At 46.6% G+C, this 119,555-nt stretch overlaps 3 protein-coding genes across 3 annotated transcripts in view; 1 reads left to right on the forward strand and 2 right to left on the reverse strand.

Moving 5' to 3' along the window:
• The window catches only part of LOC149329747 (15-hydroxyprostaglandin dehydrogenase [NAD(+)]-like), a 13,981-nt gene extending 13,134 nt beyond the window's left edge, over window positions 1–847 (reverse strand). Inside the window, exon 1 of the mRNA XM_089560460.1 lies at window positions 586–847. Coding sequence (XP_089416586.1) covers window positions 586–684 — 99 coding nt within the window. The 5' untranslated portion in view covers window positions 685–847. The remainder of the gene's footprint in view (window positions 1–585) is intronic.
• Window positions 848–9,214: 8,367 nt separating this feature from the next.
• LOC149329748 (uncharacterized) lies at window positions 9,215–62,636 on the forward strand. Its single transcript, XM_089559287.1, has 25 exons — window positions 9,215–9,380; window positions 13,234–13,304; window positions 15,766–15,971; window positions 17,192–17,312; window positions 28,021–28,092; window positions 31,002–31,068; window positions 32,231–32,310; window positions 34,305–34,387; window positions 37,427–37,568; window positions 38,460–38,557; window positions 39,383–39,464; window positions 42,251–42,397; window positions 45,911–45,946; window positions 47,235–47,321; window positions 47,476–47,544; window positions 48,618–48,707; window positions 49,403–49,536; window positions 50,373–50,426; window positions 53,362–53,397; window positions 54,791–54,808; window positions 56,201–56,215; window positions 56,360–56,389; window positions 57,126–57,146; window positions 60,058–60,138; window positions 62,561–62,636. Exons 1-25 carry the CDS (start codon window positions 9,215–9,217, stop codon window positions 62,634–62,636), a joined length of 2,082 nt encoding a protein of 693 aa, XP_089415413.1.
• Window positions 62,637–66,913: 4,277 nt separating this feature from the next.
• Window positions 66,914–94,132, reverse strand: LOC149329749 (cytochrome P450 3A4-like). The gene is made up of 7 exons (XM_089559606.1): window positions 94,084–94,132; window positions 80,174–80,366; window positions 78,231–78,420; window positions 75,720–75,928; window positions 70,571–70,863; window positions 69,431–69,731; window positions 66,914–67,574 (listed from the first exon to the last, which is right to left on the reverse strand). The coding sequence occupies exons 2-7, from the start codon at window positions 80,342–80,344 to the stop codon at window positions 67,161–67,163; spliced, it is 1,578 nt and encodes a 525-aa protein (XP_089415732.1). The 5' UTR covers window positions 80,345–80,366; window positions 94,084–94,132; the 3' UTR covers window positions 66,914–67,160.
• Between the last annotated feature and the right edge of the window lie 25,423 nt (window positions 94,133–119,555).

The raw sequence follows: 119,555 nt of genomic DNA on the forward strand, positions 1-119,555 counted from the left end.
TGAAGGCGAGCAGATACGCCTGCAACAACTCCTGGCGGACGTAGAACGCGTTATAGCATAAGAAGGTACTAAACAATGCAAAGTTTTTTATTTACGACATTTTTGAAATTATATGAAAAAATTGTTAATATGAATTTCATCGTTCACTTCTCTATCTCGTACATTATAAACATTGTCCGTAACGAATGATGTAAAGACTTCCCTCCAAAAAGGCACTCTCCATTGCTCGGCACACTATATATGAGGCTTCATACGAGATGCAAGTACTTTGTGGAGTCCAATGTTTAATATATTTGGTTTTCACAGGGGTAATGACTGAAAAGAATAAAAGGCTATATCTTTATTATTCTTTTCGCAATGTTTTCATTATGTCCCCTCGTACCACACTACAATAGACCTCGAAGCTGGATTCTGCTATTACGTGTTAAACGCAAAACCACTACCGACTTCTACTTGTTGAACCCTCCGTCTTACCGACACTACCCGTACGCAAACGATGTGCAATTAGTTGCGTTTTGCAAAGAACAATCTCAAGCTGAAGGAAGCGGAGTTAAATACCTGGAGCTGCCCGAGAGCCGAACTCACCTTGCTGCCTTGCTCGAGCAACTGCTCAGTGATGGCTTTCCCCAACCCCATGGCACCACCCGTAACCAGCGCAACTTTTCCATCGAGAAGGTCACTCATCGTGAAAGTCCCCCAATGGTGCGTTGATGCAAGGAGAAGCAACGTCGTCGGCAGCCGTGGTTTGGGAGCGTGTTCACGCAAGCCCCACTTTTAGCAACTCTACACGGACTATCTTCGAGCTGGTCGCAAGCAGGGAGTGGAGGCCCCGGTGAAGGAAAGCGCTATCCTTCGGGGCTGATAAGAAGCCGGCGTGGACCCTGATCTCCAAAGGCGGTCGCGTTTGCACCATGACCCTATGCGTCACTATCCACGGTTCTTATCGCTGTTGTTGGAATCGGCGGCTGCCTTCGGGAAACCCTCGAAGTGAGCCCCACTAAGAGAGGAAGTAGAGAAAGAGACAAGATAGACATTTATTCAAGCACAATGTGTTGCATTACAAAGACTTTCACAGATGCGAAGCATTGAAAGCTTACTGCAGCATCTCTCCACAGATGCTTCGATGAGATACTGGGTCATTGTCACCCTCTCCTTACACCATTTGCTACGTTATACTTTGCACGTAAGACTCGTCTTCTCAATTCACGGGCGCTTTTGAGGTCAGAAACCTTTTTATTAGATAAATCTTTGTTTCTGCTGTTCTATTCTTCAATCCCACACTTTTTATCATTATTACCTTGAAGGGTTCGTGTTGCACAGACATCTTCCAATCAATGCCTTACTCTGAGAGTACTTTGTAACATATGAATGCTTTCATGCTTTATAACAACGCCGAATTAGTTAGGCTTGCACACCACACTGCTTGTCTTTCTTTTGTTCTGCGCATTAAAATTTTAATGACAACGCTGTATCATCTTTCAGTCTTTTTATGCTTTCACAGTGCACTAGAAGGAAGGTGCTCTGAACTTTGGTACTCAAAACGGTAGAGCTTGCAATAAAAGCCAAAAATAGAGCGATTTGATATATTGCATCAGCAGTGAAGATAACACAAATAGAAAAAAGCAGCAGTAATATTAGAGTTTGATCAAGAAAAGACCATGCAACATGTCCTTAGAGTAGCAAATACGTGGATAAAATACCATACCTGTTCATAAAAAAAAACGAAAACTATTCAGCGTGGTTTGATTTGTTCAGACTATTAACCTATCGGGAGCATGCAGTGGGCCCTATGCTGTGTCGAGGGTGTCCTCAAGAGCCTGTACAGAGTCCAAAGTCTTTCTTTCTATAACACTTTTTTACACGGCAGGGACTTTTCCACTAGACGCACTCAATGCAATCGTAGCGTGCTCCCTTCTCCTCGACATTTTCCTTATCGTTATTTTTCGCTGCTTATTTATTTCTCTTGACTCTCAAGTCATTACTAATCTGCCACTCTCGCTACATTATCACCCTTTGCCTTCTCTAGTTTATCTCTACACTCGCCGCACACTTTCGTTCACTCTTTTCATGCCTGCACTCATGGCGCGATAGCAGTGCCCACTCAGGTTGAGGCAGATAGCACGTCTCTCTTCTTTCACTCGAACTATACTGTACATGTTATACAAAAGTGTTGTAACTGCACAAGCCTAAGCATGTACACACAGCCTAAGCATGTACGCGCAAACACACACACACACACACACACACACACACACACACACACACACACACACACACACACACACACACACACACACACACACACACACACACACACACACACACACACACGCACACACACACACACACACACACACAACACACACACACGCACGCACGCACGCACTGTCAGATGGTGGTAACGACGTCGTGGACGATGGACCAGGCCGGTGGGAAAATGCGGGGGAAGACGGGGAACGCCGCAGGCGCCGGCGCTGAGAGAAGGGCGAGGGAGACGCTCCAGCCTGGAAAGAAGGATCTCCCTAATGAACGGGAAAGAAAGAAAGAAATCTGGACAGTGGGGTGACGAGGAACGCCGGGGAAGACACCACTGGGAGTTGGTCCTCGGGCGCCCCGAGCGCCCAAGCCATCGGGGAGAGACTGAGCATCAGCGGACGAACAAGGCCAACTCTGTAGTCCATCCGTTCCTTTGAAAGAAGACTCCGGTGCCAACGCAGCAGCATGTAAGCTTGGACACCTCAGCCTCTGCATCATGTACTCGCTAATATGTAATCCTTGAATATATCTCTTTTGTTCCAACTGAGTCTAGCGGTGTCTCTTTGCCTTTCGTGCCGCGTGGGCCCGCGCAGTATGTGGGGTCACCACACGCAGTATGTGGGGTCGCCTTTGAGATCAGGAACTATAAGCGATTACCACAATAGCCGACAATGTGGAAGCACTTGCACATGGCTGCGACCATTATAGGTAAATATGATCGCATCTCGGGTCATGAACAAAATAGCAAAGCCGCATGCCGACGATTTTGAACGTAAGCAGACTGTACAAAACTTGGCGGCAATACACGGACACACGCACACAAAACACACGCACAGATGCACGCAGCGTGCCTCCGAAGACCCGATGTTGTGGCAATACTTGATGGCATACTAGAAGGAGGAGTAACGGTGAAGTCCTACGCGTCTTTGTGGTTCTGGACATGTACCTAATTGTCAAGTGGTAGGAAAGCGGTTGATTCGAATGGGAAATACACTTTAATGATGATGCGCTAGAAAAAAATACCAAAGGGGGCTATGATTGTAGGTTACCGCATAATTAATAATGGCGGAGGAAAAACGCAATCCCAGGTTGGGTGCTCTGGCGGATTGTGGTGCAGTGCGCATAATCATAAATAACACGAGTTAGGAGTATGCTGGCAGGGTGTCTAGCAGAGAGGGCCGAGAACGACCTGGGCTACGTGTGCCTTCTTACAGAGGGTCTTGATCACGTGGCTCTTTCTTCCCTAGCTCTGGCTCTTCCCCTACTAGAGCACATGAGCCCATCGTGGGAGGAACGCAAAAATCACCGTGAACAAGTTCTTCCTACGCGGACCCACCGCTTATCTTACAGGCCGGATCCTGTTGTCGCGTAGTGGTGATTGCAGTCCGGCGAGAAGGGAAACAGCGGGAATGGCTTCCAAACGAACTTCCTTGTTTGGGCTGTCTTTAGCCCGCTAAGAACTGACTGTCTCGGCGGCGGCGTAGCAACAGGCATGCTCGGCGGTCTTCGAACAGAACGCCCGCCGCTCTCGGCCGCGTTCAATTTAAAGCTGACAGCAAACTTTCGAGATAAAGTGTGCAGAGTTACCAAAACATTCTGGAACATCATAGAACCGGCTCCGCTGAGATGCGAACAATGGAAATAAATCTGGTCGCGTCTTCTATCACAAACAAAGCGATAAAGCGGCATGCCTGCAGCTCTGAAGAATGAACAAACAAACACTTCAAAGATTCGCGGCATTACTACCCTCTCAGAGAAGCATCGACCCTATGCTTTAAAACATAAGGCGACTACAAGCAAATAAAACGGATTGTGCAGAAACAAACACCGAGTGTGGAAACACAGCGTCGTTTAGACCGCATAATAGGAACTTAGACGAATGACATGGGCAACTTATGGTCGTACGCGGCGTCTCTGGGATGCAGTCATTTCGTCAGGGACGACTTCATAGTCCAGTTCACCTAGCCGACGAAGAACCTTGTATGGGCCGAGAAAGCGGCGCAAAAGTTTTTCATTCAATCCGCGGCTGCAAATGGGCGTCCAAACCCAGAAATGGCCTCCTTGCTTGTATTTCGCGCTGCGTCTTCGTAGGTAGTAGCGTAGTTGATCCGTAATCGGGCAAGTCTTCGAGCTTCTTATGCGCGTTGAAGGTAGGCGGCGACATCGACGTTATCTTAATCGGTAGCATTAGGGTAAAATGGCGTCTAGCGTGGTCGTGGCCTCCTTGCCATGGACGAGCCTAAAAGGCGCCATCTGGGTGGTCTCCTGCACTGCCTTGTTGTAGGCGAAGACGATGTAAGGCAGGATGACGTCCCAGGTCTTGCATTCGGCATCGACATATATGACTAGCATATCGGCGATGGTTTTGTTGAGGCGCTCGGTCAGTCCGTTGGTCTGCGGGTGGTCGTCAGTAGTTCTCCTGTGGCTGGTTTGCTGTAACGCAGGATGGCTTGCGTCAGTTCCGCCGTGAATGCTGTTCCTCTGTCAGTGATGAGCACATCGGAGGCGCCGTGTCGCAGACGAATGCACTCCATGAAAAATTTGGCGAGTTCTGCTACTGTTCCTTTCGAAGCGTAGCGGCTCAGGTAGTCGGTCGCTATGATGATCCACTTATTTCCACTCGTTGTTTTCGGGAAAGGGCCAAGCAAGTCAGATCTGCTGAAAGGCCTTGATAGGGCTTCAATCAGGTTCAGAAATCCTGCTGGTCGCGTGGGAGGGGTCTTTCGTCGCTGACAATCTCGGCAGGTTTTCAATAATGGGCGACATCGGCAGAAAGCCAGAGGAAGTAATGCGGCAGAGGGTGCGAGAAAACCCGAGAATCTCAGCTGTCGGCTCGTCGTGTGAAGCCTGAAGAACTTATTTGCGCAGATTTGCAGGTGCAACAAGGGGGTAGGATGTTTTGTTCGCTGCGAATCATTCTTCACGAGGACATCATTTTGTATACAGAAGGAACATAATCCTCCCTTGAACGAGGCGCAGGGTGGAGAAACCTTGCCTTGCAAGTACTCGGTTGAGTGTTTTAGGTCGGAGTCCGAACGTTGCTGCTGTGCAAGAGAGCTGGAGCTGTTGGGTCCCAGGAACGCGTCCTCATTGTCGTTCGGTGGCGGTGCATTTACAGGGGCTCGTGACAGGCAGTCGGCGTCAGAGTGCTTGCGTACGGACTTGTAAACGGCGGTGACGTCAAACTCCTGGAAGCGCAGGCTCCATCGAGCGAGGCGGCCGGAGGGTTGCTTCAAACTGGCAAGCCAGTACAGTTCGTGGGGATCACTGACGACCTTGAACGGTCGTCCGTACAGGTAGGGGCGGAATATCGACGTAGCCTAGATTATAGCAAGGCACTCCTTCTTACATGTCCAATAGTTAGGCTCGTCCTTTGACAGGGAACGGCTAGCATATGCGATTACCTCCTCCAGTCCGTCAGTTCTCTGAATGAGGACTGCCCCTAGGCCCAAGCTGTTGCGCGGGTATGCATTTCACTCTCTACGTTTTCATAAAAGTGCGCAAGGATCGGTGGGGACTGTAAACGACGCTGGAGTTCTTTGAAGGCTTCCACTTGCGACGCTTCCAATTTAAATGGCACGTCTGCCTTTGTCAGGTGGGTCAGAGGCTCGGCGATGCGCGAAAAGTTATTGACGAATCGTCGGTAATGCGCGCACAGTCCGAGGAATCTGCGCACAGCTTTCTTATCGGCCTGCGGTGGAAACAGTGCGATAACGCTGTTTTCTGCTGGTCTGGCCGTACAATGGCACTTCTCTGCTTCCAAGGTTAGGCCGGACGACTTTATTGCGTCTAGTACTGCCCAAAGCCTTTTTAGGTGGTGTTAAAAGTTCGAGGCGGAGACAATGAAGTCATCTAATTATACCAGACAAATTTTGCACTTCAGGTCTGCCAGCACTGTATCCTTTACTCGCTAAAACGTCGCTGGGGTGGAACAAAGACCAAAGGGCATCACCTTGAACTCGGACAGGCCATCCAGAGTGATGAAAGTGGTCGTCTCGCGATCTCTTTCATCGACCTCAATTTCCTAGTAGCCGCTCTTAAGGCCCATCGATGAGAAATACTTGGCAGGACCGGTCCAGTGTGTCGTCGATGCTGGGGAGAGGTAGACGTCAATCTTTGTTATGTTGTCACAGGTTGTCAGTGACAGCCTGCGAGCTTGATTACAGATGAATCCATAGCCTGGAGAGAGAGAGAGAGAGAAACTCTCTAATGAAATATAGAGAATTTAGCCGGCGTTTAAAAATCGCTGGCATGCTACTCTGCGTAGGGAGTGGAATTAGGAAGATATAGACAGACGGAGAGCAGTGTGCCTGGTCATTACTTCTGATACCCTGCCCACCCTGCGGCCACTCCAAATGCATGTGGAACGCAGGACGCTTAAGCGCATAGTTGCGATGGGAATATGCAGATGGGTGCCTGAGCGCGAGAATAATAGCTGGTGAACCTAAAAAAAAATCCAGGTTAGGCAGGTAGCTGGCGTTGTGAAAACCTGTAAAGATTTTTTGCCAAGGGCTATAGCTGCAGGCTAGAAGGAATGGACGATGAAGTGCACTTCAGACGGGATGCAAGGAATTGATAAGGACACATGCGGTATTATTCCTAGTTACTTCTGTTCCGTCGTGCCTGCGCTCTTTCGTTAATCTCTTCACCAGGTAGATAAAGCAAGAACTTTAACGCACACTTTCCCAGAACCGTGTTGTTATGACGCAGTTGGGTTAAAGTCAGTGTCCAGGGCGTTATAGTAGTTGCCAGCCACATAGCTCAAGTGGACCACCAACCGCGACCATAACATATAAAGCAGAGAGTAGCCCTATGTTATGGTCCAGGAACTATGGATCTCCCAGGAAGCAGGATCATAGTTGGGTAAAAGATTGTGGGAGAGGTAATACGCGGATTGGGTGGCCCGTGGGCATTGGCAGCCTGCATGTGTTCAGCCGGATCACCGCCAATAAATGAGAGCTTTTGTGGAGTGAGCTGGTAAAAATACTATGGTTGCAGGAATTACAGAGAAGAGGCTAGCTTCCGCTGATCAGGTGTTTATGAATTCAGGGCCAGTGAGGCGTCACTCCCGCTGTCTCGTCCCTTCCATCTCAATCTCTTCGAGTTACAGCTTAAAGCAGGCTACTATTCCACAGCGCCAGAGCATCGATGTTCGAAAATCTTTTACAGTAGATCGCTGCCTGGTATTGAATGGTGTGGATTGTTACCCCACTCTAAAATGAGCAGCACAGAAAACAGGGTAAAACACAAAAGCATATACACTGGCTCTGATCCGATGTAGGAGGAATTAAATCTCAGAGTGCAATTAGCCGGGCCAAAAAGTACATGACATAAATTTTATAGTGCACAAGACTAGACAGAGCGGTTGAAGAAGAGAAATTAGGCATATTTTCGTGTGGTTGTTCCTATTTTTTCTTCGTCGGGAAAGAGCTGGTGTGTGTGTCCTTCCCTTCTACTTTGTCCTACCTAGAGCGCTGTAAATTTTAACACATGATATGTGCCAAGTAGCCATGCCAATTTTTCTCTTAGTGCAACGAGCGGCGCTACTATCGCTTGCTCCACCGCTTTAGCACGCGAGCACCCTCCAGAGCACTTTCTGTGAAAGGCAGGAGCTCGATCATATGGCCACTGCAAGGGTGCATTTTCTACGCAATCAAGACTCAGCCATTACTTGCAGTCCTCGTGACTTTCATTGCATTTGAAGACTAAGAAGAATTTACTGATGAATGAGAGAGTGAAAGAAAATATTGGACAAAATTTCATGCTTTTATTATAGAAGCAGGCTCAGTAGTAATAGCTATAGAAAGAGCAACCCATGCTGACTGAATAAAACAGTGTGAACCAAAAGTAAACATGCAGCCGAAAGAAAATATCATAGCCAAACTTTTATACAATCGCAGAACACACAGTTGGCATAGAGGATCCTCCATATAAAGCATAAACGAACGATAGAGAGATATAAAAAGAAAATAAAGTTTCACTGCGACAGGTTATTTCGACAATGGTATCTTACAGCCAGAAATAAAGAACTGAGAAACCATGGTTTCAGGGCAGTTCAAATCTGAGTAGTGGCATCGGTTTTCTTTCTGGCCGGCTTTAGTTATTCCATGCTGTAATGGCTATGAAACAGTTTGTTGTCCGTTTTTCGTGAGGACTTTAACAAAAAATACCTGTGAGGGCAAAATAAGCATTAGTGTTCATGAGAAGTGTTTCATGGAAAGCATCTAGACAAAGTTCCTTGCAAATAGTACTAAATATAAAAAAAACAAAGAATAAACTGATTCACTCTAGTAATAGCCGACAATCTAATGCGAAAGTACAATACGAACGAGCATACATCGCTACTGAACATAGCAACTCTCTTGTATCGCCTGCTTACGAACTCCGCCTATACACCGGTATGGATGCCCAAGATTCAACGCACCACCTCACCTACATGCATGACCTATTCTGTTGTGAGTGATGTGAACCACTTCCTTTTAACGCAGCCGCGTTTTCGTGACGACTCTGAGACGCTCCTGGGCAACCTGAGGAGAATGGATGTTCCATTGAGCAACGTCTCTCGCATCTTGCACACTGAAGGTTCCCGAACCAAGCGGCCAGCGGCCACCAGTGTCCAAAACAGTCTTCAAGTTTTTAGAGGAGACTGTCCTTATGGAATAGTGGTAGAGACGCAACCATACAAATCAGTGACTCAGACTGAGAAATTTCCGACAGGCCGCTGTACGACTAATCCCGCGTGTGCATTAATACCACCACCACCATCTCTAGCGGAGTCCATCAATGGAGGATGGAGGTGACGAAGAAGAACATGAGCAGGGCGCGAGGGTGCCGCACGAGCAGCATAAGAAGAAGTGAAGAAGATCTTGGCGTTCAGCTGCATCGTCTACGCTGCTGCCTCCTGCGTTGTCTCATCGCCAGGCACAGTGCAGCTCTTCGTAGTGGGGAGCCCCGCGTCATGGCCCGCGAGTACGACGGACGGCTGCACCCGGTGGAGTGGGCCATCCTGGAGGCCAACCGGCAGCTGGCGGAGGAGGCCCAGAGACCGCCCCTCTACCTGCAGGCCTTCCTGGACATGGTGCAGCTCACCATCGCCTTCGTCACCTGCTGCGCCGAGGACGACCGTGAGAACAAAGGCCCGCTGCTTTCACCCTTCGCCGCTTACTGCTTTAGAGCCACCGCGTGCGCATCGAGTGCCCGCTGGCTCTTTCACGTAGTTTTTATCTTACACCGCTAGTAAGAGCGTAACAAGAAGCCAGGATACCAGGCAACAATTTCGACTGATTCGACGGAGCCTATGCAGCGTTTCCTTACGTGCTAGTGCATTTAGGCAAAATAAAAGCCTTGTGCTCTCGGGGAAGAGCTGCGATAGATTTCAAACAGGTGCTTTTCAGTGCCAGTAATGCGCAAGGTAGATGCGAATTAAAAGATTTCGGTTGACAGATTGAAGAAAAAAAGATTTTGGAAAAATATAAGGAAATGTTTTTGCCATTTCAGGTGTTTATAAAGAGAATGACCGTGGGAAAGGTATCCTTTAGTGAGAATACCTTGTTTTGAGCTGCTAGCCCTAGCGCCTACTCTGACACAACATGTAAATCAGGTGTAACTGAACTTTAGCTGCACCATTATTCAAGTGTTGGCACTATATTATTATAGACTTGGTTCTAAAATGCTTCTTTATGATAATGATGCTGGGGTTCTTCGTCTGCAGTTTCTTATTTATTGTGGCCACTTTAGCCTGTGACTTCTTGAATGAATCGACGTAAATATTTTCCACGAATGTTTTATCTGGCAGTGGAAAACAACCTGCTCAGGCAAAGTTTTCTATTGTCATGTTTTCTGGTCCTTACGGAAAGAGACTGATATAATTGTAATTTCTAAGAATTGGCCATCCCTGTAGCCTATACTGTGGCACTGAATAAGAAATATCGCGCTTGAAGTTGGAAACTGAACAGCAATGCCAAAAAGTGGATATTTCACTGGAGCCCTCTCTTTAAACATATTGAACCTGTTTTTCGGCAATGAATTTTAAAGCTCCCGTATTTCCTTCTCATTTTCTTATCATACTCTAGCCCTACAAACAAAGCTTGAAAAATTTTTGCAGCGACATCTCGCAGAATACGTAATGAGACAAATGGTGCTGTAAATTTACATGCACTTTTTCGATATAAAGGGTGGCTAAATGTTCTTTAAGCAATGCTTTAAACATAATTTTTTACCCGACACCCTAATTTAGTTCGTACTGAACGCTCAAACAAATCACTGTAAACAATTCGAGTAGGGTTTTTTTTTTACGGAGGAATAAAGCTGTAGCATTGAGGTAGTACGACATTCGGAATTTTACATATTAGAGGCGGTAATCAACATTGAAACTTCTAGATTCTACATTAGAACTCCTTCCTCTAATATCGAACTTTTTTGTCCGTGCGGCGGGACATGTGTTGGGTGAACGTAATTTGTAAGTGCTCACTAAATTTAAGTGCAGTATGAAATCAAGCAGTCAAGCTCACAGGGTTCCGTGTGTTTTAACCAAATGTTTACAGCTTGATTAAACTTGCAGACTAAACTTGACTGAACTGTTACTTGAGGAATCTGGTTTTTCTTCGCGAAATTAACACGCAGATGTCTGCGTGCAAGAAAAAGTATGTCTTGGACTCCACATTACGCTGCTCGTCGCGAGCTAGGCTGTACACAGAATTAGCGCCCATATTGGAATAGGATGCCAGATGTACATAACAGAGTAAAGCTCACTACGTGGCGATTTTTATATTTTCGATTACATGTATATATTTTTCATTGTTGTGTGCACTTTTACATAAATCATTATTCAATTTATTACATTTCATTCAACTAAATAAAGACAAATTTGAGGGACACTTATCAGCGACTCCAGTTGATCTTGTTGGCATGTAATCCTATATCATGCTCTACTAATGTTATCAGATCACATGACACTCCAATGTTACGTAACACAAGCATACAGTCGTTCGCGTACGCTCACCCCTCGTTGACATGCACTTCCCTGCACGCTCAATCACTACTTTTTTAATTAGTGCCTCTGTAATCACGTACATACTCAACAGCATACTGTCGTAAGCTGCCACATAACGTAAAAGGCCATATGAGGTAGAGGTGCCGTCAAAAGTAAATGGAAGGCAATATTCACGCAAAAATTTAATCATTGGCCCCCCTATTCATGCATCCTTGAATACATATGTGCAGCCTAATTGTGATTTTGCGAATTGCACTGTGCACCAACAAGCATGGACCATCATGCTTTAGATTTGAAGAGATTAAATTTTTTTTGACAAAGTCGCCTTCCATTTACATTTGACGGCGAGTTTACACAAAAAACCCTGGTTTAAGCAAGCCGAATAAAAGTGTTTGCGTAGCCTAGGAGTAGCGTGTCCAACTCGTAATCACTTGGAGAGGGTTTCGATTCGTCACTAATTACCGTAATATTTTTTTCTTCTGGGGAGTGGGGGGGGGGGGGGGGTGGAGGCGTGATTAATTTACTTGATATATACACTAACATGCGATAATGATGTCAGAATTATGTTGTGACATTGTAATCACAGTTTATGTAATGTTTTAAGCACTTATCAATTCCGCCGCTCCACGTGTGACGTCAATCCTTTTCGACCAATCCGGACTTCCACGGCACAACGCCATGTTTTTCGCTGAACGGTAGCCTTGAAGCTACGGCTTTGAAATGGTTGCTGTGGAGCGGGGGATAACACGAAGGCTCAAGAAAAAATTCGCTGTGGCTTAGCTTGGTTAAAGGGAAGCTGAAACAGTTTTTTGAGAATTCGAGGTTATTCAAGAATTCAAATCTATCAAGCTTCTAGATAAAGCATGCAAAGCATTTTTCTATTAGCATTTAAAATGCTGACATATCGTCGATTAAAACCCTGACGATGTTTAGGTTTCTCCTCACTACGATGGAGGAGTGCGAGGAAACACGGCAGTGACGTCATTATTGCCGAACTTTCAGATGTCCGCTGCTTACGCCTGCATGCAGCTGTGCGCCGTCAGATGGCGCCAAACAATGCACCGTGAGCTTCTCGTTCGATGGCGTCGGTTTTCTTCCATAGAATAACCGTTTCTTCGCTGGAAACATAGTGTCGTCATACGTGACGTCATTATCGGGGCCTCTGCCCGTCGCTGTGCACATCAGAGAAGCTGAACGCCGACGACGACTTCATTCGGCGATTACGGTATCATTTCAAATGCTAGAGCAAAACGATTTCGCAGGCTTTACCCGCACATTTTGCACATTCGGTCACACTAAACTCATCGGATGCTAAAACCGCTTCAGTTGCCCTTTAAGCCCGGTAATTGTGAAAGCAATATCCGTACGTACGCCATGGTACAGCTGGTAGTGTAGCTGGTGGTGGTGTTAGACTTGTGGTGCTGCAACGGTTATACAATCCAATCCAATCCAATCCCATCCAATTCAATTCAATTCAATCCACTCCAATCCAATCCAATCCAATCTAATCTAATCAATCCAATCAAATCCAATCCAATCCAGTCCAGCCCAATCCAGTCAAATACAATCTAATCTAATCCAATCTAATCTAATCTAATGCAATCAGGGTCAAATGAAGGTCAATGGTGGTCACCGCCGCGGCACGGCAAAGGCGTGAAAGTGCAAGTAGTATTGCTTTCGCAATAAAAAATTTGAAGTTGTGAGAAACATTCCATAACGCCTCTAAACTTCAATAGTCGCATACATTTGGGTGTGAAACTGCAGTTGGAAGTATGAAAGCTGTTGGCTTGCTTCCGCTTCACTGTTGTGAACTATGTTAACTACAGTGCCACCAGTATGTGGAGAGGGTACCAGTGCCACATGGAGAGTGTACCACTATTAAAAAATTATTTGAGTGTGGCAGTTGAGGAGCGTGTAACTGTTTTGAAAGCTTGCTCACAAGGGTACGAATTTTCATGAAACTGTTCGTCGGGTTTTCTCTGCAGGTTTTATTCAAGACATCGTCGCCAGCAAGGGAGAAGGCGAAGACGCGTACTATTATGCCTATTTATCAGCAGTGAGTATAAACGGAGTCTCTAAACATTGTTCCTGTATGTCTACAAGAGTAAACTACCATGGTCGCACTAAACCCTGGGCGATCTGTTTGGTCGTGTTCTAAAATCGGAAGGGAACAAAGCGGATGCACCCTCAGAGGCACAGAAGTGGAAACAATGGTCTTTGACACGAATACCGCTAAAGGCAAAGCTAATCACCCCTAGCAGTCTGACTACTGCACCCAACTGCTACGTATACGTTATTGATGGGAAATAACTCTACTCTGAAGAAGACGCTATAGAATTAGAATATCTTGAAAACTCCCTTATGGCAGGTTTGGCGCTAGGGAACGGGGGCGTATATTGCTTAGAGATTCAAGCTGGCGCTGTTTAGGCAGTAGATTTGCTTGGTATATTTTGTAGTAGCAGGAAGACAGGCCGGATAAATTTTGGAGCTAAGGCAGTGATCGAGAAGGAACTATACCATATCTCCGAGGTGGGCCGTAATTGCAAGTTGGAAAGGTAGCAGTGTGTGAAGTTAGGCGATCTTTTGAAGATATTTGATCACAGTCATTTTGGTTGAGAAGTGGTCACCCTGGGTAGTACTGCCTGAGGTCAAGGCTTGAACGCTGTTGGTCGTGTCCGTGCTCATGGAGACGGGAGATCTCTGTCGCTGTACCTTCCCCGCGCCCGGAGAGCGCGAAAGGTCTCATAGTTGTTTAAATGCATTGCATTAAAAACCTCTTAGTGCTCTTGTATAGGGCTGGCGGGATTTTAGGCACGTAGACTAAGCGATTTTGAGAAAATGGATATTGGGCAGAGGCTTTCCTTTCAACGCTCTATATTTTACTCATTTATCTCGTGTCTTTCTTGCGCCTCAAGCTGTGTAATGTATGCCCCTAAGTGCTCTTATGTAATGCTCCTGAAAGAGGGCTTTTAAGAAAATATAAATGCTTTGAAATGAAACAACTTATAGCAAAAAAGAAGGATAGTCTTGTAGTGCACTCGCGCACTTCGTGAAACCAACGTGGGCTGTATACTTCGCGCATTATTAGGTTGTTAATCTTGTCTTTAGGCAAGTCTAGATCAAGCGCAAATAAAATCTACAAATGATGGAAAATCACCAGAAAGCTGTTACTCAAATATTTTAAGGGAATCCCCCAAGGTGGAGTAGAACTACTCCACCTCCTCCACCAAGGTAGAGTAGTTCTACTCCACCTTGCGGGATTCCCCTAAAATATTTCACCAATGCGGTTTCCACTTGGAGTTATTGATCAATTCTCGCCCTGCCGTAAGCTTCCCGTCCTGGTTAGCTCATTTGGTAGAGCGACTGCTCCGGTGAAGCGGTGGTCCTGGTTTCGTACCCCGGACCAGGACGAATTTTTCTATAACTGCGAAGTTTCTGAGAAAGCTGCTAGCTTTACTTTGTAGCCGAATGGCTGGGCTCGGGTGGACATCAATGAGTAATTACTCCCTTATCACACGATGTTGGCTATGGGATATACATCACATTGGACTGCAAGCAAAAATTTTGAATAGGTTCACGCTTTTTCAGTAAAACAAAATATTAAGTCTTAACAATGACTTGACTAACGACTTCGCCATTCACTTTCATTCCCGCGCATTTTTCACAACGTATTGTTCAGGATTCCAACTCAATACCTTTTCCGCCCTTCGGTTGTAGTGCGGTGCACGGCTGAAAACGTCCTCTCCTTCGATGTCCAAGAGCATAGTAACGAAAACCTTAGGGCGTGCACTCTCCATATATAGCCAGCTGCCACCCGATGCCGCGACGCCAGCGCCCTCTATGCCGGCGGTGAAAGATTCGTGCACTCTTTATTACTTCGCGACAATAGCGTGCCCGTCGGGATAGTTGAGCAAAGCTGTGCACGCGTCGGTCGACGGTCCCTCGCCCGCGCTGAGCGCAGTTCGCCGCTCCAGCTTTGATGTCATAGTTTACGCCGTGTAAGTTTGAAGTTTCAAGGGTATTTTAAGGAGCTGTCTGTGTGATAAAATGCTTTAACACATATAAGCGCCCTACTCGGCGCCTCAGCACAATCCATTTACTCGACCATTTAGGTGTGTATTTTCTGATCGTTATGAGGTCGCTTCCGTGCTTCTTGCCGCACCCACCCTTTCATTCTTCTCTGGTAGAAACGGAAATTCTCGGGTTTGTCACCGTAACCTACGAGACCACAAATAAGCCAAGGGCGCCTACTTCCAGCCTAGCATGGCTGCACCTTGTCAACACTCTCAAAACCACTTCAACGCGGTTTTTTGCTTATGAGCGTGGCGTAACAGGATGACGGTGATTCCTTTTGCCACCGCAGAATGCCTTCCAAGCTTCCATAGCAGCAAATACTGCCATTTTCCTTAGTGGTCTCAAGAGCAACAGCGGCTAATTTCTGGCTCATAAATGAACGCAAGAGAATATAATGCTTCTAATATCAGGGTAACCGCTCCTCTCTTAACTTCATACCGCAGCTGTTCGAGTACGAGTTCCTCCTGGGCTTCGTGTTCGTCCTGTCGGGGTTCCTCTTCCTGGTCTCGGTCTTCTGCGGCTTCTTCTTCGTGCTCATGCGCATGGTGGGCGCCTTCGGTGGACGCAAGGTGCAGAACATCACGGCCTACTACATGATCGCCCTGCACCTGCACACGGCCTCCATGACACTCACCACGGGACTCAACGCGTGAGTGCCACGGTCACTACACGCTGTGGCCTCCTCCGATCTGAACTTCAGCTTTTAATGCTTTAGCTAAAGAGCACCATGTCCCCACACTCACTACCGGTGTCACAGTTAATCACCTTGGTAGGCAGGTGGCAGGAGCTACGTTCCAAGGTTTTTAGACGGAATACCCAGCTGCGACCTGCCACGTTTGGTAGGTGGCAAAATGGAGGGAGGGAAACCCTCTTCTCCACTTGTATGGTATGAGTGGTCGTACATGGCAGCTCACAACGAGGATCTTATGCTGTCCCATTGTCACAGCTAAGCTAACTGGATGTCCTCCAATTTTTTAATGTACAAGCTTTGCCAAGAGTATGCATGCCAAGGGGTGTGCTTCCGGGCCACACTCTGTGGATCGTTATTCACCCCCCCCCCCCCCCCCCCCCCGGCATTTATACGTCTTTTGGAGGAGAGTGAAACTCTTGTTCCCGCTCCTCAGAATGTTTGGACTTCTTAACCTTGAATTAATTACACATAAATTACAAGCAAATCTTTTGTGCTCTTTGCGTTTAACGAAAGCCCTACGATGCATTTTATAGCTCGTACTTCGCAAGCTCATGTTCTGGCCGTAAAATGCCGCGGCACAAACATGTCCAATTGCCGACTCGTCGAGAATTCCTTTCTATTACCAAGTGAGATATGCTGTAGTATCGGAAGAGAAAGTTTGGCTGTTCACCTTCTCGGCATCATTTAGTCGCCCCTAAGGCTTTGTCACTTATGAAGTGCCATCCTTAGCAACATCAACGTTGAACAACATCTGCTTACTGCAGTTCTTCGCTTGTAGCCATTTTAACGATAACAGCGACGTCTACCGCATTCACAGATATGTATTTAATGCCGTGTGTGACTTCAAGGAGAGAGGGCACCCCGAACAAAATAATCAAGCGTACCAGAGACCTCGGCCATACCCTAGCAATTTTTTCGTTCAATCCACTAAATCAATGCCATTGCAAAGTTGTCCACGAGATCTTTAGGATGTTATGCACAGATATGCGCCGAATTCTTACGACATGATGGGCGCGACAGTCAAAGTCATCCCATAGTGTTTGGATTGTGGCTGTACAGAGAATCATTGCACTCACGCCTCAACACCACTTGTCTCAAGGAGCGGCGAACAATGAGGCCCGTACACAATCTCCGATGGGATACCGTACATACGTGCATCCTCGGTTTACCCCTCGCAGGGTGTCCCTAGCCTGGCTGTACGGCAGCTCCAATCGGCTGCACACGGCACACGACTACAGCGTCAAGGTGATGCAAGAGGGACACGGCATCTTGAAGTCGCACATCACGGATGGCCTCAATGTGAGTTGACCCTGCAAAACTCCTCCATATGAGGTTAGTCAGAACAATGGCGATTGCCAGCGGATTTCGCCAGGACCAAAGTTCCCTCACCGCTTTTGGGCAGTGACTTAACTTGCCGTTTAGCCGATAGCGAGAAGGAAGTGGCTTTCCGCAACGGCTTCCACCCGCATTACTCTCTCCGCTTGCCTGTACACGGTTGGGCGAGAGGGTGGCGGCGGAGAGGGTAATAGTATGCAGAAGGGTTGAAATGCGGGCCAGTTGGTACATTGTAAACGGAGAAAAAACCAGTCACACAAGACGACGGACAAGAAGAGTGTACACACCACAACGACTGGACCAGTCGTTGTGGTGTGTACACCACAACGACTGGTCGACCAGTCGTTGTGGCTACCAGTACGAAGGATCGGACGAAGAACTGCTAGAAGCAGTCCGCATCAAATGCTACGGCAAGGACAACCCCCAGGGCTACAACGGGGAGTACCAAGGAGCAGACAATCCCGCAATGGACAGGCCGATCACAAGAAAGGAAGTCCAGGCGGCGATAAGCGCGACAACAAGAAATACAGCAGCCGGCGCACACAAGATCAAGAACGCCTTGATCCGCAACCTCAGCGACGAGGCGATCGACCAGCTCACGGCGTACCTCAACACGCTGTGGGCAGAGGGAGTGGTGCCGAAGGAGTGGAAGCACGCTGTCGTGGTTATGATACCCAAACCCGGCAAGAAGCTTCAGATTGAGAACCTGAGACCCATTTCCCTCACGTCGTGCCTTGGCAAATTGTACGAGAGAATCGTCACCAGGCGAATTCAACAATACCTGGAAGACGAAGAACAGTACCCGCACAGCATGTTCGGCTTCTGGGCGAACCTGTCGACGCAAGACGTCCTGCTGCAGATCAAGGAAGAGATCATAGACACGGCACCTAGAACTGGCGAAAACATTATCATGGCCCTGGAAATCAAAGGGGCCTTCGACAATTTTAGCCACGAGGCCATTATGGAAGGCCTAAACAACGCCAACTGCGGAAGAAGAACCCACGACTACGTAAGATCCTTCTGTCAGAACGCACAGCGACAGTGGGATTGGGAGACCTGCGAAGCGACACCTTTACCACCCCACGTAAGGGCACGCCACAAGGATCCGTAATCTCACCAGTGCTTTTCAACATTGCAATGATCGGACTGGCCAGAAGACTCAGCAAGATCGATGGCATCCAGCACGCGATGTACGCCGACGACATTACGGTCTGGGTGAATCGAGGCTCGCTAAGACAAAAGGAAGAGAGACTGCAAGAAGCAGCAACGTGTGTAGAAGAGTACATGAGGGAAAGGGGCCTAGCCTGCTCCACGGAAAAGTCGGAACTTCTTAGGGTAGGGTCGAACCCTACCAAGGAGGAACTGACAGTAAAGTTAGAAGGCCAAAATATACCAGAAAGGGATATGATACGCATCCTGGGCATGTGGATCCAAGGAAGCAGGAGATGTACCTACACAATTAGCCTACTCAAGAAGTCAACAGAACAAATAAGCCACATGATAAAGAGGGTATCACAGAACAGAAGCGGGATGAAAGAAAGCGACACGATCAAGCTCGTCAGAAGCCTGATAGTCAGCAGAGTCACGTACTCGTTGCCATACCACCGCATGACCAAGAAAGACAAAGAACAGACGGAGGCGCTGCTAAGAATGGCGTACAAGACGGCACTCCACCTGCCAAGAAACACATCAAATGAAAAGCTGCTACAAATGGGCCTAAACAACACATTCGAAGAACTAACGGAAGCCCAGCTAAGTGCGCAAATAGCCAGGCTCCAGCAGACAGCCACCGGCCGCAAGCTCCTAAAGAGATTAGGGCACAATGTAGAAGGGATCGTAGATAGAACAGCTAGCATTCCAGACGAGGTCCGCCAGACACTGGACATCAGCCCTCTGCCGAGAAACATGGATCCCAACCTCCATGCCGCTAGAAGGCAGGCCAGGGCAGACTATGTGAAGCGGAACCTAGCCACAATGGAAAACACAGTATACACAGACGCGGCCCTCTATCCATGGGACCACAGGACCAGAAAGTTCCGAGTCGCGGCAGCAGTGGTAGATTACATGGGGGAACCAATTAGCAGCGTGACATTAAGAAACTGTACGGTAACGGAGGGGGAGGAAGCTGCCGTAGCTCTAGCGGCGGCCGAAGGTTACCGTAGGAACAAGTCTTTGATAATCCTAACAGACTCCAAAGCAGCATGCAGGAACTACATACAGGGCAAAATAAGCAAGGAAGCGCTGAGCATCCTCCTTGAAGCAAAGCTTCCAAATAAGACCTTAAGACACAGGATTTTCTGGATACCGGCACACACCGGGATAGAGGGTAACTCGAGGGTAGACAGCCTAGTTCGCGAGATCACGAGCCGAGCAGGGCAGTCAGAAACCCTGGAGGACCCCATGACGGTGGAACCAACGTATGCAGAAATATTAAACTATCACAGAGGGCGGAGATTCAAATACCTACCACCCCACACATCATTAACACAGCACGAGGCGGTCTGCTGGCGGAGACTGCAAGCAGGGACTTTCCACAATTTATACATACTACATAAGATGTTCCCTACACAATACAGGGACACATGTCCGTGGTGCGAAGCAACCCCCATGCTATATCACATCGCATGGGAATGCGAACGTAACAGAGCATTTCACAAGCTAAATGACCCGAATGCGGAACAATGGGAGGGCCTGCTGACCAGCAGCGAGCTCAAGGCCCAAAGGGCACTGGTGCAGCACGCCTGCGAAGCAGCAAGACTCAGCGGTGCCCTGGAATAGGGGCGCCGACCTTGTGAAGAGGCCGAAGACATGAAGACATCGTTCCACCGCTAAAACCTGATTTTTGGAGCAATAAATGTTTTTCACTCACTCACTCTCTGTGGAACACTGTAAAAAGCCGTGGGCGTGTCTAATGGAATTTTCGCCTCCTGCTCCGGCCTGCCCTACTGAAGCTGCGCACTGGAAAACAAAACGGCTCCCGTGATGTCACGTGATTACAACCTATTAGAGGCACTGGAACCTTCATTTTCTAAGCTCGGCGTTTACGCACGGCGTTGCAATGCAGCTTCAGACGTAAACCGACTAGCTTTATAAATTTTACTCGACGACCTGGGCCCAAAGCCATTCTGAATGCAAAGCGAGAAACAGAATCGGTAAGAGGAAAGCAACGATATTGGCGATTTTCGCGACCTAGAAGGGTCGGCTCAATTCACCCAACATGGCGACTCCACAAACTGAATGGCGACTCAATGTTACCTGAAAGACTGCTTCTGAGGTCAGTCTTGGTAGAAGCGTTCTTCATTTAAAATTTCACGATAAATTCGCGTTTTTTTGTTAATAGTGACAGCTTCGTGTAAGCGAAATAGCCTCTTTCTCGAGTGTGTAAAGAAATAGACGAGAAATTAGGAATCAAGCGAAATCGGCGTCTGGTGATTGAAACCATCCGCTGTGAAAAGGGATCGCTAAAGAGACGACGCGCTTTGGAGAGGATCGCAAGACACTGACATCGGCATTGAACTTTTGTACAACAGGCGAATGAAAAAACTAGAAGGGGAATTTTTCTCATCAGACATTGCAGGTCTGGAACACCTGCAGCGGTTTCATGCTTTTGCAGCGAAAACGAGGTCCAAGTTTTTCAGTCACTTTTGTTCCTCAATTTCAAGTAATACATTTGCGTCCTTTCATCTTTTTTTGGCTCATACATTTTGTAAACCGCACGTTACATTAAATATAAATTTCTGGTTCTGCCTATAAAGTGTGGAAAGGGAGAGAAACGAGGTCGACTTTACCGCGCACTCTTTCAGCTCTTGCTTTGTTTGTTGGTGAGCAGTGCTTTGGAGTCACCTAACGAATGTGGTGCTCCTATAATACAGGTCCATTCGTCTGATTCTATTAAATTCTTACCATGCTACCACTAAGAGCTAGCGAAGGCATGGGGAAAGAAGGAAATGCAAAAAATTAAAGAAATCTGAATGAAATTGATGCGGAATGAAGTCACATCACCGCACACGCATACCTTAATAAGGTATGCTATACAAGCACAATCAGGCAGAAAGCCCTTTGCGCTTGAACTCTGCCCGTTAGTCATGTGTGCACAGCAGTGTTTGTTAATAGCACCCCGTATTTGCTGCAACCGTATGAACTTTACATTTATGTCCTTGGCCTAACGATGGCGGGTGTGTCAACCCGGTTGGTGCTCTCACCCCTTTTACTTTCTTCGCAATCAGAATCTGAAGAATGCCGTGGAAAGCGCTCGAGTGACCAGAAAGGAACTCGCCGATTCCGTTGACACTTACCATAAAGGTGGGTGGACTTTCCCGCTAAATGTATATCAAACGAGGGGCATAATCAGCATACTTGTTAGTCTAGATAAGTACACAGCCAGACAATACCTGTCTCATTTTCTGAATGCCGCCCTGTCCTCCGCCAAGCCGTACCATCGTATCCTAGTAAAGAGGACACTTAGGCTTATTGTTTAATTTTTCTTTCAAGCTCTGTCTTTGTTCTCGTGTTACGAATGAATTAATGGAGAAATACGTATTGTGCACTGGAATCCACTAAATGCCACCAATACACCGCGGGGCTTGTTAGGACTCTGAAGCATAGAAACGATGCCTGAAAGAGACGGCAGCATTCAATACCAAGGACCCTACTTCACCTGTAAGCTTTCGCTGACATGGTTTGGACTGCCGCTTATTGCGCCAAGAGGGAAGAATACATTAACGGCGCTGATATGGTTGCGCCAGCTAAAAAGCATAGAAGTGTAGGTATTTCTCGGCTGATAAGATTTGATGCCAGACAAACACGAGGATAAATAGACTTAATGTACAAGTTCTGCATACTAGTGCAGTGACAGTTGCAAAATTGTTGCGCATGAGCGGAAAGAAACTTGGCCGCTATGTAACCGAAATATTCAGAACCTTCCAGGTCGTGTTTCCAGGTTTTCTGTCAATGTTCGCCCGTCGTCCGTCCGAGGTCATGAACGAAAGCAACCGTTTGAGCGTTTCTGCAGTATCGAAGCTGCGACAATGAGCTTGACGGGAAGACAAAAAACTGTTGATGATTTCAAACACAATATGGACTACATAAGTTTGCAAATCAGTTCGGCAGTGGCGGGTGCAGCAAATACAGTTGCGGTTAGCTGCGTACGTAATTTCTGCTTTTGTGGGCGTGCATGCGTGCATGTGTGCTCGCGAAGTATCTCATCAGAAAATATGCAAATACAAGTTTCACACTCTGGTGCGGCTCATAGACTAAGAAGAGCGGTGGGTGCACTACTCTGAATTAATTTCAAAAATGAGGGATTCTTTACCATGCACCCCCTTCGCACAGTGCACCGATGTTTTGCTCATTGTCTTCATCGAAATTTGGCCACCGTTGGCGGGACTCGCCCTCTCGGTCCTGGGCTCGCGAATGAACGCAAAAGACACATAGCCACCGTTATTGGTCTCTCGAGAAATAACGAGCGTCAAATAAGCAGACAAACATGTACATTTCAGTTTCAAGTCTCAGAATGGCTTTTTCTTGGGCCCTATGGGATCAAACACTGAGGAAGAAGTCAACCATATGCACGCTTTTGATTTCAACGGTAATGGGCTACTGTTGTTGATGCGTCTCAGGTATGTCGTTTCGATGCGTTACAACTAGATTCGGCCCGCCAGCGCAGCTCTCTCTTTCCTGTGAGAAGTTATAAAGTCACTCAAGGAGATTGGTTCAGTGGCACGTGTCTGTCACCCAGTACGGAATTAAAGGCCGGAACGGTGTGCTTCACAGCACGTAAGCTTTTTGTGCGCATATGTATGCTTGCGCAGGCATGCGAAGATGTGTGGGAACGAAAACATATTGTCCGCTAAATGTATACCAAATCGTGAATTGCAGCAACGGAACGCTGCGCGATGAGTATCAAAAGGTCAGGCTTAAAAGTGGAAAAAATAACTGGTTCATAAATAGAACTGCGCAAGCAGTCTAAATCTTTCCAGAGTTACCGGGACAGTTATCTTATTTATTGCTATTTCCACTACCACGACGCACATTGGTGGAAGATTCGGAGCAAAGAATGCTTTCTTTTTCAACGGGGTGCACTGAGGAGTTATCTAAAGTGTGCAAACACGAATGGAGCAAATGAGGAACAAGTTTATGGCTTATGGTTTAGGGGGGTTCGACGTCCCAAAACTACTGAGGCTCATAGAGACGCCGTAGTGAAGGGCTCCGGAAAGACTCCGTAGGGAAGGGCTACGGAAATTTCGGCCACCTGGGGTTCGTTCACGTGCACTGACATCGCACAGCGCACGGGCCTCTAGAATTTCGCCTCCATCGAAATTCGACCTCCGTGGCAGGGATCGAACCCGCGCCTTTCGAGTCAGTACCTGAACGCCGTAACCACTGAGCCACCGCGGTGGCTAACCGAGAAAAAAGCTTGTATAGTGTGGAGATGTCTGCATTGATTTAGATCATTAAAAAAATAAGCTGGCTGTTGGATGGAGCGACGAAAAATCGGCGCTGGTACAGGCTTATCTGATGACTGAAAGTCAAGATGACTTCTGAACAGTTTGGATAAATACATGATAGCCCAAGAAAACATGATACTGTCCAGTCCGCTTAAAAAATAAACGATGCCTATGCTATGACTTTCCAGAATACCTGAACGACCTCCAAAAGCACACCGGGCAAGTTCTCGAGAAAGCTGGCATTCCATCCGAGAAGCAAGCCAATGATCTGAATGATTGTACGTAATAAAAGTTGCATTTTTCATCCTTTTGTCGCTTTGTAACGTTTAGTTGAATTATTGATGCCACTCGTGGATTTATTTTTTGTGCATTCTTGCTTATAACTGAAAGAAGATTTAGAACGCAGTTCTGCAATACGATTAGCTTATTTTGCGTGCTTGACGTAAGCGAAAAGTTCATTAAATTTTTGAAAAAATTCTATGCCTTACAGGCTTAGGAGTCAGATTTTGAGAACAGCGTCATTAGAAAGGCTAAGACGATCGCGAAACAAGTCATACATGGTAAGGATAAGAAATCTGGATGATATGATAAGGATGATAACAGATTGATAAGCATTAGCATTTTGTATATGCTTTTTTTCAACAATAAGGGGCAGTTCAGCGATTATTATTTTCTTCTGCAACGAGTACTAGCACAAATAAATGGAGTGAAATACGTGTTCGGAATCGAATCGATTTCTGTCATCTTTTTTTTTTCGAATTGTACTTTTATGTCGTGTATTTTAAATGACCACAATAGCATTTACCTCAGCATCAACTCGCATTCCATACGACCAACGATGCTGGCATGTGTCGACATAGTGCAAATATGTTTAACATTTTTCAACCTGCGCTTCGTACGAGACCAATTTCGACTTCCCTCTTTCCTTGCAGTCTGCGATAAAGTCAGCCAGGTAAGTTCTATTATTCTTTGCACGTCATCATCGCATTCACTTAATTGATACAACTGCTTCTTTTCTAAAACATTTCACACCCACCAGTGTGTTTGTCAGGCCCCGTGAACAATATATTCATGTCAGACACGGCACCTAATTTCTTAAACCACTCCAGCCTTCAGTAGAAGCTTAAGCGCTAACATGATACTTTTATTCGGTAGAAATGTAGTTTCGATCCAGTGTTTTGGTCAGGTTCTATATTTACAACCTTGATCCCATTAGAGTGCGATGTCAGTGCACGTTAAAGAACCCCTGGTGGTCTAAATTTCCGGAGCCCTTCACTACGGCGTCTCTCATAGCCTGAGTCGCTTTGAGACGTTAAACCCCATAAACCAAACCAAACCATTAGAGTTCGATTGGCTTATATAGTGCGAAGCTGCAATTTGTACGTAATAGTAATTATAAAGAAATTCATTAAACGAGGCAAGGACCCGGTAAAACAATCAGCGTGAGCTGGCAGCCGGTCGCTGCTTTGTCTTGGCCCTCCCAGCACGAACCTCGTCCACGACGGCAGTTCCGGAATTCCAATGTTCACTACGCGTTATCGCTAGCGCCGCTCTCTGCTGCTAAATCTTCGTCCCGGTAGTTCATCGCAGTCTGGCTGCGCCGCCCATAGGCTTCCCGCTAAGCGGCGAGGACAGCTGGGTATTGTCGATGGCGACGCTGAGCTGCATGAGAGTGGCGAGCGCTTTCCCCATCTTCCGTAGCACTGAGGCATGACAGCTGATCCGCCATCCTCGCGCGCTGGTTTTCCGGCATTTCATTTTGTTCCTCCGGCCCGCCCTCATAGGAAATCTTGGCTGAGCTCCCTCTGACCGAGCACTTCGGTTTCGAGCTAGAGCCGCTCGTGGGCAGAGATAACACAGAACCAAACAGACCGGACCACGTGGCCGATGGCTTTCTCGGCTCCGATACCGGGCGGCAGGGGGAATCCCTGCATACACGTGCAATTTTCCACAGATAGCCCAGCATCCTGAGAGCCAGATCTTTCTGGTTCTGTCTCCGCAACAGTGTGCCCACATTTTCTCCCTTGGCAATTCTTGTTTTCCTTGTTTACATCTTTTTTTCTTTCTCTTCTGGCCAGAGGTATTTTATCGGTTCATTAGTCCCCTCTGTCGGGTACAGAGTTCCTTCCCCTTTCTCCTTCCTTCTTTCCTTTTCTGACATCGCATCAGTACATTCGTTATTTAATCTTTTTTTGGTGGCCGCTTCAACTGGTGGCCTTGGACGGGCTTCATCCACGCGTAAAAAAAAATCTTTTTTTTTTTTTTACGAGCACGCTTCTATTTCAATTTAGGTTTTCGTTTTCTCCTGACTGTAAATGATATTCCTCTGTTACGGCTATTTCCAGTGCTCACTCCGCTCTTATTGCTGTAGTCGATTTTAATCATGAAATGCTTTTAGCTCCCGTTGTCTGCAGTGTGGTGACGTCACGCCGAGACCGAGAGGGCACTGAATTCCAGTCATCCGGGCTCTCAAACGAGAACATCCGGGCACCGTACGAGACTTAACGAGATTTAACGAGACTCTCTAAGCCCTCCTACGGGACCGGCATGCAAGCGCCGGTTGGTCTCCAAACGAGTCACAAAAAATAACTGCTGCCAGTGCCTTCTCAATGTTTATCAAGATATCAGTCGAGCTGTGCGTTTGATAATGCACGGAATTATAATTTCCGATTTCTAATAACTCGTGCAAAAAGCACATACATGCCACAATATTTAAGCATGAAATGCTTTACGGTGCGGTTCGGGCTTCCACCGCGATGGCAGAGAATTACTGCTCCATTTCCTGTCCTCAAAAAACGTTGCGTTCAAAGGGCAAGGCATTGTGCCGAACGGGTGGCGGCGTTCCTACCTTCCTGTAAGGTGCGGCTCGGGTGTCCATCGAGATGGCAGAGAATTACTGCGTAATTTCCTTTCCTCAAAAAGCGTCGCGTTCAAAGGACGAGGCATCACGCCGAACGGGTGGTGGCGTTCCGCGGACTGCCTGGCACCTCTACAACACGCTGTCGCGTTCCACTCCTAAAGGCGAAGCTTAAGCGTCATTAATTAGCAGTTTATTAGTATTTAGTCATTATTCAGTCATTACACACTAATCAGTAATTTGTCATTACTTCGTCATGAATTATGTGTGACGTAATCCAGTGGTAACATCACCAGTGTCACATACGCAAAGTGGTGCTGAAAACGCTTTCGCCTCTACGCACTTCGGACAGTTTCGAACGCGCTGCATATACATTCTTGTCAGGCCTGCGTCTCGTCGTGTCCGCGTGCGCTTCGCATTATGCCCGTAAACATTTCGTGCTTACTCTACTCTCGGTTACGGGAGAGGCAGAGTTTTTTTATGAATACGCTTTATCTGCAATGATAAACCTAAATACTGTGGCGTTAAATGCTGCATGTGATTCAACCAAATTTTTGATACGAGTGAACGAGCATGCTCTGTTTCCAGGAGAGAATTACATTTCTTAATGGAATTCCTAAATCCCCCCCAATCACATTGAGAACGCCCCACCGATACTCAATTTCTCTGCAGGTTTAACAAAACATGCGCTTTGTTACCTTTCCTATATTGCTTTTCCCTTAATTACCGCGACATTCATTGAATGCAGCCTCTCTGCCGCAAACCGAAAGCAAAATCTTGTGAACTTTGGACCATTAATGCAGTCTAGTTGTGCGTAACGCCAAAAAAAAATCGTTTTGCTCGCAGTTGTAGCCTTTTTAACTACCTGAACAAAAAAAAAAACACAAGCAGCAGTTTCTATACCTTTTTATAATTTTCACAATTATGCCACAATGTCGAATAGCAAATTTGACCCTTTAAGTTAAGTTCGTAGATTATTATTATTATTATTATTATTATTATTATTATTATTATTATTATTATTATTATTATTATTATTATTATTATTCATCATTATAAAATAACTGAAAGTTCTTATCAGTTTAACTGTGAGAGGCGGCGGTTTTGAAGTTAGTCTTTCTGTGCTACAAGAACATCACGAGGTTGTTAGTGTTATTCCCCAAATCGACTGTGGCCATGCGAATAGTTAATATGATGGTGGTTCCTTATTTTCTGCTTTTTTTATTTGGGGTTACATTTTTTTTCTGGTTGCCGAATTCTAGATACCCTAGGCCACGTCTGCGACCTAGTGTGTTGCTTCTCAGGAATGTAGCTAAGGTTACAGCGGGAACTCTGCATATAAAATTACCCGCTTTGGATTGTGTTGCAGGACCAGCAAGTGCCTCAGGAAGACCGCGCAAAGTACAGCCAATGCGCCACGACCAGCGCGGATCTTGTGTCGGTAGAGTGCACCACCTTTGTTCCCTCTTTACGGACACATGTGCCCGCCTTGCTTCCTTAAAACGTCTAATGATTGATGACAAAAAGGAATATGTAGATTTTTCTGTGCACATATATTGGCCTGCTAATTTAAAATCAATAGTTTCTCACTGAAATGTCCGTTGAGTTATGGAAACTATTCATGTAATTTTTCATCGCACACAACCCTGACTTGGTCCTGCAGTTGCATCAGCACGGTCTGACGGCATCAGCGTGATTGCTAACCCTGCTCTAATAATCGTCCTTTATTCGTTAGCCTATCCACCTTAAGCGGTGTACATCAGTATAGTTATTTTGATGTGTAAAGGAATTACACGTATATATTTTTCTTTTCTTTCTCTAAAACACCTTTCCGATTCATTGGAAAACAGCACCTCACCTAGATGAAAATGAAGCTAATATAGGTAAAAATGTAGATCCAAGCTCGTGGAGATGATAAAGACCACTGGTGTATTCTTATGTGCACGTGGTATACGTGGTCATGTGTAGCTTGCAAGGCACACGCCGCCGTTAGGCAGGATTGCAGGTTATGCAAGCTATATGAGTTAGGTTAGAAAGCGATGAAAATGAAGTAGCAGACAAGGAAAGTGAATACAGACACAATAAAAAAACATGATATCGATGGACAGGCGAGATAATGCTATAGTGTTCTAGAAATAATGCGTTGCTTTCCGTCCGCATACATTGGAACAAGAAGACGATAGGAGGATTTCATGTGAGTTATTCCTATGGCGCTAGTGGCTGGCGTGGCAACCGCCATATTCCGCAGCCGTAAATAGGTAAATTAAAATGTGAATTGGTTTTTGAGCAAAGGAAATGGCGCAGTTCGTGTCACATATTTCGGCGGACACCTGAACCGCGCCTATAGTAAACTAGAATAGTATTCTAGTTCACTATAACCGCGCCGTAAGGGAAGGGAGGAAGGTGGGAGTGAAAGAAGAAAGAGAGAAAGAGGTGCCGTAGTGGAGGTATCTGTAAACCGCTAGTGTCTTCAACGTCTCGTCGTAGAGAACTTCCGCCAGTCTAATAAAAGCTTGTTACTAAGTGTATACTCCCGTGCAGTGCACGAAACCGAAAAGAGCGGGCACGTTGAATAGGTTGGAGCTAGTGAAAACATCGACCCGTACAACATCCCAGGTGCCAGCGCGGTGTGCGACGTACGGGACAGCTGCCCCGCGTTGAATTCACCAGTATGAAGGTCTATGGTGTGTCTGGCTTAGGTTCTGTCTCAGGAGAAGAAATTAAAGCGTACAAATGAGAGTGCTCAATGCCCAAGAGCCGCGAGCGAACGTCGACGGCCGGCGTGCCGTTTCTGGGGAGGCAATTAATTTGCACTCGCGTTGGTTTAGTTCTGAAACTGTCGTCTCTGTCTACTTCTATCCGACGTGTTGCAACTAAACCTAGCAATATCACTACTCAGTATTGTTCCATCAAACCAAAATTTCAGGTCATGTGGATTCTAAGCAGTGTACATTGCGACAATCACAAAACTGCAGAACATTCTTGCTTGGTCTGCCGTCTGCCGTCTGGAACAGAGCCTATAAAGCTTGAGCAGTTCGCCGACTACAGAACCTGAAAATGTGCATTTTTGAGCGCGAGTTTTGCAATTTGAACTATAACTGATGTGCTGTCTTTCCGCGAGGGTGGTCGTATCATCAGCAGACAGTTCTACACTGGTTAGAAAAGCGGCAAGTTGTGTTGTTGCATGTGGTGTAGCAAGCCAGTTTTGGTGTCGAGCTAAGGCGCAAGGGTGACCGGCAAACCGCGGCGCTCAATAAACAGCGCAGTTACATGACGGCTCAGAATTGTACCGCCGCAAATTTCTTACTCGTAGAGAGTTAGAAAAATAAAATTGCACGTGGACGTATATCGCAACACGGTAAAGCCGCCGCGGTGGCTCAGTGGTTATTGTGCTCGGCTGCTGACCCGAAAGACGCGGGTTCGTTTATGTTTATTGGAATTTAACGTGCCGAAGCAACTGAGGCTATGAGGGACGCCGTAGTGAAGGGCTCCGGAAATTTCTACCACCTAGGGTTCTTTAACGTGCACTGACATCGCACAGCACACGGGCCTCTAGAATTTCGCCTTCATCGAAATTCGACCCCCGCGGCCGGGATCGAACCCGCGTCTTTCGGGTCAGCAGCTGAGCGCCGTAACCACTGAGCCACCGCGGCGGGGCACTGCGGGTTCGATCCCGGCCGCGGCGGTTGAATTTCTTTGGAGGAGAAATTCTAGAGGCCCGTGTACTGTGCGATGTCAGTGCACGTTAAAGATACCCAGGTGGTAGAAGTTTCCGGAGCCCTCCACTACGGCGTCTCTCATAACCTTAGTCGCTTTGGGACGTTAAACCCCCTAAACCAAACCAAACCAAACAACACGGTAAAATGTTGTGCATAGCATATCCGATATAGCGTGGGTACTTTACTGCGCAATCGACCCTTCACGAACAGGAGTGAAAGGGGGACCACGAACAGGGCGCGCTAACACCGACGACGCTTGCGCCATCTGGGAGCACGATTGTAGACTTAAAGATAATACAGTACGGGTGGAATACATGCGATTAATGGGATCTGCAGTGAAAGTAAAGGAGAGGAAAGATACATCAACTGTTCTCTGCTTTTCTCTAGCTCTCCGCCTCTCACCTAAGTTGGTGCATTCGATGGCAAAGCTCGACTTTTGTATGCATGACAGCACAGCGCAGCGTAGCGTTCGTGCATTCGTGCAGCGATCTAGCCCGGCGGTCGCGCTGAAGTTTACTAGTCAAGAGTTTATGAAAGTAACTGGTTTGTGGAGATCAAAAATCTCTTGCGAAAATCATTCGATTGCGCAAGAGCTTGGCGCCGGCTAAGATGTTTTGCGCGCTTTTCGCAGGTAGCACAGGGCGCGGCGCAGCAGATCGAACCTTTGCTGCGGAAGGCCGTGGAAGACTACAACACGGGTGCGTTGTTCAATTTATCTCGTTGGGCCCGCTTGCATTTCGCCGTCAGTAAGGACGTATGTGTTTTGTCCATCGAGTTCTTAGCACCTACATGTTTACATGAAAATAAAACATGTAAGATAATATTAAAACTTCGCTTTCAACCCGTGGAACGTCCATTGCCTTGTAAAACGTCGACGCATACAGTCAAGTACCACTTTTAAGAGCTTCAATTTACGTTCAGGAGAAAGAGCTGATTGATCTGAAAAAAAAAATACGCGGTCACTAATTGTGATGAACGGACGCCAATGAGAAAATTTCAACGATTTATTAAAGGTATTGATTTCACAGTGCTGAAAGCTTCACGTACGTACTGAACACTGGTACCTTGCGGTAAAATGCAACTTTACTTTGGAGACACATTCCCAACAATTCTGGACGAAGTCATTTTTGAACGGGAAAGAGTTTATGAACGAATTTTTTTTAATATATTGTAAGCTTTCATTATAACAATCAATATAACCACAGATCTTCCCTCAACAGGCTTGAATTTTTTTGTGCTATTAACATTTTTGCTATCGTCAAAAGCATTTCCCATTGCTTTTCTTTGGCAGTCTCAACGCTCGATCCTAGCGATGCAAAAAACTTAAAAGAAAACTTTTGCTGCACATCTTTTGCTACACATCGGAAGAGTAGGTCATTACCTGCAATATTTCGATAGCCATAACGTTTTCCAATATTCAAAATTTTCGTCCCAGAATGTTGGATATGTTGCATCCACCGCCATCAAATTATTAAATTGCTGTAACTAATCGATGCTTCTGAAATATTTTGAAATGCCGAATGGGTTGCAAAACCTTTAAATTGCTACGAATAGAATATTGCTGATCTTTAAGAAATGCTTATGCATTTACTGCCAATATATACTTAATTTCCCACATTTCTTCGTCTTATATCAAGGACGACTTAGATTTCTTGTCTTCCTAAGAGATTTCGCCGGGTGCGGTAGAAACGTCTGCTACTATACAACAGTTGTCTTGAGTTCCTCGTGTGTCACCTTTTGCGCGCTGCCCGTGTAGAAAGAGGCGAATATTTTGGGAATGTTTCAATTTTGAGCCACGGCAACCAATTTGGGAGGTATTTAGTAACACACTTTCACACACCTTTTCCACATCTATCGCAGCTGGGCCAGCCTTCAAAGATTTGCAGCCGAGCAACGTCTGGAAGGACGCCACCAACAAATTAGTCACCCTAATCTCGCAAGTGAGCCGAAACACGATCGCATAATACCTTTCTCCGTGAAGATTGTGGGCGGGATGTGCTTCCACTGAATTTACCATCGGGGTGGCTCAGTGGCAGTTGTGTGCTATGCTCACACCATATTTGGCGTTAACTTATTTTGTGCTCTGTAATTATAAGAAACGGATTCATATTATTGTCGGACACAGGCCAAGCAAAACGCGGCTTTACCGTGTCAAAGGATTCCCTTCCAGCCTTTGACATAGGCCGATTCTCATCAACCTGTTAGCTTCATTAGCGTGACGATGCAGACAGAGAACTATCCTGGACCATGGAGGGATGGGATAATCCCCTTTCATCTGCCACTCCCTTCAATGTCACACTAGCAGATTCTTGAGAACCGGCCAACGCCATGGGCTGGAAGGGGGGTCCCTTGACGAGGAGGAACAGCTGTTTTTCTTGACTGGTATTCGACTATAGCTAAAGTGAGTTTTATTCGATGCGTATAAACAATTATCAATAGTGTTTGGCTCTACATTTTACTGCTTCTTCCTTTAGTGAGTGCGAACGTTAATAATGCTATGGCTGGATAAGGGAATACTTATTTTGCAGGTTAGCCTGCCCTGACGACTTCACTGATAGATTTTAGGTGCAGCAACGATAGAGATTTCTCTAGGACATGGCATATGCTGCTGTTATTTTCTTTATTCTTCACATTTGTGCTGCGATTCTTTAGACTTCGCTCATCCTGCTCCTTTTTTTGCTCTAGGATATCTTACTACGCCGACATTTAACGAATGTATGAATTGGTCGGAAGAAGATGTTGCGGGAAGATTGCCTTGATTCACGATTTACCAGCTAGCCAGCTTTGACGAGCCAGTCTCGTCTTAAGCCGAATGCCATTTCTGGCTCATGACGAGTGCAGCTTGTGGTGTGTCTGGCTCTGTGTGTCCGTTTTAAGGGGAGTAGAGTTCGCCAAATGAATATTTTTTTTTGCCGATGGTTGGCAGCACGGATACTAAATGACCAATTTTCTACCATTTCTGAAAAATATGTCTGTTAAGGGGCAGAAATGAATACTTGCTTCTCTTTGTTTATATGAAAACACTTATACCTTATTCTTGAAGCAACGATTGCGAGTATTCTGCGCGAAAAGTTGGTATTTGCGCTTGTCGTGCGGAATGACCTTAAAGGAAGATAGCTGGTTGTTCCAAGTGCCTTGGTCTGTTCCATCATCATGCACTGCATCTCATTTATATATCGAATACTTTGAGCTCCTATAGTGCAGCTTGTTAATCAACGCTCATTTTACACATTTATTACCTAACTGTTTCCTGAGCACAAACAAACGGCTATCTGAAGCGAAAGTTTTTATGCTTGTCGTTCTTGAACAAAAAATTGCCACATGAGCCTGTTACTGATCCGATTAAACGCCCTCAAAAAACAAATAAACAAACAAACAGGATGCTTTTTGGCAACAATTGAGTAGTAATGCTTCGTAAGTTTCCTTTCACTCGCATCAGCAGGGAATTACAATTCTCTTTTTATGGAAGTGATCGGGCAGTTCGGATTCACTATAGAACTTCCGGTGACCGCATGGGACTAAGAAGAAAGGCTGTCAAATAGAGCTTGACGTGAATTCTCTTCAAGAACTGGAGCGTTGTTCGTGCGTATAGGGCAATGGTACGGCATACAGTGAACAGTCCCAAATAGCCACATGAAAAAAAAAAAACGGCTTTAAGAGCTAATTCTTAATGAGAATACGTCACCACTTCTGGTAATGCGATTTCAAAAAGGTGTTTCTTAACTGCTTGCACAATTGTCACAGCAATCTGTCTCCATTTTTTCGTCTGGTGGTAAGGGTGCAGGTTTGGACGTAGACCCTATGTGTGATTATGCTCTGTTATCCTCGTGATGGACACTTTATTAAACCGAACATTTCATGGGACAACAAAATTGAAGTGCGGTATGATTATAACTACGGTCTTGCTTACGTTAAGATTGCTTTGTACTTCCAGGTCTCGTCGGCGAAGTTTCCGCTCATTTCCGACTTTGATATCCTTGGCCGGCTAAGCCTCTACGATGGCATCTTTGAGTACGGGTGAGAGATTCGTGCCATTCATCTCGCGTTCATAGTGGAAAGGTTTGACAATAGGAAAGCAGATGCTTAAGTAGTGCTGCAAGCGAAGAATGGAGCAGCTCTGCACTTGAGCAAATGTAGCGCAACGCGCAGAACATGCTTGCCGCCTGGTTCGGTACAATGCAAGAAGTACTCTAATTTTATTCATTTGTAATACTTTTTTTGCCTCAGTTGCTTTTTCAACTGACGCCACGCCTTCGCTATCGCCGGAATCATCCATTTTGAATGGCGGGCAATAAAGGTGGAATATAACAAATATGACAAGCGTCATTATGACACGTAGACTGTCGTCCCAGGTGATATAGGAAATATCAGTTTCATCCGATATTGACTCTTGTTTCTTCCTCTTAGCCAGTGACTCTAACGACGCCATGCTTCACCTTTGGCATGAATATGAAACAGCACAAAATGGAAAAAAAAAAAACGAGAGACGTATTTTTTACGCTAGCCAAACAATAAAGTTACGTTGCTTTAACGTTTCGGTGTTATCTGGGCTTGGAATCATCTGAGAGCTGGCAAGCAATGTAAAGCTAAAAAATGCACGGCAAGCAAACGGCGCCAGCAGCCGTATTTCGTGACCACGCTGCTTGGCTCTATCATTCCTCGCAGCCTGGACTACATCAGTCAGGTGTGCGTGGGCGCCTGCCTCCTGCAAGCGCTGGCCGCCTTCAGCTACGCCGTGGGGACATGGGTGCACGACCCCGAGATTCCGCCCAACAAGCGAGGCTTCGTCTCCAACCAGGCCGGCATCACACTGGTCGTGTGAGCAGCCACTTTCACCTTCTTCACTGACAGCTGTTATGCAATGATAAAGAAAAAAGCGATGAAATTCATGCACTGAACCATGCAAAGGCATCAGCGAATGTTTTTAATGGCTGATGATATTATGCATGCAATACCTCATACGGTTACATTTTGTCATTTCATTGTTCGGTCTTCCGTTTCCCCTCATTTTACCCAGACGGCAGTTAGACGCACGTTCCGCATTTTTGTCGCGTCGTCGGTGTTGGCTTTGCCGGCTTACCGCGCGCAGAAGAAACGCGAAGCCACAAAAAAAGGGGTAGTGCTTTTACTCAGTTAAACCGAGTCAACGAGCGAAAACAAGGATGCGAAAGCACCCCTTGTTTGAAAGGTGCGAAAGCAAGGAACGTTAAAGGTGCCAAGGTCGTCCTCAAGGTCACTTTCCCATGGTGTACAAGTGGCGCGACGGTCGTCCGAACTAACCCGAGCTTACCCGAGTTATTACGACGGTTCGCGCTCTTTCGCGCCAAAAGTGGCACCGCTCGCCACACAACGGTTCAGTGGTGTCCTCTGGGGGCAGCAGCGTGAACTAGCGCTTGCGCTGTTCGCGCTTCTAGGCAGAGAGGACAGCACTGTAGAGCGGCGAACGGGCGCGTTTGCTAACGCAAAAAATCTTTCGAAGAGTGCTGCATTATAGAGGCGTGGTAACTGATGGAGAATTTTGATACGAAAGCGTTACTAGTCCCATTGGGAGAAAAGCCGGCGTTTGTGTTTACTCGCAGGTGGTACGGAAAATCCAAGCGAGCAAGAAAAATAGGATGGCGCCATCAAGTGGCCGTGTGACACATTCAGCAAGCTGAGCACCGCCACCTCAGACGATCCTATACATGTCGTTCGTCTATAATACTCGCCGCTGGCTCATTTCCATGTCGCGCCAACTTTATCGTTCGTACCAACATTGTAATGCAACCCTTTGTAGTAAAGCGTTCCGGGCGTTGTCATAACACTTCTCGACATATAGCTTACATCCGTTAGTTACGTTGGAGGCCTGCTTGCGACAGACAGTAGAACCGACTACACATGAACCTTCAATTGTATGCCTTCACAAACTTTATATGAAAACTGTAATGAGCCGTTCGTCGTACAGCGTTCATGGAGGTGTCATACGCGTGTGTCTGCGTGTTTGGGTGGTGTCATGATTCGAAAAAAAAAAAAGACTCATCGCCTTAAATAAACTCAGTTCGCAAACCGCAACTAAAGTTCTGCGTCTTGCGTCCGCGACTGGCTTTCGTATTCCCACACGTAAGCAGTCTTAAGTGTCTCTGCCGAATTCTTTTTTTCTCTCTTGTGCTCACTCAGTTTCAAAGGTCAATGTTCTCTACTCGGCGCCGATGCTATTCCTGTGCACAAGCGCGCCTTTGCGGCACTGAGCGTGGTGGACCTCTCTTGTGCACCTAGCATTGAAATACATGAACTTGAATGGAACTCCATCTAACCATTACTACGCTAACCTCGCCAGTATAGCTGAGCTGCATCCGTGTATTAACAGCTTAGAGGATAGTCTCGTTGACTGTTTCGGCCACGACAGTAGGTCCGTTAAGAGAAGCGAAATAGACGGAACCCACGTGATAAATTAATCCCTAGTAGGTCAATTGCTGTGTGATAATCCCAATGTAATACGGAGTAGTATGCAAAGGTTCGCATTCTAAAAGAACGCTGGGAATTATCTCTCAACGTAGAGCGATTGAAGGAATGCGGAATAATTAAGGACGCACATAAATCTCAGCATATGTGCTTAATTGTGATTCGTCTTGACAGAAGTGCGGCAGTCGCGGTCTGGTTGAACATCTCAGGCTGGCTTGGGCTCAGAAGCTCAACGCAAGAGCGACTGAGCCACCGATCACAAAAGTACGCCCCTGTGAGAGTGATCGTTCTATGTAATACGTTGAATGTGAGAGGGCAAGAACACCTTTATTGGCAGCTTATTCCAATTAAGGAGTGATCTAAGTTACAATGAATGACCAAACGATGCGCTTAAAGAGGGATAAAATGAACACTTTTGACGCCGAGCTTGGAGCGATTTTGTGAAACCTGTGCTACACAGTGAGCGGCGCGTATGAGGCCGTGAGTCAGTGTCATTTCCGTTTTCCCTACACCCGAAGGAATTTCTCGAGCCTATTATCTTTCGGCTGTCGCTGTAGGAAGGCGTTTGGAGTACGTGACTGCGAGTGCGTTCAACTCAGTCTATTTTGCCTGCAGGTCCACCCTGTTCATGTGGGTCTTCACCACCTTCATGATTCCCGCGAGTATTGTGTACATGCTGAGCGGTGTCATTGCGGCCAACTACATATGCTACCCGTACCAGTACGGCGGCGACGGAGGCCTCAGCCTTCTAGACAACGTTAGTGGTGACATTTCGCGAGCGACACTATTTCGACCACGGGTTATTACCGAACATTCTCTCGCCATGATCTGCGTTCTCTTGCCAAATGGCAGAGGAAGCTTGTCGTCAGTTGCAGACAGATAACGTCATAGTTTTCCACACCCATCAACAATATAAAGACTTCCTGTCTTTGTGCTGACGTCCGTAAACCGCTAAGGGTATAAATAGCACTACACCACTGTCCCTCAAGGCGAAAGTACCTGACGGCCGTATTTTACCGGCATTCACATAGAGGCTACAGAAAAGGATTGAACTTAAACTGAGGACAACGAAGGCAGCTATGAAGGAAAACCATATCGACGTAATGTTAACAAACAAAGAGAGCAGACAGAGTCAGGGCAAAAAAAACAAACACGAATTAATGGTAACCTAGTTGATTTAAAGAAGAAGAAATGGGCGTGGGCAGCTGATGCAGTACGAAGACAAGACAACCGATGGTCGCAATAGGGTTACGGAATGGATAGTGTGGATGGGGGCGGATGAGTTTATTAAGTTTCCAGGGATAAAAGAGACGCAGCTGGCACAAGACAGGGCTAACTCGAGGGAAATGGGAGAGTTCTTTGTCCTGCGGTGGGCGTATTTAGGCTGAATATGATGAAGAAGCATGTCGCTGAGTAAATTTTCCAACAAGGAGAACGAAGAAGTGGAAATTGTCTTTTCCAGCTCAAACTAAATGTCGCATTTTACATTGATTGCGCTCCATGCAGCATCTAAGGACGGCCACTAATTTCATACCCTATAGAATGACAAGTTCTACCCGTAGGTGACGGAGGGACAACTAATTTATCTCTCACCATTGTCAATGCTTGTATACTCTTGACTCTTATCAACTTTGTCTCAAACCCGCAGGTCACGGCGTCCTTGTACGTTCAGGGCGAGCGGAATTACATCCGAAACACAAATTACGCCCTTTTCAACTCCACGTACAAAATTGGACAGGTGCTCAAGTAAGGAACCTCTTTTTGCCTTTATTTTGCAGCAATATCTATGAGACGCTATCCGATGTCCGCTGCGCCAGTGTGACCCTTGGCGTAGTATAGCGCGAACCGCTTTCACCTTATAAGGATTCTATTCACGTTGCATTCTTTCCGTTGTCCACCACTGGTGTTTGTGATATGTGACATCATGAGTGCAGCTAAGCAAGTGCTGTAATTTGGCGATCATAGTAACGTAGGACGCGCTGACTACATATAAGGTAGGAAGATAATCATTGCAGAATGTGGCCTCTGGTACCTCGGGCAGTAGGCACTGGCGATGATTTAGCGTTTGAAACGGCATGTGGCAACGCGTGATAGGTGGCGTGGCCTGCAACACGCCACCTGACAGGTGACAGGTAACAGGTGACAACGCGGGACAGGTGGCCTATACACGCCACCTGACGCGTGGACTACAACACGCCACCTGAGAGGTGGCGTGTATAAGCCAAGGAGGTTATACTTTAATATATACTTTAACTATACTTTATAACTTAACTATATAACCTTCTTGGTATAGGCCACCTGTCACGCGTTGTCGCCTGTTATGCGCCACCTGTCAGGTGGCGTGTTATAGGCCACGCCACCTGAGAGGTGGCGCGTAACAGGTGACAACGCGTGACACGTGGCGTGCTGGCAGGTAGCAGAAGAGCGAAACGCCACCTGCCCCGGCGAGAGCGCCGGAATGGACCTTACAGCGGTGGCAGGGGGAGTGTGAAGAGCTGAGCATTACCGAATGTCGTAATTTTGTGTGAATTCTGTGACATTTGAAACTGGCCTCGTCTCGTTCCCTCCCAGGAAGTGCAACGTCACCATGCCGCTCGTGAATTTGTCGACGCACCCTGACATTGCCGTGTCTTCCATTGCCTTCACGGTTCACGTGAGTGTGGTGGCGAAATTTGGAGGAGGATATCTCAGTCCGAGCACGCTGATGTTCGCGCCGAGGCTACAGATTAGTCTTCCTCTTAGTTGAGCCGGCATTCTCCTAACGCTTTGAGGCCTGAATTTTTTCCTTTTTCCACTACCAGAAAACTATTTTCCTACCTTTTATTCTAGAATACTAGCCCTTTTGACGCAATTCTGTACAATCAGGTCGGAATGAAACGCGAATACGGGAATATGCCATACATTTCGATTTCACAGCCAGATATTCCTTTACAACTGGTTCATTAATATGTACTTCGGTAGACACATTACCCAGAAACATGAATCAGGCTAGTTGTATACTGCAGCTGGAAGTACAGAAATAGTATATTTTGTTCCACAGGCGCTGTTCGCTTTTCAGGCCGACCTGAATGCGCATTGCCAACGCACAGGTTTTTCTTAGCGTATGCTATAACAAGTGCTAATTTCATGGTTTTAGGTTAATTCTGCGCCCCTCGGCTCACACAATGCTTTTTTATTCCAACTGGCCAACGCTCCAAATATATTTCATGAAATATTGAGCCTTGGCAGGTCGTCTTCCGCCGTTTTCTTGGGGTCAGATTCTGCCACCAATATGCCACCAATACGCCACCAAGATTCTGCCACCAATTCTTACGCAATAAGCACCTTCAAATGCCTCGATCGCTACGGTGTTTAAATTCTGGTGTTTTAATATTTCAGTTTGCAGCTGTATTGACAGACAGCAAAAAGTTTCAATGTGCCTGTAAAAGCTGACCATTGGTGTTGTCCTTTGGAAAACACCGGATTGTGAGCTCACTGGCCACCGTGTCAGGTAGGAGTTAAACTGCAGATTGGCCGCGAGGGGTTGCTCGTAAAGAGCAACCTGGGTTGCGCAAGCCCCACCGGTAGCAGCACCTGCCATCGCAGGGCAGTGGCGCACCTCTTAACCGCTGCACCACTGCGCCAGGAGGGGCATGAGAACTCCGAGGCATATATGAATGCAAAGACGAGAATTACGAATTCCGCGTATATAAGCATTAACCCATTAGCTCTAGCGTGTCCTACCCTTCAGGCGGAGATAAACGTACACTAAAGTGGATTCTGAGCTCGTCTTTTTACCGCGGTAACTCGATCTACACGCTCCAAGCGTCTACACGCTCCAAGAAACACAGAATGATTCTCCTGTGCGGTGGATTTCCCTATTTATTCAAACTAAACTTCCCGGTTCTGGTCTTTGCTTTTTTTTTTAACTCACCTCCGAAAGTAGAAGGAGCCAACCAACTCGTGGAGTGCCTTTCAGGCTGTCGCGGGGCGACTCTCTATGTTAGCTCTAAATGTACGCTGTCGCCGTATTTCACCGCTATCTTCCTAGAAGCTTTTCTTTCTTTGCTTCTTTTATTAATATGTCTACCGGACTGTTATGTCCAAAATTTTGTTAATTTATCTGTCTAACAGATTTTGTTGCCGGGCAGGTGAGCGTTTATCACCAATCTGGAAGCTTGCTAGCTGAACACAGTTTACGTTATTGACCACAGGTGTCACTAGATCCCATAAACTCCAGAATTTTTTTCAACCTCGGCCCGCTATTTGTTAACCTCTGCATTCATTATTTAACGTGACTGAACGAGACCTTATGTCTCAACAGGCGCCTTTATCAACCCCCCAACACACACCCACACACGCACACAAATAGCATTCTCCGGCGGATACATGCCTGCTTCGCTGCATTCAGGCTCTCATATACCCTAATCTCCACCATCTGCGTCGCCTACGCCCAAAACTATTCGTAGATACATGTCCCTGGTGTGGCGACACCCCCACCTTCACTCAGATTACATGGGCATGCCGTCAGAAATAGGCATGCCCATGTAATCTGGGCATGCCCCTGGGCATGCCCTCAGAAAGGTGCCCAAAGGTGAGGCGTTCAAAAAGTAGGAGCTGGGGCTGAACAGCGTCGCCCCTGGAGGACCAGTAGGCGCTCTTTACCATCGCCAAGTCGACAGCTCAAGCCACTGGGGTCCTGAAGTGAGGACTCCACGCGCGCACTCTCCATTGATCCCTTCCCATACATAAAGCTTTTTTTTATTTTCCTATGAGAAGTTTCGCAAATCAAAATACTGGGTGATAGCGCCGGTCATGATGACTGCATCACGGTTGTCGCCGTGCTGCATCACTAGTTACGGCAGAGACATTGACGTCTCCGCCGCTATTTGCCGGCCAGTTTCGGTTTGAATATTGGATGAGGAGGAGGAAACTTATGCCTTTAGAACCCGCACCGATATTATTTCCTTCCGTTTCAACGTGCATACTGCATCAGTGGGAGTAGCGTTTGTGCTCAACTTCCCGCTCTCCTTGTGGCTAACTTTCGGTTTGGTGGATAGAAAACAGGAATTCCTTACGCTGGAGTGCTTTAGAGAAGTAGCCTCGTTCTGAAGTTAATCAGATAATATGAGCTTATTATCTAACTAATACGATTGATATGTTTAGAAGTGACGGTTGCTTTGGCAGGAGGTATGCTTGTGCAATTATTTTATTTTTATTTGCAACTATTTTATGAAAAATAGGAAACTGTTCGTATAAACATCCGGCATATCAGTCGAAGAGCTCATGAGATGCAGTAGCGAAGGCGGGGTGGGGAAGGTAATTAACGTGATGCCTGTGGAGAGAAGCGTCTGAATGCCTTTACAGCAATAGGCCAGTTACTTAGAGGCGGAAGTAATACCACTGGTCAACAATCACAAAATCGCGCTAGTTGCCTTCTTTTCGTCCCTTTTCCACTAGGCGTACCCCATCTACTTCACCATGCTGGAGGAGAACAAGGCCCTGAAGGCTGAGAGAGCCATTACCGCCCCCAGCGGCTTGGTAGTGAAACTCAATGACGCAAAGAACGCTCTTGACCAACTGAGCGCGGAGAAACGATCAGCCACCGTAAGTGGGGACCAGGCTCTTCCCTGTTTCCTAGCATAAAACTGCTTAAAGGGCCACAGACACCTAATTTTAGTTGCATGTTTTCTTCTTTCAAGTGATTCGTTAGTCACTATAATACATGGTTCATTCGCCTACGAATATTATATAATTTGTAATTCAGTTGCTTTTTCATGCTGTTTCGGTTTCTGCTTCATAAACCCCATGATGGCTGTGCCGTATATTTAGTGTTTAGGTCTCGTGAGGCAATAAAAACTGAAATATAATCGATGATACCTAGTTTTATTTCACTATCACACTTAAGCTAGCCTGTTTCAAGGTGTGGAATGTCAGAAAACGGCGTACCAGCAATTATATAGCCGCGTTTTTTTCATGTATCACGTGACCTAAACACCAACAACCCGTCACAGCCATTATTCGACTGATGAAACCGAAACAACATGAAGAAGAAATTCAAAAATTATTTAGTGGTCGTCGGCGACTACCATGCGAGCGTATAGCACACTTTCTAACAAATCATCAAAAAAGAAGAAAACCTGCTCGCGAAGATTTGGTGTCTATACACCTTTAAAGAGCACAAAAACTGACTAGCATTTGCACCATGGAAAGGGTAACTAATGAATTGATCACCTGTTGGTCAGCCCAGACACTGTTAGGAGCAGGACAGCAAAGGACTGAATGGGCAAGAAGGAACAACCTATCTTGCTATCTCAATTGCTTAGAGCTTCATCATCATCATCATCAGCTTGACTACGCCCATTGCAGGGCAAAGGCCTCTCCCATGTCTCTCCAATTAACCCTGTTCTTCGCCAGCCGCGGGCCTAAAATGGGAACAGTTGGGGATAAGAGTTAATGGAGAATACCAAAGTAATTTGCGATTCGCTGATAACTAATGCGTTCCAACGAGCAACCACTTTGAAACGAGATGTAGTTCTTAAAAAAACGAACAAAAGCTAACAGTCAACGACCTCCTGCACTTATAACGAAATACTCAAACGCGCTTCCAAACATAAACAATATCCTGCGGAAATACCAGCCCATTTTAACTGGTAACGACCGTCTCAAGAAAATATTTCCCGACGCACCAAGGGTAACATACAGACGCAACACAAACCTGAGGGACATCCTGGTGCATGCTAGGCTCGGTAAGAAACCACCACCGACAGTAACTTCATGCTCTCGACCTAGATGCAAGACATGCAAACATTTACAAAGGGACACTACGGTTAAAAGTACGGCAAGCGATTTCAGTTTCGATATAAAGACCAGTTTTGACTGCACATCGTCCAATATTATCTACATGCTCCAGTGCTCCTACTGCCAGAAACAATATATCGGAGAAACCGGACAAGCAATGAGTGCCAGATTAAACGGGCACCGGGCTGACACAACACGGAATGAACAGAAGGCAGTGTCGACCCATTTTAATCAACGCCATCACAAATTCGACGAACTCAAATTGTTCATTCTTCAGTCAGGCTTCAAATCGACTAGGGACAGAAAATACAGAGAAGCATTCCTAATCCACAAATTTAAAACATTGCAACCAACAGGGATTAACATGTCCAGAGGAAACCTGGAATCTCTCAGGTACATTCCAGGGTCAGCATAATTTTAAATTAACAAATGTCTTGCATGTGGTCAGACTATTTCCTAGAACCTCACATAAGTATATTGTCGCTCCTTGCACCCTTCCCAGGTCATATCTTCCACCACATTTCCGGCCTTGTCACCCTCTCCCTTTGTTCACCTTTTTTTTTTTTCCTAATCCCCTGCTACCAGTTCTCGGAAACCATGACACTCCTGTTACCCCCTCCGCCCCCACTTTTTGGCTTTCTCTGAACACGAGCCATTTCCCCCCCTCCCCCTGCCTTGTCCTTCCTTGGAAATGCCCCCCTTCCTTTCTCCTTCCAGTGCCAGCTTATTTTTTTTCCTTGTTCTCATTTCCCTGTACCACGCTGACTAATCCTTTTATCTGAGTTTTGCAGGTTCACACAGCGCCTCCCCCCCCCCCCCCCCGGTCGCAGCCCCTTCAAAGCCTTTTGTTCATTACACACCCCCCGGATATAAGTTGTTCCACTATTGCAGCCTAACGAATCATGACTCACCTCCCTCCCCTTCCTGACACGCATCCCCTCCCACACCACTTTCCTTCCCCACCCCCGGGGCCTTCCTCCTCGGAGCGAAGGCCCTATTTAATCCCTGCCGATGATGAACGCTTTGCCCAGACGAAGACAAGTCCCCTTGTCGAAACGTTGGCTCTAGCAACCTGAGGTTTTCCCCTCCCTTGTTCATTTTGTGATTGCCTTGCTAAGTCACTCGGGACATGAACTACAAAGCATGATCAATGAATTAGACAGGCAGAGCAGAACGGTGGGGCCAAAAATTAACAAGCAGAAAATCAAAGTAATGTTCAACAGCCTAGCAAGGGAACAGAAGTTCGCAATTGGTAGCCAGGTGCTGGAAGTAGTAACAGAATATGTCTATTTAGGGCAGGTAGTGACAGCTGATCCAGATCATGAGAGGGTAATAACCAGAAGAATAAGAATAAGCTTACGCTAGTACTATATTCCAAGACTCACGTAAAATTATATGGCGAAAACTAACAACGCTTAGCATTTTTCGTACGTTCAGCGGTAGGTAATGTAAACCTTGTTAGTTTTTCAAATATATGCCTTCCCTTTTTTATCCTTCCCTTCACGGCACTGTCAGGGTGTCCTCTTACCGTGATGTCTCGTAACGAGGCATTGTGAGCGCTTCGTGAATTAGCGGAGAGCGCCATATTGAAAATACGAGAGGTGAAACAACATCACTAATCAATTTCGATTCTAGGGTGCAGCATGTTAAGTGGTGCGAGGTCGCGCTTGACGATCCGTATGAGATCCTTGTGCTTTTGCGTAACCTGGCTGGGCATTGCCTAAGAGTCCGCTTATTTTTTTATGTCCATCGCTACAGTCGTCATTGAGGGGGGGGGGGGGGGGGGGGTAGGGTCTTAAGACATAGGCAAACGTTTCAAAAACTTCTAAATGCCTCCCTGTAGCTCTGTGTACGTCTTTGTAAGGGTTATATATATATATATATATATATATATATATATATATATATATATATATATATATTGACTGCACTGTAAAGGAAGAAAGTAAAAAAAAGGGGTAGAGATTGCAAAAAAAAATTCAACAGCATTTCCATTTGTTCTGGCTGAGTTTCGCACCTTGAGTAGCATAAAGCTAGCGTACTCGTTTAGTTTTAATTTGCCTTTGCCGACAATTGCCTTCCAGGTGTCTCCACGTTGTAGTTTTGTATCAGTAGGAAATAAGGGAGCGAAAACCTGCTGAAATTTCATTTACTGCTTCACTACTTCATCATCACAATCCGGCAAAATACGAAACTAACAATTTTGTCGCAGTCGCTTTAATTCTTGTCAGACAGAGAATTTAAAAAGCTGCAGTCAATCGGCATTTTTTTTATAGTGATTTTAACATCCTCAACATAGTTTCTTTTTTCGACACACAGACCAGCGGCTCTATCAAGACCACCGAGGACGCCAAGGTAAGCCATGGTGCGCATCGCATGAGAAAACATAGTTGGGTACATCACAGATATGTCAAAAGCTGGGCCATCTATCGTTGTGGAGAGAGCTGTACAACGAATGCACTGAACTAAAGGCAAAGTTAAAAGACATTATTAAAATATCCATGAAATATATTTCATATGTATTTCATACTATGAAATATAGCACTATATATATAAAGTATATATGAAATATATGAACAGGGTACAAAACGGACGGCTCCCCCATTCTGGATTACGATTAATGCGCTTGTTACATGTGTTTTTTGTTCACTTCAAACAAAGTGCTTTGAAGCCTTGATAATGTAATAGGAAGCTAGGACAGAGGAGGAAGCCACAAGGTTTTGATGGACATAAATTTTTCCTATGTTTTTCTGCAGTTTTTTAGCGGGCATTCTTCAACATCGCGTTTCGATCCTATAGTAAGAATGCGGTAGAAATCGCTCGGCTGTACTCAAAAAGCTCTTCGTGCACAAATGTTTATTCGAAGTGCTCTTGCGGATCGCATTATCAAAAAGAACCCTATAATAGATAATTCTCGGGGACGTTTCATTTTCGGGTTTTACGTTTCCTAAAGTTCACGGAAAAACAAAATGCTCTGCTCTATTTTACTAATGGACAGCAATGATGATATTTTGGTAATCATATTGCTCTAAGGGTGTTTTGTTCACAATATTTTTGTCATGCAAATTTAGTCTCAATAATAAGTAACTTTGTTGGAAGCCGCCAAGGTGGCTCAGTGTTTATGGTGCTCGGCTGCTGACCCGAAATAAGCGGGTTCGATTCCAGCCGCGGCGGTCGAAATTCGATGGAGGCGAAATTCTGGAGGCCCGTCTACTGTACGACGTCAGTGCACGTTGAAGAAGCCCAGGTGGCCGAAATTTCCTGAGCCCTTCACTACGGCGTCGCTCATATCCTTAGTAGCTTTGGGACGTTAAACCCCCATAACCAAGTATTCTCGTTGCGGGATGTCTGCAGCTTATCGCATCCGTGCTGATTCCATAAGCGTAGAGCTTATGCTATATTTCACCTGCGGATGCAACTTTCAACGTTGCAGTTGGTATTTGGAAGGCAGTACAGCGCTAAAGAAATAGCGTTCGGGGCTATCACACCCGAATTACGCATCGTTCCGTCTATGAAGAATGGCTGTTTTCCCATGGCAATTAATTTCGCCGTCCAGGCGCTAACAGCTTGTCAATTCATGCACCAGGCTTCTTATCATTCTCTGATCTACTTCTCCATTCTTTTCGCTATCTCTCTTCCACAGAAGGTGTCCGAAGATTGGAAAGAAGGTTTCAAGGCACTGGCAAACGATGCTGCGTACAAAGAAGCCATAGAACACGCCATGAACAAGGTTTGTCCGAACACTCTAAGCGCCCCAACTTAGGAGATATTGTGAAACAGCCTTCCTGCTTTGGCTTGTAACACATCCTGCTGGCATTCGAGATTAAAACCGTTTTTGATCTACTACAAGAGTACTTTAGTTGATTGATATATCTCTTTTTCAGGAATATCTGGAGTCCTTGCATCAACACAGCGAACAGCATGTGAGCAAACTAGGGAACTTGACGCAGCAGGTAAGTTCGTACTATTATAATAAAACCAAGCACAAAACTAGGCGTATTACAAAAGATGCGTGCGTAACCTCCTCCACAGAGTTTAAACAAAAGGCGGCTGTGGATCAGGATTCCTTGCTTAGCAGTGCTAAGACACCGGTTAGCTGGTGCTTCATCTCTGCATACTGCTCGCTACTTAGAGGAGAGACGAGACACAAAACTGGCAGTGGTTTAACTTATCTGGACCTAGTCAAACAGAGCAAAAGATTTGTTATAGGCGCTTGAAACGCCCCCCCAGGCTTTCAGCCACTCTGTCAGCAGCGCTCTCTTCGATGGTGACACTGCATGCGAAAGCAGCGTCCCCTCTAACTCCTTAAGCGAACGCCGAGAGTCACATGGATAATCACATAAGAACATCTGGTGAAGCGCCGGTCGGCGCACCACGGTCGGAGCAGTGGCACGGCGGCAGCAGGTGCGGCGTGTCACGTGGTCTGACCTCACAACCACACCTCTGGCGCTCCTCGTGCTGAAGGTCAAACTAGAGCATCAGAAGACCTTGGCGAAATATGTCGTAGTGAAGCTCTCGCTCGAAAAGTCACAGACGATCAATGCGATTCATGCGACAGAGTATGAGTCAGCACTAGTGTTTCCCCTGGACGGCAGCGCGTGGCGTAATCCAGTCCACCAACCACCGTGTGACACGCCGAACTTCCTCTCCGCTCGCCCTATTCAGTGCAGCATTCGCAGCCCCGCTGTACTCCCTCGCTACTCTCCTCGCTGCTTGACTATGAGTGGCGACAGGAGTTTCCCTATCATCCCCTGTCGCCTCCCACCAACTCGCCCTCTTTCCACTTTCTCCCTGCCCTCTCCAGCCCTCCTCTCTTCTTCTCACCCCTGAAGTTGCACACACCGTCGCCAACGCCGGACACTTTGTGTACCAACGAAGGTTGTAATGCTAACGCAATAAAAACGGTCTGGAACACACGGATAATTTTTGATACAAGTTTCACCATTTTGATTTTTGGCGGTCGCGAACTACATGTACGGCGGCAGATACGTGGGCCTTATTTGAGAATTAGTCTGCTTCCGTCCAGGTTTTCGGCACCGTTGGTGACTGCAAGCCTCTCCACGATTTCTACGAGAAGTGCCTCGATGCCTTCTGCAGTGGTACCTTGCTCAGCATGGTGAGTACCTCGCTGCGATCCTCCTGGTATTATTATTAGGGGCTCTTAGCCCAAAGGACTTAGGTAGTCATGCTATACAGCGTACGTGGCATGTGGCAGGGAAACGCACATACTAAACATGGATTTCCTCATTCAAGCATAAGTGGAGCGTTACTATGCAAGATCGCCACAGTAAACAGGCTAAAATGTACGTGTATGTCATGGATCACGGGCGGTTTTCTTGCGACATTCAAAGCCTCAATCTTCTGACTAATTCTGTCGAGTTAGGTATTTGTGTCGGTGGGAATTATGACGAATACCATTACTTACTGCTCTGCATGTTAACCAGTCCTGGCCGCGAAGGTCCAAATAACCACGACGCTCGACACGGCCGTTTCCGATGTTCAGATCATTGTTCGGAGAATGAAAAAACTCGTACTATGTGAAAATCATGTTCTCTTTTTTTATGAGAAGTTGATTTCAGTCTGTATTAATCATCTCTATATGAAACGCTAGGACACTACTTATGTTCCTCAGTTATAGATAAAAAAAATCTTCCCAAGTCCCTTTCACTGAGGCTGCATCAAAACGGAGATTTTATGCATGCAGGTGAATAGCACTCTGCTTTCAATATCTCCCAGCCTTGTATGTGAATCCTCGATTCCTTCATATATCTTTCTCTCCGTGGTAATTCTCTTCAAAAATGTCTCTCCCAGAACGGCGTCTGGTTCGCGCTCTGGCTGGTGTGCGGCATGTTCACCTCGCAAATCGCCGTTGGTCTGAAGCTGTCCAAGTACCTCATGAGGATGGACGACTACTTGTACGAAGGAGTCGAAGTTGAGGAGTCCGTGTGAGTAGGCGGGGAATAGAAACCACTGTGCTTGAGAAAGCTGTACATGATCTTTTGCGATAAATTCTGTATATCTCGCTACGGTGGCTCTCACATTCGCACCACTATCCCCGATTAAGTAACGTTAGTTGTGTATAACTACGTCAAGTTAACGTTGACAGAAACGTCGCATGGGTGTTAAAGTTTTTTGTGCGTATTTTACGGCCCTTTACGAAAGATATGGGTTTTTCGCTTCCTTGCGACGTTTATATTTGCAGTGCCTAGTGCTAATTGTGTTCCATGGAAGCAGATAACAAATTTTTTTGCGGTTTATATCAAATGGCAGCGTTTTCTTCTAAACCACCTAGTACAATTTCGCGTACGATGCAAAGAGGACTCGTATCAACGGACGCGTATAATAAACCCACTTAGGATCGGCCTTAAAAAATGCGGATGCTACTATGATATTAAATTAATCGTGTAAAGAGCAACCATCTATGCCATGTGCGAAATGTCTTGTTAGAACCGATGTGCTCGAAAGTAGCCTTTTCTCACAAGACGTGGCGCCTTCTTAGATTTGCGTGAAAATTCGTGCGTGGCACACAAAACAAGTTCGAAACAAATGCTGATGGTCTCGGTAGGAGAAATCTGCTTGAGCGAGTCGCCATGAGCGCTGGCGGAGCGACAGTTGTGTGCATGCTGCTGACGCTTGCATAGGGTCGCCAACACTGATTGCGCATGCGCGTTGCAAGTGCCGGCTTGTTTTCAAGCGGCGGATATCGGGATAGGGCAGAAAAGGGGATCTGTTGATGTGCACAACGGCCCGTGAAAAAGATTATTTATCTTTTTTTTTGCAGGGACAGCCCTGAAGACGACAAGTCTTCAGGATTCAGCGTGAGTTACGCACCAAGGTAAGTATTTTGTCTCGCTTTCGACAAGTTGACAATGCAGAAAAACTGGATGAAATTAACAGTACGAGACCTGAACGGCACGGCTGCACTTAATAGACGGCTGGCTGAGAAGAGGCTTAACCATACATTCGGAAATGTTTAATGCGGTCCAATAACTGATTCGCAGAATTCTACGTTTGCAAGTTTTCGTTTTATGTACACTGAAAGGCACTTTAGAGTGCCTTTTACGTCTCACGATGCAAAATTCACAACACGTATTATGCTGCACAATACATGCACCGCTCTGAGTTCTACTTTTTCGTGTACACACACTCTTGCCACATGTTACACTCTGCAGTGTGGTACCGTCTACCCTCATCTTACAATGTCAGGCGCTAGCTAAGCATAGGTATCAGGCATATGCACAGGTAGTAGACAGTAACTTGCATGCCCCTTCAGTACTGTCACTATCGGTGTACAGACTGAAAGGAACTGAGCGTGCAAAGATGGAGCCAGGCAGTATCGGGGACGGTTACGCTATTGCGAACATATGTCAGCCTTACATGAAACATGAATATAGTTGCATTGCAAGTGCACAGCAAATTACCAGAGATTTTCTCCAAATAAAAATATTAATTGTAAGAAATCCTGACGTTTCGGATCCGTGTCCCCTCCTTCGTCAGGTGTGACTGGGGGTTGTTCGATTTGCTGTTTAAGTTGAGAGACGCGGTGTGCAGTGCAGGAGAGGTAGGTTGGGAATGGTGTGTGGATTTATGAAGGGCGCGAAACTGCTTGGGGTAGGGTGTTGACTTGTGCTACAGCCGGGACTCGCCGGCACCGTGAGTCACAGCTTCTAACGTTTCCATGCTAAGCCATAAGCTTACTTTAATTTGATCCCTTCGCTCCGCTCCAGAGTTGGCCGTATTACACTTTCTGCGCTTCCTTGCTTCATCGCAAATGTAACGTTCACGTTTTTAGTGCTGGGCAAGACATCCTGGTCCATAGTTTACTGATGAAGTTAATGTAAGCTTATAACTTCTAAATAAAATTTTATCAGCAACCTAACTTAGCATAGAAACATAGAAGCTCTGTCGCACGGTGGCGGTGATTCAAATCTGCATATACAACATTTAACTTCAACTGCAAACCAAACTACCCCTTGTCAACCATCAAAGAGGAGGCGAGCTGGCTTTGAAACCTCAGGGATTTTAGAATAAAAAATATTTGTTTGGAGAAAATGCGTCAGTTTACTACGCGTTTCCAATGCAGCTGCGTTCCCGCTTCATGTAACGCAAATGCTTTATATAACACATGCTCTATAAGCGCGGTACCAAAAGGCGCAGCCATCAATGTCATTCGCAGAGGTACTGATATAAGATAGCACACAGTGATCTTGTTTTTCCTTTTTCGGGTAAATAGAAACAGAAATATCAAAATAGCATCAATGCGGGAAGCCAGATTAAATAAGTGCGTAATCAGACATCACGTCGCTAGTAGCTTCTTGCCAAAAGCAAAGAATAAAAAAAAACATGAATCCGTACTAACAATCAACCTGACTGAATAAAACGAGGGGTGACAGTGTACATGGCATAATGGAAAACAGCAATGAACAAAAATAAAGGTGATGATAATAATATACAAGCCTAGTATGAAGCATGTAAAAAGCATAACAGGACTGAAACAACAAGCAACAAGTGTACAGGCGAACATTAAAAGCAGATAAAGGAATACACTTCCGGGGCTGAAAACAGTTTGAAATCAAGCATAGGGCACCAAACAGATAAGAAATTTAGGAGTGGCCTTATAAAAAAAAAAAATTCATTCTGTGAAAGCGTCTGAATGACGCTTTCTGAATGAAATCGTTTCTTTTTTTCGGATTGCCACTTACAACTTTCTGATGCGTTTCATGTCCCATGCTAAGCTGTAATTTGTTTTGATACACTTGTTTCCTGCTTTTCCATCCTGTAATGCTTGTTTTTACATACCTCATGCCATTCTTCTGTCCTATCACCATCGCTTTTATTTTTGTTTATTGTTATTTTGTTCTGCCATCTACAATGCCGCCCCACGTTTTAATTTAATCAGGTTGACTGTTAGTCCCAATTCTTTCTTCCTCTTTGCTTCGGCATGAAGCTGTTATCGACATGATGTCTGATTGCCCACATGTTTAATCTGGCCTCCCGCAATCATGCAAATTTTGATTTTGTTTTTGTTTACCCAGAAAATTATGATCACCGTGAGCTATCTTATATCAGTACCCGCGCGAAGGGCAAAGTTCGTTGCGCGCTTCAGTTGCGCGCCTATATAGCACGTGGATTGGTTGGTTGGTTTATGGGATTTAACGTCCGAAAGCGACTAAGGCTATGAGAGACGCCGTAGTGGAGGGCTCCGGAAATTTCGACCACCTGGGGTTCTGCAACCTACACTGACATCGCACAGCACAAGGGCCTCTAGCATTTCGCATTCATCGAAATTCGACCGCCGCGGCCGGTGTCGAACCCGCGTCTTTCGGGTCAGCAGCCGAGCGCCAAAACCACTGAGCCATCGCGGCGGCTCACGTGGATTCACTCATAAGTAAACAGCTGGAAGTCTTAGCCCGTAGTGTCGTTTTCGTTTCTGTGTCTCCTGTCCTGTCTTATTCGTGTAGTTCAACCTTTTATTGAAACGAGCCAACTAGTACGAAAGAGCGTTCTACCCAAGTTAACCTCTCCTCGAAGTTTTCGCGGCATCCTACTCGTAACGGAAGCACAAAACAATGTGAGCTCCAAAGAAAAATTGAAGAAACATCTATTCGTCTTGGGCAGCGCAGGGCTCAGGCGAAAGACTAAGAAAGTCTATCTGTTCGAGATTTCCGACCGTTTCGCTCTCCTAACAACTTTCACACCAGTCATTACTCAATGTACCCGTCGTGTTTACCTATTTATCTGATGATATTCCTTAACTATTGCTCATTCAGTGCCGTAGCAGCACCCAGTGGCCAATACAAGTGGAGGTAAGTGTCCATTAAACATTTCAAAAAAATGGCCTAACGTTTTCGTATACTAGTTACACGCTTCCCATGGCTGCAGATGCTTGTGGTGACTTGGCAAGATTGGTTGTGGTAGTGTTTCTCAGCAACGCCTGTAGCATGGGACATGCCCCGGTTAAGTGCAGAAAGGATAAACAATAACGCTACAGCGCCAAACCGCTGCAAATTTCATATTACGGGGAGATGGTAGAGAATGGTTTTAGCGAATACGTTTGTTCGCATAAAGTCAGGCCTAACAGTGTACACGGCTTTTTGCCTATTACATTCGACGGTTTTCAAAGGTAGCCTTTTTAAAGACCGCTATTTTTTACGTAGCACTGACAGCGGGGTTCGACATCAGCATTCAGCTATGAAGTGCTTACTATAGCTGGGTGGCTAACTAATACTTAATTAGTTAGTTTTTAGCTATCACCGTTAGGCGTCTTAATTATTGACAGTCGTGTAGCCAACCATAAGTAATGTAACCGCAAGCCCATCGTAAAGCCATCATTGGCTATTTCGACGGGTTGAGTGCACTGGAGAGGTTGCTTTGCCCGCAAGCTTCTCGAAGGGGCACGTATTTTTGCGCGGTGTAGCCAAAATTTGCGGTGCCGCTGCGCCTACGGTAACTGTGTTTTGGAAATTCTAAAAACTGATATGGATATTACTTATGGTGGGCTACATGCCTCTCAATAATTGAGGTGCCTAACAGTAATAGTTAAAAAGTTAACTATTCAATATGAATTAACCAGCTCGCTAGATACAAGCCTTAGCTGTATACTGATATACTGGACCGCTGACAATGCTATGCCGGAAAAAACGCACTCCTGACTCCAAATGCCTATTTTTTAAACGCATGCAAAGTCTTAAGTGAAACACCCCGTATTTACCTATAGTATTCGTCTTCGATTCGGTTTGCAAAAAAAGTTGCACTCGTACGCCTCTACTTAGAGCAAAGTGAAACTTCTCATGTTTTTGTAGAAAATTTGTAACGCATGGTGTCATACTTGAAACACTTGCTTTTAATTGACATTACCACTAAGCAAAATGCATCCACCCTTTAACAACCCAGCGAGTAGGTGATGGATTAGGGCATTATAGCATTATTTTTTTGGACGATCTCGAAACTTTTTGCACGACGTGATGGCAAGCAACATTCGTTCCACGGCGAAAAATTGGTCTCCCTGCTGACAGTGGCTAGAGAATGTGTTGATATTATGAATTCTCTTATTTTTGTTCTTTTTTTGCCAGCGCCGATAAGTGCGCCTAATACTGCGAACAAAAGTGAATTAAATCTTCTGCATGTCAATTTTGCACCGTGCGTGGAAAAATAGGGCCCGCATATCTCCCACTCTCCGAAATTCTTATCGCATTTCAGGCGGCCTCGATATGATCCGTAAGTACGTCATATCACGCGTTCTTTTCCAGCTGATTTCCGCCGCTTTTTTTGTGAAAGTAACTTGGTAAAATGCTGAGCGTGGTTATTTAAGTTTGGCAGTCTCATGTTTGCACAGACGGGAGGACTGCGTTTTAGCAGAGTGCCTGTAGGTTGACAGGAAATTGGTGTCCTCCTATTTTTCACCTGAAAAGAGAAAAATGAACCCGAGAGCTTAAAATTCCCAAGTGATAAAAGAGGTCCCATCACTCGTGTGAGCAGACACTGGGATATCACTGGAAGTGCATGCGCTGCCATATTTGATGTTACGCACGCCATCTGTTCGCGCTGATTTTTATTAAACAACAGCTGCCTCCCACGTTTTCGACGGTCAAAATACTTTGCGAAGCGCTGTGGGCGGGCCTTGATCGCCACCTGGAGAGGACACGTCATGGTACTGTGTCGAAGAGGGGAAGGAAGGTCGGTTGCTATTCGGAACGTTCAAAATTATACATACAATTAGGCGCGCATTGTGCCTAATAGAGGACGAGCTTTAACACTGCCTTGTAAAACGCGCGCCAATTGACCAAACACGCAGATTGTGCTCATGTTAACGGCCCGTGATAGATAAAAAAATAAAAAGCAACTAATAATAATAGCAAAAAATAATTGTGCTTTTTTTTTTAGTGTCGGTGTTTTTCTGTTCACTGTTAATATTTTTGCTGTCGAGATATTTTTTCCTTAGGGCACTCCTGGACTGGCAGTTTCTCTACATGAAGAAGTTTTGCAGAGGGAGCATCCGGCCGGATAATGGCTTTATCCCATTCATACTCATTTATGAAATCCACGCTGGCGCATCTCTGCAGGCCACGCTCTTCAGCCATGTTTTAAGCACTAACTCGCCAAACCTAATGAGAAAAGTATACTGCAACAGCAGTTTTTATCGCCAGTAATAGCATATGTGCCTTACCTCAAGGTGGATTAGCAAGGCCTGACAGCCTCTACCTTTATAAAAAGGGTATATAGACTTCTTATAGCATCTATTTCCTTCCTAAAGGTATTTATTTTTGTCTATTCATAGTGTATAGACTCTCTATGGCCGAAGTCCACTAAAAGTGTATTGCCATAAATGTATAGATTGTCTGTATACTGTTTAGAGCACTTATATCGCCTATAGACTGTTGTCCAGGATTTGTCTATAGTTTATAGACTTTATAGAAAGAAGTCCATAGATAGTTTATAGACTGTGTAAAAAAATTTTGGAAGGTTGAGCCCGTTAAAAAAAAGTTTCAGCCTTAGCGGCAGGCCTAGCGGTATGGCCGAATGCTCATCTGAATCTCCGTATGATAAACTCTATGCGTTAATATGTTGCCGCCTTGTGCTACATGGTGTTTATTTTTTGCGCCATTTCAGAGAGGGGAAATTCCAGTAAGTCCTTGTCTGTTTATACTGTAGATTATGTAAACTCAGTAGTAAACTCAGTTTGGAGTATGGCAGCAAAACTGAGTTCAGGAACCATTTATATGTTGCTTAAACTGACAGGGTTTTCTGACTTTTTTTTTTCGTTTCCAGGAAATTTGAGAACAACCCCTACCACATGCCGTAAGTAAACTTAATTCGTATGAGAAACAAAGTTCTATGCAATTAAGGACTGAGAAACTGCGTACGAAGGTAGTGATGACGTACATATTTTTATATGTTCTTCAATGAAGGATTTCAGAATTCCTGCTCGTCTTAAATTAAGAACTGCTGCTTTGTTTACTGCTCGCTGGTGAGGGTGAGTGGTTGTAGCATTAAGTTATCAAACGCGAAATCGCTGTTATAATTGGGGCTGCGGCAGCAACAATCAGTAGACGAGACAGGAAATTCAAAAACACCCACACATCTATTATCGTCCTCGTTAAATAGCCGCAAATGGCCGAAATTATTTCAAATGCCTTTACTGCTCCGTCGATTATTAGCCAGGTGTAGGCTTGGCACGTAAAAATAAAACGAATAATATCGGAATGTTCCACTTAATATCAGTAATTTCCGAGGCGCTAGCAAGTTCTTCCCCTAAAGTGATGTCATTGGGCCTAGTGGGACATTAGCATGGCTACACCATTGAGAATCCCTTACACGCCTTACGCGTCTTGCGAGGCAATTCTTCCCTGTCAAGAGCACTGCATATCATAAAACAGGCAAACAGTGCAACCAGGAACCAGCGCTGGAACTTTGTCCTGGGCAGACCTGCTCCACTGAGAAGGCGCCTGCGGACATGTAACATAGCGAGTGCTCCATGCCAACAAAAATTTTTGAATTCTTTCTGATACTAAACATCCGCCGTTTCTCGCACCAGGGAACTGGAAGCCTCCGCCATGTAAGTACAGCCCGTGAACTGTTTCTACATCCATCGAAATTACCGACACGGATTGTTAGCCGAGTATGACAAATGTGACTAACGTGTTCCGGGCACTCAATTCATCCAAGAAATGGGTTTCCTCGCAACTTCGCAAAATAGTGGCTCCACAAGCGGAAAAGGTTTGCGACTGCTTTATGTTGCGTGGTGGCAAACCAAAACAACAAGAGCGAGATATGAGCTTAAATGCGCCTGATGAGAAATTATGCTTTTGCTATGATATTGCTTATAATAGACAATATATTATATGTGTTGCCTATTACAATTTGGATAATACATGCAATATATTATGCATTGGTTAGTGATGTGGGCGGATGAGATGAAGTTCGCTCGAATAAGATGGCAGCAGCTGGCACAGGACAGGGTTAATTGGAGAGACATGAGAGTGGCCTTTGCCCAGCAGTGGGCGTAGTCATGATGATGATGATGACGAATAGGTTGATGATATACATTATACAATACCGATTTATTACCTCATTGCAGGAAAAAAGAGGATACTTAAAAAAAACAAAGCTTTTATATATTAAAACGTTGCCAAGCTTGGACTACATATGTTTAAAGGCGGGGGTCCCACTCTTGCACACCACTCGCCATTTTTCACATTGTTTGCGCGATCACTATAGTCCTCCCATTTATGATAAGAAAAGAGGCTTTAGCTCATTGTAAAGATAATTTTTTTTACATTTCTTTGGTATGCGTTGTTAATAGCAATAATTCTTGCTTTGAGTGGAGTGTGCAAAAAAAATAGGGCATAAAACAGTACCTTTTTTCGAATTACATTTCTGGAGCCCTCCACTACGGCGTCTCTCATAGCCTTAGTCGCTTTGGGACGTTAAACCCCATAAACCAACCAACCAATTACATGTTTGCGTGCAGTGCTTCCGAAAAACTACAGCCCCAAAAAGCGGACTACTTTCGCAGCCTATAAATGAAATGTTAATCTCGGTATGTTAGTAGAGGTTTCTGGCTCCAGAATATAGTCATTTGGAGTCGGCGCTCTAAAGAAGATCAAAGTGGCAAAAAAAAAGGCTTATTCGAGGCTTAACAGCTTCCTATATGTAATTGGCAAAACGCCTGCATATTTGGGAGATATGTCGATTGCGTATATTTAGTTAAATATGCAATATTTCTTTGAGCTGCACTCAGCAGTTCATTAAGTTTCGTCGTTGATAATTTACCAACATCACGAAAACGTGACACGCGGATGACTGGCCAGTAAGTACTGGAAACAAATATATGTATAGGGGCAGCTGATAGTTCCCGTAACTATTAGAAAGCTTACGGAAAGGGAGAACAATTTCGCAGTATCTACGCTAATATATTAAGACTGCCCGTAAATAAAATTAATGCGACAAAAACAGTGCTGTATTACGCCCAGCCTTTTTGGTTGCACCAATATTGGTCTTTCCTGTGGAACGTTCACTGTGAAAGGGCGACTTCCTTCTGGTGCATATGCATGGAGTGATACTGACGCCAGTCTCGTGAACAACGCACTGATGTGAATTATTAGACGTGCGGTTATGCACTTTAAATCACTCAGAGAGATATAACACTGGAGCAAAATTTTCCACCAATCTATCGTTGTGCCTTCAGTTAGCATTAAAAGATGAGCGAAAATTGAGCAAGGTTAATTCACAAATGTCAAGAGGTGACCACTGCTTGCGCCGCAACGGGGAAACTCGGCAGCAGTATCGCTGTCTCGCCAGAAGCTTCGTTCCTCTTTATTGTAATGCGAAACTGGCACATGGCTCATCGGGGACAATAGCCGGCGTTGCTGAACGCAAAGTGATCGCGAAAAATATCAGAAGAAAAAAAAATTCTCCCAAAGGTACTTAGAATTGAACTCAGGACTTTCAGACCGAGAGGCGAGACCGCAAAATGTAGGGCTCAACAGCGCGTTCCTTTTTGACGAAGAAAAGGAAACCTATTATATGCGTTGCCTTAGGACTGTATGCTAACGAGTAGGCCTGTCATTAGGAAGAGAAAAATAAAAATACATTACAAATGGAAAGAAAATAAGGATAAAAAAAAACTCCTTTCGCATTCAAGGCGCGTAAGTAATCTTAAAGGGCAACTGCAGCATTTTTTAAGAATTCCGCGATATTCAAGGATTGAAATTTGTGTCGGCTCTAGATAAAGCATGCCAAATGTCTACGAGCTAGCATTTAAAAGAGTGACGTAATCGACGATTGAATTTCGCGCTTCTCCTCAAAGCACGAAAACAGTGGGGGGAAGTTTGGTGTGGCGTCAGAGAAGGTAAGAATTTAAATTACTGCTGGCGTCAGCCCCACTTTGCCGTGGCTCGTTGGATGCTGCTAAAGAACGCTCGGTGGTCTTTGGTTTCGGTGGCATTGTTCGGTGGCTTTACTTTTTTCTTTCAATGCAAGGGTTTATGCATTGTAAATATACCGGTGCATTCGATGACGTCATCATGTACCGCCCACTTGGTGCTTTGTGCTGCGGGGAAGCTAGAAGGCTGTACCGATTTTAATCGGCGATTACGTCACCATTTCAAATGCTAGCCCAAAAGTACTTCACATACTTCACATACAAATTTCACACATTAGACCCCTTTAAGCTCGTCGATTTCTAGAACCTGTGCAGTTGCCCTTTAAGTGCCCTTGCTAAGTTCTTTCTTCCGACCAACTTTCTCGATGGAGCGTTTAGTGTAACTATATATAGCGCCTTTGTCGTTCGGCAACAGCAAGGGTTATAGCGAAATACTGCTACGCGTGCCCTGCCATGCTTGACAATCAGCCGCGTAAATTGCTCCTCCTCGTATTGCTGGATAAGCCAATAGCCTTGTTGCACAATGCCGCTATAGTTTCCGTAGTAGGCTTTTTGCTTCATATGAAATTCTTTCTTCTCGCAGGATCAACAGTGCCGACGACAGTGACCTAGACACACGGCGCTGGAAAAAGGACAAGAAGAGGGAGTTCGTCATCGAGTCAATGTGAGTGCTGTGGGGCTAGTTTGCGTCAACTTAAGCATTCCGTGGTGGCTGGGCAATAAAAAATCTGACAAGATTTTTCGCTAAGGCCGGGTTATTTCGTAGCGTAACACATCTGACACGTAAACGAAAAGCTTGGAGAGCACTATAAGTCTGCTGCGTTGGAGAAATACGAAAGCATTTTCGCTTGAATGTCAGTAACTTTTCGTTTTGCGAGTTAGCGTTACATGGCACTTATAACGTGACCCTTAGATGACTTAAGGAGTTTATTTTGCAAGTCATCATCTTCTAACATCAGTACACATCCACAACACACTTTGCCGTCGTACACACCCCAACGTGTTCACTTCATGCCCCTTTAGCTCGCTTGAACCAAGGACCCTTCGTGTTTCATGCGTTGCGTGTCCGCCTGGCACGCAGATGGCCTGGTTTCGAACTCCAATGCCGGCGATTTTCTTTCCCCAATGAGGTCACGTGAGAGGTATCAATTCCTGTGGACACATTTTGGGGACTTGCGGACGCAATTTGTGGACAAATTCAGTTAACGGGTTTTCCTTCGCATCAGGCGTGTAATGCTTCTACAGTGAAAAAAAATTTTACTGGACGAGTGCTAACAGCTGCTCATTCCAAAGAACGCGCGAACGTGTGTGTACACGTCCCGAAATGTATGATGAGAATAAAGAAACAAAACAACGAACATGTGTTGTCATAAAATCTGTTCTCAACATTTCGAGCACACTGACGTGTTGCTGACAGATCCGCCAGCACCCTTCCTCGGACAAAGAGTTCTTCCCTGGCACAACATCGCAACGTCTACCCAAGATTTTTGCATCCGTCAACACTGGTTCCCCACCCCTACATTTCTTGCAGTGCTTCGGCAGGCGTAAATTTTATTCCCTTCTCTATCGATACCTCAAGCTCGCGCTCCTTAACACGTCTAAAAGTTTGTCCGAAAGAGACTTTTCCGCACGAAGAAGGTAATTCGTACACAACCCGCAGGCGCACTTCATATCTGTCTTGACATGTCTCTTCCCGAGGCAACTTTGCACCGTTGTTCTTTTTTATCATTTGTTACATTGTTTGACCTATAAAGCAGACCGCCATTAACCGTAAGGTAGACTGGAAGTGCATCTAGTGAACGAAGCGTCGAAATGCGTTATAAAGTGGCGATCCTCTTCTCCATCCACATTAAAGAGTGGGCGCTCACATGCCCGTTTTGATGCAATGAAAACGTTGTTGTGAAAGCCCATTCCAAGCACTTGAGCGAACAGCAGCGAAGAATTGCCGCGGGCACGAAAAAAAAAATACAAAACAAACTTGTCACCGTTTATGAGTGTAGGGCTCTTCTTTTTATGATAAATCATTGTGTTGCCCGATTCGTGCTCCCGGAAATTTTTTTTTAAAGATCCGGCTAGACGCGATACCTACCGGAAATTGCGCTTTATAAGAATATACTGCACCCGCGCAGTGAAGACAGTGCAAGCAAATTGTCGGATATCTCGTGATTATTCATGAGGGCCATTTTCAATTAACTAATGATTAGAACCGCTTTGAGCGCTTATTATTTCTGATGCTGCTTTAATTCTGAAAAGAACGTTTTAGAAAGCGGAGGTAAATAGATGGTTATCGTCCAGATGTCTTAACATTTGTCAAGTATTACCAGCGCTAATAGTGTACCGCCTTTCAAGACTTTTTCTAGTGCGTGTTAAATTGCCACTGCGACGTTGAAACAATGCTTTCGCAGTGTACGTAGACAGGCAGGTCTTGCACGGCCATGTAGGTGCTTGGCTGGAGATAGTATAGTGAACGACAAAGTATTTGTAGAAAGATAATTAACAAAAGTCTGATTTGTCGAAGTGACTTTTCCACGTTTAGTGTCCTTATTTTTTATGAAAATAAATATAAAGAAAATATTTTCAGCGCAACAGCACGTGTAAATAGTAGATTGTCCTTTTACTGCGATGAAATTATCTGGCAAAGCCTGAATGCTGGAATTGTTTGTTGAATAACTCGATTCGTGCCTTAATTGGGGCTCGAAAAACATTGCCGCATTCTCACCCCTCGAATTCCACGTGGAAAAAAGAGGTCCTGTTAGAACCTATGCTCGACCGTCGCTGTCTGATAGAATGGAGAATAATTTAGCTGCTCTGTCAGAGGATCGAATTATTCATCAAGGAAAGGATTCATGCACAAAATTGGCTTCGGTGCTTAGCTCAGTGTTGGGTTAACGTATCTTTCTCTTAATGCGATACGACACTGCCCCTGCGCAAAGCTATCTGAGTTGCTTTGGGACGTTAAACCCCAATAAACCAAACCAATAAACCAAATCGTAATGCGATCATTCGATTGGTAGAACAATCAATGGTAGGCTTATTGACGCATTCTTTCATTTGTGTTTTCTTTTTCCTTCTTGTTGCCTTTGCAGTGCCGAGGAAGTGAAGCGAGCAAAGGAAACTCGTGCCCAGGCGCCGCAGCAGCAGTCGCAGCCGCACTATTCCTAAGGGAACAAGTAGTTGAAGGCAGCAGCCCCCCCCCCCCCCCCCCCCCCATAATTTCCCCAGCTTCCTCCTTTTTTGCGTTATTTTTTTACTTTACCCCGTCTTATGAATTTCTAGAAATCACCACGTCCACGTTAACACCCTTTCATTTTAGCCTTATCATGCACTCGTTCTTCATTTAGAGAGCTTATATTTTTGTGTAGGAGTTTAGTTTTCATTTTAACCTTTCGAAAGCATGCACTAGACCTTGTATATTATTCTCTTCTATCGTAGTACAAACGGGTACGGACTTTATTGTGCGCTATCGCTTCCGTCTCCGTGATCCGAACTGTTGTGGCCAACTGTACAACAACTGTACACCCGCGATTTCCTTCCGCCGTAGACGCATTGCCTTTGTTTTGCATTACGGCACTTCCTGTTTGTTGGGAGCGCAAACCTAAAGGGCTCTCGTGTTCCTTCATTTGGGAAAGAAATTAAGCCTACAACTTGTGCGCAAAACTTTCACAGCCGAATGGGATGACGCGAGAGCTAGGAGCTCGCTGACGCGTTTTGATTAATCATTCTTCGGTTAAAATCTGGGATGGCGTTGATTCAGAAGAGAGGATGAGACACATGGGGACGCCAACCAAACGCGCACCAGCGAGCACCCTGCATGTTCTCTGCAGTTGAAAGATCTCATGTGTCTGTACTCGCTCTTTAAAGGGAAGTGCTTTTCTTCCCATCTCATTTCTTCCATGTACACTGACTATGTGGTTTCTGTGGGTCGGGAGAAAAAAATGGGCTGTGTTAATGGACGCAGGGAAGCCTAAAGTGGTTGATGGTGTCGCTTCATGAAGTGCGAGGCGGGAAAATTGTAAGAATTGAGTCGGATCGGAATCGTTATCACTACAGTCCAGGTCTATGAACTCCGTTGTGCGAGGTTCGCGCCCGTGGGCAGCCTTAGTCTTTCCTTAGTTTAGGCCTTCCAGTAATATCCTTTCCCAGTCGTAAAGCGTGTTTATTTGTCCCTCGAGGGACACGCAAGGCGATTGCGTGCATTAGTTGAACAGCTGGTTTTACCACCTTATATCTTAACGGTTACGCTGTGTCAAAGGACGGATCAGCATCTGGACAGGACATTTGAAATCAACCTGTTGCCGACTGCCTACATAGATATACGAGCACCTGTGGACGCCTTAAGCCATCGTCTTGTCTAGAGTGCTGTGTGTGTGTTTTGTGTGTTTTTTTTTTAAACAGTGAAGCCCGTAACGACCACATTAGTTGTTAGAGGGCAGGCAGTCTGCGGGTGTGCGCACCGGTGGCTGAGTGAAGCCTGCACAGTGCAACTCGCTGACGATTTGAGTTTTAAGGCGAAAGCCTTTAATGTCTCATCGTTGTAAGCAGCAGTTGTCGACAGAAATGTCACGCTTTTCAGTTGGTCGAAATGGTCGTGACGTCACAGTGCGCGAATTTCAAACGGGGCCAATTGTACTTTGGCTAGTAACCATGCAACCAATTGAAGGGATCGTATAGTGATGCTCCAAGTAGGACTGAGCTTAGTTAATTGCTTAATTACCCAATTAGCATAATTAACTTTTCTACTCAGGCCATATAAATAAATAAAACCGAGTAGAAAATTGGTCGAGCTCGGGAATCGAACCCCGATCTTCGGCGTGCGAGACGAGCATGCTATCCACTCCGCCATGCCAGCGCGATGGTTTGGTGTGAACAAAGGCGCGTCTAGTGAATACGGTGTCTTCGCTCACTCCCATCCTCCTACCTTTCCTCCTGGCGACGTTTAGGTGTCCACCGAGGTATGAGAGACAGATTTCCTTTCCTCAAAAACCAATTTACCGACGAGCGAGGCATCGCGCCGAACGGGTGGTGGCGTTCCGTGGACTCCCTGGCAGCGCTACAACACGCTGTCGCGTTCCACTCGCAAAGGCGAAACTTAAGCGTAATTAATTAGCAGTTAATTAGTATTCAGGTATTAATCAGTGATTAAGCATTAATTAGTGATTGTCATAACTTAGTAATTAGTACTCGATTATATGGGACGCCACCAGTGCCCAGAAGCAGCGAAAGTGGTGCGAAAAACTCTTTCGCTCCTACGCACTTTAGACAGTCAAAGTGCCCCCTGAATTTTTAAACCGTTTCTATACGTCAAAACTCCTGGTTTTGCCATGTGAATAAATTTTACGTGTGGTGCACTTGGGTTCGGCAGGCTAGAGTAACCAGAACGGCACCCGCACTAGAGTGGGCTAGCAGACACCAGTGATTATTTGAAGACAATTACAACGAATTCAGCAGGTGTCGGAAGATATTTAACTGCAGTCTAATTTTCCTCTTTGAATACTGTGATTTAAGGAGCGCTGCGGTGGGAACTGTTATCGGGACGAAAAAAAATAGCCGACTATTTTGCATGGCTAAGATCAGAATATCGTGCAATAGCAATCGAGTTCGCTATTAATGTCGTGTAGCACGGTGAAGGTCTCCTTTACACAATTCTGAGGGCCCCGCCTCACACTGCATGTACACGACATTCGTCCCAACCGGAGTACGGTTCAAGCACCGCCGAGACGAAGGCGTCGGAGCAGGCGCGTGGTACCCCCGCGCGGCAGCTGCGGCGGAACAGCTTATGACGTCACCGGTGGGAGAGAGTGCTGTTTGATTGGCTACTCCGCCTGCAAGCTCATGTATGGCGCACGCCTCTGATTGGCTCCTCCGTGCTTTAGCTGTGCTCCTGTTCCTCCTGTCATTCAGGGGCGCTTCAGGGGCGTATATACGTTTGCCATAAATCCGTGAAATGCGGTTAGTAGTGCTACTTCACAAAACATCAGGATTATAATAATTGCATATCTACTACAGTAAAATTGCAATTTGACAAACATTAACGAAATGGGCTCCTGGCCACGCTTGTTTGTTTGATCATTTTATTTTGACAGAACTGGTTACAATACAAGACCGAATAACACACGTTAGTATAAAGCACTGCCAAGGCTCTCGACAAAATTCGGCTTCAACCCGGTGCTTTTGAGGGACCGTCCCCGGCATACGCGGCCGGGAAGATTTTTTTGATAAGAGCCATTAATAGCCGAGTTACAGCCGGGTCAATCAATTTCAGAAAGGCTCTCCCTTTTGTGCCCTGTCCGAGATACTTTTCTCTCTTGGCTGGTCGACTAGCCTCCGCACGGAAAATTCCCCTCCTCCCGTCTGATTTCAGCTGGAGGCGCGGATTGCAAGATTCTTCTATCCGGGTGTAACCAGACCGCGGCGGCTGTGTTCTATTGGAGGGAGGACGCAAAAAACGCCTATGTGCTGTGCGATGTCAGTGTTCGTTAAATATTCCCAAGTAGAGGTTTGCAGCCGGTCGGTAGTAATAGCCATATCAGTTTTCATAATTTAGAAAAGGGATTACCTTTGTCGCTGTGGCTGGACAAAAGTTCGCTTTTTTGACTAGTTACGTGCACTGGGAAGATTGCTTTCCTGCATGCTTGTCGAAATCGCATGCATTCTGGCCCGACATAGCCAGATTTTTTCGAGCCACAGCATCGAGGAAAACCGCGTTTTCTAAATTCTAAAAAGCTTTTCTGGCTACTATTAAAGACCAGCTACAAATCTCTAATTGCAACCACTTGCCTAGCTGTGATAGTGAAAAAGTTAATGATCAAAAATTAGTTGACAAGCTTACTACTTATGTCAATTCGCCGGCTTCCCGGTGTCCGCCAACACTGGTAACATTATGCCGCAAATGGCATATTTTTACCCCAAAAAGCCTATTTTTGAAAATTACTTAGTCTTCCCTGAAACATCTTGTATATAGCCAACTGTAACGCGGATGAGTAACCGCGACGAACGTCATGCAGCCACCCAATTTTTTTTTCAAACGTCTCGACACTAGCGCGCCCGTGGTGGCTGATGAGAGAAACTCCATGCAACTGTAAAGAGGGTAGCTCGAACGAGCCTGTGCCAATAGCTTCTAGAAAGAAAAGACCCCTGCTTTCATCCCGTGATGTGACACACTTTGTCCGGTTGAAGGTATGACGCCATGGAGCGGTTTCTGCTTGAGCTTTGTGTTCTAAAGTCATGCTATAGTATGGTCAACCTGGAAAGGGGCTTGACGTCAGAGGAGGAGTGCCGAAGCTTTTCTTTCTGGCAAACATCGCTTTGGGCGGTACGTAATCAAGCGTAATGCCGTCCGTTTCCAGAAGTCAATTTCTGACCAACCGTTCATCTGGTTTTCTCTGAGCATATCCCCCCGCCCTCCCGTCCTCATAAATTAGGCATATAGCACTCGAATAGATAACCACCTGCGTTTGCGACCATGCTTGTTTCATCACGTATCAGTGGTCTAACAAAATAATGCCATTTCATTAGGTCGCACATATTTACACACTGATCAAAGATTTCATGGCCATGCATAGAGTCGGTCGCATTTCACACGTCTGGCGCGTGCCAGCTGAAATCGCAGACACAACGCTGCGCCAAGAAGAAGCTTGGTTGTTTTACACCACAACCAATTAGAACAATATATACGTTGGTATAGCCTTATGTGGTGGCTGTCTCCCGGCACATAGTAGCAGCAGGCGCAACCGAGTCCTTGCTATCTTTAGCTCGACGTCGCTCTAGCTTTACGAGTAATCCTCGCTCCGGGTTGATGATGACGCTGGGCACGGTCAGCTTCAGTGGCTCCTTGGTGTCTTCACAGCGCAGCAGCCGGTACTCCCTCAGAACCCTGCAGACGGCCATTTTGATTTCGAGCAGCGCGAACCGCCTTCCGATGCATTCCCGGGGCCCCAGGCCGAAAGGCAGGTAGGCGGCCGACTGCTGCCGCAGACCTCCGCTTCCATCTGGGTCGAAGCGTTCCGGGCGAAACTCGAACGGCTCCTCCCACAAGGCAGGGTCGTGATGTAGGTGCCATGTGGGGATCATGATGTTCACTCCCGCAGGGAAGAACTGTCCCTGCCAACGAAAACGTGGCGGATGTCAGTGACGAGAGCATCTGCGCTACGACAAGCCACAAAGAGCATGTTGAATGGTACGGCAAAACAGCGCTGACGGACGGGACGGAAGAAGGCGAGACAGACACATGGGCTGAACTAACAACCAAATGGTTTATTGCGAAAGAGGGGGCAATATAAAGCATAGAAGGAAAGAACCAAACCACTATCATCGCCAAGTATACAGATCATAGCTCGCGCCTGATATCGGAGGCCTTTCACATTCACGCATTAGGCAACTCATGTGTAAGCCAACCATCGGTGGCTCTATTCCCACAGGAGATCGCTTTTCTTAATCAGTGATGATATCCAGAATGTATGCCATGTCATGTTTGCACCGCATTTTTTCTTCCCTTCTATGTTTTATATTGTCCCCTCTTTCGCAAAAAACCATTTGGTTGTTAGTTCAGCGCATGTGTCTGTCTCGCCTTCTTCCGTCCCGTCCGTCAGCGCTGTTTTGCTGTACCATTCAACATGAACCAACCAGCCCGACTCAGCCCTCTCCTTGAAAAGAGCATGTTTTTGCTACCGCTCTGCGTTCAGCTTAAGTTAACGACAACACAGCGAGCTATGGAAATAAAAATGATTGGTGTAACGTTGAGATACCGGAACGCGTGTTCGCCAAATGCAGCCGGTACAGCCAGCGATGACAGCGCCGCCCGCCGGCAGGTAGCAGCCACATTAAGGCTGGTTATAAATATTCATTCAGAACGACGGCTTCACATCGCCGCTATGGCGCAGTGGATTAGAGGCACGTGTTGCGTATGGAAGGTCGGCCGTTCGACTCCGCTCTCTGTACTGTAATTTTATTTGTTATTTTAATTTCATTTTTTTCAAATTTTCCCCTTTTAGGTCGCAAATCGTGATGCTTAGTGGCATATAACGCCATTTAAGAGGATTTATTATCCCTTTTAGGTAAGCCGTTGTGACAATCTTCAGTCACCGTGATCAATGCACCGTGGTTTCAAGCCTTGTGGCTGTACAGGCTGCAGTTGGCGAATACGCTACCGGAACCGGGCAGAGTGGGTGAGGGAACAAACGCGAGTTAATGACATCCTGGTTAAAATCCAGAGGAAGAAATGGGCTTGGATAGGGCATGTAATGCGAAGGCTAGATAACCGCTGGTCCTTAAGGGTAACAGAGTGGATTCCAAGAGAAGGCAAGCTTAGCAGGGGGTGGCAGAAAGTTAGGTGGGCGGATGGGATTAAGAAGTTTGCGGGGATACGTCGGCCGCAACTGGCAAAGGACAAAGTTAAATGGAGAGACATGGGAGAGGCCTTTGTCCTGCAGTAGGCGTAGTCAGGCTGATAATGACGATGATGATGATGCGTTGCTTCAAAAGTGCTGTGCTTAGAGTTTTGGGACTGAGAATTTTGCAGGTCCGTGCGTTACGTATGCATAAACAGTGAATAGACGTATATCCACAGCGACTTTACAGCAGTCCGACAAGTAGAGCGGGACAGGTAATCTGGCGACGGGTAACAACGTACAGATAGCGATGACTTCTACAGTGAACACATGAAGCTGTTCTTTTGGGTATTATCGCAATACTGTAACTGAAGCTGAAGTGAGCGTCGCCTCTATCAAGAACGCATGTGGTAGACGACATATTACTATGACAGACGACGCTGGAGCGTCACAGATGGAATCAATGCACAAGCCAAGCGCCCCCGTCTTCGCGGTGACGGGGACTACCCCTGCACCGCCATATTTGTCGCGTACACCCAAATCACCCTGTACGCTTCGCGTTCGTGCGACCATGACTTACACGCTTGCGCAAGATACCTAACCCATCCCCTAATAGAGTTTAGGGCTAACCATGACAGTGGTGTCCTTCCGACAGCGCCTTTTGACCAACATCACCACGGGCGGGTAGATGCGCAGCGCCTCGTGGATGACCATGTCGAGCCTCTTGAGCGACTGCACACCCTCATAGCTGAGCCCGTCGTCGCCGAAGGTGGCCTCCATCTCTGCGCACAACCGCTCCTGCTCCTCGGGGTGCAAGGCGAGCAAGTGGGCCAGGAACCCCAGCGACGTGGCCGTCGTCTCGTAGCCTCCCACCAAGAAGATGAACGCATTGGACACCACGTGCCGATCCTCGATGAGCCGCTCGTCTCGCCTGCGCGGCTACTCTTTTGTCACTCCAAAAGCATATCTCCTTCGTCGAGTCTCGGTGCGCGTTACTCTTTAATTAGCCTTCGACAGGCGCTAGCTCGTAAAACAGTACTTAATTGACGCGCCATTGCCAGCTGTTTTACTTCTTTATATAAGAACGCCTATATGTAGGCACCCGGCTCGGGCTGCCCGAAATGAAAATCACGATACAAAGAAAACGGAAAAGGCGAAAGTATAGAAAAATATAAAAGATAGTTACGGGCTTTTTCTTATAGCCTTTTTTGGACCCTGCAGTTCCTCCTTTTTTCGTTGTTTGTTTCCTTGTCTGTATTTTAATTTTGTTTATATTGTTTGTCTGCGAAAGCAGTACCAGTGTCACAACGCGAAAACGCCGGTGAATGTATCTATCCTTAAAGAGTGAAGCCGCTAGCCTGCAGGGGCACCACCCATCAGCCACTTTCCCTCCGCGCCGATCACCAACCCACTGAGGCCCCAATCCACCCCCCCCCCCCCCACACACCCCCAAACATCTAGAAGGACCACCTATCACTAACCTACGCTCACCTTCACCCTAGGGGGAAAAATCATGTTGTATGTGTGCAACCTCGGCTTAGGTTAAACGCTGCCCAGCTTGAAAACGACAAGCGGTCGAAGGCGGGGTGACCGAAAAGACCTGGGCAATACCCAAGTGCAGTGACCGTCTTCTATGGGCTGTCCAAGCAAGGCGTTTTACCTGCAAAGCATGCTTCCTGTCCAGTCATGCGACCGCGGATAGCAACCTCAACAGTTCGCTGATCTACGTCTATAGCTGTTAAACGCTAGCCAGCCGACATCAGTCCTCACCTGGCAGACTCGTGATGCGCTTCCTCGGCGCCAGCCTGCGCCTCCAGCATCAGCTGCAGCATGTCGGTGACTGTCGGCTTGCGATCCTGGCGCCGCTTTGCGATCACCTGGCGTAGGTTGTCGGTCATCTGATGAGTGACCTTGCAGTAATCGCTGAGCCGGTAAAGCGCCCTGATGATGATCCGCAGCACCGGGAACCGAATGGCGTTGCGAACAGCGGGGCTCTCGGCCTCTTCGAAGATCTTACGCGCCCCCAAGAGCAGTGGGTTGTTGGGATTCTTTTGGCAGTCCACCTGCGTGTTGTGAGCCGTGCGAAAGCTGGAAATGTTGTACGTGCGATGGATACGTGGGTAAATGGTACAAGCTTGCTCAAGGTTTTGAGCAACTTACACTGAGTTTTACGACAGGAACACCAGACTCCTTGAAGTGAAACTCGAGTAGTGAATTCAGCTCCAAGGTACCGGATACCTCGGGCCCACATTTCAGCGTTACTCAAACCCCTGGCTGCCTTTTTCTTTGCTTCTTTCCGGTTTGGCAGCTTTGCAGTGTAACGAAGAAGCGGGAGACTCTGCATTCAAAACGCCTATCCCCGGAAGGCAAATGGAAGCTTTTCTGGGGGAAAGGTCGGAAAAGTAGGATCCAGCCTCAATAACATATGGTGGTGGTGGTGGTGATCTCTTTTATTACTCCCAAAAACAGGGACCAGTCCAAGGACCGGTTGCGCTGGCTTAGAGGAGGTCGGCGGGGATCCCTTGGGATGTCGCGGCCTCCACCGCGCGCTGGATAAGCCGGCGTTGGTCTGCCGGCTCGGAAGTACGCATGAGACTCCCACGTCTCTGGGGTGTTTGGGTTGTTTGTGTTGTAATGTGTACAAGTCCACACCATGTGTATGAGAGTGGCTGGAGTTGAGCAGTGTTTGCACATGGGGTCTATCTGTTGCGGAAAGATCTTGCTGTATAAGAGGGGGTATGGAAAACTGCCAGTTTGTAGTTCGCGCCATTGGACGGCCTCGCGTCTTGTTAGATCACGGTGTGCGGAAGGATAGAGACATCTTTCGAGCCGGTAGTGCTGTAGTATGTCCGTGTAAATGGTGAGTAGAGAAGCGCGTGAGATATTAGTGTCAGAGGAAGCAGGGAGGCTGATCATACACTCTGCTCGGCAGCTGAGATCTCGGGCGAGAGTGTGCGCCTGGGCGTTTCCGCTGAGCGACTCGTGGGCTGGAGCCCAAAGTAAGCGAGAGTTGGAAGAGGGTGCAGCAGAAAGGAGAATGTGTAACGCCTGGCAAGAGATACGGCCAGCATCGTAGTTGCGGATAGCCTGTTGAGAATCACTGATGACGACTTTGGTATTAGGGTGAGCTCGCGCTAGCGCAATGGCAACCTCCTCTGCTGCGGTGACTGTTTCTGCATTGCGAATGCTGCAGGCTGTGTACCAGCTGCGCTGAGGGGCGAGAGCTGCCGCCACCGTCGCTGGCTTCGAGGGATGGTAAGAGGCGTCCGTATACGTGACGTCTGGACGTCCGCTGAAGCGTTTCTCGAATTGACGTGCACGGTCGGCCCGTCTCTCGGCATGGTGTTCCGGGTGCATCCGTTTGGGAATGGGAGGTATGCGGAGATTTTCGCGACATTCCGGGGTAAGTTCAGCATAACTTGGGGCCGCTCTCGGCGGGGAGATCCCAACTTGCTGCAGTACCGCTCGGCCAACGTGTGTGAGTGAAAGCCGCTCGTATTGGGCAGTGAGGGTTGCTTCAATAAGTTCGCTCACGGTATTGGAGATTCCGAGAGCCATGAGCTTATGCGTAGCTGCGGACATGGGAAGGCCCAAGGCCGCCTTGTACGCTTTTCGGAGTGGCGCCTCTAGCCGTTCGCTTTCGGCACGAGTGAGACGTAGGTAGGATGCAGAGTAGGTGATGCGGGAGCAGATGAAGGATTGAACGAGGCGCAGGAGGTTGGACTCTTGCATTCTATGATGCTTATTGGAAACTCGCTTAAGGAGGCGTCCGATCTGTACCACCGACTGGTCGATGCGTTGGAGCGTGGTGTTGTTGCTACCGTTGTCCTGTAGGTGCAAGCCCAAGATCCTGATGTGATCTGTACGAGGGATCGGGTTACCTTGCCCCTGGAGGTTGATCTCAGGATGTATCTTTGGAGGGCGTCGTCCCGGGGACGGGATGATTATATACTCTGACTTTGTCGCCGAGCAGGTGAGGCGAATTGTCATGAGGTAACCTCCGATCCGTTTGATTGGGGTCTGGAGAGTCTCCTCTATCTGGACGTCACTGCCGTGCGTGATCCAAAGTGTGAGGTCGTCAGCATAAATGCTGTGGTGCAGGTGAGGGATGTCGGCGAGTAGCTTGGGAAGGCCTATTAGTGCAACGATAAAAAGCATCGGCGAAAGCACGGAGCCCTAGGGCGTGCCACGGTTTCCCGGAGAGATGATGGTAGGATCTCCCGTGCCGGTGTTTAGTTGTACTGTGCGGTCGGAGAGGAAATCTCGGACGTACGCATACGTGCGATGTCCGACACGGAGAGCCTGAAGTTGTTGAAGGATCGCTTCATGAAGGACGTTGTCGAATGCCTTGGTAACATCGAGGCCGACGATGACTTTCGTGTCTAGTGTACGTTTCATCACCACCTGATGATGGAGAAGAAGCATAATGTCCGTGGCCGCTAAATGAGGGCGGAAGCCGAACATTGTGTCTGGTAGTAGATGGTTGTCCTCGAGGTACCTCAAGAGTCTGGTGTGGATAACGTGTTCCATCAGCTTCCCAACGCATGACGTGAGAGAGATGGGGCGGAGGTTGGCCAAAGTTGGTGGTTTTCCCGGCTTGGGGATGAGGACTAGATTCGCGCATTTCCACTCCTGAGGGATGGTACCGCTGGCCCAACATTCTTGAAGATAGTCGGTAAGAGCATGAATGGATGCGTCATCCTGGTTCCTAAGCATTTTATCTGAAATGCGGTCGGGACCGGCCGCCGAAGTCGTCTTGAGGCGATTGAGTTCTGCTCGGACCTCCGCAAGAGTGATTGGAGCGTCTAGGCCGGGATTGTCAGCGCCCTAATAGAAGGGGAGGTTGGTTGCTGGTTCGGGGTGAATGTAAGCATTTATAAACTCTTGTTTGAGCTCGTCTGGCGTGCCAGGATACTGGTGGAAGATTCGCTCGAGCTGTTGGCGTGTTTGGAGTTTGCCTCCAGCTGGGTCGAGTAAATGTCGAAGGAGGTTCCACGTGTTGCGAGTGTTTGGAGTCTTGTTCATCTGGTCACAAATGTTGTGCCAGCTCTGTCGAGTGAGTTCGATTGCATAGTTCTCAATATTCGTGTGTGCGCGCGCCAGTCTACGTCGGATATCACGGTCCCATTTCCGAGTGGCAAGTAAAGCTTCGAGCGACTTCTTGCGCTCCCATAGATGGGCGTAGTAGCGGTCGCAGTGGGGAACTGTGTCCTCTAACTCGACGGTTTTTGTGGCGTGGGCCACTTGTTTGACAATTTCGGTTGTCCACGCCTTGATGTTAGTAATAGTGGGATGTTTGTCATGCCGTTTCCTGTGCATCCGGAAAGAGTCCCAGTTAATCACCTGAGCCTTCCGCGTACATTGCCTGGTGGGCTCATGTATGACAATCTCGAGCACAAAGTGATCACTCCCGAAATTTTCGTGAGTGTGGCACCAAGCAGCTTTAACTGCGGAGGTCGTAAAGGCAAGATCCGGAGTTGTATCTCGGTGTAGGCCCGTACCTTGTCTAGTGGGGTAGGAGACGCCCGTGATGAGGGTCAGCTGATGCGTATGCCAGTCATTCCGAAGGCGTCGGCCTTTAGCCGAGTCGTAGTGGTAGCCCCAAGCACGGTGATGCGCGTTGAAGTCACCGAGGATGAGGAGGGGTTGTCCCTGCGCTAGCTGCTGGGCTTTGAGGAAAAGAGGACCGAAAATATCCTTATGGGCTCGGGGAGGACTATAGACATTAATTACAAACAGACTGGTGCGACGCTTGCGCGAGGGCCGAGGTAATATTTCTAAGAAGACGTGTTCGGGGAAAGTTGGATTTAAATTGTGTTGGAGGACAGTGAGATTACGTTTCACGAGAGTGGCTAATCGAGGCTTTACTCGTTCCGATAGGTAGGTAGTGTAACCGGCAAGTTGCGTGTTCTTGTCGCATTCCTGTAGGGCTATTAGTTCGGGGCGATCACTCGCGGTGAGGAACTTCTCGAGGACCGGACGCTTACGCGTGAACCCGCGACAGTTCCACTGCCAGATGGTGGTGTTACCTGAGCTGTTCGCCATGATTAGGCTGGAAAAGCTGTGGGGTTGGAGCGGGTGTTGGCGCAGGGGCCACGGGTACCACAGCAGCGAGAAGTTTGCCCTGAATAACATATGGTTGACCAGGCCAGAACAGCACCCCACAGCCGCTGTTACTGAGAGTGGGTCGGCAAGTACGCTGGATGCTAAAGTAAACTACACTAATCCTACTCACCTCTTTCTCATGTAATAAAAGAAGAGACAGTGCGTTAGAAGCAGCAGGAAAATGCAAGTTGTAACTCGGATCTCGAATTGCACTCCTTGTTTCTCGTCACAGATCATTTTGTCTTGGCCTTTTCATTCAGATATATTTACCTGTGCTGAGAATTCGTTATTTCACCCGAACAGCTCATGCTACTTTCAATTGCTCACGCTAATAAAGTTGATACCCATTTTGCCAAACAAAACCTGCTTTCATTAACTTTTATTGCGGATATCCGATCAGCGCAATCGCCTTCCCCCAGTGCTGTTGCTCATCGATTACCTTTAATTCAAAAATGCATATGCTCAGACTAATGAGTATGCAAAGATAATGAGCTGCTATGAGGTAACAACAATATTTTTGTAAAACTACGTTCATTAACTTACGATTCGTGGTGTACCTCTTCTGAGTAACCATTCCCATTTTTATGCCTTGAGGTCATGACGTTATTTTCCAATAAATAAAAATTCTAATAGGCATCTGTAATACACCTCTAAGTGCTGATGAAAGAGCTGTTCCTGGCGTTCGGACGGCCATAATAAAACGAGCGACCATGGTCTTTCGTCCAGGAGCCAAACACATCAACCTCATCGCCACCTCTGCTCTGCGAATGTAACGTTGCCAGTTACATATGGGTAGACAGAGTAAAAGACGAACCTGCCAGGCGAAAGCGCATTTAGTAATGACGTCCAGGGAGAAGCCCTGTGCCACCTTGAGCATGTCTGCTGGCTCCCGGGCTTTGCATCTCTCCTCCAGGACCTCCATCATGGTGTCCACACAGCCACGCACGATGGGCGTCATCTGCTTCATCTTGGCCGAGCTGAACGTCGGATTCAGCACGGAGCGCAGCCGCTTCCACTCGGAGCCTGCAGAAAGACCGACCTCTGGTCGGAACCCTTACAAAAATTTTCATTCTATGGACTGCCCATAGCATTTGCTTAAAAGTCTAAAGCGTTTCTATAGACAACTCCTATACACTAGAGACAATAAAAATCTTATTGACAGCCTACATGAGATCTATAGATTTATGCCCAAACACTTTTAGTACATTTTTGTCCATAGAAAGTCTATAGCCTATGAATAGACAAAAGGGGATGTCTAAAGGGAGGAAATATAGCTTATAAATGTCTATAGAATGTCTATATATCATTTTTGTAAGGAATTACGCCTGCGCCAAGCTGGCAGCGTCTCCTTGGTCTCCAACTTGCAAGAATGCTCCGAACTTTAGGTATAGTATGCGTGGCTTGAGGGAAAGGAGCGATACGTGAGGTCTAAGAACATGTTAGATACAGGAAGTCAACAAAAGCCGCGGGTGGAAGGAAGCGCTTGTGTCGAAAGGCCAGGGGTCGTATTTTGTGAGCTGTTTATATTATATTCTCCATTTCGCGGCCATTCGGTCCTCTAGCAGTGGTTAGTCAGGTGTACCCGCTAGTCAGTCTGGGGAAAGCGACCCGGTTTTTGAGTAGTTGTCTACCGGACATTACCGTTGACTGAAATTGGATGAAATATGCAGTCAGTGGTGAGATGCATCGCAGCGCTCTGTCAGCAGCAGGCGACCGGACCAGTCCACTGGCTGCCATTGGCTGCGATATGCAGCCAGTGATGAGGTTCGGTCGCCATTCAGCCAATGGCTGGACGCTTGCCACAGACGCTTGAAAACCGTGGGTGTATCCGGGTGACCTCTGACAGAGGACCGAATGGATGCAAAATAGACAAGGAAAAATGGGCAGCTTGTAGAATACAGCCCCAAGTTGTTGCATGTTCTTCTGGAGGAGTTTGTGCATTCTTCTTCTGCATCAAGAAGACCGAGCACCAACTGAATTGATGCCAGTTTTTTGAACATGACTGTCATCGTGCGCTTAGCCATGAAACGGAAACGGGACAGAAGGAAAGACAACATATTCATGCACACTGATTTTGCGGAAAATGTTTTGATTTTAACTGAAAAAAGGGGTTCTGTCCGCCTATTATAAGAGTTCATTGGGTCTTGCAGCAGCTTTAGTCCTCTCGGTCAGCTCCTGCTAAACTTTCGGGTCTCTGTCACACTGACAAATAGGCGCCAAAGGCAGAATTTTTACGCCACAGCGTTAAGGACCCAGTTTACGGGAAAATCTGATGTCGGAGTTGTAGGCGTTGACGTTGTGAGCGACAAACCACGCGCACAGCCTTGGCAAGTGGTCCCCAGAGAGTAACTTGGGAGACAGGTGCGCCACCTAGGTCACGTGGTCTTGCGGCATCCTCACAACGTGCCCACCTGCCACTGTAGAGCCGTGGCGCATCGCTTAACCGCTGCACCACTGCGCCAGGAGGGGTATAGGGGGTCCCAGTGATCTATGAATGAGGAATGGATAACGGCCTTCGGTATATACTGGAATTAACCGATTACGCTATCGCGTCCCCTATAGTGTCCCTATAGTGTCCCCTCAAATTTTTCATCTGCTGTCGATTGTTTCCTCCACTCGGATCACCAAACTCGAGTAAATGAGGCGCATGCATAAAAGTTTTCTCCAGCCTGCCGCACCAGCACTCGAGAAGGGAGTCCTATGTAAAGTGCTTAGGTAGGTTTCGTGCTTCGTGCCAGGAAGTAAGTGTGGGACAGAGACCGTCGCAATTGCTTATTTCGGCTTCTGTGCTTAGTTTAACGACCCCAGAATTCGTCAAAATTAACCGTCTGTTTTTCTGAGTTCTGGGGAAAGTGGGCGAGTTGTGTGACTCTATGGTCTTCCTGCCCGGTGTCGTCGTTCTTAACATCCGTCTATGGAGCCGCCGTTTTTTTTTCCTTTTCAATATTGTCAACTCACAATACAAAGGACATTAATCTACCATCACTCAGTCGGGCCCTTGTGAGCACAGAACTAGTCTATTTCTACGGCAATCGGCAATGGGGTAAACAAATCGTTTTGATCATTTCATGCTAAACTAGAGGTCTGATTGCTTGCATGCCTGAAGTATTATTGGGAACGACGGTAGTGGTACAACAGCTTGGCATGACATAATAAAATCGGTCGGCAGCGACCGAGTTGCCCGCGTAGAAGCAGCAGAACTCTCGAGTTCGATCGCAGATGAGTCCCAAAGCCTGTCGACTCAATAGCCGCTCGAAAGTACCCAATAGCAGGGGTATCATTACGCGTTCGCGATTACCGACCGTAAAGAATAATCGCAAGATACCTTTGAGATCCAGCAGGCAGCTGGCGAACGGCTCCACAGTGAGCGTGAGCGGCGGCCGGTCGTGGAAGGCGGGAAACTCCTTGACCAAGCACTGCTTGACCATCACGGGGTCGGAGACCACCATGTACGGCTCCTCGCCTCTGTAGTAGCCGAACACCTTGCCGTACTCATTGATCCATCGCTCCATCACCTGCGTCGTCGAAATTGGGATTGCTGCGTGGGCTTGAGTATACACGGCATGCATACCGTCACCCAACACACACGCACAGAAACATGCATATACAACGGGGTCCAAAAATAGCGCCCCTATTTTTTTTTACTCCTTTTGAGAAAAAGATAATGCCTTACAATTTCACAGGCTACCCAAAACGATGCATCCCGCGTTGGTGTGTCCTTATTGACCTACCCCAGACAGGCGGCCCCACTCTACTAGTCCACGTAATTCGCGTCGGTGATTGACGCTCGTTTCATTGAGCTAGCAATCATAGGGGCCATTCCTCTTCGCCTTTTGCCGTTTGCTATATATATATATATATATATATATATATATATATATATATATATATATATATATATATATATATATATATATATATATATATATATAAATATATAAATATATCTATATATATATGACACAGATTGATAAATGTCAGGCAGACGTTTGGCTACATTTTTGTGAATTTCATACATTTTAAATGATGACTGTTCGAGAAAAAGTAATGGGCATTGCTTATTGCACATACCTCGTATATACCAGGTGTTTGAGGGAAGGCCGCGACTGAATTTTGAAACTAGAGGTTTTGAGGCAAAGATAAGTTTTTGCGGCACTGTAATGTCAGTGTTCGCAGGAGAATCATGGTAAGTGCATGGTAAAGTCTTCAACTAAATTCTAACAGTTAACTTTTTACCAGTAACTATTACCCACGGGCACATTTTTTTTGTAGCCGGCGAGTATCAATAGTCATATAAGGTTTTAGAATCTCAAAAACACGATTACATTTTCGCGCCATTCCAAAACCGCGCTTGCGGAGAACGCACAGTCACGTGGTACACCTGCCCACTATGATATTCTATGCCCCGCACACTCTATAAGGCAGCGAAGTTGCAAGGAGCGGGAGCACTGCAGCACTTTTGGGGCAGAGATATATAAGTACAGTCTTTGTCAAAAGCATACAGGCCAAAGGATCTGCCTCCGCAAAGATCCTGCAGCGCCGCTCATCTTGCACACCCAGGGACCCTAATCTCACGAAGGCGGCAGCAACATAAGTCCTCAACCATCCCAAGACTGTTAAAAGTGCTTTAAAGCTCTGCTACACGGCTTGGAAGCAAGCCCTTTGGGCTCTATATTTTTGGCAAGGACTGTACAAACAGAGTGGCCACGTTACAAAGTTAAATCGGCTCAAATGGAAGAAGCAAACAATTTTTTATCGAAAACTTTCTTATTACATTACGGAGAGGAGTTAAGGGACATCATCCGGAATAACAGTAATAACCGTTACTATAATCAGACTCAGAAAAACAAGAGGAAAAAGAAAAAGAGCACGAGAAGACGAACAGGTTGAAGAAGGCATGAGGTCACATTGCTTTTTGGACAAGAACAATGTGCTCGTCTAACGCAAAAAAGGCAACAACAGCTAAAGCAGATACAAGGCTTGTATCGCAAGACAGCCTCTCGTTGAATTAACCGCGTGAAGCCATAGCTCGTCCAGCCCAAAAATTTCGAGCGCATACCGCTATACTGTGTAAGCAGGTGGTTGACAGAAGCGGCAGCTCTGCACTACGGCGTCCCACATAACCACCATGCTGCTTCGGGACATTAAACTCCGGATACCCTTCACCTTCTTCGGTCACAGTGACGAGCCACGCTTATGTGTGGAACAAGCTGTGTTGGCTTCCTTCGAGTATCAAGCATGGCAGCAGCCAGCGCAAGAAGCTCCCACCTTCAAGCGATCCTCCTTGAGTTGCATGAAGTTGCCCCAAAGGAGTTCCGGCTCGGGTCCCGGGATGCCGTGGCGCCTGAACAGGCCCTGCTTCCTCTTCCGACGTAACAACCAGGCCAGCGACGCGGACGCCGCCACCATGAGAAGGGAGAGCAGCACCTCGGCCCACATTTCCACTGACAGGTCCCGTACCCTGCGCACACAACGAGTCACGATGTGGGGCATCACTAAAGGTCTGGGTCGCTGCCGGCTGTCCTGGCCTTCGTGCACGAGGATAAACATTCCTGAACACCTTCCTCGTTTCAATGGCCTCGTTCCTTCGTGCAGTCGTTCACAAATTTGTCTGGAGAGCAGTAACATCACTTACAGGTGGCCTAAGGCTTTAAACAAGATTTTATCTTCCATACACATTCCCATGAATCGTGATTAACGCCTCATATATTTCAATGCTATATCGAGCTCGGTATACAGCGGCGATTGCCATAAATACACAGCATAAAGCACCATTGATGTGCTCTGTTCAAGTCTAGAGATGACTGAACGGGCGTGCTACGAGATGTCAAAGCTAAGTGCTTTTATTTTCCAGCTAACGAAGGTATTTCTCTAGGGGCCACGCAAGTCGTACGGCATGCATGACGAATGTATTCGCATACGGGCATACCACGAACCTTTCTGGACACAATTCTTCCCTTTCCTGAACAACGTGATTTGTCCCTTTCACAGACCATTTGCCGAGCGGAGGAAGCGCGACGACTAGCTCACCTCCGAACGCTCAGGACACAAGTTCGCACCAAGGGCCGTTACGACAGTGGACACATTGCGGTCACGTATGAACCCGGTCACCATGTTTGGCTCTGGACTCCACTGCGTCGACGGGGCCTCTACCAGAAATTCCTTGCAGAGTACTGCGGCCCTTTTGTTGCTCTCAATCGCCTCAGTGACTCAACTACACAATCGCCAAAGTCCCCCCAGGCCATCGCCGCTCTCGCAAGGTCCTGGTTGTTCACGTAGCTCGCCTCAAACTTTGCCATCACAACGCTGACTAACTCGCTCGAGGACGAGCTTCGACTGCGCCGGGCTAAGTGTGACGCCGCGCTGCCGCACTGCAGTGCACTGGAAAATGATCTCGATGTGCGCGAGACTTCGGTAGAGCCCACCTGACGCTGACCGTTCAGTGACGTTCCCGGTACTCGCTTGAAAATAAACCCGTTCCCGTCCTCGCAACTTCATATCACTATATATATATATATGTGTGTGTGTGTGTGTGTTGTGTGTTGTGTTTTATGGCGCATAAGCGACTAAGGCTATCATGCGCCAAGCTCAGGGTATAAAAATTGTTATATATAGGATGTTGTACAAAAGTCTAAATGAACGGTGGTGTAAAAGGCCTAAAAAGTTAGTTTGTGCAGCATAGTAAAAATATAAAAATTTAAGACAAAATTTTAGAAGTGACTTATGGTAAAAGCTTTAAATAGGGTCGGTAACCTCAGCAGCCATCCTTGGCTGGGAAGGATCTTGAGGTTCCCACCCGATGGAATAGGGACCTCGGCCGTCTTCTCAGGAATGAGAAAGTGGCTGAGGTGTTTCAGAAACAAGTAAGGCAAGGTGAGGTGTGTCAATAAATTGTAAAGCACGGGGTTAAATGCATGTTTCTAGAATTTATGTGTTACAGTTGTTGTAACCTATAGTTTGTTTAGAATATTTGCTTCTTGTAAAAAGTTAAATGTGCAGGACAAGTCGACAAGTGCATTCTCTCCCAAAACCAGTGATGGATGAAAAGGGATTTGTTCATTGTAAAACCGTGTGAAATGTTTCTTCCTCAGTGTTTCGAGCTTCCGACATGAGTATAGCAAATGGTTTACGGTGAGGTCGTCTCCGCATGCGTCACATATAGGTTTGTCTTGTTTTGTTAGTATGAAGTTGTGTGTGAGGTGTGTGTGTCCTATGCGATGACGGCATAAATTGACTTCCTTAATGCGTTCGTGGTGAGTACATGTTTTCCATTCGCCCAACACAGGCTTAACCAAGTGGAGTTTATTATTTATTGTATTATTCCATGGTGCCTGCCATTTATCCCTTAGTTTAGAATGTTCTAATTTCATGTAATCTTTAAAAGGTAAATTTACTTTCTCGATTTCTTTGTTCCGGGCTTGCGCTGCGCATACGTCTGCTCTTTCATTCCCTTTTACACCGACGTGACTAGGGACCCAGCAGAATTTGACGTTTAGTCCGTGGGTAGTGGCTGTTATTATGGTGTGTATGATGTCGCCGAGTAGTGGCGTGACTGCATTTCTGATGTGAAGCGCTGTGAGTACACTGAGCGAGTCTGTGAAAATAACGCTGTTGCTTATGTTCTCGTTTACTATTCTCTCTACCGCAACCCAGATGGCATAACATTCAGCAGTGAAGATGGATGCATACTGGGGAAGTCTTATTATTTTTTTCCATCTTCCTTGTACTACGGCACTTCCAACACAATCGGCTGTTTTTGAACCGTCAGTATAAAAAGTTTCAAAGCCACTGTACCTTTCCTCGAGTGTGAGGAATTCTTGGATGATGTGTTGTGAGCGAGTTTGTGTTTTTCGGAACTGTGTAAGCGTGAGATCACAGTCGGTGTGAAAATTATTCCATGGGGCAAGTGGGTCCCGTCTTTGAGCCATGTTAGGTAATGTGTCAGCTATGCCAAGATTCTGGCATATCTCTTCGAACCTTAAAATCAGAGGCCTGGTAGCTTGTGGTTTGTTCCTGAATATTATTCTAGAGGGGCACTTTGTTACGATGGAATAACAGATGTGTTTTTGCAAGGATCTCACTTTGAAAACATATGTACATGTAAGGGCGTTTCTTCTGACTTCTAGCGGGGGTTCATTTGTCTCGACGTAGAGACTGGTTATGGGCGATGTTCTGTAAGCGCCGCATGAAAGGCGAAGGCCTGAGTTATGCGTGGGGTCTAGTCTCTTCAGGTATGATGGCCGTGCTGATCCGTACACTACGCATCCGTAGTCTAAGATGGAACGTGTCAAGGAGCGATAGATGTGTAGGAGGCATGCTCTATCAGACCCCAGTGTTTTCGAGACAGTACTTTCAATATGTTGAGTGATTTAGTGGCTTTTTTTTTTAGGTTATTTATGTGGGGTAGGAACGTAAGTTTTCTGTCAAATGTTACGCCCAAAAATTTATGCTCCTTTTTCATAGGCAGTACTGTTTCATTTAAGTGGAGTGTGGGGTCGGCCTGTAAGCCTCTCTTCAGTGAAAAAAGAACGGCGACTGTTTTTTGAGGGGAAAACTTGAAACCATTTCTTTCAGCCCAAATTGCCAGTTTGTTTAACGTCAGCTGTATTTGTCGTTCACATGTTGAGAGGTTCGTGGAGGTGTACGCTATTTGGAGATCATCAACGTATGTAGAATATATAATAGACTTTGGCATTATTTTCACAAGAGAATTCATTTTCACAATAAAGAGAGTTGTACTCAGAATACACCCCTGGGGCACTCCATTTTCTTGACTAAAATTCTTCGAGAGTGTTGAGCCAAGGCGGACCTGGAATGAACGGTCAGAGAGGAAATCCTTTATGCAGTTTAGCATCCTGCCGCAGATGCCTAGATCTGCAAGGTCACGAAGAATACCGAACCTCCACGTGGTGTCATAAGCTTTTTCCATGTCGAAAAAAACTGCCAGGCAGTGTTGTCCGTGAATAAACGCCTCTCGTACTGTATTTTCAAGGCGGACTAGATGATCGGTCGTTGAGCACGCTTTCCTAAAACCACATTGATGTATATCAAGCAGTGTACGGGATTCAAGGACGAACATTAACCGGATATTAAGAACACTTTCAAAAGTTTTTGCAAGACAACTTGTGAGCGCTATGGGTCTATAACTACCGGAGGAACTTGGTGGCTTTCCGGGTTTAAGGAAAGGTACAATTACTGCTTTCTTCCATTCCTCAGGTAGCTTCCCGGACACCCATATTTTATTAAAAAACTTTAAAAGTGCTTCTACGGCAGGTTCTGAAAGATGGGCTATCATCTCATAATGGACTTTATCAGGCCCGGGTGCTGTTTGCTTTCCGGTGCAGAGTACTCTATTGATTTCTTCAAAGGTTATTAAACTGTTGCATGTCTCGTTCAACCTGCTATTCGTGGGAAGTCTTTGTTTTTCAGCAGTGTTTTTGTATTTTAGAAATGAGTCGGTATAGTGGAGGGAGCTAGAAACTTTAGAGAAGTGCTCTCCCAAAATGTCTGCCTGTTCTTTGATGTTTGTTTGTCTGTCGGGGTCTGTCAGAAAAGGGATTGTGAAAGCGGAGAAGCACCCATTTAATCTACGCACTTGTTCCCACATTTTTTTCGACGTAATTGAGCTCTTTATTGATGACACAAACTTTTGCCATGATTCTTTTTCAGCTATGCGGCGTATATACCGGGCATTAGCTTTCGCTTTTTTAAAATTTATAAAGTTTTCCTGCGTTGGGTATCGTCGGAAAATCCCCCAGGCTTTTTTTTTGTTTCTTTTTTGCTTCTCTACATGTTTGTGTGTACCAGTGTTTATGGCCTGGTCTTACCGTTCCCGAAGTCTGAGGAATGGCTAAATGTGCTGCAGCAATAATACATGAGGTAAATATTTCGTTGAGTTCGTCTATACTAGAATACTCTGTGGATATTTTATCGAGGCTGGCCTCAGCTCGGAAAAGTTCCCAGTCGGCTAAATGAAGCTTCCAGCGGCGTGGTTTTGTCAGGGTTACTGATGGTGGTGATGACATGTTAATGATAACTGGTAGGTGGTCGCTTCCATACGGATCGTCTAAAACATCCCAGTTAAAATCATTAAAAATAGAGGGCGAACTAAAAGACAGGTCTAAACAGCTCATTTTTCTAGTGCTGGGACTGCAATACGTTTGTTTCCCTGTATTTAGTAAGCAGACATTGTTGCATAGAATAAAATCTTCTAAAATACGGCCTCTAGTATCTGTTTGTTCGCTGCCCCAATAAGAGGAATGCGCATTAAAATCACCGACTACCAGATACGGCTCTGGTAGCTGTTGTAAAAGTGTTTCTAAGTCATGCAGTGTTACTGATAGATGTGGCTGTAGATATACCGAGCATATGGTGATGGTTTTAAAATGGAGGACGGTGACTGCAACAGCTTCATACTTGGTTTTTATCTTGATTTCACGGGTTGCAACTCCACTCTGCACAATAATAGCAACACCTCCTGAGAGCCTATCAGCTTGCTCTCGGTCGCACCGAAAGACTTGATACTTCTTTAGGATATTCTGGTGTTTGGGACCTAAGTTTGTCTCCTGTAGGCATAAAGACATAGGAGAAAATGTGTTTAGAAGTTCTTTTATATCAGAATAGTTATTTAATGCTCCACGACAGTTCCAATGTATAAGGAACGCCATGTTGGATGATTTTTGGGAGTGTCGTAAAGAAGTTACAGTAGAGGATTTGGGGGTGCCATTACTGGGCTCTTGTCTTTTCTTTTTCGCTCAAGCGAGCTGCGCCGCCGCTGAAGCGGGGGCGAGTTTGGCGTTGTGTCCATCGCCTCGCTAAAGGCTCTGGAGGTCCGCGGAGAACCCACGGGTGTGCGGTTTGTAGGCCTCTCCCGACTGGGGGAAGCCTTGCGGGCTGCCGACCCGGAGGCCGGCGGGCCCTTCTTCGAAAGTGGCAGAGCAGCTTTTGCTGCGTCTGCCCGGGGCGCGGATGGCCCTGCCCCAGGCTCACTGCGTGTAACCTGGGCAGGTGCCGAAGCCTGGTGTGATGCCCCGCCCTGTCGCACCACATCGGCGAAATTTGTTCTTGCTGTGAAGAGGAATGTTCCTTGTGTTTGACTGAATCGTTGACGTGCTTCTTTGAAAGTTATATTTTCTTTTGTTTTGATGGTTATTATTTCCTTTTCTTTTTTCCAGGTCGGACACGACCTCGAGTACGCGGGGTGATCCCCTTCACAGTTAGCGCACTGCGGTGCTGCATTGCAATTTTCAGACTCATGATCGTGTGATGAACATTTGGCACAGGTTTTGCGGCCGCGACAACTCTGAGAGCCATGACCGAATTTCTGACATTTGAAGCATCGGCGAGGATTTCGGACAAAGGGTCGTACTGTTATTTTCAAATATCCTACTTCTATGGATTCTGGGAGCTGGCTAGAGGCAAAAGTGAGGACTATATGCTTCGTGGGTATTTCTTTATTATCTTTACGGATGTTTATTCTTCGGACTTCAGTGACGTTTTGTTCTTTAAGGCCCTCCAGCATTTCTTCCTTGGTGAGATTCAAGAAATCATATTCTGAAATGACACCTTTAACTGTGTTCAGTGATCGATGAGCACTAACAGAGACAATAATGTTTGCAAAGTTTGTTACATCTGGAAGTTTTGAATACTGTGTTTGGTCACGGATCTGGAGGAGGATGTCGCCGCTGGCTAGTTTTGTTACCTTGTAGCCAAGGCCCAAGGCTTCAGTCAGAGATTTAGAGACTATGAAAGGAGAGATTTTCCTGGCTGGTATTTCCGCTTCTTCGCTATGTATCACATGATACTTCGGGAACGTTTCCTGTTTTTTGTTTATGAACTGAGCAGTTGCTTCGGTCCGCCCTTTTTTATGAGGGCGATCATTTTGTGGAGGAGGGGGAGCCATAGAATGTATGCGTTTTTCAGCCGTGGTGCCAGCCACCCACCATGGAGCCCTACGAGGGGACGGGACAGGAACTTGGAAAACAAGCCCTGCCCACGCCAGCTGTACACCTCAACTATAACCTAATATGACTCAACTCAGGGTAGTTGGTCACACACGGTTAACCCTCGCCGCCAGAAAAAAGAGGAAAAAACCAAGAAGAGAGAAGGATACAGGAAAAGGAAATAGGAAAGTGAAACATAGAGGGGAGGACAGGAAAAGGCGACCGCCGATTTCCCCCGGTCGGGTCAGGCCGGAGGTGCCGTCTACAGGAAGCTGGGGCCAAAGTGGTGTGTTGCCTCCGCCGAGGGGCCTTAAGGGTCCAAACGCTCGGCATCGGCTCAACCACCAGGATCCCCTTTTCCCCGGACACGGCGATGCCACGCATGGATAAGCGCGGATGCTCGGGTCCGTGGTGACGCATTGTTCACCATCATCCCCCTGCGGGGATGTCCCTGCGGATGCTCGGGTTAACCCCGTGGTGTCGCCACTCACCAACGTCTATATATATACATATATATATGTGGTGGTTGTTGGCGGCATGTGGTTGTTTTTTCTTCTGCTTTTCTAGTCAATTAGCTTTAAGCGATAAGCGATAACATATTCAGTAATATTCTGAATTGATCAACACCACAAAATAAATAAATGAATTAAAAAATCCCCTGTGCCCCTTGGTTTCTGTGGCTCTTGGCTTCTGTCATATTTATAACGAGCCCTTCATTCCCTTTCCCTTGTTTGCTTAATTGCTTAGCGAGGGCCTCGGTTCTGGCAGCCTTGACGCCATAGGAAGCATAAGAGGGTTCTCACGGAGCTTCCACCTCTCCGTTCGATGACGTTCTACGTCACACCTGCGGTAACTCAGGACGTTCTACGTCCGCCGCTTATGAACGCGGGTGGCGCTGATGAACACTGTCAAGGTTAGGTTACTTGTAAACATAAATACCCCAGAAAGCAGAAGATTTGACACCCGTCGCCGTAGCTCAGAGGTAGAGCACCGGACGCGTAATTCGGAGGTCGTGGGTTCGGATCCCACCGGCGGCATGTGGTTGTTTTTTCTTCTGCTTTTCTAGTCAATTAGCTTTAAGCGATAACATATTCAGTAATATTCTGAATTGATCAACACCACAAAATAAATAAATAAGTTAAAAATCCCCTGTGCCCCTTGGTTTCTGTGGCTATTGGCTTCTGTTACACACACGCACGCACACGCACGCACACGCGCACGCACACGCACACGCACGCACGCACGCACGCACGCACGCGCACACACACACACACACGCACGCACGCACGCACGCACACACGCACACACGCACACATTTGACTCGATGTTTCGATCGGAAGGCCGATCTTTTTCAAGACCATATATATATATATATATATATATATATATATATGGTCTCGGTGCCTTTTTTCTGCCACAGACGCCACCTGTGAATGTTTCTCTGACGCATGGGCGCTGCAGTACTTCTACATGAAATAGCCAGTCCCGTCAGTCAGTCAGTGAATGTTCATTTAGCATTCTTCCCCATACAACAAATGAACTGCTATGACAAGAACAAGAAAGCTGGTATGATAAGCTTGACGAGGTTCTTGCCCCATATTTTGGCAGTGCGGAGATTTATAAGCATGCTAAATACAGAGTGTTAGATATTTGAACATGTACAATACAGTTAACATCGAAGAGCAAGATAAAATAGATGCATGCATTAACATCCTACATGTAGGCTCATGTGTTTAAAGTCGTACACAGCTAACCCGAGAGACTCGGGTGCAATCCCGGCCGCGGCGGTCGCATTTAGATGGAGGCAAAATTCTAGAGGCCCCTGTACTGTGCGATGTCTGGGCACGTTACAAAAACTCAGGTGGTCGAGATTATGCGCAGGCCTCCACTACGGCGTCAATCATAGCCTGAGTCGCTTTGGGACTGCAAACCCCCTAAACGAAACCAAAAACCGCTCCAGGTGCGACCGTTAGATGCGTCTCCAGCAATTCCTACTTGAGTTGCATTTATTTCTCGCCAATAATCGACGGCATTAGATGTGACGTGAAGAGCAGCTGGCGGTTACAAAGTCGGCGTCGAAGCCTTTCTCTGCAGATTGCTCTGTAAAAGCAGCCGTGACAACGCAGTCCCAGCTTGAGTGACAGTGCAGGCAGAAAACGCTGTTTTGCAGTGAGCCTAGCGCGCAGGGATATGGACGCTTCCCGTTGTATGATGAACAACAGAGCTCTGAGCATTCGGGTTGTGACGAGGATTCCCAGCGCACATGTGGCGAAGCAGATGCGTGCTCGCGCTGGCCCCAGTATGGTGCATGCGTTGGCGCCTGCGTCCCTGGGAATAGCTGGCGACGCGTTCGGTTCGCTTAGCTTCTCTGTAATGTAAAATGGAAAAAAGCTGTGCAAATGTAAAAACATGAATGACGTGTGGCTTCATCGAGTCAGCTCCAGGTGTGCTGAAAGTTTTTCTGAGCGGAAATACTGGTGGTATTTGTTTCGACTTTTTTATCCTTTGTCTTGTAATGAACCAACGCATAAGGAATGAGCGGAGAGTGACGACTGGCTAGAAGCAAAGAGGCCGGTAAAGCGAAGGGGTGAGGCACGCGAAAGAGAACTCGGAGTGTCGGAAACCATCTGGCGGATGTGTTACTCGTGTGCGGCCTATAGGGCTCTGAGTTTGGAGAGGAATTTTAAGGTTGACTTCTAAGTGTTTGAATAAGTATGATGTGGTGCGTTCAAGTCGGATGTTGCTTGAAAGTGTGCACTGGACTCTAAAGCAGTCGACTTATTGTGGTGAACACCTCTCCACAATGTCTTGGATAAAGTACCCCCCCTCCCCTTCCCAGCGAAATGTGCCCGTGAAACGCACCAAAGTTCCAGCTCGCCGAGAATGGTTCTCCGCGATAACTGTTTGTGCCCTTTGTCGACCATCCTGGGGACGAGGGGGGAGGACACGTTTTGTCATATGTACTTCTCGCGATCACAAAAGAAAAAATCACGAGTCCAGGGGACATCACGCTTGCCGCGTGGAATTCCGGCCAATTTCACAATTCCCGTTTAAAATCCTTGGACCCAGATTTGAAGCTACGGCCACCATCAGGCCTACCACGACGAGAAGAAACTTTGCTGTGTCGCCTCTGGCTTGGCGCAGCTTTCACCAACCATTACTCATTCTTAATAGGTATGGCTGATAGCCCTGCATGTGCCATCTGCGGGCTTGACGAGACTAAACCCCCATTCTTTGTGACTGCCCTGCCTACACCACCGAAAGGCAGTCTCTCAGCCGTGCGCTGGAGTGCCTAGATCGACGCCCACTCACGGAAATGAAGATTCTCGGCCCCTGCCCGCGGCGGTCGTCGGCGGTCGTCGGCGGAAAAGGCCTCCAAGGCACTGTTCCGCTTCTTGAGAACTTCTGGCCAGCACGATATGCTGTGACTTTGACGAACAGTGACGTTTTAGAGTGACTTCAATTTTCTGTTACTCTCCTTCCTATTTCTTTTTTTTTATCCCCTCACTCCTTTCCCCCCGTGTCGGGTAGCCAACCGATTATTCTTTCGGTCAACCTCCCTGCCTTTCCTCTTCTACATCCTCCTCCTCCTCCCCACGAGTCCAGTTTTTTTCCTGGATCCCTTGCCGACATTGGTGTGTTTTCTTTCTATCTTCCTCCTTTCTTCCTTTCTTGCTGAAACGAACTCTTAAATAAGCAGTCGCTAGCCTGACTCGATCTGCCTTCCACCCACAATATGTTTTGAGCGCGAATCGGGATCTGGATAAAGAAAGTGAAACGGCTCTGAAACTAGCTTGATTAAAGGATAAAAATATATGTCCTCATGAAGACGTCATAACAGGGCCCTGTTATGACGTCTGTCGGGAACTGTCGGCAAGAAATGTTTTCGGAATGCGAGTTCTTGGAAAAACGTTTATTGTAGCTCCACCTCGCTAGCCAGCCGCCTGATATTGTTACCAGAGCAAAGAGCAGTTAGCCTTTAATAAAGTTTGGTTTATGGGGGTTTAACGTCCCAAAGTGACATAGCCTATGAAAGACGCCGTAGTGAAGGGCTTAGGAAATTTCGCCCACCTGGGGTTCTTTAACGGGCACGGACATCGCACAGTGCACGCGGCTCTAGAATTTCGCCTCCGTCGCAATTCGACCGCAGCAGCCCGGGATCGAACCCGCGTCTTTCGGGTCAGCAGCCGAGTGCCATAAGCACCGAGCCACCGCGGCGGCGCCTTTAATGCCTTCATACAACATAAAGGCAGTGGGTAGCGAGGAGGAGCTACAATAAACGTTTTTCCAAGAGCTCGCGTCCAGAAAATTTTATCCCCGATAGTACATAAAATCACTCGGTCACTACCTTGTGTAGTAATGAACACCTCAGCCAAAATATACAATTCTGCACGCAGCAGGGAATGCTCAATGCGCGAGAAAGTCGTCGAGCCCTTTCCGGCAACTTTCCATACTCGCGCTCTCCCCCATTTCACTCTCCTACGTATGTCGGTTAAGAGCTGGCTATTGGTTAGATTCGTTCAGACGTCATGCAGCTCCCATGGCGACGGCTAGTAAGCCATGTCACTGCGGTGGGCTAGGAAATGAATAAGAGTGGCTGCACCACTCAAAGCGAACCAGAAACCTCCGTAACCTCGCCCTCATAGTCTATAGACTAGCGCTTCTAGCAAGACCGAACTGCGTCTTCCAGGTGTTTTGACAACGCCCCTTCCGCCTGGAAAGAATATGGCTAGACCATTACATTTACCAGGTGGAGCCATCAAAAAAACTTGTGCACTGAAAGGCAACCGCTGCGCTGACAGAAAGCCCAGCAAGTATAGCGTCCTTCTGGACACTGGAATGGAAGGCAGAGACTTCACCGACAGGTCTCACTAGTAGCAGTGCTTTGGTACGTTCTCGTTGGCAACAGGCAGAACAAAATGGGCTGGATGACGTATGGCTTTTTTATTCGAAGAGTGTCCAATTAGGGCTAAGTTTAGAAGGAAGATTTGCAGGACGGGATACTTGATCGCCGAAAAGTTGTTCAACATGGCGAAAAAAATGTTAGACCCTGTTCAGCTGATAAGTGTGCGGCGCACCGGTGCTCCCCTCCCTTACTGCGGTAACCACGCACTTCTAGCATCAAATGGAGGAACAGCCACATGATATTGGTAGCATTCAAGAGCTCAGAGAATCGCTTTATTCAGAGCAGGCTGGCAGCAATTGGCAGGTCATGTGCCGACGTTTCGGTTCGGATCTTTGCTCTCCGCCGCGGAAATGGTGAAAGCCGAGTGGATGATGCGTACTGCGGCGCGCATGAGCGCGCATGAAATTGCCATGAACGCTTTGTGGGGCCCGGGGACCCCATCGTGCTGCGAACAGGTGTGTATGGTGCGCGCGCGTGCGAATTCACCGCCGTTTGTGCGAGGAAGAGACCAAAGAGGCTTGGAGGCACTGCGCATGATATGCGCGTTATTCGGAGTGGCATGACAAAGAGCTCGACAGCAGCAGCAAAACGAGATAAGGAGCGATCGAGCAACCGACATCAGGGAGTTCGTCGGTTTGCCGTGTGGCCACGCAGCGGAAATGAACTGCGGCCCGGACCAGTTGCTGAAAAATCCCTGGACGACACCGCAGAAAGTGACGTCCTCCCAGGTTGCGCAGCGTGGGCAAACCGGATTGCAAAATGGGCTGCTGGCATTAACAGGCTGTCGCGCTGTGAGGGTGCCTCCTTGTGTCCTGTCCTACTCTGCGCTATATTCTCTCGCTATGATCATGCACCAACAAACCCAAAAAGCTACACTTTTGAACCGCAGTACTTGTTTATTTCCTTGCTGCACCAGTCGTGTTGCTGCTGCGAACCTTTGTGTTGGCCCAGAATAATCTGGCGTTTTGACTCTTGCTTGTTGCGCGTTACTTGTCGGACGAGACCATAACTCGCAAACAGATTTTGTCAGGAAGCAGAACCTTCAGCTTCAACAGCGATTAATGACACCGCGTCCATTTAAAGACATTGTAGGCAGCGAGAGCCTCGCAGAGGATCTGGGCGCCAGGCGAGAGAGCTTGGAAAGCGCCACAATACGGTCTGCTTTACAGACTGACACAACGGACGTTTAAGCAAGATATGCTTTTAGCTCCCGTTGTCGGCGCGTTGCGGGTGACCTTGGTGCCAGAATGGAGGAGGAACAATTGCCGTACTACTCGCCTTGCCCATGGTAAGAGAGGGATTATGCATCTCTCCATATGCGAGCCGAAGGCGCAACAGGAACCGCTTTCAGCATGACGTTTTGACAGAATTAAATGTTCTAACCGCTGATATGTTGAGCACTATATCTCGTAATGCAAAAAAAAAAAGAAAATTCGTGCTTGCGTTACGCTTCCGCTTTCATTCGACGTGCAAAGGTATTGGAAACAAGCTTGCTAATTCCGGTAGTTCAAAAGTGCCCCGTATAACAGACCGGCCTGGAATGCGAAGGTGTTTTTTGCTTCAAACACGGGAAAAAATTTCATGCTTCCGTTTTTCTCGTGAGCTACATGCACTAGTAGCGGCCTTTGTTCGTCTGCGGTGTCGTCATTGGTCGTCATGGAAATATATATAACTGCGCGTTGTTTACAAGGAAGAAATATCAGCGCCACTCTGTAGCGTCATTTCGACGCTAGGCTCATCAGCAGTCGTTTTTTACTAGCCGGCTTTCTGGCGGAACACTGACGGATATGAGTACTTGACTCCAATCTGAGAGTAGGAGGGTACTTGGCACGTCAAAGAACCCCAAGTGGTCGAAATTTCTGGAGTCTTTCAAACGGCGTCTGACACAGCCCGAGCCGCATTGGGACGTTAAACCGCCATAGACCAAATCATTTATTGCGCCATTAAAGGCCACAGGTGGGGCATCACATATGGGAGGGGGGTGTAGGAGATAAAAATAGCGCGGACATAGATGGCCGAAATGAAAGCAATAATTAAAAGCACTCAAGCTGCTCACATTGAGGCGGAAGCCTTCGCCTGTTCGCACTGGCTGCTGCTCTTGATTGCTTTAAGGGTACTGAGACAAAATTTCATAAAAAAAAACACTCTTTGTAATAGCATGTAACAGGTAGTAATGCAATGGCGCATGTTGGTGCAGCTTTCCCACCAGTGCGCTGAAGATTGTTTCACGCAGCAAACAAACCGGCTCATTTCGCGGGCCCTGCGGGCAGGATGATCAGGCGCCATGCAAGTGGTTTCGCGAGAACAACACTAGCGGCAGCGATGCTCACCGGGACGAGACAGCAGTCTGGCAGCAGAAAGCTCCCCTGACGCGGCTGTGCTGGCGGCGGCAGCTGTAGTGACGAACGTCAGCGCTGCGACGCTGCGCCGCGCAGTTTCCCTCCCAGTATCCAACCTTCCCCTTGCTCTCTCTTCGTCCTATGGGGCGCGGCTGTGAAAGCTCCTATAACCTCCTTCCCGTCGTCCCCACGTGTTGCACCGACGTCATAGCAGTGCAAATGTTTGAGACCAGATGCGGAAGCAAGCGCGTTTTTCTAATCCGCTTATCGCCACCAGCTCCGACCTGTACTGTGGGAGCTGTGGCTTGAACTTCATCATGGCGACTGGGATGTCAAGCAGTCAGTGTATGAGAAACTTTTGCGTGACATCCTCCACCAGTTACGTTGCTAGAGGGCGGATTGCACTCAAAGGCGTAACAATCTCGACGACAACGGACGACTAAAGCATTGACGAGAGTCGGATGTTGGCACCACCCCTGATGACGGCGCCCGGTTGTCATGGCAACACGGCGGCTCAGAAATTGTGTGTTGGGAGAATGGAGTTGGATTGCTTCAGAAGCTCGCATGCTCCACTCGCAAGCGCACTTTACGCTTGCTTTTTTTTTTGAGTCCACATTGCCGTTACTGCTGTGTGCTGGTTGCGCTGGAGGCGAACAGTGTATACTACAGCGGAAAAAAAAGTGCAAAACGCAGACGACATAGCTTGAAGGTGTTTTATTGACATATTACATGCGAACATAACATTTTCAATTTAAAACTTACGCGAAATTCTTAAAAATGCAATATACGCAAGTTAGTGGCTTTATATCTGGTAACAAAAAAAAAAGAATATAACGATCTACCGTACACACCTAGTCACTTTACGTTTGCAAAAATTTGCAGTACGTCTCCTGGTTAACATTGTGATCTTACAAGGATTACATGAATGCACAAAAATAAGCACACACACACAGTTAACTTGCAAATCATGCTGCACCGGCTGGGTCAAGACTGACATGGTATTATTTTTGATATGAAATTCAACAACATAGATACTCATATTCCATTCCACATATTCCATAAAAGGAAAATGTAAGCGTTCTTATTCACATACCTTTCGGTTTTCACACAAGTAAGCAGAATGAACTACTTCAGCATCACAAAACTAGGGTGCTCAGAAACAGCTAGGGATAGTATTTTAGGCAATTATAATAGGCAGCCAATCTCATAGGTGGCCCTAATGAAGTCGTCTACTTGGCTACATGGCGCCGCCGCGGCGGCTCAGTGGTTACGGCGCTCGGCTGCTGAAACGAAAGACGCGGGTTCTATCCCGGCCGCGGCGGTCGACTTTCTGTAGAGGCGAAACTCTAGAGGCCCGTGTATTGTGCGTTGTCAGAGCACGTTAAAAAATACGAGGTTGTCAAAATTTCTGGAGCACTCCACTACGGCGCCCCTCATAGCCGGAGTCACTTTGGGACGTTAAACAACCATAAACCACTTGAACTACATAGCTGTAAGGCTCCCATGTCGCAGAAAAGCTGGAATCGCGGTCGGTGTCTTTAGCCGTGTCCGAAGACGAAAAGTCCCTCAAGAAGTCCCTCAAGTCCCCAATTGTGGTGTTTCAAGAAGATGGAACGGAGAGGTCTGGAGGAAGTGCGTACTACCGCGGAGCGCTTCCCGGGATTAGGCCTTATCAGAATGGCGAGGTTGGTATAGCCCTCCAAGCGCCGTAGAATAGAGATTTATTTCTGACTTGAATTATTCGAGATGAATTGAGATTGCGTCAGGTTCATGCAGCGGCCGCCGTGATATCAATTACTGTGTGCCGATGTGCGTACTGTGCCAAGTGCGAGACAGAAAGACCTGCAGATAACAGACCGATAGAAGCCCTGTCGGCAGCTTGAAGAAAGACAAAAGCGTGCAGTGCACTGCGGGGGCTGGAAGGTCAGTTTGTGCAGAAACGAGTGCAGCGCAAGGGAGAGGTGAGTGATGTCTCCTGGAACTCTACACTGCACCTTGGTCGGGTTCTGTGTAGAGCTAGACTGGACGCCTCTGTGTTTCGTGAAGCCTATTCCACCGAATAGGGCATGTAGTGCTGCGGTTTGGTGCGAAGAAGAAACGCATTGCTTCCCAGCTTGTACACACTGTGCGAAACTTGCCGCCAGCAGTCCACCCAGGACGGAGCACGCACCTGCCCTTTGAGAAACCTGCAGTGCGAAGAGGAAGACCTCGACTGGACGGACTTCACTGCCGAAGAGCTGCTTAAGAGAAAAGTAATCGACAAAGATAAAAAGTAGCAGGAACTAAAGAGCATCGCTTTGATTGGTGTTGTTTGCTTGTGACGCAATTAAATTAGATTGCATTGGTTGGCCGCGTTGGTTGCGATTCCGGTTGTCTCGGTTTTTTATGGTAAGTGGCACCTGCGAACCTTGACATCGGTGACACGAAATGTGGTCAGTACAGGAAGCCTGTGCGCCTCTGCGGACACAATGCATGTCGCATCGCACAGGCGGCGTTCAATGGAAACGATGAGCATTACAATAACCCAGAAGCAGGAGGGAGAGGAGGAGAAAGAGGAGGAGGAAAGGCGGGGAGGTTAACCGGTAGATGAAACCAGTTTGCTATCCTGCACTGAGGGAAAGGGATAAGGGGATATAAAGGAGAGGGAGAAAAGGCGGAGGTATGAAAAAGCAGAAGACGAAAAGGCCTCGGCTAAGTGACAGCCTGTTGTGCAGGCCCGACACTCGCAAGAACTGCAGGAGGGCCCGGCAGGCCCTCACCGCCGATGATCGCCGAGCCAGTGTCCCAGAATCTGGAACTCCGTTAGCGGGGGTGAAGCGGTGGTTTCCAGCGCACGGCGTAGAGAATGTTTTTTAGAGGTTTTATTACAACTACCATGCAGAACACCATGTTTGCTTCATAAATACAATCAACAAAAATGCGGTATCTATCGTAGGTGTGAGAAATAACTTTTTCCAGTAGCACTGCCGATGACAGAGCGTCGGCAAACATAGCAGCTTCGTCCGTTTTGCGATTTTATTCGCGTTTTGAAAGAAAAATCGTCAAGCAAGGCTAAAGAATAAAAGCCGAATTAATTAATTGAATAAGAGAAAACTATGCTGCCTCTGGGTTATATGAACAAACATTAGCTTTCGTTTTGATGCGTGAGCATATTCATGAAATTCAATATATTCACCGAATGCATATATTAAGTTAGCTGCAACGAGAGAGCACATCGTGGCGTTGCCATCCGCTATGACCGGAATTTCTTTCCAATTTAAAACAGAAATTGATTTATGGCTTATGGTCGTTTAATGTCCTAAAGCGACTCGGGCTATGAGGGGCGCCGTAGTGAAGGGCTTCAAAAGCTTCGAATACCTGGGGTTCTTTAACGTGCACTGACTTCGCACAGTACACGATCCTCTAAATTTCGCCAGCATCAAAATTCGACCACCGCGGCCGGAATCGAACCCGCGTCTTTCGGGTCAGCAGCCGAGTGTCATAACCACTGATCCACCGCGGCTGTCCAAGGTACATATCCTAAAAAGCTGTAATTGGTGCATGATTATCCTGAATGATAGCAGCGTCCTCCACGACAAAATAGGGTTTCATTAGCTCTGCAACCTTCATCATGGAGCGGGCTCCTTCTCTATAACTGACAGCCGGCCGCTAAGAACATTTTCTGCATTTCTGCAGTGTGGACGAAGACGAGCATAGCCGCATCGCGCCTTTTTTCTAGCAGCAATATTTCCTGGATGGGTGAAAGAGGTGCGCTTCGTTTGGATCCCAGGTCACTGCGGTATTTTTTAAAACGATGCAGCTGACTTCTCAGCAAAATCAGCTCTCAATGCTCCAGTCCCCAATAGCGTCCCTATTCTCATCCTTTTCAGAATGTCTCACTTTGAGCGCTTTCAGTATTGTACCACTCTGTGCAACGATCCCTTGCTGTCTACCGTTGACTACCGACATCGCACGTAGCCATGGAAGGTTCGTGCATGTAAATCCCGGCAGTGTGAAGTAGCGATGACACTCATGCAGTGCAGAATCCCCCGGTTAAACCTTTAATTATGCAGATGCTGGTTCAGTACCTCAAACCTTTGCGTGACTTGTGGAGACGTAGAAGCACTTGAGCATTTCCTATTCTATTGCCGGTGGTTCGCACATAAGAGAAGGGCGTATCTAGAAGTTATAATTACTCGAATGGGACTCACTTTTTCGCTCTCGCTTCTTCTCTCCTTCGGTGCTAGCGCCAGAGGTTTCCCATTCCATCAAGTTTGTGAATACCTCCACAATTACCTAATTGCTACCGGCGGATTCCCTCCCTAATGGCATCCAAAATTTCCGCATTGAAAAATCTCAGGAAATTTTCTTAACCAGCTCATGCGGCCCATTTACAAAAACTGCCCCTGCGAGACGGAACACGCTACAAAAACAGAAGAGCCAGACTGGTAGAGGCAAGCAGCTAAAGCTAATTCGATCACTCTTCAGAGATTTTACGCAGGAGTTGAAAGAAGCGGATCCGCGTCGCTCAAAAATGCAAAAGGCGAAAGACTAACCCAAACATGCAAAAAATACAACTGCAAAAACTGCATTTTTTTTTTGCACAGCGTTCGAAGAGTGGTAAATGTGTTCGCTTTTCTTTTCGGGAATCAAAAAAATGGGTTTCGTAATAACACAAATGGTTCTGTCTTTCTGCACATAAAAAGTCCTCCTTCATTTCCTTGAGAACCACCACGCCATGCTGGCTTGACATGCAAGTCGCATTTGAAAACCAGTGCTCTTTTTGATGAAATATGGAGTGGTCTAGGTTGAACAATGATGCTTCTTAGTCGCAATACGTCTTAATAAGGAAAGAATAAAAATCTGCCGTGAAAAAGTTTTTTTTTATACCTGTCTTAATTGTAGCGCCATCTGTTAAAGATCTGCGACTTGAAGGCCCTACCTATGCATGCTCGAGAATCCCGAACCCGGACAGCTACTAAGAAAATGTCTACCTGCGAAGTGCTCACCACCCGACTGTTACTCTCAGTTATTTCACTCCCGTAGTCCAGCTCTGTTCTCACCATCTGCACTAAGTAGTTGTATTCCCTTACCACCTACGATGCTTCCCTCCCAGCTGTAAACTGTTGGTCCCATCCGAGACAGTTGAACGGTATTTTTAATTTTGTTCTAAAAATTTAGCTGCACCGGTTTTCTGAGCCTCTACAGGTTCTTGATCGCGCGTTTCAATTCGTCCCTTGAATTAGAAGGGGAATGCCTCAACAAATCACAGATTAAGATATTCTCCGCTAACCCTTATCCTGAACTCTTCGCATTCCAGGTCAAACTTCCGAAATCGTGTTTTCCTGCCTGACACCGTTCGCAATAGGTATTTCATCACTTCCCCTATGGAGGACTACGGTCGCAATGCCCATAAATATTTTGTAGTACGCTTACATGTACCTCAGCATCCCAGTAACAAGACGTCAGCGTGACTGCAGAGGTTTCATTTAGACATGAGGACATGCAATAAAGGTATAATTGTGCACAGAACATGACCAGAACATTTCCCAGTGCGCTTAGCACATTTGAAAAACCCTTCTCATGATTCGGCCAATATTGCGAAACTTCTTTGTTCAATGGGCCAGTACCCAGAAACGCGAAGGGTATCAGGGCAATGCACCCCTTCATGCCACCTATGACCGCATCAATAGCACGGAGTCTAGAGAGAACATTGCCAGGAATCGTCAGTTTATATCAGCTTTCAAGTAAATATCGATGACCAACCGGCCAATGTCAGGCCATGAAGACAAAAATTGGAATACGAGTGAGAAAGAAACAAGGATGTTACTAGTTTGGCGCTGCCGGAACAGATGATAAAAAATTGCGAGGACGCTTTGGCAAATAAAGTGTTGAGAGGCGAAAGCCGAGGACACTATGTCGTGACGACTTCCGGTGGATGTGACGTCACACTACTCCCGTGGCTATGTCGATACCGAAATTATACATTGTTAAAAGATCTTAAGCGTTAATTACGCTTCATTACACATTTTTTCTATCTAATTTGACACAAATCCGACTTTTTTCCGACCATTCTGTGAACATTTTTACTATGCCGTGACGACTTTTGGTGGATGTGACGTCACAGCATTCCCGTGGCTATATCGACGTCCGCGCTATTTCGACGCAATTCCGCCATTTCTGCCTATAATTAATGAATCTAGACACATCAAACTTGGCTATTAGATTCATTTTTTCCTCCTATATCGGAAGCAACCATTAGTTTTCTTCTTTTTCAGTTGCCGAGTTAAAGGCGTGTGGCACGCTTGGTTAACTGACGACAGTATGAGCCATTAAAGGCTTTGGCCTTAAAATCTACGTGGCCAGTGCGCCGCAACTACCAAACCCAGCAACTGCTGCTCCATTCAGAGCCCTGCGCAATGCAGCCAGCCGCGCTTCGCTGGTATCAAGCCAGAATGCACAACGTCACTTGCACCAGGACAATGCAACGGCACCATTCTGTGAATCAATAAATTTCAGCTAAGAGGACCCGGTGAAATGTGCCTAGCAGGTCGTAGCGGACACACTACATGCAGCCGGAACCGTGTACCTTAATCACGCGCGAAATTCCGTTGCCGTGTAAACGCTGGAACAAAACTGCTACGCCCCAGATAGTTCACTCTTGTTTGCGTGTGGTTCCCTTGGTTTCGCAACCTTTTTATTATGTTCGCATTCACAGTGGCGTTTTGAGCCTTGTTGCAGTTACGGTAGCTTATCCGCCAAAAACCTATTGTGAGCCGTTTGGAAAAGAAAATTTTGTTCATTTATTCTCTATTTCGAAATCCAATCCGAAATCCGTAACGAGCACGTCTACAAATGGGGTAGCCTATTCCATGCATCCCGAAATCACACGGGACGGTTGGGAGTGACGCCGAATGGATTAGAAGGAGGCAATAAGGTGATGATACAATGCAGGCCACAGCCGCCGACGGCATTTCATCTCCGCTGTGGCTTGAAAATGCGACTTGGGTGTCTGCTCACACCCACAATTCTGTAAATAAATTGAGACATAAAGCGTCATAAACAAGAAGCGGCAGGAATGCAACTGAAAAGGGGGCATGATACCCGAAATGCGTCAGAGTAGGAGGTGGAATAATCATATAACCAACACATAACGTCATCCTTTCGGAAACTTTGCTTTCTTAGGCATAGATTAAAAGGTGCCCCTTCTAGTGCAAAGCTTCTAGCCTACACATCCATCATCAGGCCGAAACATGGGAACGCATGCACCGTCCGGGACCCTTACACAAAACATAACATTGAGGCACTGGAAATGATCCAGCGAAAGTCTATTAGATTAATCTTTAATAAATATGGTTCTACTGACTCTCCAACCACTCTTATGGCACAAAGCAACATAGACATTGCAAACACAAAGAAAAATTCAACGATCTAAATTTCTTTTCCTACTCAAAAATAACAAACTCTCCATGTGCTCTGATTTATTTCTTAAACCGATCACAACGCGACTAACACGACATCGTCACACGGAATCACTAACTCCGTACAGCGCTAGAATCGATGCTTTTAAATACTCATTTTTTCCTCACGCAATAACTCAATGGAATGAAGTCCCACCTGAGGTTGTAAACAGCATCGATGTAATTAACAAAACTGCTTGTTGATAATTGCTGAGTTGTTTTTCTTTGTTCTTTACTATGTTCTATTACTCATATGTTAGTTTCTAGCGATGTAATTTGCCGCGCTTCTTTTTATGTACTTTTGCCCCTCCTGCTTGGACCCATCTTAGGGTCTGCAGTATTCTGTAAATAAATAAAATAAATAACTATTTGCGAATGACATCCGGTGCAATGACTTTCGGTTTATGACAGGATTGTTTACTCCTGCTTCTCTGTAACGAAATTCTCTGATCGGTCCGTTCCCTGATGGCGCCATCAGTGCCACATAGCCTAAAGCGACCAGTCAGAGAGTATGACCAAATTTGAAATTCCCCACGAAATTCCTTGATGGGTCGAGAGAGGTCACTTGACCTTGTGACCTCACCATAGCCTGCCCACCATTGCCATTTTCAATGCGTTTGCTACCTGGCCACAATGGGGATACGCATTAGCCTTAAGAGAGCGCGGGAAGAGCAATCTGGATCTCAGAAGCTCCAGCAATGGCTGTGTTTGAAAGAGCCGCCTGCCAGACCAATGGCGCATCGCTTAACCGCTGCACCACTGTGCCAGTACGGGTATGAGCACTCCCCGCGATCTATGAATGCGATTGAGAGGGTAGTGAAGTCTTCAACACCGCGTGACAACCAATGAATCATGCACAGGGCACAAAGTTCAAAAACCTTAGAACTCCAAATATTTAGAAATTGCCCCCCCCCCCTCCAAATTCCTATATGCCCCCAAATATTTTTTGAAGACCTTCACGCGCACGCGACCTGTATATATGTTATTATGTCTATATGTAAATAGATTTACTCCCAGTGTACCTCTCCCCCTGTCTTTTCTACTATCCCCTCACCTCTTCACTTCACTTCACTTCACTTCACTTCACTTCATTTATTTCATGTACTGAAAGGACATGAGGGGGCGAGAGAAAAAAGCTGCCTACGGGCAGCTTGAAAAGCTCGCACCCCCTATTACATATGGACAAGGGCAGACACAGTACATGCGCGAAACATCAGGAATTACATATTTTGTAAAGCCATTAGAGTAATTAGATAACAATTATTACCAAAACACATGACAACTCTATAAATACTGTAATAACATGCAAATTTGACAAACCAGAGAGTGGCAATTTTCCATTGCCGTGTAAAAAAATGTGGACATAATACACACCACTTTCACACACACATATACACATTAACTGCATTCATCATAATTCATATACCATAAATAAAATCAACTGTACAAGACGTCAAGGTTTCTAATATGTTCATGCATTGTATGGCCTTTATTAAGATTATTTAACAGTCTTGGAATTACATTACACAACATTTGCATTCCATAGTTTGTTCGGGATGAGGGAACTTCCCAGAGTTCTGTGTGCCGTGTGTGATATGGGTGAATGTTGTGACCTATGTTTGCTAACTGCAAGAGGAAGTTCCTTTGTTTCTTATCTTTTACTAGGGCCTTGCATAAACAGAAATCATAATAGTGTTCCATGTTTACTAAGTTAAGTTCTTTAAGAAGTGCAATAGATGAACATATTGGAGGTGAGTTTGTTATAATTCTTACAATTTTCTTTTGAACGCGACCAAGTTTAGCAATATTTTTACATGTACTATTTCCCCACACTTTTTCACTTGTACATTTGACTTGTACACACTGACTGCTATTCTTTATTTCCTGTGACCCAGCTCAGGTGCTTCCAGACGCGATGGCAGATGCCGGGGTTAGCAACAATCTTTTGTCTTCCATTTACCATGCTCATTAAAAAAAACAACTTACTACTACTACAACCCAAAATTTTAAAGTGGGCTTACGTACAAAAATTTATTAAGGTGGATTAGTGGGTTGGATTAGTAAAGCATCATATGAGAATCGAATAAAAGGTTTGGAACATTCTAGAAGATAATAATGATTCATGTCTACCATAAGGGGAATTGAACCTGCTCAAATGAGAATTTTGTAGGGAAAACCGCAAGAGCAAGATTAGGCACCCATTACAGGTCCCGCAGTAGGTAATCAAAGCGCTACTGAATTCGCCCCGCCGCGGTGGCTCAGTGGTTACGGCGCTCGGCTGCTGACCCGAAAGACGCGGGTTCGATCCCGGCCGTGGTGGCTGAATTTCGATGAAGGCGAAATTCTAGAGGCCCGTGTGCTGTGCGATGTCAGTGCACGTTAAAGAACCCCAGGGGGTCGAAATTTCCGGAGACCTTCACTACGGTGTCCCTCATAGCCTTAGTTGCTTTGGGACGTTAAACCCCAATAAACCAATAAACCAAGCTACTGAATTTACTTTAAGACCAGGGTGAAGAAGGCACCCAAGTTTATCTTCCCCAGTCCGCCCATCCATTGCAGTGTGCACATTGCTGTAATGAGATACACACCTGGTCTAGCCACGCCGTATACCACGCAGGCTGCGGCAGCGCTGCACCCTCTGGCCAAACTTTCGACTCTGCACCACTTGCGGTTTTGAATGTCGTAACGCTCGACCAAAGACAGGTTCGTTTTTCCTGGTGGGTAGGAGACGGCGAGAGCAAATGTTATGGTATGAGTACGTACAATGCCTCCCAATATTATTTTCGTCATGATTATTCCACGCACAAGGCTCGAGAGTATCGGGAACGTACAATGTTGCCAATGATTAAAAATTATGTTAATAACAAGCACAAAGCGAAATTGTAACAGCACTCTCATTGATTTGCTCCGATTTCATTTAGAAATATGCCATTGGGTTCGCTTGGGTGCGATGCGGATTCTTTATGTTGCTTTTGAGTGTTTGGCTTTGTGCACCGGGTGGAACGTAACGAGAATATTTATTTATTTGAAATACCTTACAGGACCATTGGGCATTGCGTAAGGGGGCGTAAAAATACTATACACTATTTAAAGTACTACACAGTACTGTATACTGTACAGTATACAGTATTAGAGTGCTCTGCTGGCTGAATCAATTGATGCGGGCTAAGAACTACTTTGAAACGTGGCAGTGTCAAGTGGCTGCCATTGTTTGGGGATAGTGGCGGGTGTCCTCTTGCAAGAGAGGAGTCAAAACAGGAAGCATCAGTAATAATTCAATTCATTTCTAGCACCCTCTACCAGCTTTACGGCGGCATAGGCAAACGGCCTAGAGACGAGCCCTTGACGTCTGACAACGCTGTTTGCATGGTTCGCCACAACTGACGTCTTCCTCTTCATGAGATTGCGTAAGACCGCCATGTCCCTGCGCTCACCGGCGGTGTCACAGTCGGCCCCTTTGCAGGCGGTCGAGTGTGAGAAGAGCCACCTGCCGCGATTGGTACATACAAGAAGCAGCTACTCCTGCCACTTGCCGCGATTGGTTCATAGAAGAAGCAGCTACTACTGCCACTTGCCGCGATTTGTACATAGAAGAAGCAGCTACTCCTGCCACTTGCCGCGATTGGTACATAGAAGAAGCAGCTACTCCTGCCACTTGCCGCGATTGGTACATAGAAGAAGCAGCTACTACTGCCACTTGCCGCGATTTGTATATAGAAGAAGCAGCTACTCCTGCAACTTGTGCGATTTGTACATAGAAGAAGCAGCTACTTTCTTTTCTTTCTTTCTTTCTTTCTTTCTTTCTTTCTTTCTTTCTTTCTTTCTTTCTTTCTTTCTTTCTTTCTTTCTTTCTTTCTTTCTTTCTTTCCTTCTTTCTTTCTTTCTTTCTTTCTTTCTTTCTTTCTTTCTTTCTTTCTTTCTTTCTTTCTTTCTTTCTTTCTTTCTTTCTTCCTTTCTTTCTTTCTCTCTTTCTTTCTTTCTTCCTTTCTTTCTTTCTTTCTTTCTTTCTTTCTTTCTTTCTTTATTTAAGACATTCCGTTACAGAAATGCCTTGGGGACGCGACAAAAGGCAATAGACATGCCTGACGGGGCCGCGCCCCCCTTGGCTGCGGCGGAAACAACATAGCATAAGCACAATAATTACAAAGCAAAAGGAACAACAATACTGCATGATATGAAAGTGCATGAAAAAAAAATACAGGTACATAGAAACAATAAGTTGGATCAGTGGTATGGTGTTATGAAAAACAGTGATGTATGTGCGCACGTCTTCAATCATCACGGTGAAGGTAAAGATCCGGAGTGAAGGCGAACGAAGTTATCAACACAGCATGGTGTTTAGTTTTCATTTAAGAAAAAATCTCCAAGTGTTCTCCTCAGTCGTTGCACCTTGGTGGCAGTAAATAGTATCTCAGCTAATTCAGGGTGCGCATTGAGGAAATCTGGAATCAAATAACTTAGTTTTTGATCACCGTATGTTGTACGCGAACGGGGCCTTGGTATTAAGTTTTGTCGTAGATAATAAGGACCAGGTTGCGCATGATATTTAGTTTGCCACTCCTGCCACTTGCCGCGATTGGTACATAGAAGAAGCAGCTACTACTGCCACTTGCCGCGATTGGTACATAGAAGAAGCAGCTACTCCTGCCACTTGCCGCGATTGGTACATAGAAGAAGCAGCTACTCCTGCCACTTGCCGCGATTTGTACATAGAAGAAGCAGCTACTCCTGCCACTTGCCGCGATTGGTACATAGAAGAAGCAGCTACTCCTGCCACTTGCCGCGATTTGTACATAGAAGAAGCAGCTACTCCTGCCACTTGCCGCGATTGGTACATAGAAGAAGCAGCTACTCCTGCCACTTGCCGCGATTTGTACATAGAAGAAGCAGCTACTCCTGCCACTTGCCGCGATTGGTACATAGAAGAAGCAGCTACTCCTGCCACTTGCCGCGATTTGTACATAGAAGAAGCAGCTACTCCTGCCACTTGCCGCGATTGGTACATAGAAGAAGCAGCTACTCCTGCCACTTGCCGCGATTTGTACATAGAAGAAGCAGCTACTCCTGCCACTTGCCGCGATTGGTACATAGAAGAAGCAGCTACTCCTGCCACTTGCCGCGATTTGTACATAGAAGAAGCAGCTACTCCTGCCACTTGCCGCGATTGGTACATAGAAGAAGCAGCTACTCCTGCCACTTGCCGCGATTGGTACATAGAAGAAGCAGCTACTACTGCCACTTGCCGCGATTTGTATATAGAAGAAGCAGCTACTCCTGCAACTTGTGCGATTTGTACATAGAAGAAGCAGCTACTTTCTTTCTTTCTTTCTTTCTTTCTTTCTTTCTTTCTTTCTTTCTTTCTTTCTTTCTTTCTTTCTTTCTTTCTTTCTTTCTTTCTTTCTTCCTTTCTTTCCTTCTTTCTTTCTTTCTTTCTTTCTTTCTTTCTTTCCTTCTTTCTTTCTTTCTTTCTTTATTTATTTAAGACATTCCGTTACAGAAATGCCTTGGGGGACGCGACAAAAGGCAATAGACATGCCTGACGGGGCCGCGCCCACCTTGGCTGCGGCGGAAACAACATAGCATAAGCACAATAATTACAAAGCAAAAGGAACAACAATACTGCATGATATGAAAGTGCATGAAAAAAAAATACAGGTACATAGAAACAATAAGTTGGATCAGTGGTATGGTGTTATGAAAAACAGTGATGTATGTGCGCACGTCTTCAATCATCACGGTGAAGGTAAAGATCCGGAGTGAAGGCGAACGAAGTTATCAACACAGCATGGTGTTTAGTTTTCATTTAAGAAAAAATCTCCAAGTGTTCTCCTCAGTCGTTGCACCTTGGTGGCAGTAAATAGTATCTCAGCTAATTCAGGGTGCGCATTGAGGAAATCTGGAATCAAATAACTTAGTTTTTGATCACCGTATGTTGTACGCGAACGGGGCCTTGGTATTAAGTTTTGTCGTAGATAATAAGGACCAGGTTGCGCATGATATTTAGTTTGCCACTCCTGCCACTTGCCGCGATTGGTACATAGAAGAAGCAGCTACTACTGCCACTTGCCGCGATTGGTACATAGAAGAAGCAGCTACTCCTGCCACTTGCCGCGATTGGTACATAGAAGAAGCAGCTACTCCTGCCACTTGCCGCGATTTGTACATAGAAGAAGCAGCTACTCCTGCCACTTGCCACGATTGGTACATAGAAGAAGCAGCTACTCCTGCCACTTGCCGCGATTGATACATAGAAGAAGCAGCTACTCCTGCCACTTGCCGCGATTGGTACATAGAAGAAGCAGCTGCTCCTGCCACTTGCCGCGATTGGTACATAGAAGAAGCAGCTAATCCTGCCCCTTGCCGCGATTGGTACATAGAAGAAGCAGCTACTCCTGCCACTTGCCGCGATTGGTACATAGAAGAAGCAGCTACTCCTCTGCCACTTGCTGCGATTGGTACATAGAAGAAGCAGCTACTCCTGCCACTTGCGCGATTGGTACATAGAAGAAGCAGCTACTCCTGCCACTTGCCGCGATTGGTACATAGAAGAAGCAGCTACTCCTGCCACTTGCCGCGATTGGTACATAGAAGAAGCAGCTACTCCTGCCACTTGCCGCGATTAGTACATAAAAGAAGCAGCTACTCCTGCCACTTGCCGCGATTGGTACATAGAAGAAGCAGCTACTACTGCCACTAGCCGCGATTGGTACATAGAAGAAGCAGCTACTCCTGCCACTTGCCGCGATTGGTACATAGAAGAAGCAGCTACTCTTGCTACTTGCGCTACTTGCCAGGATTGGTACATAGAAGAAGCAGCTACTCCTGCCACTTGCCGCTATTGGCACATAGAAGAAGCAGCTACTCCTGCCAGTTGCCACCATTGAAAGGTGGCAGAGTGGAGAGAGAAAAATCCCTATCTCCCTCTAGGGAATGCACGGCCACACGCCTCTTTCCTAGGGTAGAGCAGGGAGTGACCGGAGGGTGGCTACCACGAGAAAAATCCTGTCACCGGTCAAAGTTAGTACACCGAAGAGCAACCGGCCACTTGTCACGGTTGGCAGGCGGCCAACTGGAAAGGGGGAGATCCCATTATCCTTCTGTAAGGGTAGAAGGAATATACAGGAAGGAGGCTGCCACGGGAAGAACCCTGCCACCTGCCATGGTTGGTACATTGAAGAGCCAGCTGACACCTGCCATCTGCCGCGGTTGGCAGGTAACAAAATGGAGAGCGCATTCCCCCTCGCACTTGCATAGTATATGTGGTTGTTCACGGTAACTCACACCGAGGCTCTTATGCTGTTGCATTGTTACAGGTAATAATAATAAGGTGTCCTCCAAGTTCTCGCAAAACACTGCGTGAGGCATTATATTGTGTGTCACAGATTTCTTGTGTTGATCATGATAAAAGTCACGGTTGTCAGCAAGACCATGGCTTTGGGCACACGTTTTAAACTAACTGCAGCAGCCTTTAGTACCTCTCGGACGCTCAGGCGGTGCTCCTTCAGCGCCTAGCTTCGTCTCTGCCGGGGCGAGGCCACACATGCTCAAAGTACCGACGCAAAGGAGTCGTGCACCGAACAGTGGTGCCTGTGTAAGGATGCTCAAATGACGCATGCAGGACCGGCGTCCGGCTGCATAGCTTTGTAGTTAAGTCTCATATCGGGCTTTTGCTCCTCCAAGGACATTCGTTTTCTCTTTTACTCCATTCTATTACTGCTTCGCACAAGTTCTATGCCCTCCCAAGTTCAACAGTCTATAGGCAGTGCCCCTGGCTTAGGACCTCCGGACAGACAATGGAAATGCTTGTCATGGTCTGTAACATTCACTAAACAAACTGCCCCGCCGCGGTGGCTCAGTGGTAACGGCACTCGGCTGCTGACCTGAAAGACGCGGGTTCGATCCCTGCCGCGGTGGCTGAATTTCGATGGAGGCGAAATTCTAGAGGCCCGTGTGCTGTGCGATGTCAGTGCACGTTAAAGAACCCCAGGTGGTCGAAATTTCCGGAGCTCTTTACTACGGCGTCTCTCATAGCCTGAGTTGCTTTTGGGACGTTAAACTCCAATAAACTAAACCAAACAAACTGTTTATATTTTAAGATTACCGCGCACAGTTCCCACTGTGGCCGCCAGGCACAGGAAGCGTACGTACCGTAAACTGAGAAAAAACCAGTCACACAAGACGACGGACAAGAAGAGTGTACACACCACAACGACTGGACTAACAACTGAAGTTTATTGGAAAATACATGGTCCGAGCAAGGCCAGCAGAGCATGCGCAACAGCATCATCACTAATCACTGCGCAAAAGAGACAAAGACAATAAATCTAAACTATCGTGGACGATCTAAAAAAGCAAATTCTTTTTCAAGTAAGCGCACCGAAGTTGTGCTTATACAATCAGAGCCTAACAACCCGATATGATATGCCTCCAGTATTTCCCGCTCCTGTTTTCCCTTGCCTCTACCAAGAATGGTGGCATTGCTAAACAAAGGATAACAGCCACATTCATTGCAATGGCGAGGCAAGTTTGCACCGCCACCGGACCCCAGGGAGGAGTGATGCTCACGAAGCCGGTCATTAATACACCGGCCAGTTTGGCCGATGTAAACTCTCTCCATGTGAGGGGGAACTTGTACACCACCTGTGCGACACATGTCGTGAAGCGATTCTCATGCTGCGTTGTGCAAACGTGGTTCCTTTCCCTGCCTCGAGAAATGCGCGAACACAGTCCCGACAGCTTGCAAGGAGCAGAGAACACCATGCTCACTCCCTGCTTGGCCGCCACTTTTTTCAAGTTGTGGCTCACTTTGTGCACGTACGGCATGACCTCGAACTTCTTTCGTTCAGTTGGCCCAACGTCAGTCCTCTTCGTGCGTCCTTTCTTGAGGCTCTGAAGCAGCGATTCAGCCACTGCCTTCAAAAGGGGTTTAGGGAACCCCGCGGCTTCCAAACCTTTGCATTGATTGTCAAGGCTGGTTTTGATGGTATGGTGACAGCTTTTTCCCAGTGCATTGCGGAAACAGTTCATCGCAATCCCTCTCTTTACAATCTTAGAGTGCGCAGAACCGAAAGGTAACAAAGCTTTCTTGCTTCTAGGCGAAAACATCCAGCATAAATGGCCATCGTCAAGGAATGTTAGTTGCAGTTCTAGGAACCTGATAGAATGATTGCTAGGGAGTTCATGAGTAAAATTAAGAGTGCGTGAAGAAGCTTTAAAAGCAGTCAAAACATCGTCTACTGCTGCGGGCAGAGTGTCATTAGGTGAAAGGTCTAAACATACTAAAAAATCGTCCACGTACCTAAAAACTTTGCACACACGCTTGTCATGAAGTAAGTTTTGAAGTGTTCTGTCAAATTTTGCTAAAAATATCTGGGAAAGCACTGGGGCAACGCTAGAACCAATACATATTCCATTTTTCTGAAGGAACAAGGAACCTTTGAATTCAACAACAGTAGATGACAGGTAAAAAGATAACAACTCCAAAAAAGAATCAACCGGCATGCCACATGCGTTCTGAAAGTTCACAGGACTACAATAATCAATAAGATCACGCACGGCTGCAAAGAGTTCATCGTGGGGAATGCTGTAGAAGAGGTCCTCAATGTCAACCGAAAAAGCCGTGGTGGCACCGGGGATGCCGAGATTAAGTGCGTCAACAACCGCAGCCGAGCTGGCCACGCTATAAGGGTCCTGTACAGGAAGGGCCGTCAACTGCTGCTGAAGAAATTGGCTGACTACCTTCTGCCATGAACCATTCTCCGTAACGATGGCTCTCAGAGGGCAACCCACCTTGTGTGTTTTAGCTGAAAAGAACACTTGCAGGCGGTCACCCTTGCTTTTCATGACACCATTCGAAAGTTTCTCCAAGTTGTTTTCTTTCAGGAGCTTCATGGCGGCGGTCTTTATCCTTGAGGGCTTCCGACTAGTAGGCACGAAGTTCTTCGACACAGCAGCCAATGCCTTCTCTCCAAAAGACTTTGTCGGGAGGACCACGAAGCCACCTTCCTTGTCCGCTTGGAGGAGGGTCAGGTCATTTTCGATGAAGTGGTCGACAACTCGGTTTAGCGCTCGTTTGCTCTGCACTAACTGCTTGCCATCGACCTTCAAAAGAACGTCCACCCCTTCAGACAAACAGCGCTGTTTCTCATCCTTGTGTGCTTTATCAGCCAGCCGATGTACGCTGGCTAGCAGCTCATGGCTCCTTAAGTTTGGTGTGTGGCACCCTTTCCCATTGCCTCAAGGTCAACATTGCTCCACCAGAGCTGGTGGCGTTCTTCGGGTTGCTGGAGCCTTCGACCGGCCATTGGAAGAGAATGGTCAAGATCTGGAAATCGGAGTGCTGGAGGCAAGTGAGGCTTCTGCACGATTGGTTGCGAGTGTTGTGCCTCGCGGGACGTGACGAGCTGTCAGGAGCTCGCTGCCTCCAGGAGCACCGCCGTTTGGCAGGCCAGGCAACGGAAGCGTTCTGGAATCAGCTGAGGGTGCATCTGCCAAAAAAAGAACGGGCAAAGGAAAACAGAGCCTCAGTTGTATACCTGGAAGGTGCGACAGTGCCCAAGGATGTTGATGACCTGCTGAAAAATGGCCCTAAGTACAGCCTCACACCAAACTTAAGGAGCCATGAGCTGCTAGCCAGCGTACATCGGCTGGCTGATAAAGCACACAAGGATGAGAAACAGCGCTGTTTGTCTGAAGGGGTGGACGTTCTTTTGAAGGTTGATGGCAAGCAGTTAGTGCAGAGCAAACGAGCGCTAAACCGAGTTGTCGACCACTTCATCGAAAATGACCTGACCCTCCTCCAAGCGGACAAGGAAGGTGGCTTCGTGGTCCTCCCGACAAAGTCTTTTGGAGAGAAGGCATTGGCTGCTGTGTCGAAGAACTTCGTGCCTACTAGTCGGAAGCCCTCAAGGATAAAGACCGCCGCCATGAAGCTCCTGAAAGAAAACAACTTGGAGAAACTTTCGAATGGTGTCATGAAAAGCAAGGGTGACCGCCTGCAAGTGTTCTTTTCAGCTAAAACACACAAGGTGGGTTGCCCTCTGAGAGCCATCGTTACGGAGAATGGTTCATGGCAGAAGGTAGTGAGCCAATTTCTTCAGCAGCAGTTGACGGCCCTTCCTGTACAGGACCCTTATAGCGTGGCCAGCTCGGCTGCGGTTGTTGACGCACTTAATCTCGGCATCCTCGGTGCCACCACGGCTTTTTCGGTTGACATTGAGGACCTCTTCTACAGCATTCCCCACGATGAACTCTTTGCAGCCGTGCGTGATCTTATTGATTATTGTAGTCCTGTGAACTTTCAGAACGCATGTGGCATGCCGGTTGATTCTTTTTTGGAGTTGTTATCTTTTTACCTGTCATCTACTGTTGTTGAATTCAAAGGTTCCTTGTTCCTTCAGAAAAATGGAATATGTATTGGTTCTAGCGTTGCCCCAGTGCTTTCCCAGATATTTTTAGCAAAATTTGACAGAACACTTCAAAACTTACTTCATGACAAGCGTGTGTGCAAAGTTTTTAGGTACGTGGACGATTTTTTAGTATTTTTAGACCTTTCACCTAATGACACTCTGCCCGCAGCAGTAGACGATGTTTTGACTGCTTTTAAAGCTTCTTCACGCACTCTTAATTTTACTCATGAACTCCCTAGCAATCATTCTATCAGGTTCCTAGAACTGCAACTAACATTCCTTGACGATGGCCATTTATGCTGGATGTTTTCGCCTAGAAGCAAGAAAGCTTTGTTACCTTTCGGTTCTGCGCACTCTAAGATTGTAAAGAGAGGGATTGCGATGAACTGTTTCCGCAATGCACTGGGAAAAAGCTGTCACCATACCATCAAAACCAGCCTTGACAATCAATGCAAAGGTTTGGAAGCCGCGGGGTTCCCTAAACCCCTTTTGAAGGCAGTGGCTAAATCGCTGCTTCAGAACCTCAAGAAAGGACGCACGAAGAGGACTGACGTTGGGCCAACTGAACGAAAGAAGTTCGAGGTCATGCCGTACGTGCACAAAGTGAGCCACAACTTGAAAAAAGTGGCGGCCAAGCAGGGAGTGAGCATGGTGTTCTCTGCTCCTTGCAAGCTGTCGGGACTGTGTTCGCGCATTTCTCGAGGCAGGGAAAGGAACCACGTTTGCACAACGCAGCATGAGAATCGCTTCACGACATGTGTCGCACAGGTGGTGTACAAGTTCCCCCTCACATGCGAGAGAGTTTACATCGGCCAAACTGGCCGGTGTATTAATGACCGGCTTCGTGAGCATCACTCCTCCCTGGGGTCCGGTGGCGGTGCAAACTTGCCTCGCCATTGCAATGAATGTGGCTGTTATCCTTTGTTTAGCAATGCCACCATTCTTGGTAGAGGCAAGGGAAAACAGGAGCGGGAAATACTGGAGGCATATCATATCGGGTTGTTAGGCTCTGATTGTATAAGCACAACTTCGGTGCGCTTACTTGAAAAAGAATTTGCTTTTTTAGATCGTCCACGATAGTTTAGATTTCTTGTCTTTGTCTATTTTGCGCAGTGATTAGTGATGATGCTGTTGCGCATGCTCTGCTGGCCTTGCTCGGACCATGTATTTTCCAATAAACTTCAGTTGTTAGTCCAGTCGTTGTGGTGTGTACACTCTTCTTGTCCGTCGTCTTGTGTGACTGGTTTTTTCTCAGTTTACAATGTACCAACTGGCCCGCATTTCAACCCTTCTGCGTACGTACCGTCTTTTCCTCCGATGGCGTAGATGTATCCTTCGAGCCCAACGGCAGTGAGGTAGCTTCTGCTTTGACTCATGCTAGGAAGCTCCGAGAAGGTATTTCTCCTCGTGTCAAGCTGCTCCACTGGAAATACACACCGGAAAAAAAGTTCTTTCTTTGTAACCGCAAGCAATCACGAGGGAAGGCTGCAGTTAAGAAAGGCAGGATGCAGGGTAGGCGCAGCGGACAATGAGGTAACAAAGGGCGCCAAAAGTTAAAATCAACCTTCCCTTGGCAAAACTATGCCGTTAAAAGAGCTTCCGAAATGGTGAGAATGTGATGCACGCCTCGAAGTCCCCAAAATTAAGATAAACTTCCTGCATGACAAATCCCCTTAATCGAAACCAGCCGTGAGTGTGGGCGCGTGGCCGTCATTCGTGATTTAGTCTTAACTCCGTATCATCACGGCGCGTATACACAGGGTGTTTCACGTAACCTGAACCAAGGATTTAAAAAAAAAAGCGGTAAACCGCAGCCAGCTGAAACCAACGATACATTGTTCGCCATCATGTGGCGCTGCTCAGAACATTATTTATTGTGTTTAATTAGTTAATTGACTAAGAGGAATTATGCAAATTTTCAAATATTCATTTTAGTGCCAAGACCGTTACGTTAGGTTGTAGGGCAGGTTTCGTATCTCCTACGGGGTCCTTTTTTTCCGGCATCTAAGGAAAGCCCGCGAAATATGAAAAAATACCACGTGACTACGCTCGTGCGCTACCAAATTGCAGCGCTCTCAACGGCGCCTCGAGCAAACGGAGCGTGCCCGCTGACCGTGGCGAAATGAACGGCCGCCGCTCTTATCAGCAGCTTGACAGGGCAGCCGCTGCTAAGAGCGGCGGCCGTTCACTTCGCCACGGTCAGCGGGCACGCTCCATTTGCTCGAGGTATAAAGCTTTTATAAATCCTTGGTTAGAGTTACGGGAAACACCCTGTAATTCTTGCACCTGTTTCAAAGCCGCGCGCATTGCCTACTATCCCCTCGATCGATTTATTTTGTCTTCTAGCCCTTCGAGTTGGTAAAATATATACATTATTTATTCCCTTTAATCTGCTCAGAAAGTGTCTTCCGGCTAGCATCGTACTCATGCGCCGAAAAGGCACGTTCTCTTCATGTAAGGATGGTTATTTTACTTGAAGCGCGACATCACGGAGTATTATTAAGTCTGACTAATGCAAAAATATTAGAAGTCATCAGGTGTAGTCGGCACTGCAAGAAACAGCACGCGTTAGACAGACGGCACGTTAGTCTTTCAGGCTCCAACTCTAAACTCCTGCCCGCCTTACTTTGCTGTCCGAGAAATATATATTTTTTTTACAGCCAATCAACATTCATTGATCGGTAAAAATTGGCAGTGGTTTAGCTCGGCTATGCCAGGATATACGTAGCGAAAGGGAGCGCAACGATGAGGCAAGCGGTGTGACGTCATACCAAACGGCGGCGGCTTCGCGGCGAGGTGCGCGGTGTGACATCATGCCAGATGGCGCGGCGAGCGCATGGCGTCCGCCAGCTGCGGCCGTTGCTAGGTAACGGCTCAAGGCTCAAGCGGTGTGGCGTCATACCAAACAACGGCGTCCGCCAGCTGCGGAGGTTTCTAGGCAACGGCTCAAGGTCGGTCTCTGTGCCTCCTCGGAGCACCGCCACAGCGAAATCGCAAGTTCGTGGCCAATGTAGCTTTCGCTGCAAAAAACAAGTGCTTACCCGAGTTTAACGGAGCAGCTAATGTGCGGCCTCCCATGATGTAGATGATGTCTTTGTGGACGGCTAGCGCGGCACTGTAGCGTTGCATCACCATGTCCGGCAGATATGTCCAGGCGTTCGCCGATGGGTCGTAGACCTCCGCGCTGTTTAACGGCAGTCCAAAGCCCAGCCAACTACGCGTCATGCCGCCGACCCTGATCCGACGAGAAGAGAGAGAGAGAGGATAATCTATGAAAAGGACGGTCTTAGTTGAGAAGCCGAAGACTCACTGCTATCTTCTGCGCTCTGGAGATCAGCAGACGCTACTGGCTGTCAAGGGTAGGGCAGCCTGCGTTAACATGACGCTCTTGAGGGGTGGCTGACTGACGGTAGAACGGTGCTCGTGCAGTCACATCACCATAATCATCATCGGCAGCATAAATACTACCACTCCAGGACAATGACATCCCCCCAACCTGGGCTAATTGCGGCCACATTTCTATAATCTCGACCGCTAGCTTTTATAATCTCCTCGAGCCACATGAATGCACCCACTGTTACTCTTGCCCTCGCTTGGAATCCACTGGGTTAGCTTTAACTACCGCTGGTTAACTTGCCTTCATAACACCTGCCCGGTGCATGCCGTTTCTTCTTGATTTCCACCAAGAAATCAAACACTTGCGTTTTTTTCTAGGCTCATTCCACTTTCTACTTGTCTCTTAAAGTTACGACTTTCAATTTCATTTCCAAAGAGATCGCCGCGCTGTAATAAATTAAGGAAGAACGCAGCCTTGAAACTGAAACAAAAATATCCAAATAATTCTTTTTTGATAATTGTTGTAACTGCATGTGCGCCTGAGTTTTTCATGCTATCCCGAAGTTGCATTGCTTAAATCGACCGGGAAGTACTGTGAAAAATTTTTGCGTGTACAGCTGTGCAGTGCAATGTGAAAAAAAAAAAACGGACGAACAAAGGGAGTTTTTATCCGTTACAGTTTTCTCTCTAGATACATTGCGGAGAAGATTTGTTCACGACTGTTACTTTTTATTTTTACCCCCGTTTATTTGTTGCGCTCCTAGGACCATACTTTGGATCAGGAAATTGCCATTCAAATTCAGGAGTTTTAAATTTCTTGTATGACATTTTCTTCTCTTTCTAGATGCCTCGACGATTCCTGCATCCCAAAAAAATTCAAAACCAAATTGGTGCATTGCGGAAAGAATTCTAAAAATGTGTTCACCTGTCAACGCCAGAAGGAACACAGTGAATGTTAAACCAGCCTACTTCCACATGTACCTAACCTTGCAGCATCATCAGAAGACTGAGAATTAAGGAAAAAAATCTTTTAATATAAAAGTCAAATGGCGTGAGAGAAGTCCTCAAATTATACCTAATATGCTCAAAAAATTTCATTTTAACATAAAGAAATCAGTTTTTTTATGAAAGCCGCGTCCCCCTGAAGTTGAACCCTCTTCGTTACGCTCCACGTAACTGCATCACAGGCTGTTGCCGGCACGACAGTGCCGTAATACACTTTCCTCGCGAGGGATAGTGCTTAACTGATATTCCTTGCCTGAGAGTGCCTGCAAAATGCACGCAACCCCATTCTTATTCCCCCAGTTTATTCACTTTCGTTGTCCGGATCTGCGCTCACCACCCGACTAAGTTTATATTCGTTTGCTGTTTTAAATACTTCGCTTCCTATCGCAGTGTTCTTCATTTCTGAGAGCGTTTAACAATAGTTTTATGCGTATCAGTTCTTAAACCCACTGTCCTGCTTTGCCGGTCTAAGTCCCCGATCACGACTGGCAATTAGGTTCAGAGTTACATAGCAGGCATTATCACCAGAAAATTGGAATTTGATAAGGTATAGCCCATTCACTTTCATCCGAAGCCCTTCCCAATCCACCTCCGTACACATGCGGCGAGCTATACTGGAGAGACTATGTCTCCTTGACGGACACCCTTCTTCTTTGGTATTCCTTCTGAATTACTATGGTCTCTGTTAATTGAACTGTTATGCATATTTTCCTATACTTTTCCGCGTGCGTCTTCCGTATCGTGGTCACACAATGCCTTGTAATGGTTTGCAAGGTTGAAGGCGATATCGTATACACAGGTTGGTCACATTCTCTGCATTTTCTATCGCCTGATTGATGGAGTGAATGTGTGCTATTGTCAGTTGGACTTTCCACAGGCTAGCCTGGTTCTTTTGATGTGTGAGGTTCAAGGTTGATCACATTCGATTAGCAGTTGGCTGAGTATATATCCTATAAAAAACGAACAGTGAGCTAATCCGTCCTGACGTCCTTACAGTGATGAATTTAGTCGATGTTGGCGTCCTTCCAAGTTCTCGGTAGTCTCGGGGTCGTGAAGTAATGCATTACCACTGAAAACGCCAGGTCTCAAGGATATACTATTCACAGCCGAGTATCCCAACATCTCTGAGTACTTGCGAGGTATCTCCGTATTAATACCTTGCTTTAGATGTCCTGGATATCCCGTTTGGGTGATATTTTGGATACTTATTTGAATTAAGTCTAATTAAGTTTGCATAATGTTCGCGATAAACATGGCAGAGTGGACTCATGTTTATTTCCATGGAAGATGCCTGCAACGTGATCCCCTGTTTTCATTTCTGATTTGTTCCACCAGTAAAAAATATTACGCAACGCTCAAGAGCGCCAGGCTTCAAGAGGAGGGTCTCGGATATGTAGTATATAAGCTGGAAACTGTTCGTTCTGTGAAGGTCTGCTCAGTTTGTCTACTATGCATGATTTCTGGTTAGTAGAGTTTCTATAGACTGATCTGTGTTTTACATTTGCTTGTTGTTCGACATGTTCGCCGCGACAGCGTGTGATGCTCTGCAAGTTTTACCCGAGCAAAATGTCAGCCCAAGCAACTACGCCACTGTAACCAGCCGTGGTCACTTCTTTCTCCACGTTCAAATCGCAGAAAGCGTAAATAGCGCTTTGCGAATATTTTTCACGTAAGCCGAGGAAGTTTTATCTTTTGTGGCCATAACAATCGCATCGAAATTTTGCCGTTATTGGACCAATTAATGATATGTACTTTTTAAGGACTCTGAAAATTCGCAGTGAGTTCCTACGGACCTCACATGTGTATAGAAAATGCGACCAAAACGATATGGGAGGGAGATCCGCTGGAGTTTCTTCGCCCTTCCTGAGGACATCCGTAAATAGTTTCAAAATTTCGCAGGCACATCTCATGGACGTCAGTGTTGTCACTGGTTATATAAGGCACCACGATTTTCCTGCACAATGTTCCAACTACGCCATTGTAATCAGCCGTAGTTATACCTTCTGTTACCCGATTCTCAAAGCTGCCTTACGTTTTTACCAAGCATAAAAGGTTTCGTTTAGTTTATTAGGGGTCCCAAAGCGACTCAGGCTATGCGGGATGCCGTAGGGATGGGCACCGGAAATTTCGACCACCTAGGGTTCTTTAACGTGCACTGACATCGCACAGTACATGGGCCTCTACAATTTCGCCTTCATCGAAATTCAGCCGCCGCAGCCAGGATCGAACCCGCATCTTTCGCGTCAGCAGCCGAGCACCGTAACCACTGAGCCAC

The sequence above is a fragment of the Amblyomma mixtum genome, chromosome 9 (assembly GCF_055824585.1).
Source record: "Amblyomma mixtum isolate Tamu chromosome 9, ASM5582458v1, whole genome shotgun sequence".
NCBI lineage: Eukaryota > Metazoa > Arthropoda > Arachnida > Ixodida > Ixodidae > Amblyomma > Amblyomma mixtum.

What these genes read in the sequence shown, in the direction of transcription:
- LOC149329748 (XM_089559287.1), top strand. Translation starts at nt 9,215, where the DNA reads ATGGCCCGCGAGTACGACGGACGGCTGCACCCGGTGGAGTGGGCCATC. An exon ending in CTGCTGCGCCGAGGACGACC is followed by an intron (nt 9,381 to 13,233) that starts GTGAGAACAAAG and finishes TTTTCTCTGCAG; the next exon opens with GTTTTATTCAAGACATCGTC. An exon ending in CTCACCACGGGACTCAACGC is followed by an intron (nt 15,972 to 17,191) that starts GTGAGTGCCACG and finishes TACCCCTCGCAG; the next exon opens with GGTGTCCCTAGCCTGGCTGT.
- LOC149329749 (XM_089559606.1), bottom strand. Translation starts at nt 80,344, where the DNA reads ATGTGGGCCGAGGTGCTGCTCTCCCTTCTCATGGTGGCGGCGTCCGCG. An exon ending in TCAAGGAGGATCGCTTGAAG is followed by an intron (nt 78,421 to 80,173) that starts GTGGGAGCTTCT and finishes TCGACGACGCAG; the next exon opens with GTGATGGAGCGATGGATCAA. An exon ending in GCGCATCACGAGTCTGCCAG is followed by an intron (nt 69,732 to 70,570) that starts GTGAGGACTGAT and finishes GTAGCCGCGCAG; the next exon opens with GCGAGACGAGCGGCTCATCG.